We start from the raw sequence: 144,179 nt of genomic DNA on the forward strand, positions 1-144,179 counted from the left end.
TAGAACTCTATCAACAATGTAGCTCTGTCCAGAGAGGATTCGTTCACCTTCACGCTAACCAAGTTTTTCAGTTTGCCTTGCATGTTTAAAAGGTTCTAGCTTAATAGTTACCAAAGCAATTAAAAGGGAAAATCTTCAAGTCTACCAGAGGAAAGTAACTCTCAGGGTAAGGGTCAGTGCAGTGAGTAATAAAGTATGTGGGTGCAGGAGCCACAAGGCCTGGGTTTAACTCTCAGCTCTGCCACTTACTAATTCTAAAGTGGTAATTTTTGCAGCAATGTTGGGCCAGAAGAAAAAGAAAGACTATAAAGAGTTAAGATAGACAAGGAATGACTGAAAGCAGCAAAAACGTGGTTTTTCTTCCCTTCTGAGCATCAATCTTATAATTCCCACAATGCTAAACTTAATATTGTTAGTTAGTCAGTTAGTGAATTTGGGCTGTGGTCTTCTGTGGATATACATGGTTTGCCTCTGCCTGAACCATCAATGAAGCCGAATCACTATCCCCTGGGGACCAGCAGGATCCAAAAGGCTATGAATTCAAACTTTCAGAAACTTTGTACAAAGCCTGTATGGCAACACACAGAAACAATTAGGAAGGATAAGCCATTGCTCTATAAAGCAGAATCATCCCACATCTAGAAAGGTTGCAATTTTATAAGCCATTTATAAAAGTTTCAGGGCAACATGACCCAAGCTCAGAGAACTTCAGGTTTCTATTTAAGGAGCCAAATTACAATAGATATTTTGACTTTAAAATTTAAAATAAGTGAAGGGATTGTCATTTTGCAACAGGGGGTATAGGCCAGATCTTAGCACACGTGGGCTTATATAAAAATATAAGAAAATATAAGCCCATTTCCCTAGCCTTAGGGGTTTGAGCCATGATTCAGATTCCTGTGTTCTAATTCTGCTGGCCACTGACCGACTGTGTAAGTCTGTACTAAATCTCTCTTGCCTCAATGTTCCCTCATGTAAAATTGGGACAATAATCATGGCTACCTCATGGGGTTATTGTAAGAACGAGATGAGAAAATACATATTAAGCATTTAACACACTGCCTAGTACACACAAAGCAACCCCAATAAACATCAGTTATTGTAATTTGTTGTGCTAGACATTACTGTAGATGTTTATCATATTATGTGAAACTCTTAATTCCAGATTGCTGGCAATCAGTTCCCCTTCTCTTGTGCCTATATGCACATCAGCTAACCTCTGTACAAATTCTAGCATGAAAGATTCTTCTCCTCAGATCCTCCTCAATTCCTCCACATCAGTAATGGCCCTAAATCTTAGGAATCCAGTTAAACCATCACTTCTTCTTCCTCTCTGCTACCTGCTCTGTCCTGCTTCTCTTCTCTATTGGACTAAGTTCTTTGGTCATTGACTGTGAATCTCAGTGTTCCTAAATTCAACAGTGAGGCCTTGAAACCTAAGAGAACTTTTTCGACAGCGTAAACATATCTGCATTTATTGGCCAGCTGAGTCCACCAGCAGATGATTCCAACTGTCCACTGACTTTTCATGGTTACTTTTTTTTTTTTTTTTTCCTGCGGTACACGGGCCTCTCACTGCTGTGGCCTCTCCCGTTGCGGAGCACAGGCTCCGGACGTGCAGGCTCAGCGGCCATGGCTCACGGGCCCAGCCGCTCCACGGCATGTGGGATCTTCCCGGACCGAGGCACGAACCCGTGTCCCCTGCATCGGCAGGCGGACTCTCAACCACCGCGCCGCCAGGGAAGCCCCATGGTTACTTTTGTGTTGACTTCTTTGCAAACCCAGCACTGCCAGCCTAAACCTAGATTTCTGAAGAATTCCTGTAGGGGAATAGTCACCAAACGTCAACTCTGATGAACAGCTTGCTGCAGCTCTAATGGTGAGACATATAAAAGGCATCATACATTAAATTTAATGTTGCCTCATTAGTCTTAATTAGATTCCTACATTACACCAGGATTATGGTTTCTCCGTGTTTATGATTTCTCCTAAAATGAATCTAGCCCAGATAATACTTCGGTGTACTTTTTAAACCTTTGAATAAAAATCTCCACTCATGGATTAATATTAGTAATAAATATTCTTGATCTTACAAAAATAATAGCAAAGAAAGGCAAACTAAATTAGTGTATTTCTAGAAGTTTCATGTCATGCATAAATCCTATAAAGGAAGTCCTGTAACTTAGGAATAAACTTAAAAACTGCAAACATTTGCTCACTAAGAAAAGTCATTTGTCTATTATTTCCTTTATTCCCTTTCCTATCATTATGCATAATATGAAATATGTTTTTTTCAATTAAAGAATAGTTGCTTCCTGCCTCCTCTCCCCATTTCATAGTTTAGCTTCTGCTTTTATTGGCATTTACTGTGAAGATATATCATATTCAGTATTATCATATAGCTATTAAAGTATTAAGGAACTTGAGAAACCATAGAGTGCAATCCTTTTTTAATTACAAAGAAATCGTGGCCCACAAGTTTTAAAGACTCATGGAGAACACAGAGGTAATGGTGAATCCTTCACCAGAAGCCAGGTTTTCTGGCTCACAACTCACCATACGTATGATCAACTCCCTAATGTGTCTGAGAATATATTTTACTGCCATGTTCCAAATGCACACTGCAATGCAGGCCTCCAACTTCTGACTCTGAGTTCACATGTTCATGCAGCTGCCATACCTAAACAGATTCTGAAATACCTGTTGCTTGGCTGCAATTTTACCGGCAATCACACGCTCATAAAAAGAGAAACCAAAGAAAATACACTGTAAATTAGGTCTGTTAAGAAGACTTCTTCAGTTCTCTGTCACTAGATAGTGAAAGGGTTAGTGGTGTAGAAGTCTTAAAAGCCTACATCTCATTTACATGTATATGCTAGTAATTTAAGGATTATAACAGACATTAAACAATAAATTAAGGACTTCATTCCTACTGTAGACTCAGGACTAACTAGTTTTGACTCCTGTCAAAAATGGACATAATTTCTTCTTCTTGTCATGCTGGGTTCCCCACTGCCCTCCAGCATTTGGTGAAATCTGGCCAATGCCATGGCAGAGCAAAGTCTCATCTAGGAGGAAAATATCAAGATTTAGGGGCTAAAGAAGGAAAGGAGAGAGTGACTAGCAGAGAAGAATTCAGAATCAAACAATATTCTTGTGCCACTTGGAAACACTAGCTTAGCATGGAAAACATTTCAAATTTGCCAGCCCCTTGAAACTCTGAGCATGAGGAACAGATAGCCATGGGGAAAGCTGGAAGGCTTGGAAAGAGCCAGTGAACGCTGAGAAGTCAAAGAACATTTTAGGCCAAAGAGCTTTTGGTCAATATGTATATATTCATTTCTGTAATCTACATATTTTGGAAATGAAGACCTATTTGCCAAAACAGCAAGATACCTAAATGTTCACGCAGGGATTATACACAATTATCATGAGTCATTTTCCATCATTTACGCTAACTAGTTGTTAATTTAATGACTCCTCATAACAACCCCTTGGATAGTACATATTCTAAAGCCTGGAGTTCCTAAAAAATTATAAAACTACTTCCAAATCAATTCCAACATTTGAAAGTTAAACAAATTACGTTTTGGTGAATAAAACTTTTGACTACACAGTTGCATATTCAGGTAAAGTGAGGTCTGAAAGTTTTCTGAACTATAAAACTTTTGACTACACAGTTGCATATTCAGGTAAAGTGAGGTCTGAAAGTTTTCTGAACTATAGAAAGAAATTTAAAGAAGATAAAGACATATGTTATATAACTGCTTATGACTTAAAGTTATGTAATTTACGATATAATTACAGCATTTTTATTGTGCATAGTTTAGAAGAATACAAACTTTTAAAAGTTAAGCATTAAATACTCAAAAAAAATGATATCCCATGAAATGTTAATAAATTTATAGTGGGAGATCCAATTCTAATAGTCGTGTAATGAAATGGACAGTAGCTTTGCTATTAAACTTTTGGTTTAGTAGCAAACTATCAAACCACCCACGAAATGTCAAAATAGTCTATACACCTCAGAGTTAGAGGTGTCTGACTCTCCGTGATTTATGGTAACATTATTTATAATGTATTTTCTGTTCATTTCAGTCCAGTGCTGTACCTTTTATAAACCTACTGATTAATATCAAACAGTGAACAAATCTGACAAGCAGGATTACCAATCTAACAAAACTGTTTATAGTGTGAATGAAAAAAGCACACCATTTCCAGGCAATGTACTTAATAATAAAATCCTGTTTTACTTAAGTGGCGAAGGGATTATTTAACTGTCAAAGTTCCTTTAACTGTTAAGAGTTGCCACATTAAAGATACACTATTCAAAAGCACCAGCAGAATATTTCATGCCAGTTTATTCATCATTATCATATTTCATATTTAAATACAGTAAAATTGATGTGTATAAAAATTTTAAAAGTTCAACTTTTTGAAATTAAATTAGCTCCCCCTAAGGCATTTTTATGGTAGAGATAAACAAAGATTTAATTATATTCTTATACAGATTTATCTCACTTTCTATAAATATTATACAATTTTTGTCAAGCAGAATGATATCAATATATATCATGGATTGTATTTGAACATTTTTCTTTAGAAACAGAATTTTCATATCATAAGATTCATAACTTCTGTGAGATATTTTGCAAAACACTTTCTTTAATATTGACAAATGTGCTAGTCTATTTCTTTAGTTACATAGATAGCATTATAAAACTACAGTTTATAGAAAGTAGTTTTTAATTCCATAAGACTACCAGAACATCAGCAACAAATAAAATTCATATTACTGAAATCAATTATTGGAAACAAATACATTTGATAGATGAATGAAGAGTTGAATAAAGCTAGTCTAAAACTTTTTAAGACTATAAAATTCCCAAAACAAACAGGAAAAAAAATTACCCAGAAGGCTATTCCCATGATGATTCCAAATTGTGTTTTTGTTAGTATAAGACAGGAAATTATTAAACTCAATTTTAACATGACAATTTCCTTTAAATTATTTTTAATTAGATTAAATATTACATCTATGGAAAGAATAATAGTTTTACAGAGCCCAAAACATGGACTTTCATTTCACATCTACATGTTCATCTTGAGCCTATGTTCTTGGAAATCAAAGAGAAAAGTTTCTAAAAACTTACATAGTAATAAACAAAGAATATGAGAAAATGAAATTGTAGCACCTAATTCATTTTCCCCCAAAGTGAATAAAATAATGTTGGCAAGGAGTAACATCACCAAAAATGGTGAAGAAAGAAGTTCCATGGATCCTCTCCCCTGTGGAAGCAACCATTAAGCTGGCAAAAACTTACAGAATTAACTGTTTTGAAACTCTGGATGCTAATAGAAAACCTTACAACAATCAGAGAAGTGATTAATGTACAAAGAAGCTACTACATTTTAGCATTTAAGGAAATTCCAATCAGGTCACTGCTGACTACTGAGATAATGGAACAGAGACTTCAGTGACCACACATAACAAAGGATACAGTCTTTGCAAGAGTAGTTTAGAAATACCACTAAACAAATGGACAACTGTAGTCCGCAACAAGTCACAACAGCAAACTCTGGGGAAGGATTAAAATCTGATTTCCAGGGACTTCCCTGGTGGTCCAGCGGGTAAAACTCCACACTCCCAAGGGGGCCCAGGTTCAATCCCTGGTTGGGGAACTAGATCCTGCATTCATGCCGCAACTAAGGGTTCACATGCCACAAATAAGAAGTCCGCATGCTGCAACTAAGAGTCCACATGCCACAACTAAGAAACCCACATGCCACAACTAAAAGATCCCATGTGCTGCAACTAAGACTTGGCACAGCCAAAATAAATAAATTTTTTTAAAAAAAATCTAATTTCCAGAGTTATCACCTTATAATATGCAAAATGCCCAGTTTACAAGAAAACATTATGAGATATGCAAAGAAATACGAAAGTACGACTTATTCACAGGATGAAAAGAATTTGGCAGAAGCCATACCTGAGACACCCCAGAGATTAAACATACTAGACAGAGAGACTTTAAATCAACTTTCTTCAATATGCTCAAAGTGTTAAAGAAACACATGGTCAAATAATTAAAGAGAAAATGATGGCTCAACAAATAGAGAAAATCAACAAAGAGATGAACATAAATAGGATTCAAATAGAAATTCTGAGGCTATAAAATGCAATTGTGAAATGTAATATTCACTAGAGGGGTTCAACACAGATTTGAGCAGGGAGAAGAATCACTAAACTTGAAGATATGCCAATTGAATTTTTCTAGCCTGATGAACAGAGAGAGAGCAGAATGAAGGGACAATGATCAGATCCTAAAATACCAGTGGGGTACCATCAAGTACATCAACATACACAATATGGTAGTCCCAGAAGGAGAGGGAGAGAGAAGGGGACAGAGAGAATATTTAAAGAAATAATGGTTTAAAAAGAACGCTGAATTTGGTGAAAGAAATTAATCTACACATCCAAGAAACTCTACTAACTCTAACTAGGAGAAACACAAAGAGATCCACACAGAGACTCATTATAATCAAACTGTTGAAAGACGAAGAAAAACTCTTGAAAGCATCAAGACAGAGATATGGCTGGTCTTGTATAACTGGTCTTCAATAAGTTTAACAGCCAATTTCTCATCAGAAACCATGGAGGCCACCAGGCAGGAGAATGACATATTAAAGTGATTAAAAGGAAAAAGAAAACCATGTCAACTAAGAATCCTACGTTTGGCAAAACTATTCTTGAAAAATGAAGCAGAATTAAGACGTTTCTATATAAACAGAAGCTGAGGGGAACAGAAGCTACAAGAAATGTCAAAGTGGTCTTTTCAGGCTGAAATTAAAAGACATTAGACAGCAACTCAAAGCCATACAAAGAAATAACATCAGTAAATGTAACTTCATAGGAAAATATAAAAGCCAGCATTATTTTGTTTTTGGTTTACAACTTCTTTTTTTATATGATGTAAAAAATAAATGCATAAAATAATAACTCTAAGTTAATGGGTATATGATGTAAAGAGATATAACTTGTGACAATAACAACCTAAAATGGTAGTGGGAGATAGAACTGTAAAGAAGAAGAGTTTTTTTTATACTATTGAAGCTAAATTGCCATCAATTCAAACTAAATTGTTAGATATTTAGAAGATTAATTGTATTCTCAAGAGTAGCCACTAAGAAAATAACAAAAGGAAATACAGAAAAGGAAGTGAGGAGAGAATTAGAATACTAGAGAAAAACAGCTAAACAGAGAAGAAGGCAGAATAGAGGTACTGAGGAACAAAAACATATAAGGCATGTAAAAGATAAACTAAGAATGTCAGAAGCATGTACTTCCTTATAAGTATTCACTTAAATGTACATGAAATTAATTCACTAATTAAATGACAGGAATTGGCATAATGAATTAATTAGGTAAAAACCATGATCCACCTATCTGTTACTTACAAAAGACTCACTTTAAATCCAAAGACACAAATATGTTGAAAGTATAAGGACAGAAAAACATATTACATACAAGTCGTCACCAAAAGAGAGCAGGAGTATCTATACTAATATCAGAAAAAGTAGACTTTAAGTCAAAGGTTGTTACAAGAGACAAAGAAGCACTTTACATATTTATTAAAAAAGCCAGTATATCAAGAAGATAAAACAACTGTGGGCATTGCTACAATATGGCAGAATGTACGAGACCCACATTTCTCTACTGAAAATACAACATTAGCTATCATTTCCCTGATGTTAGCCCCTAAATTGCCAGGTTAAACCACTTTAAAATATTTTCTGTTTGTGTAGATTTCCAAGAGGAAGACCATTTTTAGAAGCAGCATTTCTTTGTTTTGTTTTGTTTCTCAAGTCTTAATTTGCTCTATGAGCAGAAGCATCACCTTGCCGCACACAATCCTCTAGCCTAGAGGATTACCTACTAGATTTGTAATCCACCTAAAAGAGAAGATTGACTGGGCTTCCCTGGTGGCGCAGTGGTTGAGAGTCTGCCTGCCGACGCAGGGGACACGGGTTTGTGCCCCAGTCTAGGAAGATCCCACATGCCGCGGAGCGGCTGGGCCCGTGAGCCATGGCCGCTGAGCCTGCACCTCATGGGAGAGGCCACAAGAGCGACAGGCCCGCGTACAGCAAAAGAAAAGAATATATTGACTTTGACAGTCTGGGTTTTCCTTAATTCATGATTTTGTGATTGTTTTAAAATTACTTTAATTGGGAAATACACCACAATACTTGTCACATTTACTAACTGTGATCTTTGTACACTTATATTGCTTTGATAACCACAGAACTAACCTACACACATTTTTAGTATTATTCATTTAGCAAGTTATTTTATATTTATTAGTAGAATACTCACAAGTGAATTAATCTAAAACAAATATATATGTAAATTAGAGAATATAATTAAGTTGTTGATGAAATACTCCACCTAAATTGAATTATCAGTTTAAAGAATAACTGAGTAAAAATTACTTGCAGTGAAGTTCACCTTCACTTAAAGTTTGAAGTTTGCTTCATTGTTCCTTGTCATTTTGTAATAGATTCATGGAAAGCATATCACAATTTCCTCAAACTTCTTGAACAGGTTACCTTATATTTTTTCATTATTTCTTTTCTTTAAGCATACCCATTAAAAGCTCTTGTAGATGACTAAAAGAAGAATAAAATCCACAACCCCCCACGTCACATTCCTTTAGAAAATACTATAATTTAAATTTGGAAAAGGAAGCCTACGTTTTTCAGTTCTAATTCCCAAATGTCTGGATTCCCTTCTCCCTTTCAGTGGAATATACACTTGACATTTATAATTTACCAGGTTCAGGGGTCACAAATGACAAATACTGATTTGTTCTTATGCTTATCTTGAACAATGTCAATTTTATAACCTTGAACAGTAATATAGACTACATGAATATCATATCATGGTGAGTTAGGATTGGAGTGAGGAGAAAAGCTGGGAAGAAGACATCTGACATGCATTATTGTTGTAATCTCCCCAACTCTAATCAAAATATCAACTAGTATTCCAGAACTGAGCAGCTGCTGGGCCCAGCAGGCATGTCACTTCTGCAGGTATAAAAGATCTGTGTACCTCAGGGAGAAAAAGTGGTTATAGAAGGCTGGTTGCCCAGAATAAAGAGAAGCCAAGAGTTGCTAAACTGAGTTCTCCCTACCACTGAGACTACAAAACTTCTGAGAAGACTAGGAATTAAGAGGTTTGGATTTGCTGTCCTAAAGGAGAACAGCATTCACCAGCAGAACACCACAAGCTTGCAAATGTGGACTACAAGACCTTCCATCATGTGAAGGATTGCCACTGCACAGGGCTACCAAAAATTAAGCTGGCACCACAGGGTATGGAGAACAATAAGCTGGTCCTCAAGGACCAGCAGCTAGAGGGAAAAAAGTAGAACACTTAGACTAGGCAGTCCCTGGTAAAACAGAACTACAGATGGAGATTGATGAATTTACCTGCCACAAAACAAACCTTAAGTGTACATGAAATGATTCAATTACAAAATTAAGAAAAAACAACCCAAATAGAAAACATGGTTAGCAAATTTTGAAGTACAATATATACATTGAAGAAGAATATGTTACTGATGAGACCTGACTAATGTTCCTGAAAAATTAAGTAGAGGAAATACCCCAAAATACAGAACAAAAATACAAAAACCTAAAAATCATAAAGAAAGAGCTAACAAACTTAGAGGACTTCCCCAGGAGATATAACATACCAGTAATGCTTTATAAAATAAATTCCATATGAATTAAAGATTTGAGTAAAATATAAAACAATAAAAATCATAGGAAAAAATACAGAATGTCATGCATTTTACCTAGTATTAGGCCAAAAGATTAAAAGGGGGGAAAGAGAAAATATTTGACTATGCAAACTTATCTTAAGTAATACAGCAAAAGGTAGCATAAATAAAGCCAACATGCACATGTTAGACCTGGAAAAAAATATTTGCAAAGATTATGAAAAGTTGTAGGTAAATAACCAGAATGTAGCAGCTATAAACTGATGAGAAAAGTATAAGAACCTTATGTGTAGTAGTTATCTATTGCTGCAAAACAAATTGTCTCCCAAATTTAGGAACTTAAAATAACAAATATTCATTTCCTCACAGTTTCTGTGGGTCAGGGAGCGAGGAGTGCCTTAGCTAGGTTCTTTCATTCTAAATCTCTCATAAAGTTGCAGTTAAGCTGTTGGCCACTATGAACTCATGAAGTCTCAATTAGGAAGAAGAGAGCTGCTTTCAAGTTTACTTACATGGTTTTCCGCAGGCTTCCTTCCCTGGTCACATGGGCCTCTCCATAGGGCAGCCTCATGACTTTGCAAATGACTTCCCATAGGGTAAACAACTCAAAGTGAGCAAGAGAGAGTACTCAACAAGAAAGAATGCAGCCTTTTTTTCACCTTATCTCAGAAGTGATGTCCCATTGTTTCTTCTGTATTCTACCAGTTAGAAGCTGATAACTAAATCCAGTGCACAAAGTGAAAAGTTTATACAAGGGCATGTATGTCATGAGGCAGGGATTATTGAAGACATCTTAGAGGATACTTCCACCCCTATTATGAAAACACATGTAAAGGTTTAGTAGGCAATTTACACAAGAATGAATCCAAATGGAAATATATATATAGACATTTTATTTTTCAAACTGCCAATTATGGAAATGCATATTATTTAGTAATGAGATATCACTTTGCATCCATCAGAATGGCAAACTCTTAAAAAAGTAGGTGTAATTCTTCTAGAAATTTTAATTTCTATGATTAAAATTAAAATATACATATATACTTCAACCAGGAATTCCACTTCTTATAATCTATCCTGTAGAAATAAAATCAAGAGTATTTAGAAGTATGTGTGACAAGGCATTATTTGTAATAGCTGAAACTGAGGTTAGTTGGGAGTGGGATGAATGACTATTAATAGGAGCAATGGCTCCTATTAATAAATTGTGGTTCTTCTTTACTATGGAGTAATATGTAACTTTTTAAAATAACTAGTTAGAGCTGTACTAGTTGTCTTGGAGGGATTTTGGTAAAATGTTATGCAAAGAAATAAACATAATGTGATTTCATTGTTATAAAATAAAATCTATTGATTGATTATTTATATAATTATATATGTACCTTATATACATAATTTTATCAGAAGGGAAAAACATATGGAGAAAAAGAGAAATATATTAAGAAGTAAATACCAGGTTGTTTATCAGCCAAAAAAATCAAAAATCAAAAATCTGCATGATAGAGAAATAGCTATTAAATATATATATACATATATATGTCAATAAGATGGATACATACGTAGATACATAGATAGATACCTAAATGCATGGATAGATAGACATCTATGCATCTATGTATCTATCTATACATATATTTGTGTGAATGTGCATATATACATATAGAAATAGATGAAAGGACAAAAATAAATCAAGAATGTTTCACTCTTACAAGATCCTTAGAAGCTAAAAAGAAACAAACAAAAAAGTTGCTGTTTCTATCACACTGTCTTTAAGGTAGCTCTTCCTTGTGAGTAACCATCTTAAGCAGGAGAGTTCAAACTATAAATCACACATGCACAGACATAGACATGCCATCAGAGCTAGTACATACTGAGTGGGAGAATCACCTCCAAGTAATATGGGTTAGAGACCTGTGGCACACAGGCATAGATCTGAGCACACTACCCTTTTACCAGACAATTGCTATCCACAATTTCGTACATTCATTTATGCTAAATCACTCCAATGTGTTTGGCTTATGAGCTGATAGCCTTTGTCATTTTATGTCTCTATGATTTTTAGAGTAAACCACACTTAATATACAGGAAAATTATTAGAGTTGGAAAATGAACTACTCTGTTAGGTAAACAAGAAAGATAACACAAAAGGAAGGTCTTTCAAATATGTAATTGTTGCTTTGTCTCCAGAAAAGTAAAGTGCATTTAAATCACAGGTAAGAGAAACCAAGATTATCTGCACTGCAAAGCACAGATCTTCACATTCTAATCACAAATAAAATAAGAGCTAAAGTCTTGTGTTTCCATAGATAGTATCAATTAACGAATGAATTTTGAGGCACTTAAGGTATAATTTCAAAAAAGTTTATTTACAAAGCATGTGGGAGTTTTAAAAATAAATAAATAAAGGTGAAAGACTATCTCTAAATAACAATCTAACCTCAGAAAACTTTCCCTGACCACAGTCAAATTCAGATCATCTTATCTATCTTTGGAGAGAGGTTTTTTAAACCAACAATTCTCACAATGCTGCCCCAAGAAACAAACAATATTTTAGTATCCTACTTGCCAGTAAAAAAGAAGAGTTCTGTCTTCACATATTTCAAGCTCCCATTGACTCAAATGAAAAGGGCCTTTTTACTGGTGCTATTGTGGAAGCAATCCCTCAGCCTCAATTCATTCTTGAACAATCTTAAATGCTTTTACATCACGCTACCTTCTTTCATTATGGCCTATTTACAAAAGAAACAGAGTATGGTAACCAATTCCTGAATCCTTCTCAAAGACAAAACACTCTGCACAGCTTCCCTTACACTTGACACTGCACTACACTGCCTCCATTGATGATGGGCCACACCTAACACTTTCCCATAGACTGCAATTTCACTCTAATTACTGTTACTTCACACTGCTGATGAATGGAACAGCTAAAGTTTATATGCATACTAGACACCACTTCCTATAACTTCATTCATCAGAAAGGGTTTTCAGAATTGTTAAGGAAGAGTAAAATGAATAACTATTGACCATGTAAAAAACTCCATTATGCAGGTCACTAGTAAAAGAAGTTCTAGGAGATAAATGTAACCGAAAGAAAAATACTTCCGAAGTGAAAGCACAGATAAGTAGTTCATAAAGACCTTGAAAATTCAAAGATATATCCATAAATGGCTAGGATATTTAGAAGCAAAGGCTGAGTCATTCATGGAGTGAGAAAAACTATCAGTTCTAAATTAAAAATTGTATATGGTTAACACAAGTATTAAGGGAAAAGTGATTTGTGGTACATCAAAATGGAAGATGAATTTTTAAATAGTCTAATTCTTTTTTTTTTTTTTTTTTTTTAGCCTTGCAGCTTGCAGGATCTTAGTTCCCTAACCAGAGACTGACCCTGTACCCTTGGCATTGAAAGGGCCAAGTCCTAACCACTGGGCTACCAGGGAATTCCCAATATTGCCAAATTTTTTAAATATAGGAATCTAAAGCCTTAAAACTGTAAAATATACAAAGAAAGTTTCCTTGTTCAGAAAAAAAAAACTGTCATTTTAATTTTTAGGTTGCAAGAAATCCCAAGAGATGCTGAAAACTGAGACTTAGAAATAATAAAGTTATTAGAGATGTCACATAGCTAACAAATGACAGAACAAAGATTCAAGCCCCGCTCTGCATTACATGCTCTTAACCACTCTACCATGTTGCTCTAACTTTTGGGTCCTGCTAACAAATACCCTGCAATATAGTGGGAAAATAGGATACAGCTATTAATTTGTATTTAGGAATAAAGGAAGAATAATAGTTTAGAAGAGTTTTAAGATTTTAAGACTGGATGACTGGGAGAATTATAGTGTCATTAAGGGCTGGCCCTCTGCTTCCCCAAATGCTGGCAGTCACTCCTCTATTCTCTAGACACGAGACTAGGAGTTATCTTTCTGGGAAATATACCAACCCAAGAGAAGAAGACCCAAAGATTCTGACAACAAATGCTCCCCAATGAAATGCCCCAGCCAGATAACCTGACAGAGGGAACCACAGTCAACCAACCCATTCACATACTCAAAGCCTCCTAGAAAATTTTTACTGTCCCTTTCTTAAGTATTCTTAGATAATTAAGAATATCTCGGCATCTATGGGCTTCCCTGGTGGTGCAGTGGTTGAGAATCTGCCTACTAATGCAGGGGACACGGGTTCGAGCCCTGGTCTGGGAAGACCCCACATGCTGCAAAGCGACTAAGCTCATGAGCCATAACTACTGAGCCTGCACATCTGGAGCCTGTGCTCCACAACAAGAGAAGCCACGATAGTGAGAGGCCCATGCACCGCAATGAAGAGTGGCCCCCACTAGCCACAACTAGAGAAAGCCCTCACACAGAAAAGAAGACCCAACACAGCCAAAAATAAATAAATTAATTAATTAATTTTAAAAAATGTAACTGTTTAAAAAAAGAAAAAAGAATATCTTGGCATCTAAAGAAATGTGCAAACAAGAGAAAGAAAGACTGAAGTAACCAAAAAGAAGGGAGACAGCACCATCTGAGAAAACATATTTTATGCAAGAGGAAAAAAGAATCCTCCCGAAACAGGTTGAATTAATATTCTCAAAGAGGTAAAAGGAGGTATTGCATTTATGAAACAAGAATAAGTAGCTATTATAAAGGAACATTCAAAGAAAAAATACTCCTAAAAATTAAAAATATGAAAGCCAAAATTAAAACTCAAAGAAGTATCAAAGACAAGGTTAAGGAAACCTCTCAGAAAATAAAGAAAAGGACAGAAAATAAGGGAGAAAAATAAGAAACCTAGAGAGTCAGTTCAGGTGGTCCACAATGGACTTGACCAAATAATTGGAGTTTAAAAGAGAGACAGACAGACAGACAGACAGAGAGAACAAAAGGGAAGAAAACATCCAAAAAGTAATTCAAGAAAATATTCATCAATGGAAGACATGAGCTTCCAGATTGAAAGAACGCCAAATGCTCATGATAAAAGATGTCATTAAATACACAGCAAGTAAACCACTATGAAATATCAGAATATGGACAGCAAAGAGAAACTCTTATAAGCTTCTAGGAAGAAAAAACAAAGAAGAAATTTAAATAACTTTGGATCAACAGCAACACTGAAAAATAAAAGAAAGCAGAAAGAAACTATCAAAATTCAAAAATAAAGTGATTTATCCAACCTAGAATTTTATTCCAAAATACTGCTCACATAAATAAAGACATTTTCATGAATACTCTCAAACACCATTTTCCTTCATGTATTTCTTCTTAGAAAGCTCTTAGAGGATCTCCTTAACCAAAATGCAGGACTATATTGGCTGAGAAAAAGGAACTGAAAACACATCTGAGATGGGCAAAACAATGATATGGGCAAAGGGTATCTCCTATGCACCAAGCACAGAGGTAACCTGCCTAAACTGGAAGAGGTCAGAAGCCACTAAGAGAGAGAGATGACACTAAGAGCATTCCTGGAGTGTGAGTAGCCCGGCTGCAGAGAGCAGGATGGTTCCTCTGTACATGTATGGCTGGGGAGCTGGGATAGGAGGTACAACAACATAAAGTTTGCAATGAAAACTTAGCAGTCTCAGCTCAACTGGAAGGGGAACAATCATCTGAGGTCGGCCTCATGAGATTTACAGGGTAATACTATGACTGCATCATCATCATATGACCGGGAATTGGCAAGCACGTCCTAGGAACAGGTGGATTGGATTGCTTAGCCACCAGCTACCAGACCTGATGTGGGAAGATGACAAAGATGATTTCACTTCATCTGCCCAGCAGCCCTAGGAGGGAGGTGCTTTACCCCTATTTGTGGCCATGTGGCTGACAGGTCTTGGTGCTCTGGCCTGGTGTCAGGACTGAGCCTCAGAGGTGGGAGAGCCAAGTTCAGGACATTGGACCACCAGAGACCTCCCAGCCCCTCATAATATCAATTGGCGAGAGCTCTCCCAGAGATCCCCATCTCAATGCAAAGACCCAAAGGCCTGTAAGCTCCAGTGGTGGATGCCCCATGTCAATCAAATAGCAAGACAGGAACACAACACGACCTATTAGCAGAGAGGCTGCCTAAAATCATACTAAGTTCAGCGACATCCCAAAACACAACAACAGATGCGGCCCTGCCCACCAGAAAGGCAAGATCCAGCCTCATCCACCAGAACACAGGCACCAGGCCCCTCCACCAGGAAGCCTACACAACTCAATGAACCAACCTTAGCCACTGGGGGCACACACCAAAAACAATGGGAACTATGAACCTACAACCTGAAAAAAGGAGACCCCAAACACAGTGAATTAAACAAAATGAGAAGAGAGAGAAATATGCAACAGATGAAGGAGCAAGGTTTAAAACACACAAGACCAAACAAATGGAGAGGAAATAGGCAGTCTACCTGAAAAAGAATTTAGAGTAATGATAGAAAAGATGATTCAGAATCTTAGAAATAGAATGGAGAAAATACAAAAAACGTTTAACAAAGACCTAAAAGAACTAGAGGGCAAAGAAACAATAAGGAACAACACAATAAATGAAATTAAAAATACTCTAGAAGGAATCAATAGCAGATTAACTGAGAGAGAAGAATGGATAAGTGACCTGGAAAATAAAATAGTGGAAATAACAGTCGCAGAGCAGAATAAAGAAAAAAGAATGAAAAGAATTGAGGACAGGCTCAGAGACCTCTGGGACAACATTAAATGCAAGAACATCCAAATTATAGGGGTCCCAGAATAAGAAGAGAAAAAGAAAGGGACTGAGAAAATATTTGAAGAGATTATAGTTGAAAACTTCTCTAACAAGGGAAAGGAAATAGTCAATCAAGACCAGGAAGCACAGAGATTCCCATACAGGATAAATCCAAGGAGAAACACTTCAAAACACATATTAATCAAACTATCAAAAATTAAATATAAAGAAAAAATACTAAAAGTAGCAAGTGAAAAGCAACAAATAACATACGAGGGAATCCTCATAAGGTTAACAGCTGACCTTCTAGCAGAAACTCGGCAAGCCAGAAGGGAGTGGCAGGACATATTTAAAGTGATGAAGGAGAAAAACCTACAACCAAGATTACTCTACCCAGCAAGGATCTCATTCAGGTTCGACAGAGAAATTAAAACCTTTACAGACAAGCAAAAGCTAAGAGAATTCAGCACCACCAAACCAGCTTTACAACAAATGCTAAAGGAACTTCTCTAGGCAGGAAACACAAGAGAAGGAAAAGACCTACAATAACAAACTCAAAACAATTAAGAACATGGTAAGAGGAATATACATATCGATAATTACCTTAAATGTACATGGATTAAATGCTCCAGCCAAAAGACATAGACTGGCTGAATAGATACAAAAACAAGACCCATATATATGCTTTCTACAAGAGACCCACTTGAGACCTAGGGACACATACAGACTGAAAGTTAGGGGATGGAAAAAGATATTCCATGCAAATGGAAATTTAAAAAAAGCTGGAGTAGAAATTCTCGTATCAGACAAAATAGACTTTAAAATAAAGACTATTACAAGACACAAACAAAGACACTGCATTATGATCAAGGGATCAATCCAAGAAGAAGATATAACAATTGTAAATATTTATGCACCCAACTTAGGAGCACCTCAAAACATAAGGCAAATGCTAACAGCCATAAAAGGGGAAATCGACAGCAACACGATCATAGTAGAGGACTTTAACACCACACTTTCACCAATGGACAGATCATCCCAAATAAAAATAAATAAGGAAACACAAACTTTGAATGACACATTAAACAAGATGGACTTAATGATATTTATAGGACATTCCATCCAAAAACAACAGATTATACTTTTTTCTCAAGTGCTCATGGAACATACTCCAGGAGAGATCATAACTTGGGTCACAAATCAAGCCTTTGTAAATTTAAGAAAACTGAAATCGTATCAAGTATCTTTTCAGAACACAACGCTATGAGACTAGATATCAATTAGAGAAAACTATAAAACAATACAAACACATGGAGGTTAAACAATACACTACTAAATAACCAAGAGATCACAGAAGAACTCAAAAAGGAAATCAAAAAATACCTAGAAACAAATGACAATGTGAACACGACAACACAAAACCTATGGGATGCAGCAAAAGTAGTTCTAAGAGGGAAGTTTCGAGCAATACAATCCTACCTCAAGAAACAAGAGACATCTCAAATAAACAACCTAACCTTACACATAAAGCAATTAGAGAAAGAAGAACCAAAAAACCCCAAAGTTAGAAGAAGGAAAGAAATCTAAAGATCACATCAGAAATAAATGAAAAAGAAATGAAGGAAACAATAACAAAGATCAATAAAACTAAAAGCTGGTTCTTTGAGAAGAGAAAAAACATTGATAAACCATTAGCCAGACTCATCAAGAATAAAAGGGAAAAGACTCAAATCAATAGAATTAGAAATGAAAAAGGAGAAGGAACAACTGACACTGCAGAAATAAAACGGATCATGAGAGCTTACTACAAGCAACTATATGCCAATAAAATGGACAACCTGGAAGAAATGGACAAATTCTTAGAAAAGCACAACCTTCTGAGACTGAACCAGGAAGAAATAGAAAATATGAACAGACCAATCATAAGCACTGAAATTGAAACTGTGCTTAAAAATCTTCCAACAAACAAAAGCCCAGGACCAGATGGCTTCACAGGCGAATGGTATCAAACATTTAGAGAACAGCTAACACCTACCCTTCTCAAACTCTTCCAAAATATAGCAGAGAGAGGAACACTCCTAAACTAATTCTATGAGGCCACCATCACACTGATACCAAAACCAGACAAAGATATCACAAAAAAGAAAACAGGCCAATAACACCGATGAACATGGTTGCAAAATTCCTCAACAAAACACTAGCAAACAGAATCCAACAGCACATTAAAAGGATCATACATCATGATCAAGCCGGGTTTATCCCAGGAATGCAAGAATTCTTCAATATATGCAAATCAATCAATGTGATACACCATATAAGAAACGGAAGGAGAAAAACCATATGACCATCTCAATAGATGCAGAAAAAGCTTTCAAAAAAATTCAACATCCATTTACGATAAAAACTCTCCAGAACGTAGGCATAGAGGGAACCTACCTCAACATAATAAAGGCCATATACGACAAACACACAGCTAACATCGTTCTCAATGGTGAATAACTGAAACCATTTCCACTAAGATCGGGAACAAGACAAGGTTGCCCACTCTCACCACTATTATTCAACAGAGTTTTGGAAATTTTAGCCACAGCCATCAGAGAAGAAAAAGAAAGAAAAGGAATCCAAATCAGAAAAGAAGTTTGCATATGACATGATACTATACATAAATAATCCTAAAGATGCTACCAGAAAACTACTAGAGCTAATGAATGAATTTGGTAAAGTGGCAGGATACAAAATTAATGCACAGAAATCTCTTGCATTCCTGTACACTAATGATGAAAAATCTGAAAGAGAAATTAGGAAGCACTCCCATTTACCATTGCAACAAATAGAATAAAATACCTAGGAATAAATCTATCTAAGGACACAAAAGACCTGTATGCAGAAAACTATAAGACACTGATGAAAGAAATTAAAGACGATACAAACAGATGGAGAGATATACCGTGTTCTTGGTTTGGAAGAATCAATATTGTGAAAATTACTATACTACCAAAGCAATCTACAGATTCAATGCAATCCCTATCAAACTACCAATGGCATTTTTCACAGAACTAGAACAAAAAATTTCATAATTTGTATGGAAACACAAAAGACCCCGAATATTCAAAGCAATCTTGAGAAAGAAAAACGGAACTGGAGGAATCAGTCTCCCAGACTATACTACAAAGCTACAGTTATCAAGACAGTATGGTACTGGCACAAAAACAGAAATATAGATTAGTGGAACAGGATAGAAAGCCCAGAGATAAAACCACACACATATAGTCACCTTATCTTTGATAAAAGAGGCAAGAATATACAATGGAGAAAAGACAGCCTCTTCAATAAGTGATGCTGGGAAAACTGGACAGCTACATGTAAAAGAATGAAATTAGAACACTCCCTAAAAGCATATATAAAAATAAACTCAAAATGGAATAAAGATCTAAATGTAAGGCCAGACACTATAAATTCTTAGAGGAAAACATAGGCAGAACACTCTATGACATAAATCACAGCAGGATCCTTTTTGATCCACCTCCTAGAGAAATGGAAATAAAAACAAAAATAAACAAATGGGACCTAATGAAACTTCAAAGCTTTTGCACAGCAAAGGAAATCATAAACAAGATGAAAAGACAACCCTCAGAATGGGAGAAAATATTTGCAAATGAAGCAACTGACAAAGGATTAATCTCCAAAATATACAAGCAGTTCATGAAGCTCAATATCAAAAATCAAACAACCCAATCCGAAAATGGGCAGAAGAGCTAAAGAGACATTTCTCCAAAGAAGATATACAGGTTGCCAACAAACACATGGAAGAATGCTCAACATCACTAATCATTAGAGAAATGCAAATCAAAACTACAATGAGGTATCATCTCAACGCTGGTCAGAATGGCCATCATCAAAAAATCTACGGACAAAAAATGCTGGAGAGGGTGTGGAGAAAAGGGAACCCTCCTGTACTGTTGGTGGGAATGTAAATCGATACATCCACTATGGAGAACAGTATGGAGGTTCCTTGAAAAACTAAAAATAGAACTACCATATGACCCAGAAATCCCACTACTGCACATATACTCTGAGAAAACCATAATTCAAAAAGAGTCACGTACCATAATGTTCATTGCAGCACTATTTACAATAGCCAGGACATGGAAGCAACCTAAGTGTCCATCAACAAATGAATGGATAAAGAAGATATAGCACATATACACAATGGAATATTACTCAACCATAAAAAGGAACAAAATTGAACTATTTGTAGTGAGGTGGATGGACCTAGATTCTGTCATACATAGTGAATAAGTCAGAAAGAGAAAAAGGAATACCGTATGCTAACAAATATATATGGAATAAAAAAAAAAAGGTTCTAAAGAACCTAGGGGCAGGACAGGAATAAAGACACAGACGTAGAGAATGGACTTGAGGACACAGGGAGGGGGAAGGGTGAACTGGAACGAAGTGAGAGAATAACATTGACATACATACACTACCAAATGTAAAACAGATAGCTAGTGGGAAGCAGCCACATAGCACAGGGAGATCAGCTCCGTGCTTTGAGCACAAGGAGATCAGCTCCGTGCTTTGTCACCACCTAGAGGGGTGGGATAGGGACGGGGGGAGGGAGACACAAGAGGGAGGGGATATGGGGATATATGGATACATATAGCTGATTCACTTTGTTATACAGCAGAAACTAACACAACATTGTAATGCAATTATACTCCAAAAAAGATGTTTAAAAAAAAAGACATTAAAAAAAAAGAAAGAACATTCCTGATACTCTCAACATACTAGGAAGAGACTTCATCAACTGGAGATGAGTTTGGAATAGAAATAGTGGTAAGAATTTATTAGTAGAAAAACTAAGCAGAAGGAAAAAAAGGGGAGGAAGAATTATCATATATATGTAAATATTATGTATATATGGGTCAGATGTGGGTAGCATTTACATAACCATAATAATATAAACACTATATAGTGATCTGACTTAAAATATTATAAAATTTGAGAATAGGAGGATAAGAAGAACCACGTTTTTCATGTGGGTGGAGAAGAATGATGGGGAAGAAAGAGAGCTAAATCTCATTTTTCAGGGGTAATTGGGAAACAAGTACCTAGAGCTGAACATTTGAGAAATAAATAACTAGATATAGTTTAGAATACAGAGATAATAGAGTTGATTATTTCTAGGAAAAGAAAGTGGGAAAGTGAAGAGCACCCTTAACAAACTTGAACTACTTGATGCTTTAAACTATATACACCTATCTATCACTAAAAGCAATAAAAACTGGAGAGGAAGAGACCTAGAAATGGAAAGCCTCTCTCAGGAAGAATGATGTTGATTTGGATGTTCAACATCAGATGAGATGAGAGGAATGAGATCTGAGATGAGATCTGAGGAATGAAAGATGAGATATGAGGAATGAAAGAAAGAAGGCCAGTCTAGCAGAAGGGCACCTATCCAACTGTCAAAATGCTAATCTAAGTACTTTGCTGATATCTAGTCTTTTAGTTTGTTGTTGTTGTTGCTGTTTTCAGTGATCCTTATTTTTCTCAGTTTTAGACTTTTACCTGACCCAAATTTATTGCTAGCTCACCTTCCAAATCACTTAACAAGGTAACTTTACCACCAGAAGTCATCTCAGTGTACCACCTTGTGCTAAAACGGGAACTGAGAATGGATTCTAACGCACCCATTTAAAAACTCTATTTTTAAACTCCTCATTAAATTTCTGCATTACAACTGGATAAAATGGATAACTAATTGCTTGTGCTAAACTAATAGCACCAATAAATGAAATATAAGCCCAGTTTATTACCATTTCAATTTATCTAAGTCTTAAACCAAAATCTTGAGGGTACAAAATAGCTCCAATATCTCAGAAACTAGAACTGGTATAATATGAGTACTTAATCTTTATTTTAAAACATTCTAGGAAATTTAGAGTAACAACATTATTTCAACAGAGCAATTAGAAAGATATAATAAAGTGTTATTTATTTGGGTTAAAAAAATGCATGTTCTTAATATTACTCCAAATACTTTTACAAACTCCTGCTGCATTCTGAAAACAATCCTCTGAGATAGAGGATGCAAGACAGATGTTCCTCTGCCCACTTAGAAATGGGTTCCCACCCTTGCCTGAGGTCGTTGGCTGGTTATGGGAGCCAGAAGAACCAGTGGTCTGACTTCCAGCCCAGAGCTGATTCTCTGGTTAAAAAATGGCCTTTTCCAGATCTCTAACCAACATGCTTTCTTTATTCTCTAAAATATGCTATAAATTCAGAAAACAGGAATATAAATGCATGTGGAGGATACCCATTTTATTTTATGAAAAGCTATTACAATATTAATGGAGTAGTATAAATATTTAATAAAATAAACATAAAATATAAATTAATAAATAACTGCTCTATCCAGTGATTCCATTCTGAGGAATATCGTAGAATTACAAAGAAGATAAAAAACATAGATTAAGTGGGCCCAATATTTTACTTCATGTATTTAGTAAAGTCATGAGAGTTTAAATACGTCCAAAACTAAAAATTTTCCAGTTTTATAATTACGGAGTCTCAAAATGAATTATTTTTTCCTGGATAATAAATCTTTATATTCAGAACTTGCATTACTTTAAAGAAACTTAGAATTATGTGTAAAGATAGAAAATCGCCACAAAAAAAAAAAATCATGTAAGTCACTGATTTAAGCATATTTGTGTCTTTCAGGGAAACTATAATTCATTGCAACCTTCTTTAACTCAGAATTGTATAAGATTCTTTACTTTAGCATGATTTTGAAATTTGTAAAATGAAAACATAAGAAAAATAGATTGATATATTTTGAAAGTAATAGCATTAATCTTTTCAACAATTAATAGCCTATATTTCAACTTATACTATCATATTGTGCTCTCCAGAAACAATTTAAGCTCTAAATATTTAGAATGCAAAGAACATTGAGGAATTAAACTGTAATGTAAAACAGAAAATATTTCAAGAGTACATTTAAAGTGTGTTTGATGGACAGGCGAAATAACAATTAATATTGTTAATTTCCCATATTTGAAATTACCCCCATACACATGCCTATGCATCTTTGATAGGTCTTTACTATGATTATTGCACAACAGAAATTATAAGAAACAAAACAGTAATATCAGTGAGAGAGAAATTCACAGAAAATACTGATTACATTTGATATGGTTTGAAAACTGGCTTTGAGTGAATATCTGCTTAGAGAAATGCTTGGAGAAAGAATGTCCTTGGGAACAATCATAAACAGAAAACACTATAGACTGGATTTACAAAGAAATAAATATATACATAGTCTATAAAGGCAATGTCTTGAGCGTTATGCTGGCAATTTTCCAGGAGCCCTGGGAACATGCCTAATTTCCATCTAAATTTGCACACGTCTTTATTGCAATCTCATACCCTGTGAAGATTTACTCACTCTCATGTCCTTTGGCACAAGGGGAGAAATTAGATATTTCTCTCTCTTTCAATCTCTCTCTCTCTCTTTTTCTCTCTCTCTCGACAGTCAAATCAGTGATGTTCTTGCAAGATCCATCAGGAGTCTATCTTGGATTCTTTGAGACCTCTCCTTAGCATCACTGATATTTAAAGAATTTTTAAAAACTCAGTCAATGCTTTAGTTATGAAATTTACTCCCGTATAATTTCCACATCGGAAATTCAGCTGTACAAATGAATCACTGAATAAGGCTACACCCATCATAATACTCTATAACTCATCCCACCTGTGCATGTAAAACATGTACTGTCAAATAATGTTACAAGGTTGCTAAAGTTGACCTCCCTTCAAATAGACCACTTACTGCATATCTATTTGAAAGCTTATTCTTCTCAGTTATTCTCATCTCCTCTCTTTCTATTGCCTCCTTCCTCTCAGAGTAAAAACATACTAAAATCCTAGAAAAACACATCCTCAGTTATAACCCCCATTGAGTCACTGCCCTCTACCCTCACATTTGCTGCCAAGTTTTTTTTTTTAAATAGCTTAGGGTTTCTTTCTCTACTTATTCTACTCCTCTCATCCTCTTGTAATCTGTTTCTGCCCCACAAAGTATGGAAAGTACTTACTTAAAATGTCACCAAAAACCTACGAGTCATCAAATTTAGGTGCCTCTTTTAACTCTTATTAATGGTGATGATGATGATGATGATACTGGTAGCTGACTTTATTGATCACAAACTATGTGCCTGGCACTGTGCTAAGCATTTTGCATGTGTGTATTAGCACATTCATCACAGCAACCTTTTCTTTAACAAGTTCTTTAATAGCTACTCGGAGAAATTTCAGCTTCAAGAACTGACTTGATTTTCCCCCCATTGCCCAGTTCATAAGCACTTGGTCACTTTGCAGCATTTTGTGTATTTTCCATGCTTATTAATAACCCATCATTTTTTTCTTGATGTGCTTTCATCTCTTGCCCTGTCGTATCTGACTTCCCTTCTGGCTCTAGGAGATGCTCCCTCATTTTCCTTCTCTTAAGTCCCTCTTCCGTGCATCCTCACCCTCTCCAACACATTATCCCTTCATACCATTTCGATCATCTCCTTCTAAGAATGAATTCCAGGTTTAGGTTTCTGGCCAAGGCATTTCTCCTGACTTGGGGCACATGTGGCAATAGTGCCCTTCTTTTTCTCTCTTCCTGCCCACGAGCCTCTTGCTTTCTCTTACCCTTTTCATCTAATCTATCTTACAAATCCATAGAATCTCCCTTTACACTATTCTTAAAATCAGTTTTCACTTCCAGTTGTGCAAGTGAAGAATCACATTACTTCTGAGATTAATTGTAATTCCTTTCTGATAAGGGAAAAAATAAAAACCAAAAATTTTGAATCAGAAATTCCTAAATTTGAACAAACCACATCTTGGGCATTTACTGTGTGTTCTTGAACAAATTGCCTTTCTATGTCTCAGTTTTCCCCTTGGTAAAATGGAAATAATACAGTGTGTGAGGATTAAATAAAATCATAGGCATAGATCAATAACATAATAACAATTCAGAAAAAAAGCTTTTATTATATTATTAACCTGAATTTTTGACTGCAGATTTTTCTCTAACCTGTTTGTCATAAAGTAATTCAAAAACTTTGCATAGTTTCTTTGTATGACTCAGTTCCTTTAAGCTTGCATGATTTTATCCCAAGCCTTCTACAGACTTTCTTTCTGTCTCCCATTTCTCCATTCCCTAAAGTCTCCACAGTTCATCTACATGACTTCCCTTAAATAATTCTCCCTGCCTTTTCTTTTCTTTTCTTTTCTTTTTTGCAGTACGCGGGCCTCTCACCATTGTGGCCTCTCCTGTTGCGGAGCACAGGCTCCAGACGCGCAGGCTCAGCGGCCATGGCTCACGCGGGCCCAGCCGCTCAGCGGCATGTGGGATCCTCCCGGACCGGGGCACGAACCCGTGTCCCCGCATCGGCAGGCGGACTCTCAACCACTGTGCCACCAGGGAAGCCCCCTGCCTTTTCTTAAATAATTCTCTCTCTTTAATACATTTTGACTCCAACATTCACAAATCAAAATTCAACTCACTCCTTTAGGATAGAGAAACCTTCAAACAATCAAAACTATTATTTCCTAGAATCATCCCAGTTAAGATTAATTTCCTTCTGCTGTGTCCATATCCCAGGCTAAAACTCTATTTGTTGAAATCTGCCCCTTTTTTGGTATTTTTTAGTTATATGTCTGTCTCTCCTCAGATAAGAAGACAGACATTGTTAGTTTCCTTTCTGTCCTCTCACTTTATCCAGTGGTTTGTACAGAATAAATGCTCAATACATATTACATAAATTTAAATATTTTCAGACAGTATTCTTTATAAGTAATGACATGGAGGAAATTTCAACTTTCTTAATATCAGAATATCCTCCCAAGAAGAGCTAGTCTTTGTCTAAGGAATACTTTGCTGCACTCATCAGGATGAGGCACCCATCCACAGGGAACTTATTTGGAAAGAAAACAGGTGATCTATAAATATTTTCTAAAGGGGGTTGGATCAGTCAGTTGCAGGCTTTGTGAGTGACTGGGGCATATGAACTTGAAAAAAGAGCTGAATTTCTTATGGCAAGAGAGTGGATTTGAAAGAGAATTCCATACTGAGAGATGAGGAGATGAGCTATCTTTCTGGGAAGAACAGAGATGTCTGATGGGCATTATTTCCCGTGTTGCTTGGTGCTGTCAATATACCTTTTCAACACCCCCCCCCATATGAAATTTTCAGTAAAATTCCATATTGCCTCCAAAGCACTGTGAAGTTCAAACGGGTTTGGGAGGGATGAGTTAATGGACTGAGACCTCCTTCAAAATGGACACAGGGCAAGAACAGAATAGGTCAACCATATCTGGATTATATTTATATAATATTATACTTCTGTAAAATCCCGTGTTTCCAGAGTATGGAGACATAATAATTTAGTATAATTATGGCCGTGATCTCATCCTTTTCTCACTTTATGCCCCAAATCCTGTATTTGCCTAGGTATCATCATGACATACGGAGAACCAGCAACAGATAGTATTGTATAGTATTAGTGGAAAAAAAAATAGTGATAACAATACCTACTATTTTTACCAATAATATCTCCTACTGACCATATGCCAAGCACTGTTCTAAGTTTAATATCTCACTTAATCCTACCTATAGCCCAATATTATGAGTATTCCCATTTTACAGGCTTAGAGGCTTAGAGAGGTTGAGTAACTTGCCCATAGTCCCACGGCTAGTAAGAAACAAGGTCACAGGTTAAGTCTGTTTGCATCTACTTTAATACAGATGTTCTCAGCCAAAGTATTCACTGCTATTAAGGGATCCAAAGGTGTACAATGTGTAAAACCCCTCCACCACCAAACTGCTTACAACTTATTTGGACAGATTAAGCAAATATTCCTCAAAAGATAACCCGAAATGGTTCGGATTTGAGTTTCAATTTTCATTTTCCAAAATGTAAAATAGAAAGATACTTGAGACTTAAACATTTTGATTGACTCAAAGTCCAAATTCAGCGAGTATTTTCAACTAAGTGTGATGGGTCTGACCATCTTGAGACAAGAGGAACTCCAAACTGACACTGTGATGAGTAGCACTAAGTAAGCCAAGTAGATTGGTTGCTTTGGTGAACCATGTATGGGCAATCCAAAAAAGTACCCAAAAATACTTCTAAAAAAACATTCTCTGGGTCTTTAAAAGAATCTCTACCTTATTTTCTTGGCCTTTTAATAAATCTCTCACTAGATTTAGAATACCTTTTTTCCCAAATGCCCATAAGCAAATACTGTATATAGTCTAATATAATTTTTAATTCCCTCTGCTGTTCTGGGTTAAATGACTATGATGTTTTCAGTATTTCATTTTTAGGTAGCCCTAAATTGTGAGCCAGTAAATTGTTGTGTTTCTACATTATGAAACTCTTAAGACAAACATCATAATTGTGTTTCTTTTCCTACTAAGAAACATCACAGTTTATTCTTGGGAACTATTTAGATGAAAGGAAATCTCTAGGAATTATGCAGAAGTGACATTAACACTGATGTTGTTCAAACAAGGGAACACCAGAAATTTTGATTGGGAATTAAAACAAGAATTGCTCTCTGGACAGACTTATAAATTATATAAATAAAAATTAATTTAAATAAATATCAGATTTCTATGAGAACAAATAAGAAATTCAAAGTTAAGGTAAACATTAAATATTACTTCAGGATTAAAATAAAAGCCAATGATCTGAGATAAAGAGATGTCATTGTATACTGAATTTAAAAATAAATAATGCCCTCTTCTTCAATCTGTACCAATGTTAATTGCATGATGGAATTTAAATTTATGTGACAGATGTAAGTAAATTCACATTTTTGTGCCTTTCCACTTTGTTCCATAAGCGAAAATGGTTTTCATCTGAAGGAAATAAAAGTACTAGAACATAATATTGAAGGATGCTATCTTTTAAATGAGAAATCTTAGTGGTTTATATTAGGTTCCCAATATGTTGGTTTAGTATATCATTAGTTACATGATTAGGTAGGGTTTTTTTTTTTTTTTTTGCTGTACGCGGGTCTCTCACTGCTGTGGCCCCTCCCATTGCGGAGCACAGGCTCCAGACGTGCAGGCTCAGCGGCCATGGCTCACGGGCCCAGCCGCTCCGCGGCATGTGGGATCCTCCGGGACCGGGGCACGAACCCGCGTCCCCTGCATCAGCAGGCGGACTCTCAACCACTGCGCCACCAGGGAAGCCCGGGGTTTTTTTTTATGTACCCATTAGGCCACTATGCCTTCTTTGGAGGTTAAGGTACAAATTACCTAATTAAGTGTTACACTCCATGTAATAAAATCAAATATATGAAATCAATGCAGTACATAGTTATCCTGAATATTCCATTGCTTTGTTTTTTATAGAAAGGACAATTAAGTAACCATTTGACTGTTATTCTATCAATTCTGCTTTTTATACTTAATTTTAATCTAATTTATTTTTAAAATATACACTTTTATGTGGAAGACATGCACATTATATATGCATGTGAGAGAGAGAGGGAGGGGGATATCAGGATATTTTGAGATTTTATGGGTATGAAGAATTGAGAACAAATGGTTTGCTTTATGTTAACATGAGAATTGTTTTTCATCATTTATTTGAAAGAGAATTAGATATTTCATAAGTGAAATTCTTATTGTGATCTACTTCTGAGAAACAGTCTAGTTTTTGTCTCAGGCTCCTACCCCATTCTCATCATCATACCTTCTCCATTTATTTCTTGTTCCAAAACTGCATCAAATAGCTTTAAATGAAATCTTTGAGCCAATCACAGCTGTGTACTTCTTGGTAAGGTACTTTGTAACACAATTCTGTTATAACTAATCAGTTTATCCAGAATGATCATCTTTTTAGTTATTAACTCCACAGATAAAGGTATACCTGCTTTATATCAGATTCTGTTCCAGATTCTGGAAATAGAGCAGTGTACCAAACATAAAAATCTTGGTTCTCATGCATCCTGATCTCTAATTGCAATTGTTTCCCTTGAGTTGGTAAAATAAGCAAGCCAAACCTGAATGCTCATTCCCAGTTACCAGGCTGGACCTAAGTGTGTCAACATAAAGTAGATTTTAAGCTCTTCAAGGTCATTTGGAGGGCTTCCATTAATTTTGAAAATATATGGGAAGGGTTTAAGAAAACATTTGCTTTGTTTGGGTGGCTTAGAGACGGTAGGCTCCTGGCATAAGAATGAAGAATGGTAAAAGGAACTCAGGGATCCTGACCCATTACTGAAGACCCAGAGTTAAAGAAATTTGGCAGCAGAGAACAAGGTGACTGGAACCAAAGATTATAGAGAGAAATCGATGCCAATAACCACAAGGGAGATGTCTCCAGGAACAAAGTAGAAGTATGGGTTGGCTGTTCTAGCTCTATGAGATGGCCTCAGAGATATCAGGAAGGACTGGTTCTAACAGTGTGGAGAGAAGACTGAAAGCTCATCATGTTCTGGCCCCTAAAGCATGGAGATTAACCTTGTAAAACAATTACTGAGTATCTATAGGGATGTGAAGTAAGACAACTATAGCTCTGGAACCTCAGCACATATCACCACTGTGAGCTGTGCAGGGGCCTTGACAAATGGGGCCTAACCAAATGGCAGGTAGTAGCCTCAGACTTTGCAGTTTTCTCAGCAACAAACTTTGGGAAGCAAGATATCCAAACCACATCACTTCTATATCAGCCAAGACCCTGAGCTTCTTGAACAATTCAGGAGGTAGGAAGAGACCTCTCCCTACAGTAGACTTCCTGCTAATAACCACGTGTGGAGGTGCAGTGATGTACTGAAAAAGAAAATTATTACCAGACAATATCCGGGATATTGAAATAGTACACTCAGGTTGAATTAAATTAATATCTAATCATATTTGCCAGTCTTTTTTACATTCTTTATATTTGCCCTTAACATTCAGGATGAGAAAATTTAAACAAGAACAAAAATGCTTAAATTCTAAATTTGCAAGGGAACATCTGATTTTAAACGGAAGGAGGTTTATAACAACTCTTCTTCCTGACCCTATAAATATAAATCAAGACAAAAAAAAGCGCGAAAACAAAACAAAAAAAATATGTGCTTCTTTCAGGCTGTACTCAACTTTCTGTTGCATTTTACAATTACTCCCCACTGTGCTATCCTCAGAGGTGATAAAGGAGAGATGTTTATTACCAGACTTTTCCTAACCTCCATCTTCTTATTCCCTTGGGTCCATATACCTGAAGGCTGTGATTGTGTCTTAACCGAAATAAAGCTTATATGGAATAACTAAGTTCAATAAGGAAGCTTAAACACAACCATACCACTTTTAGAGTGGACAAAACGTTTGCTTCCAAGAACCTCTAAATGTCAGACAGGTAAGACCATCTAAGATAAACTCTTTAACCCAGCTTTCAGGATCCAGCTTTGCAGGATCTGGTCCCACCTGCACCCCATTTCACTCAACCCCCCTGCACAGTCTTGACTTCAGGCACTTTGGTCTTCATTCAGGCCTTTATACACATCATGCTGCTTTATGCTACAAAAACTTTCTCCACTTTATCACCTCTGCAAGAAAACTTCTTCCTTCTCCCTTCATTAGTTAACTCATCTTTCAGATCTTAAACCAACTGTTCCTAGAGACAGATCCAACCGCCTATTTCATGTTTTTATGGTGGGAGAACCTCCTGTTGCAGTTTCTATTTTGCACTGTGATTATATTTTAATGCCTACCCCCGCCCCAAGATTGTAAGTTCCAAGAGAGCTGCTAACTTCTCAGTTTTCTTACTTTCTGTTGTGTATCTATGCCTAGGACAAGGTAGATATTTAATTAATATTTACTCAGTGACTGAATGAATGAAGGAGGTGAACATCTTGATAACCTGTAATAATTGTGTCTACTATAACAAAATCTAATGTAAAGTGAATAAATGCAAATTCCAACATTTATATCCATAAAATCAACCACAAAAGTACAGAATGAGGTACATGAAACTTAAAAGCAGATCATACAAATGTGTATTTCAGTATTCTACTTAATTACAATTTCCCTATGAATCAACAATATGACATGTTTACCTCAAAACAGAATCACTAGGAAGATAGTGCCCCAAAATCATAGATTTTTCCCTTTATACTTCAAATTGATCAAACTGTATCAAGAAAACTGTGGAATACTATTTTTATAGGAATGCAAATAAATTGGAGCATATTCAGAGAAAAGAGATTGCCATGATGAGATTGGGAAGCCATTACAATGACTGAAAAGAGCTATTCTGTATTTGCTTATTCATTCATTCACTCATTTAATTCATTCAATGAATATGAGTGAGTATATCATACCAAGAGGAAATCTGGGCAGTTGAATGCACAAGCAAAATAGACAATGATCCCTGCCTCGTGTAGCTTACATTCTTTAAGGACTGATAAACAATAAATATAATAAAGAAGTAAATCATCTAGTATATTAGAAGGTGATAAGCACTATGGGGAAAAATGTTGAATGATTAAAGGGGATCTGGGCGCTAGGGTGGAAAGAGAAGGAGCTAACAGAAACATTAGTACTGTAATGAGTGTTGGACTTATTGAGTGGTGATATTTGATCAAAGAATACAAGAAAGTAAGGGGTATAAGATATTCCCCCCAAATGAATGTCTGGGGGAAAATGTTTGAGGCAGAAAAGCCACTCAAGTGAATGCCCTACTTCAAGATGGATATTGCAAGGCATGTTGGAGGGACAATAACAAACCAGTGTGGCTGAGGCAGAGTGAGTCAGTGGAAGAGTGCAGGAGAGGTGACCTGAGAAGCAGAGGAGGCCAGGTCAAGGCCTTGAAAGACACGGCATGGGTATTGGTGTTTACTCTAACATGAGTAGCCAAATGAGACTGGATAAAATTGTGTATATTAAAATGAACCTAACTGCAGAAATTATAAAATGGCAAAATTTAACTCTATTTCAATAGTATTACTAAGAATTAACAACATAAAAAATAGAATGGGCAATCTCATCATGGACAAAATTATTTTTTTAATTCATCACTTTATTAAAATGGATCTTGAATGTACATGCTTTAATTCATGTCCATTCTATTGATAGAAAAATGGAGACAGAAGACAAGAAATACAAGTGATATGAGAGTTCAAGACCTCATAAATCTTTTTGTTTGTTTTGCTTTATTTTAATTTTTTTAGCATCTTTACTGGAGTATAATTGCTTTACAATGTTGTGTTAGTTTCTGCTTTAGAACAAAGTGAATCAGCTATGCATACACATATATCCCCATATCTCCTTCCTCTTGCATCTCCCTCCCACCCTCCCTATCCCACCCCTCTAGGTGGTCACAAAGTACTGAGCTGACCTCCCTGTGCTATGCAGCTGCTTCCGACTAGCTATCTATTTTACATTTGGTAGTATATATAAGTGCATGCCACTCTCTCACTTCGTCCCACCTTACCCTTCCCCCTCCCCGTAAGACCTCATAAATCTTATTTCCATTTTCATTTTATCACATTCCAATGCAGATGGTCTCTCATGGTCCATCAGAACTTAGGGAAAAGTCCCCAAATAAAAGAATTTTAGTGCAGTTAGCATGTTTTAAATAATATACAACAATGTTTTAAAATATCATATTAAAATATATATCATATGCTTATAACACAAGCATATATAAAGTATATATGTACATATAAAATATAAATATATTATATAAATATTCGATACTGTAAAGAACTATTAGTATATAACGTAATACTTTAAACATTATATCACAAACATTGTGAACGTATATCTTTCAAAACAACACAACTTACTTCTTACCATTTTTATCATCCAGTAGCATTTCCTGTTATATAATGAAAACAGTAAGATTTCTGGGGCATATATTCCTTCCTCATTCAGGAGATTTTAAAAAGTGAGGTTTTAAAAATTATCCTTTAAAAATTTGTTAAATTATTTTTCAGTGCTCCATAATTTTTGTTGCTTTTTTTAGTGGAAAATAACTAGAGGAATTTAAGTTGACAAAAATGCACCTCAACAGTACACTATTCTACTTTTTAAAAATAAAGCTACTCTGTTTATTTAAGCAGTGCATCCATCCTGCAAATACTTTATAAGGGAAACAATATACAAAGAACACACACACACACACACACACACACACACACACACACACACACACACACACACACACACACACACACCCTTTCCTAAAAATGTTTCCATTACTCCTCAGAAGTCACCAAATGGCAAACCTAAATGATTAGACTAACTCATCCAGCTCACTAGTCAATTTAGGAAGAGAAAGGAGGTCTACAGAGTGAAGTAAGTGGACAGATTGAAGAACGAGGAGGGGGGTAATGTTTTCTGGAAGTAGCTCTTAGAAATCCTGTTCACAGCCTGGAACCGCATAAATTTTCTCTGCATATGTTATTGCTACCTTGGGGGCCATGATAGCATATGCATTTTGGGTTTAAAAAAATAGATATATGTACATGAATATGTGTGTTTAATGCATAAATATTATGATGACTTTTCTTTCATGGGACTCTGTAGTCCCTTCAGACTGTACTATAGTATGTACAGTAAATAAACAGTAATCCATTGAGAATGCATATATTTTTTGAGAAAACACAAGGTAGGGGTGAAAAAGGGCTGAATATTATTGCTCAATTTAGAATATCTCAGAAGTGAAAAATTATGAAGCAAAATAAACTCAGCAAGACAATATAGACATTTGGCGGTAACACTGACTCCAGCAGAAGAATCCAAATGAATATACAAACTGGAACAAAGAATCTTGAAAAAGCAAGAAAATCACACTTATGCATTAGTGTAACAGCTAGAAAAAATTTTAAAGCAAACTAACATATTGTTAAAATGCATTATGTAGTATGATTAGAAAAATATAACTGCTGGTCAGGTGACTTTAATAAAGCCAGTAAGTTTAGTTACTTGAACACCTGTAGGTTATTATTATGAAAAGAATGTTATCATTTGAGTATAAATTCAGCCCATGATGTATTTTGTTTTTCAGAGAAGATATATATTCAATGTACTTAGTCTTAATATTCTTTGTATATGTGATAGAACAGGATGATAAAAGCAAATGATTATAATATATTTGGTTTCCCAGTAAGTTCCCTCAAACACAGAATGACAAATCTAATATGAATCCCCAGAAATTCAGTTACTTCTAAGCTTCAGTATTCTGGAATACATAAAATAAATATATGATCAATGAAATGAAATATGACAAAATGTTTCATATTGATGTTTTCTTCTTTCAAAAAATGCCTTTTTGGTTAATGCCCCAAGTCACTTTTTCCATACATTTTCTTTTTCACAATGTATAGATTTCCTAGTTCTGATCTCAAGTTCAGGGAGCCTGGGGAGAAGTGGGAGATTTCTTCAAACCAGGGCTGTTCCTCAGCCTTTCACATGAGAAAATTGTTAGAAGCATTAAAGTATTTCTGACTATGCTGCATTCCTTTGTTCAGAGTGAGTTTTGGGAACACATCCTTTTCTCATTATATTTCCATAAAATATATTTGATCTATTCTATTCTTAGAATACCTCTGATGTGGTCTGTGAGTGGAGCACAGTATAAAAATATTTCTTTTTTATATGAGACAAAATGTTTCCATTTCTTAGACACATAAAAAAAAATCCGACTATATAGCACTCTAAGAAAGTAAAACTTGTTCAGTACATTTTCGTAGTGCTCAAAACAGACCACAAAGGCCTCCTATTCCTCTATTGTAGTTCAGAACCTCACCCAAGGCATGGAGCCCTCTGCAGAACAAAAGGAAATCAGGAAGAAAAAGGGGAGCCTGGAGGACTGGGAAAGATCTTGGATAACTCAACTAAGAAAGCAAGTTTATATTTAGAAGAAACAAAAGAAGTTAACCCTCTTTCTCTAAGACTAAATGAGTTTGACTAAATTTGTATCAGGAACAAACACATCATCAAAATTTTTAATAGTTTAATGTGAATAGTTAACATTTCCTACTGGTGGTGAATAGTTTAAATGTTTGCTCGATTAATTCAATTTAGAAACCACTAGAAGCCAAACAAGTCTTTCTTGCAGTTTTCTACCACACACTCAGGGTACACAGCACCAGGCCACACATCTACAACCTGGCCTAGTTGACCTGTTTATTATTCCAGTAGCAAACAATTTTTTGAGAACATTTTCTTCAGAAGACTTGTCTCTGGCATTCCCTTATAAGAGAACAACTACTTAAATCCAGTTGTTTCGGCGACAAATGAAACTAAAAGTTAATCCTGAAGGATTGCCACCCACAAACTCAGTCCAAAACCAAAGACATAGAAGAAATCTACTGCTAACTCTCTTTGATTACTCATGTTATTGTGTATTTATAATTTTTATGGTTAACATAAGCAATATAAGGGCAAGAATTTGGTCTCTCTTATCACAGTGTCTAGCATATCTAGAACAGTGCGTGATACACGGCAGTTACTCAATAAATATTTGCCAAAAATATGAATAAATGAATGAGTAGGGAAAATGGACCTCATTCTCTGTTCATTTTATTGCTAAAAAGGAAATATACAAAGTGACAATAATTGGCCCAGTTAAACTGAGAACTTGCTGATTGTCCAAGAAGACCTTATCCTTCCCAGATGAGATAGCTGACTATATATTTGGGAAACAATTGCTCCTTGCAAAAGATACTATCATTACAGACATGTCTGAATTCTTTTTATAAGAGATAAGTGCAATGTTCCAAAAATTCTAAATATTTCTGTACTGGAGTGAAATACTGAAGAGTGCTGCATTCTTAAGCTTTTATACAGCCTCCAGTGTTAAATCCCCCTACAGATTTAGCACTATCAATATTACTGCTATTGATATTGAACCAACATAAGCAGACATATGTACAATCAGTTTTGCTGTAATGGGTTATATGCAAAAATCATGCAATAAAAACAGGACTTCTGGGGAAAATGATTTGGGGGTACAACACTCAGAAACTTTTGTCAGTGACTCATTAAGGAAAAAGAAACCTAATAAAAATGGTAGCATAGTTTTACATATGATATATGTTTAAGAAATACATAAATACTACAGTAAATGTCACTTTATCTTGAAAAAGACCTGAAGGTTGCTTATGCTGGTGGCCTCAGAAGGGTTTAGCTCATGTCTTACTGTGAAGGGGGGAGAGGAGAGCCACAGGAAATTAGACAGAAAGTTGTAATACTAGGTGTGGAAAGGTGTGGCTCATAACTCATCAGATGAACAAGGTAGCTGGTGAATATTTGACGTACGTGCGTGTGTGTATTTTGTGTATCTCCATGCAGTTCGATTCTACTGTGTGCAGTTTTCAACGCTCATTCACCTTGTGTTTCTTGTAGGCAAAATTGTGCGTAAGTTCACAATTTGCATTATGTAAATTGTTCTCTAATATATTAATCATGTTGGAACAAATTCATGTTTTCAAAAAGAGTGTTATAGCAGAAATCCCTCTATCATCTTCCAACAGAATGAAAGAAAAACTATAACATAAATCTCAGCCCAATCAACACAGGACCATGCTAGCACAGTTTGCATTTGACTTTTACACCCTAAATAAAATTTGTTTTACCTACATTTTAAACTTCTTAAGAGCAACAGATAATAGCATATTCAGGAGTTCTTTCTCCAACTGCTTTTAATGTAATAGGATTCAAGAAATATTGTTTGGTGAATAAGCCAGAAGAACCATTGCAATATACCACTCCAAGTATGTAGTCTTTAACTGCTCAGGTAGCAGAGATAAAGTGTAGAAATTATAGTATAAGGAAAACACAATGTAAGGTCATTGTGGTTTTAAATGGAGTTTGGCATTTGAGACCTCAAAATTGATAGGCCCACATATGCATCTAGTAAATTACACCACAGCTACTCATTCAATAAAACATAGGTGATGTTAAATTTCTATGATCCTACATAACACTGAAATATACTAAATCATAATTTTGAGGTTCTCTTGAAAATTGAGTAATTTAGCCCAATATTTTTGCTTCTCTGCTGGCTATAAGTTAAATGGATATATAGATTTTTTTGATATACAGTTTCACTCGTTATTTTGACTCTTTAAGGATAGATCAGCAGTGGATTGCACAAGAATTAACTGTTTATTGAATACCACCAATATGTGAATCACTGTTCAAAACCATACTCAGTATATTGTTTCAAAATCTGCTGCTCCTTTTATATTACCTATTTCCGTTAATCATTTAGTTAATTAACAAATCAAATCTCACTTCCTGTATTGATATTTGTTGGCTGTATTTGTAACTGTTGCTTAAACAACAAGTTTATTTTTTCTTTCCTCCACAAGTTCTGTGCAAGTCAGCTGGGGTCACTTTTCTGCTTTGTCATTAACCTCACTCCAAGACTGAAAATAATAGAGCTATCACTATCTGGAATATAGCTGGTCACAATGACAAGGCAAAATCACGCCTCTTACAGTTTTTGCCCAGGAATAACACTTCTCTGCTCACATTTCATTGGTGGAAACATGTCACGTGGCCACCCCTATTTCCACGTTGGGAGGGAATCTACTCTTCTGCTGGGGGCTGTGAAGGTGAGAATGCTAAATTATTTGTGCAAAGTCATAGTAACGTTCATAAACTTAATGTTCGCTAAAGTCCTTTGCCTTTATTAAATTCTATGGTTATTTTTTAAAAGGGCACTTTGCAGGTAATATATGATATTTTTGAAATTAGTTGGATTATTTAGTTTGGAAAATTTTCTAATATGAAATTGATATTAAAGAAATGGACCATATCTTATCCTTCAAAGATCCATTATTAATCACGGTAAAAATTTCAGGAGATTAAAACCTGACACAAACTATCCAACCAGGATTTTAATGGTTAAAAGTGAAGAAAAGATTTTTTGTTTTGGTGTTGAATGCTATTTAGATAACACAAAAACGCATGACCTAAATTATTTCAGTGGTCGCAGGAACTGTGCAGGATAAAAGAAAAGAAATATGTTTAGAAACTTGTAAATGTTAGGAAAGTTTTATAATCGTTAAATAGCTAAGGTCTGATGTTAGCGGAAAAACACTGTATGATCTCCATTACCATGCCCTCATTCTAAATGTGCAAGCTCACATGTCAGCCGTGGACTTGCCATGCCTGGTTAGATTTGTCTTCTTCAGTTACCACTCAGTTACTAACATAACCAGGCTCAGTGCCTCCTCCGCAGCATGGCTTGGCTGTCCCATGTAAAAGTGATCTGGTTTGTTTAAACAGAATATTTTCTTACTGTTCTCTTTGTTATTATATATCATAGCAGAGAGCTTCGAGTTAATAAACCAGCATTTCACCACTGCCCACATGTCAAAATAGGTCACAGAACCTTCAAGGGAACATCAAATCAAAAGGTCAGTAATATCACCATAGTTTGCACCATACATTTTAGAGTATAACCACTCTGCCTTTTGGTTCACTGCCAATATATTCTGCCTTCTGTTAGTCTCATATTCATTGAATATTGATCGTCTCACTCCAACTTGATTAAAAACCTCTTTAGCCCAGAGACCAAGCTGTGCACTTCTTTGCATCAACTACCATACCTAATGTAGTACTGAACACATAGCAAGTCCCTCGGAACTTCTTTGTCCTGGTGACATCTATTTAAAATGCAGGGAGGACAGAGGACTTATATTTGTTCATTCAAAAAAAAATATTTTTAAGCAGCTGCCACACAGCCTGGACTGTATAAAGTTTTGGTAAACAACTGAAAACAAGCTACAAACCTCAGAGCAGTAGTTCTCCATCAGGGTCAGTTTTGCCTCCTAGGGGATATTTGGCAATGTCTGGATATCGTTTTGGTTTTCACAGTTGAGGCAGGGGTGCTGCTGGCATCTAGCCGGTAGAGGCAAAGAACGCTGCTAAACATCTTGCGATGCAAAGGACAGCCCCCCACAAGAAAGAATTATCGAGCCCCAAATGTCAATTTGCCCAAGTTGAGATCCTGCCCTATAGTTTAATGGGTAATGTATAGTGTAATGTTTTTCAGAGAATGAAAAACAATTTTAATACAAACTTGCTAATAATGATATCTTCTTTCGCCACTATTCTCAAAGGCAATGAGGTCAATATTTGTATCTCATTAAACAATGTAACATTGATAATGATAAATTCAGATTCAGACACATGACAAAAACTATATAAAGGAGTTACTAAGAAGACTTTTGTTATTGAGAAGACTTTTGAGGATGGAGATATAAACAGTTGTTTCCATAACTTTCTTAGACTAGAAGTAGCATTTCCTCATTAACAGAAATAAAGAAGATAATAATAGGCAAGGTTAAGTTTAGAAAAGCTACGTTTATACTCCAATTGTATTTCTGATACCCCGGTAACTGCCAGGGCTACTCCACAACTTGAGATCTAGTTAAGATTGGCTAAGGCTCAACTTCTTTTTACTCAAGGGTCTTGAGTAGAAAAATAATGTCCAATAATTTCTTATGTAATAATAAATATGTAATACAATAATAATATTTCCAATAAATAAGAAATATCCAGTTTATATGGAAAGATTTTTTTTAATCAGGTAAAGATGAATCATAATAGGGCAGAACCATTGGAATTTTGCAGCCTTTCTTGCTAGTACTCCAAAGGTCAGATTTAAAAAGCTGTGCTCAGTAATTTAATGCAAATTTGCATTTGTTTAACAGTAAAATCTTCACTATTAGAGGGGTAGCCTAGAGTTGGGGAACCTCCTGGGCACAACCTAATTGTATCTAACCTTATTGGGCAATTGCCAAAAAGCAATGCCCCTTCATTTCTATTACTGCAAAACTTCAATGAAGTGTTAACTCTCTATGTCCATCAGACCTTCAAATAATTACAGTAGTAAAAAGTTTAAGTATATCCATCACACCTATTTCCTACATGAAAGCTCCTAAGTCTAAGAAACCTAGTAATCTTTGTGTGTTGTCGTTTCTGTCTCTCTCTCTCTCCCCCCCGCTCTCCTTTGCACGTCTGTGTGTGTGTGTGTGTGTGTGCGCGCACGTCTGTTTCTTGGAGAATACAGACACAGGGCACATCCTTCTCTTTGTATTGTTTTCTTTTCTACCTCACCTAGGGTTGAATTAGCAAACTCCTCATCTCTCCATCTTTGTATTTGTTAATCTATTATTACATTTTACCCTGAGTCTTTTTTTGTTGTGTAGCTATATGTCTCTTTCACTCAATTGACCATTCTTAAAAACTAAACAGATGTTTTCCTTATTTTTGAAATTGAATTATTTTATATTTCATTTTAAATGTTTATGCATTCATTCACTTAATCATTTCACATATAATTACTGAATACCTATGGTATTCCTGGTTTATGTTGGAATTTGGAATATGACAAGTAATAAAAACTAGATTTTCCATACCCTCACAGTGTGTTATAGTCTTTGGAGAAGACAGACAAGTAACCTGGCAATGATATTTCAGTGTGATAAGCTCTCTGATAGCGGAAGTGGAGTTCCATGAGAACATGTAGAAGAGGCAGCTAAGTCAGTCCTAAAGGGGTTGAGACTTGAGGAAACATGCCAGAGGTTCTGAAATCTAGACTTACATATGAGGAAATAACCTAAATTACCTTTCTGGGCAATGGAAGAATAATGGCTATGCCGAGTGGTGGAAACAGCAGCCAAATAGTGACATGATCAGATGTGTATTTTTAAAATAGCTAGTGGAAGCAGCAGCATAGCACAGGGAGGTCAGCTCGGTGCTTTGCGATGACCTAGAGAGGTGGGATAGGGAGGGTGGGAGGGAGGCTCAAGAGGGAGGGGATATGGGGACATGTGTATGCATATAGCTGATTCAGTTTGTTGTACAACAGAAACTAACACAGCATTTTGAAGCAATTATACTCCAATAAAGATGTATTAAAAGAAAAATATCACTCTCTTTTCCATACAGGACTACAGTGGAGGCAGGATTGGAAGCAAAGAGACCAGCCAGGAGACTGTTGCAATTGTCCCTTGAAGAGGTGAAGTTGGCTTGCAATAGAGGAGAGACAGAAGAAATTGAAAGTTTATTGTTAGTTGGAGATGAGGATGGGAGAGCCAAGGCCGATTCCACGGTTTCTGACTTGGTCAATTAGTAGATGATGGTACCATTCCTTGAGCTAGAGAGCACAGGAGAAGCAGGAACACAGAAGGCTGAGGGGCAGAAGCTGGAAAAAGAACAGGATGAGTTCAGTTTAGACCACATTCTATTTGAGTTACCTAACAGACTTCTTCATGGAGGCACCCAGGGGGAAGTTGGCTACATAGCCTGAAACACAACAGAGAATCAGGTACAGTAGATAAACTTTGGAGATGAGATTTTTTTTCTTAATGTATAAATACATTGTGCATATATTAAGCTAATTCCTTCTAATATAGATTGAGAAGTAAAGAACCTCTTGTCCAGTCCTTGATATGCATCTTCAAAGGCTTTGGGCATTTTTGTCTGATCACCATACACTCGAGTTCCTTATTAGTGTCATTGTCAAAAGGCTGAATCAAAATAATTTTATGAATCTCTTACATTTGTATAGTCCTTCACAGTTTACTACAGTTCTTTCCCATACTGCTCTGGACAAAGTCTCAAGTCTGTGAGCTGGCATTGGAGAAGCAGCCTGGGGCCAGGAAACCAGGACAGAACCACAGACCAGGAGTTCTAATGAGGTTGCTGCAAGTATTTATTCTGGGGTCACAGCCAGTGTTCAGAACCAGAAGTCACAGAGTTAACCAAGCCAAGGCCCAATATCCAAGCCAAGAGTCAGAGCCAAGGCCATGGGCAGAGCCAAGAAGCAGTCACAGGATTAGCACATCAGAACAAGCCCCAGAACTGCTGTGGAACCCATGGTCCTCCCTTAGGCCCTGTGTCCTTTGGAGGCATTCTCTCTCCACAGAATGGCACTCTCAGAGGTAAGCAATCCAAGAGGTGGGAATAGAGCACCTGAGGATTTCCTCTGCCTTTATAGGAACTTTGCTTTGGAGAGCACACTTACTACCTAAAGCATCTTAGGCACAGTCTGCACTTTCTTTTAAGACAGGTAAGGTTATTTTTTAAAGATCAACTTTGAGTATTATTTATGAATTTATGAAAACCCCTGAATATAAACAATCATTTTTTACATTAAATTAAAATCAATAAGAAAAAGAAAGCAGTGATTCCAAATTCAACTGGATTTCTTTCAAAGAATCTTATAAACAGAAAATCCCTATTTCTACTTGGAATACTTTCCTATGACATCCTATGATAGGTCTTCCTTCATTCACCCTCTTTTATGGAACTTCAGTCATAAACCTTGGATTATTTTCTTTTCTCTTTTTCAGTTTTGATGGAGTCAAAAGACCCTAAGATCTACCCAGGTAAAAAAAAAAAAACTAAACTTTTATAAACCTGTATTCTTAGAAATTTAGGAAACACATTGAAAAATACAAATACATTTGTATTGTCTTTTTAAATACAATTTTGAAACGATAATACTTCCATATGGCTCAACAATTTTAAAAGTACATTTAAAAAATATACAGTGAAGTTTTCCTTCCCAGATCAGTCCCTCCTGCATTTCGTTGCACACCCATAAAGGTAACAGTTGTCATGAATTTCTTGCTATCCCTTCAGAGCTTTGTAAAAGTACAAACAGGTATATGTTCTCATTTCTCCCCTTTCTAAGCAAAACATAGCTCCCTATTGCTCTGAACCTTGCTTTTTTTCCATGTAAGTATGTGCAGAGATTTCTCATTTCTTTTTTGAGTTGCAAAGTATTCTATTGTATGCATTGTATAGGTGTCCCTTAGTTTATTTAACCAGTCTTTTATTCGAGACAATTTACATAGACACTTAGCTCATTCCTTTACTATTACTATATAGCGATGAATAATCTGTTTATACATCATTTTGAATATATGCAAGAACATCCATAGGAAAAATTACCAGAAGTGAATTTGATGAATTAGGAGATATTTGCATTAATGATTTTAATGGATACAGCAAAATAGCCTTCTGCAGTGTCATACAAATATCCACTTTCCTACAGCCTCACCAGCAGGTACTTTTAACAAACAGACTTTTGAAAACCCTAAGTGAAAAACTATGGTTCTGTATATAGTTTAATTAATTTTTCTCTTGTGGGTGTTATCAAGCATCTTGTCATATATTTAAAGAGCCAAAGATGTATTTTCTTTTCATAATCTTGGTCTATATTTCTTTTAAATTGTTGGTATTTTCTAATCATCGATATCTAGAATACCTTTATGACACCAGTCCCTTTTCTACAATGTGAGTTTGAGAGTACTTCTCCCGAGTTTTGTTTATCTTTTGACTTTTATATATTGTTTTTGGCCATGAAAGATTTTTAAATTTTTATGTGTCAATTTACTTATCTGTATTTGGCTTCTAGAATATCAATAAAATAAAACACATGACTACCTCAACATTTTAAAATATATCTCTTTCCCCAATTTAGCATCATACTTATTGGAATATACCAGATGTAGGAACAAAACAAGAATGTTTAATATCAACAGTATGATTAAGGTTCAATGAATGGTACTTACATACAGAAATGAAAAAGAGAATAAAAATTGAGGCAAAAACATACCTAGACATAACCCCCAAAGTTTGCAGGACCCATATAAAGAAATCTTATAAATGCTACTGAAGGACAAAAAAGAATTCCTGAACTAATGAAAAGACACATCATTACCTTGGACTAGAAGACCCAACATCATAAAACACCAATTTTCCATAGGCTAACTCATACATTTTATGTACCATCCTCCAAAAATAACTCATTGGGTTTTCCTGTGTTTGTTTATGCTTGTTTGTTTTGGTTTTCTTGTTTTGTTGTAAAAACTAGGCAAGATAATTATAAAATCCAAATAGAAAAACAAGTACATAAGAATATCCAGGAAAAACCTGATTCAGAAGAATAAAGGTAAAGTAGCTCTACAATACATTAAAGTATATTCTAAATCCTCAATAATTAAATTAGTACATTAGGATCATATGAATATCAACAGACCAGTAAAAAATTATAATAAATCCCAAAATATTCAATATATACAGAAATTTAGTTTATGATAAAGATGACATCTCAAATCAATGGGTAAAGGTGAACTACTCCATTAATACTGCTGGGACACCTGGATAATCATCTAAAACGAAATGTTGGATCCATACTTCATACATTCCAAGCACCTGGTAAGTTCAAAATGAACCAACATTAAGAGAGAGAGAGAAGCAAGGAAGAAAGAAAAGAAAAGAGAGAAAGGAATGAAGGGAGGAATGAAGGAGGGGAGGGAGGGAAGGAAGACTAAAGCCCTAGGTGAACCTTGAGATGGGGCAAACTTCTAACTATCAGGCAAATATACATTTTAGTATTTTTATATGTTCTGTGTAATTCCAAAACCTTACGAAAATTTTTTCTTGGATAATAAAGTAACAGCCTGTGTCAAACCTCAAGCAGACGTTTTTGAGAAAAACTGAATAATCTCTTTTCTTTAAAGGAAAAAGATATGTATGAGAATATCAGAGGACTATAAACACAGAGAGGGAATGGGATTTTAAAGGCCTCTGGTTGAAATACAAATTTTTTTTTAAAATTCTGAGCAATCTTTCAAGTTAAGTATGTTAAGCCCTTGTATATTTTTAAAAAGAACATGGATTATAGTGATTTATAGTCAGAAGACACAGGTTTGAGTTCCTTCTCTTACCAACCATGTGACCTTAGGGAAATTTCTTAATTTTTCTGAAATTTAGTTTTCTAATTACCAAATGAAATTAATGGGATAATTCTTGTCAAAGTCAGCAAGTTATTGATCAAATAATATAATCTGAAAATACTTCATAGTCTATAAAACCTACTCCATAATATGTAAAAACTATATAAATGTTCATTGTTACTTAATATGTTATATATCTAAGCACAACAGATATATATTTATTTTAATATAAGAAATTCAGATTAAGCATATGAAGATACTCTATACATCATCCTAGCAGTCTTGGGGTTTACAGAGTAGAAGTTAAAGTAAGTTTATTACTGTCTATGAAATGCCACTTTATTGATTTGAACATTATTATTTAAAATTAAACTGGATGAATATGTAGACAAATCGTTATTCCAAATGGCATGTCGATGGATAGAAGCGGCAGCAGGTACCACGAGGTACTGAAGCAGAGGCATTTCCCTGATGCCCATCACTGAAGCCAGTTCACATAGAGGGGCACACAAATAGAGAGTCTTTGTGGGAGCACCTGAGCTACAGAAGAAGCAAAGAAGGCAGCCATCTCTCTATTCATTCTGAACTGCCACCCCTGTGTCCAAGCCTCTGCATCAAAAGCTTGCAAAGTGTCATGCTAATGGCAAAACAGAAAATGACGGCCTCTTTTCCCCTCTGGGTTTTAGTAACATAGAGGATGAAACTCTCAGACACAATGTGTGTTGCATCCTGACAAGAAAAAAAAAACATTTTCAAATAAGGATACTGGGAAGAGGGAGTGGCTTTGGTTTTAATCTGGAATCTTAACTCTAAATAGGCAGGCAGGGCCAATTCAGTCCAGGAAGCCCTACGTAACAATATCCAGGTGGGCTCTTTATTTCTGAAAAAGAAAATGACTTGCTGAGAATGATTAGTCCCACCATCTGAGATGAAAAATGTATATAGTTTATTCTATATACTTCCATGCTTAAACGACAGATATTGTCTTCTGATCCCATTGTCTGTTCTCAAGAACAAAATAAATAAAAAATAAAAAGCAAGCACTTCCCTTCCCCTACCCACCACCCCTCCCAAAAAAGAAAATCTTTTGTGATCAAAAAAATTTTTTTCACCAAACTAGTCTAAATCTTTTCATTATGTTGTTCAGTTTACATACCACAGAGTTTGCTCTTTTCTCTAAGGTCCACATAATTAATTTTTGAAAATTCTTCTCCAGTGTTTATTTATTTGCCCAAAGGATGGCTTTTATCAATTACATTATTTGAGTAATCGTCAGCCAAATTCTATACGGGACTAAACTTCCCTGACTGTGCTTTATAGATTGTTCATGCCTATTTCCACCTAGAATGATTAGGTATAGCTCTAACCTGAGGGCTCTGCCTCTTGGTTCCACCTACTGCCAGGGGTATGCTGGAGTCAGCTTTCACCACTTGCCAGAGCTGATAATGTCCATCTCTTCCCAGCCCTGAAACGAGTGACATCATGGTGGTAGCTTGAAGTTGGCCATGGCACAGGTATTTACAACATGGAAATTGGTAAAAACTAAAAGCCAACTCCCCCCACTCAAGAAAGTCAGTCGTTAGTCATTTTTCTAGCATACCCAACCATCACTATGTTCTTTCCTGGGGAGCACTGTTCTCTGACCAGTATATAAAAGAGGAACGTTAAATATTTTGACAGGATGATTTGCATCCTACTTGCAATAAAACTGAAAATGAGTGCCTACTGACACCAAAACACAGAAGTCATATTGAGCCAGGTATAAAACCATTTGACATACCCCAGAAGCAGGACCTTGAGCTGTTACATATATAATCACTTTATGGCACTATTGGGAACCTATCCTTGAAAGGCATTCATATTTCTTGCTGGTACAAACTGATTCCAGTCTTTTTGTAGTGAGTATTTTTGTTTGTTTGTTTGTTTGTTCTTTACTTCGCCCATTGCACTAAGATCACCAGGGTTCAGTGGCAACTTACTGAGGCTGAATTCAATAGGCTGAATGAGTACCGCCAGCTATAAGAAGGTATCATAGTGTGACTATTTTCCATGCTCCACTATTTGCAGCAAACCAAAAATTCAAATAAGTTGCAAGATTTAGAGTGCGGAAGATGAGGAGATGTAGGGGAGGGACAGCTGCTGTTCAATGATCAAGTCATGAATTAGGAACCATTGCTTTGGGGCAACAGTATAGGGGGAACGTTGGTACAAAAAGGATTCTACTTTTCCCATACCTTACCTCCTTTATCTGCTTACAGCAAATATGGTTTTGGGCAAATATGGTGGTGGGATGGCCCAAAACACTTTTCCTCCCAGATGCCAGACAATTTGAAATCTTCTTTCAACAGATGTCCTATAGCATTTGTTGTGGGATGAATTGCATCCCCCCTAAAAGTCTTATGTGGAGCCTTAGCCACCAGTAGCACCTCAGAATGTGACTATTTGGAAAGAAGACCTTTGATGAGATAATTAGGTTAAAATGGGTTGTTAGTGTGAACCCTAATCCAATATGACTGGTCTCCTTATAAGAACAGGGGATTAAGATACAGACAACAACACACAGAGGCACCATGTGAAAGACAACAGAAGAAGACAGCCATTTGCAAGCCAAGGAGACAGGCCTCAGAATAAACAACCTTGCTGACACCTTGATCTTGGACCTGTAGCCTCTTGAACTGTGAGAGAATGTTTTTGTAGTTTAAGCCACCCAGTCTGTGGTACTTTGTTATGGTAACCCTAGCAATCTAATACAGCATTCCTCATTATTATGAACTGAATTTTGTACTGCCCCTAAATTCATATGTTGAAGCTTTAACCCCCAATGTGACTATATTTGGAGATAGGACCTTTACAGAGATAATTAAGTTTAAATGAAGTCCTAAGGATAAGGTCCTAATCTGAAAGAACTAGTATCATAAGAAGATAAATAAACACCAGAAATTTCTCTTTTCCCACAGAGGAAAAGCTATGTGAGGACACAGCAAGGAGAAGTTGTCCTTCCATCCTCCAGAGATGTAACAACATAAATTTCTTTTATTTAAACCACCCAGTATGTGATATTTTGTTATGGCAGCCTAAGCAGATTGATACACTTTGTATAAGAATCATAGTACCCTGGTATCTCTGTATTAGTATCTTCCTTTGTATGTTTCACTGCTGCATTATTAAATGATGTAGTTACCTGTGAGGCTAAATTCAAAATGGAATCTCAGAAGAAAATAATGCCAGTTTGTTTTTCTAAAACTTCAAGTATATTTTAAATAAGAAATGAGCAAGAAAAAAGTTACATATAATACTTTACTACCCTATGGTTTTGGGCTTCTAAAAGGCTTCGCTCCTAAAATTAGAAATAAATTAGAGAGATATTTAGTTACTGGTAGACAGTGACCCTAAAAGAGGCTACCTATTCTGCTCATGGGGCATAATTCTTCACTTAAGTCACCCAGCAACACAGTTATTTAGGAGGAAACATGAACAACTTCTTGACCACTAGGTTACCACGTGGTCTACCAATATCAGAGTCATCCAAATGCATGATGAGTTCCTGTGATGTCCCCTTAGACTCTGCATTCTGGAAGACCCCCAACTGACTCAGCGCCTAGCACTGCAGAGGAAAGTGGAAATAGATCTGTACTGTTTCTTCTTAGTCTTTCCATACTTATCCTCCATCCTTTTCAATCCTGCTCTGTACTTTGGGAAGTGACCAGAATGGGTGGCATCAACAAATTACGTTTGCTCTGCAGCTTCTGTATGGGTTTACCAGCAGAGTATCCAAGGACTAGAGGAGACTGGGGCTAAGGTATTTATTGCCCCAGCTGCCCTCTTTGCCTTCCCTTCCCTTCAGATGCCTGAGTATTGATTTTGTTACTCTATTGCAGATCACAGTTCCAGTCAGCAGCCAAGGGAAAAAAAAATGGTTCTGAAGAACCTAGGGGCAGGACAGGAATAAAGATGCAGACGTAGAGAATGGACTTGAGGACATGGGGAGGGGAAAGGGTAAGCTGGGACGAGGTGAAAGAGTGGCAGGACATATATACACTACCAAATGTAAAATAGATAGCTAGTGGGAAGAAGCCACATAGCACACGGAGATCAGCTCGGTGCTTTGTGACCAGCTAGAGGAGTGGGATAGGGAGGGTGGGAGGGAGACACAAGAGGGTGGGGATATGGGTATATATGTATACATATAGCTGATACACTTTGTTATACAGCAGAAACTAACACATCACTGTAAAGCAATTATACTCCAATAAAGAGGTTAAATAAATAAATAAATACCCTCTCTGAGCTCTGGTAACCTCTCTTTCTACATGTCTCTTTAGGAGTAGGTTGTAAAGGCTCCCTTTTTTTTCTAGTGACTGGGTACTGCCCAATACTTGCTCATTTCCCTAAACACTGCCCACAGCTTTGTAAAAAATCCTGAATTAATCAGTTTGAGTGAAACATCTTTTTTTTTTTTTGGCCAGGACTCTGACAGGTCCAAGAGCCAGTGAGAGTCAAAGTGTAACTGAGGCATCACACACACACACACACACACACACACACACACACACACACACACCAATGCTTCTGCATACCCCACCCCAAATTACTACGTTCTAATATGTTCCCATCTCAAGGTCTTTGTGCTTAGTGTTTTCTCATCTGAAGGCCCCTTTCCATTTTTCTGTACATGATTGGCTCCATCTCATAATTTCAGCTTCCTTTTCAGAGTCCCTTTCTGTATAAAAGAGGTCCTTCGTTTTCCTTGTAATTGCTCTGCTTCATTTCATTCTAATATTTATCAAAATCTGAATCTATCTTTATACAGTTTCTATCACCCACTTCTACAGGCTCCAAGAGATCAGGGATCATGGCTGTATTACCACATCTCTAGTGCCACAACTCTGTCTCAGACATAGTAGGCTCTCACTAATTCTGTACACCCATTTATCAGTGACTCCCTACTCCCTTCTCTTCACGAACACAAATACACACCCCCACACATACTCTCTCCACCATGCACACATACCTTTAAGATTGTTCACAAGTCATTTTTAATAGCTAATTTCTACAGGCTACTTTGGGTGCTATTTTAATTGTATTACATATATAAGAATTGTTGAGGGGCAGGGCCACTGGGCATACAATCAGATTGCCCTAAACTTAGGTTTTTCAATCTCCCTAGAAATATCTTTGACTAAGGCAACGAGGCAATAAATTATTACTAACATGGAGTGTTTTGCTCCCAGGGAGGAATTTGGGCATTGGGGAGAAACAGTATCAATCATTGATTCATTCGGCCAATTTCTATTTCTTTAAATAAAAAGTGGTACATCAATAGAAAGTTTAAGGATAATGATGGAACACAATATTAAATGAAAGAAAAACCAAGGAGATGTGGATGAGATTTGAAAGACTTTGAAGTCCACATAAGGAGGGATTTGGTCTTTTGCCTTCCACCTAGAATACATAATTAAGATGACTTTGGCTCCAATGGGGCACATGGGGACTGTAGAAGGTTTGAACATTTTAAGGATTTAGAACATGTCTACAATTGTCTCTGCCTTAATTACATAAGGGGAAAGCTTTTATTTTAACCCTGGCCAAGGAAACCCTAGTCATGAAACTGTTTTTATTTGACAAAATGTTCACTCTCACAGGAAAGAGGCAGGGCTGTGCACATTTGATGAGCCAACACTGAAGCGGTTATACATGAGCAGAGGGAGAGATTCAAGGGATGGGCATGGAAAAGTTGCCAAAATTATCATGACATCAAGGTCATAGATCAAATCCGTGACCTTCCTGCAAATCTTGGGAAATTCATGTTTACAAAATACATGGCACAATCATGAAACTTCTAAAGGCATTCTCCAAACAGTCATATATTCCAAACTGCTAAATTGTATATTACAATGAATAAAATGTTAATGTTTCAAAGACTTTGAAAGCAAACATGCTATATATGCAGATTTCATTTATAAAGAAACCCTTGTCCTCAATCAACTGTGCATACCTTTTCTTTGCACAAATGTAGCCAAACTGCCAGACAGCTTAAAGATAAAGACAAACACTGAGAACAAAGCACAGCACTAGAGCTAAGAGAGATTTGATTCATGTTCTGAGGATCCACGCCACTTTTGACTGCTATGGGATGTTTACTGTTCGCGAAGGACAGAGAGAGTGAACATTGATTATGAGCTCACTCCAGTCTCTCACACCCAATAAACTGTGTTGCATTTCAGAGGTCTGGTTGGGAATGGCTGAGACCATCCTATCAGTATGACTCCTCTGGAAGTTCTGAGATAATCTTGCATGGTCACAAATATTATTACTTGGTCAATAAAAACCTCATTTTGCGAGGCTAGATTGATGAAGATAAATAATACATGCACAATTAATGACTACGGCAAGAGTCTGGAATTCAGCAGTCTTGAGATCTAGCCTCAGTCTATCCCCTATTTTACTCTGAAATGCACGATACTTAAGCTGTTTCCCTCAGTTCCCTGGTTCGATTTTATTTACTACTATGTACAAACCATTTTGCTAGAAGATGAGAGGTACCAAGGTGTATAAGAAATTGACCATGCAATAAAGACTCTAGCCCAGTCACAGTAATATAAATTAATACCTAGTGAATGAGGAACATTAGGATTAACATGTAAGGAATCACCAAGTTTTAAAGCTTACTGAAAACAAAGGATTTGTATATCCAAACCCCCTGTGTTGAGCTCATGGAAGACAGTACAAGCTAAACATTGTTTTTTCTCTTGATTTGTATTTATTGATTGTTCACATATGCTTGAGACTTTACTGAGGGCACAGTTTTTATCCCTATTCAAATGTAATTCCAATGAGGATCAACTTGGATTTCTATGAGGTATAAACCATACCATTTCTGGGGGAAGTAAAACATGACTGAAATTTTATAGTAAATAACACACCTACGCAACCTTGTCAACTGCTATTATGGCACGGCATTTAGAATTTCTTTCTCCTTTGACTTATATCCCCAACTGTATTACAAATTCTTAGAAGACAAAAGTCTGAGATACATACTTACGGGTTAAGAGTGCTTAGCACTGAAAATAAAACATACTGGATGCTCAAACTCCTTTTCTAGTATTGGACCCTCACATGAACCTACATTCTCCAATACAATTTCATCTTCATAAGATGAAAGCAAGAAAAAACGTTAAAGGAAATCAAAAGAAGTTTAATGAACATGAAGGGGAGGTTGATTAAAAATTGAGAAACAGAAAGGCAAAGATCCTGAACTATGTCTATATGTACATCACTGAGTCCCCAGCTCCTTGAAGAGTGGCCCCCTTTAAATATTTATTCAATGAGTTAATGAATTAATTGTTAGTGTCTCTCTAGGACAAAATATTGAGCTCAAAGGACCTGAGATATCAGGTAGTTAGGCCATATCCCATGAGAGGAATCGCATGATCTGTTTGGCTCAAAATAGCAATATGAAGTCATCCAAGCCATTATTCCCATATCTAGAATGAGAATGAGTGATGAAGGGAAGCAAATGAGGGAAAAGAATAAAATTCATGGAGGACTTACTATGTGTTAAGCACTTTGCTAAGTCCTTTATATAAAAGGTCTTATTTCATTCTTAAATATTCCTATAAATTAGATACTATTATTCATTCTATAGAATTTTAAAAACTGAGTAATAACTATAATAAGCAGACTCGTTCAAGAGAAATAGGGAAAAGTGAAACAGTGTTGTTAAGTCAGAAATATAAAACATCAGAAATTAAATTATCCTTCAAAATGTTGACATGTTATTTTAACACTTTTACTAAAAGAACAATAAGCAAATGCTTACTTTAAAATGTATGAATATGTTTGCACACAAATGCACATTTCCATTGGATGATAAAACTAAAGTAACCTTTGTAAAAATATAGTTAACAAATCCAGAAACCCATTTTACCAAAAGCCTCCTATAAATGATCTCAGTTCTGTTTTGGAAGAAACTGTTCTCTAAGGAGAAATGAAATAAGTTTTAGTTTCAACATTCACTGTCTTTTTGTGCTGTTCATGAATAAATTGGACTAATTGTTGGATTTGAGAAGTGATGGTTTTATGGTACATATTACTGGCCCAAAATTATTGGTGGTTAAATTCGCCATCTTTAACCAAAGAGTTAGGCTGAATCTAGAAGAAAGAGGTATGATTCTCAACATGGAGTTCCCTAAGTTCTTTGCAATCCCCATATGTATCTGCAACAGGTAACCCCAGTTATCAAGTTCGCAAACTTGAGACACTGAAAGAGTTTCACGTATCACATAACATTTCAACATTTAATACGTATTTTAAGCATATCAATTTCTGCATATTAAGAGTGACTAGCACATCATGCATTACAGTGTCATAGTAGTTCTGAGGAACAACGGCTTTCAATTTAAAGAAGAAAACACCCTCCAGCTGAAGAAAATTCTCACATTACAATATGTTTAAAAGAATCTATTCCAGTTGTGGTTGGTTGTCTATGAGAAATCTTTTTCATGGGGGAAAAAAAAAATTGAACATTCCCATGTGAAAGTCTTTCTCACAAGAGAAAAACTGTACGTTGCATTTTATACAAACTAGGTGAATTCAAAATGATGGATCATTTCAAAAATATTCATTATACTATTTACTTACATAAATGTGGTTGTATAAAAAGTAAAAAAGGAATGCATTCACAATTGGTTTAAGTAATTTTCTCCTGGCAAACCACCATATAAAACAGGGGCGTCATGGCGCCACAGAATTCTGAATTGTGGTGGAGCATCATCAGTACACATGGCATTAATCTTTGTCTCGTTGCAGGAGACACCCTTGCTTGCATGAGCAGGCTGCCTCTTAAATGTAAGATGGTATAATGTAACTCAGGTTTAAATAACACAATAAATAAGATCTATTTCTCTTTAGCCTTTCTCACCAATCACTTCCAAGCCCTCTTTGTTAAAGTGCTTCATTGTTTACACATTTTAATGTAAATAACAACTTCTTGGAGTGGAAGAGGGACTTTTCCAAAGGAAGAAACTCAGGAGGGTAATATCAAATTTTTTTATTTAACATGTTGCAAGATTTTGGGGGAAAGAAAAAGTTAGCATATGTATGTGAACACAGCATAATTACTTACTCCCCTTTCTTACTCATCTTTTAGCAAACAATATTTTGGAAATCTCCCTGTTTTATATCACTTACTGTTCCCCATGACAGGGGAACATTTAGATGTCTTTAATGTCTTCTAATTAAATACTCAAAGCATTCTTAAAGTCTTTTTTTTCCAAATATAGATATATTTTAAAATAACAGACTTTTCCAAATGCATTTTCTATTGAGAAGATTTCAGAAACTGTCTCCACTGAATATAATGACTATTTAAGGAAACAAGCTATTTATGTGGAAATATTAAGAGGGATGATTTTGATAACCGACACTCGAGGCCAAAATAAGGATCATTGGGACTTTCACTGAAGAAGTTAATGGAGGCCAGGCCATTGGCAAATGACCTTGAAATCCCTCGATGTAGCCTCAAATTGGCTTCAGCACAAGCTTATTATTAATGCAGACAGCTAGTTTATACCATGAAAAGCACATGGTATCTCTCTCTGAAACTATAGCTGTCACTCAGGCACCCCCATATACAAATATAAGCGTCAATGTGACAGCAGTTTTACATTTTTTATAAATATCACAAATTTATTAATCAGTATTTTATGTGTGCCTAAAAAATAAAATAGGCAGATAAATTCTAATTATATATGTAGGTAGCAGCTTTATATATAAGAATTATCATATAAAGGTATTTAACTAAAACATTCTCTTACAATACTTGAATCAGATTTTAGACTGTATTTTCCTCTCTGATTTGTAATGTCCCAGAGACACATATCAAACATTTTTTATTTTAGATATCTCAACATGTAATAACTGTATTCCTTAACATCTTTGAAAATTGATATGACATATTTCAGAACTTGCACACATACACACATAGACACACTCACTCACTCTACCCAGTCAGAAAGGAATTGTTTGCTCAGTTTGCAGATATGAAATCATTAGGGACTGGGTTTTACTTTGGGAAATTTGAGTACCATGTATTGTTAATGTAAAATAAAGAAATAAAGCCTGGGAAGTTAGAAGATTATTTTTTTTGGAAATGCATGTTTAGAACTGAAAAAAAAGAAAAAACTCTCCTAATGGTAAAGCATTAACAAATACTTTTTCATATGAATAAAATCTGTAATCAGTTAGATAAGAGCAATGTGCCTTTTTTTGGCATTTAATCAAACAATGAAATCATATACACATTTCCTGACACAAAAGACAAATGATGTAATAATCTGAAGGAGTTTCTCTATCTCCTTGGAACTTTGCATACTTGACTTGTTTTCCATATTTTGTGACTTTAAATGGTGGGAAAATTATATTAAAATGCTTGTAGCAGTTCCTCTAAACTAGCATCCTTTTTGTTTTATTGTATTTAATATAAAAGCAGCAATTATTTGATTTCAAAGTTATGAAAATATGTACCTTATGAGAAAACAAGCAATTTAAGCTTTAATTGGTGTCATTTTTCACAGAACTGGCAAGATTCTTGCATCCCTGGCACGTTGTTTTTCTATAAAACTGCAGAACTGCCTTCAATGAACGTTTTACGAACACAAAAGTTGTTATATGAAGGTATATGCATAGATGTCTGGAAATATAAGATTTCTGGTGGGAGTTATTTACAAAAGATGTATTTCATTTGTTACTGTGCGTGTAACAACTCCTATTATTCTAAATGTTTCTCTCTTCTCAACAAGACTGTTGCTTAGCTCATGTCTATGAAACGTTGGGGCTTTTGTCTAAAGAATAAAAGCGGATGCTTTGATGAGGGAAAAACAGAAGATTTGTGAGAAAAGTAAAAAGAAATGATAATTTTAACTGAAAAGAAACCATACTGTAATATATTAAAAGGCTAATTCTGGTTTTAATCAGAAGAAAGACAATATGAAATATACACTGGAAGGCTTGCCTTATGTAAATTACATATATGAACCACAAAACTTTTCTATTTTTTGAAATGTTGGTTTACCATGAATACTTTGACTTATTCTGTTCAGATTACACATTTCCCATATTTTTCAAAATTACATTTTACTCTGAAGGACAACAGTTCTATGTATTTATTGAGAAATTTCACAACCTTAGCATCTCTAAGGAGTTGAGTGGTTTCTATACCTGAGGAGGTCTGTGCTTGTTTATTGTTGTTTTAATGCAAATTCACAGAGCTATCGCCAAGAGTTCTTATTCAAAAGATCAGAATAAACATAAAGAATCATATTTTTTTTTTTTTTTTTTTTTTTTTTTTTTGCGGTACGCGGGCCTCTCACTGCTGTGGCCTCTCCCGCTGCGGAGCACAGGCTCCGGACGCACAGGCTCAGCGGCCATGGTTCACGGGCTCAGCCGCTCCGCGGCATGTGGGATCTTCCCGGACCGGGGCACGAACCCGTGTCCCCTGCATCGGCAGGCCGACTCTCAACCACTGTGCCACCAGGGAAGCCCAAGAATCATATTTTTGAAAAAATGTCTAGATGGTTCCTATGTCCAGCGAGATTTTTAGGCAAACTGCAGATTAGTGGACATCTTACAGGAAGTCCTTGTTGGGAAACTAGAGATTAGGATAGACAAGTATTCTTTATATTCTATTTATATCTTTGACTTTTGCTTTATGTTGGCAATATTTATTGATAACAATGATTAACATATACAGAGTGTTACTATATGTCAGGGACTGTGCTAACCACCTTACATGCTTGCAACCCAACAGTCCTATAAAACAGAGATAATCACTCTCTCCTCTTTAGAGATGAAGGAATGATTTGTTAGGGAGTAATTTACTATAGTCACACAGCAAGTAATGAACAAGTAAAAAGTGGAATCCATGTCTGTGAGACTCTAAAGGTGAATTTCCTAACCTGTTCTATACTAGGAGATTCAAACATAAACATGACCATGAGTGTTTTGAAAGCCTTTTTCTGTTGGCTGCCCAAGTTAAGGATCAATGCTACTAGGACTGATGTGACCAAAACTATTGACATCTGCTCATTATTATCATTATTTGTTTGATTCAATTTTGATTCAAAATGAATCACCAAAACTGACTGAATTGCATCAGAACAAGCTTTCCCTTGCTACCGTTTTCTATGAATATCAATATTAAAAGTTTTAAACAGCAGCCCAATGGCAAAAAAGTATATAAGATGTTCAATCCATGTCTAATTGCCACCTATTAACTCACCAATCCATGACTGCATTGAAACTACCAAAATATACCAAAGATACTGGCAGGGAAGTTAAAAAGATTTTTTTTCTGGGACCAACAAATTTATTTCCAAATGGATATCAAAGCACTGTGCATCATTGAGAGATGGCATTTTTGATGCTGAGAGTTTCCCATGATTCTTCTGGTTGGGGTTACAGGTCCCTGCATGGTTTCTCCCAGCATTCTGGATTCACTCGTATCAGAACACTAGCCTGTGAACCCCTGAGGTGCAGGGCTCCTGAGGTTTGTCTTTTTATCCCCAGATGGAGACATATTGTTTTTTGTTTTTTATTATTTTTTATCAAAGTAGAGTTGATTTACAATGTCATGTTAGTTTCAAGTATACAGCCAAGTGATTCAGTTTATATATATATATATGTTCTTTCTCAGATTCTTTTCCCTCATAGGTCACTACAAAATATTGAGAATAGTTCCCTGTGCTATACAGTAGGTCCTTGTTGGTAATCTATTTTGGAGGCATATTGTTATGGGCATAATCCAGGCCTTGGTCAACAATTTTTTTTCTATAAAGGACCAGATAATAAATATTTCAGGCCTTTAATACTATATAATATCTGTGGCAACTATTCAACTCTGCTGCTGTAAATGAAAAAACAGGGATGGACAATACATAAGTAAATAGGTGTGGCTGTGTTCCAATAAAGCTTTATTCGTGCACACTAACATTTGAGTTTCAGGTAATTTTTATGTGATACAAAACAGTATTCTTGTTTTGATTTTTTTTCAACCATTTTAAAATGTAAAAACTATTTTTGGCTTATGGACTGTACAAATACAGTCAGGGGACCAAATTTGGCCAGTAAGCGATAGTTTGCCTACCCCTACTCTGGGCAATGAATACACATTTATTGACTGGTTGAATGACTAGGTAATTGTGAGAAATTAGTCTCTGTTCAGGCTGAACACATGATGAGACTGCACATGTGATAAAGGCAAGCTTTTGTGTCATGACTTTCAATTCCCACTTTAGAAATAATCATAAAGGATAGGAAAATAATCCTGAGGTAGTAATTAGTAGGCAAGCCAAAATGACACAGGGCCACATAATTGATATCAAACTAAAGATTTCTGGAGAAATCCAGGTTACATGTAGACTGACTCAACAGAAAACTATTGCAGTTCATCCTCACCAACAGGTAAGGACTTTTAGCTGCTTCTCTGATCTCTTGCTCAGCATCCTGTTTGATCTGCCTTTGGGGACTGGGGAACATCTATTTCCACATCTCGCTCTCACTCTGCTCCTTACCCAGGCTCATATTAATTATTTGAGCACACCAGTTGCCTTGATTTTAAAACTCAAAGTTTACTCATTGAGCAGATCTGAAAATTTTCACAGATAAATTGCATTGTTGTGCCCTGGCATTTTGTGTATTTAGTTTGTCTGGGGAAAACATCTTACAGAACAGAGTCCATCCAGGTAGATCTAGGATGGTACTTGCAGGGCTGGGTTACTGACAAAAATGAGGGTGAGTCTTGAGGCACTGGTAGAACTGGGCATACCCTGTCCTTGCCTGCCTTATGAAATCCCTAAACTCAGAGGAACAATCACGTTTCAGTCCCATGAATCCCTGTTAAGAATATTCAGCACTAAGACTTCATATTAATGGATTCCATCACTTTCTAGTATGGGTTTCTTAAGAGGCACAATACCCTTCCCTCTTCGGACATTGCTGAGATGCCTGAACTTCTAGGATACAGACAGTCAAGTCCCTGCCCTCTCCCTATTAGCCAAGCCAGGTCAATCCCATATGCTCACATGTCATCACTTCTCCTCTCCAACCAAAATCACTCAAAAGCAAGAGAATACATGAAGAGTTACTTGATTTATTAATTAGGGAAAATAATGTGCCTTACTTTAGAAGTTGTTCTTTGAATTTTATGAACTGGTATCTGACTGTTTATAAATATAACATTTAATCTCTGGCCTGAAATACTTGACTTCAAAAGGAAATGGTGGATGGCGTTATGATATAGAGGAATTCAATAGGGGATTCAAGAGTGCCTGTAGCAGTCATCATCATATGTGATCATAGATTTATTTGCTGAAGTACTTATTCATTGTTACCCTTCTAGACTGTGAGCCCCATAGGAGTGAGGAGTATGTTTCTACAGTAGTGTAAAACAGAGCCTGATATACAACCAATACTCAATTAAAATGTATTGACCAAATAAATGATTAAAGTGATCAAATGATCATAGCTGACAAATGATCATAGCTGTTTACTTGTAACAGGAAATAAAAAGACACTTCCAGCCCTACTTATACCACAGTGCCATGTAAAACAGTTAAGTGTCTCTGCTTTAATTCAAGGTCTACTCTTGTCTAGCACATGTGTGTCAGCTTCTGCTTAACTAATGCCTCATGTGATTTTGACCTTCTGCTTTACCCATCTCATACTCTACTTTCCTTACTGTAGCCCACACTACCTCACTGGCTTCTTCTTTTTTTATTTTTTATTTTTTTTTACCTCTGATTATGTTATGCAAAGGCAAATTAGTTAGGATGCTTGTAGTCAACTGTCAGAAACCCAAATTTAGCTACCTATACAAAAAGAAAATTTATTATAAAGGTACTAGGCTGTCTTGTGAAACCAAAGGCTAGAAATGTGGCTCAGCCTCAAGGAAAAAATGCAATCAAGGACTCACAAGTATGAAGTTTCTCTATCTTTCTCTCTCATCTCTCTCTTCTGCACATGTGTTCAATTCTTCCCTATTTTTCTGCTTTCCTCGGCTTCTTAGGCCATATGGCTTATTTTTATGACAGTAGAGAACCTGGTCCAACCACTTGAGGTTCCAAATCCAAATTTCTAGAAAGATTTCTTAGTCCAAGTGCTTATCCCTAGACTAAGCTGCAGCCATGTGGAAGAGGGTGGGTCAGTGGAGGAAAATTTCTGGAAAAGGTGCCAGGGTGGGGGGCTACTTGACAAGCAATCTCATGAAGAGTGTACTACAAAAGGGTAAGGATGAGCTAAAGATGCCTCCAAAACCCTTGATTTGAAGGTATGATGGAACTCCCCCTGTGAACAGACAAGACAAGGAAACAGGAAGGATCACAAGGGACAGAGGAGTAATTCTCTCCAACCCACGTCCAAGGTGTAGGAGAGTTCTGACATTGTTAGTTTACTCTAAGATATCAAAAGTTGGTGGATGAATTACTAGGCTTTGAGGTCCTCATCTCCTCCTCTATTCTAAATGAAGCTCAGAAAGGATGGAGAAACGAATATTAGCTAGGACTAAATAAATTTAACATTAGGTAAATCTAGTGAAATTCTGAAGGAGAATTTTATGTTAAGCTCAAACTAGACAATCAAGAGATATCATTTATTGGTTCCACCTTTACGTGGCATGTTCAGGCACAGTGCTAATGACTACAGGTGTCAAGTTAATATAAGATCCCCTTCTCTAAAGAATCTCATGTCCAAATAAATATCTATGAAACAGTGTTAACTGCTGTAAGAGAATATATATATAATCAGAATTATGGGTTCCTGATGGAAGGTATTATAATTCAGCTGGACCATCAAGGAAGACTTCAGAGAGGAAGTAGTATTTCACTTGAGTCTTCAAAAATGAGTAGGAGTTCACCAAGTAGAGAAAGTGGAGGGAAGACATTCTGTGCAAATGGTGCTGCAGAAACAATGTTTGACAATATCATGTTTTTTGTTTTGTTCACTCTGAGGACCAGACGCTCAATGAGGAATAATTAAATCTGGCTCACTTAAGGCCAGATATCAATCCACTTTATGAAGACACAAAGTAATAGATGAAAATGATTGGAACAAATTTATGAAAGTAGAAAAATACATACAATTGTCCAAATCATAATTCTCTGCAGCAATCTAAGTGATAGTCTAAATGCTTTGGGATGAATGCTAAAAGACTTATTCCTATTCCAGGCTGGACATCTCTGCTTCCACCTGTTCAATTACTTCTGAGCCACCCGCTCTCCTTGACCCTCACTAATATGCACTGGTCTTGTGTATCATTTCTTGTTATTTGTAAGAAAATTCTTATTCTTTGTGATGCTCATATTTCACTAAATACCACATCTGCCATGGTATATTTAAGGAGGTCAGGTTTCGTCTAAGACATTCTGTAAATGATTTGGCCCTAAGGACAGCATCCTTCCTTTTGTACAGCTATGGCTCATCAGCTCTGAGTCTGTGTATTACATCTATTTGCTCAGGCCAATATTCTGCACGCCCCCTGGAGAAGGCACACTCTTTTCCCTTCTAGTATATGTTTTGTCCCTTGGTGCTATATGTGACAATGAGTTCCTAAACTGAAAACAAAACTCCCATTTGGCAGACATAGGGCTGCCTCCTCATTTCTGGTTAAATACTATTAAAAATCCTACCTGTCTGCTACATTTCAGCAGTGTAATTTGCCATTTCCCTCCTATAGTCATGTATCCTACCTAGAGGTATAGGAAAGTGATGCTTATACATGTTTTGTGGAAAAGTAAATAATTATAATAATTTTCTCTGAGTGATGTGAATGGCAGAGGAAGGGGAATGTTCTAGGAGGAGCAAGAGAATAAAAGGATATAAATGGTGATTTTCAACTATAGAAAAAAACTGATGGTGATATGAGTCTTCAGACTATTTTTAACAAACATACAACCAGAGCTTACTAGAGCAAAAATTAGGTACAAACAAAGTAGAGGTATGATTTTTGCATGTGTGAATCCACAAAGAAAATAAATTTTTTAAATTTCAGAGATTTTTAAAATAATTTCTCTTTCAGAAGGGAGCATTCTCATTTCTCAATAGATTATCAATAGGGTAGGAGGAATAAATTTTAATTTTTACATTTACATTGTAAGAGAATAAAATGAGAAAGAAACAATTAACCGAAAAGTATTGCACTGAGATTTGAAAGACTATGAAAAGCTTTGGGCTGAATTCTGTTTTCTTTTAATTTTTATAGTCATTCCTTTTCAATAATCACTGCCATGAATCTGTGTGCATCAAAAATTGAAATGCTGTGTATTTTCAAAGCACTAAAAATTCCTCAAAACAGCTCCAGTGGTTCAAAATATGCATGATGATCATAATAGCCACCTATAAATACTGTAGATCTAACACATGATAAATAAACATTACCAAATATTTGCACATTCACATTTGTGTGTGTGTGTGTACATATATATATATATATGGAGTGGAAAGGAGAGAAGACAGAGGGAGAATATTTCTGTTAATGCTTGCAACTAGTTGGCAAATATACATCTCACAATATTACTACATTGCATGGGACTTATGGGAATATGTATTTCTGTATTGTATACATAAACATAGAAATTGGAATGTTCACATGTACACATGCATACATATTTTAAATAACATTTTAAACGCACTTTGAAAATACATATGCATATACATACTCACACACATTCTGAAATGCCATCATTCAACATAATTCATGATGTGTATTGAAATGTATCAAAGCAGAAACACATTCCAGAAAGAAATACTCACTGGTGCAATTAAATCATAAAGGAGTTTAATTTGTTCGCTTAGTAGCTAAATGTTTTTTCAACATTTTGGCCGGCAGTTTCTTTAATGAGAATGTACCTGGAATGAATTAAATTTGGTTATTATTTAAACTCATGAGTTAAAGTGTTTCTTCAGGGAGTGCACTTATGCTTTGATGCATTTCAATGAATACTGTTCTTGAAAATGTCTGTTTCAACTACTTGAAACTTGAAAGCTGAAAATTCTCATAATAATCTGGTTTATGAAACTAACCACGAATATTTATGGGATACATGGACATGATGTGCCTCTCACTCTTTTTTTACATAACAACTTTATTAAAACATAATTCACATATACAATTTACCTATCTAAAGTGTACAATTTAATGTTCTTTTTAGTATATTCACAGAGTTGTGCAACCAGCACTACAATTAATTTTAGGACATTTTCATCACCCCCGAAAGAAGCCTTGTACCCATCAGAACTCATTCTTCATTTCCTCCTACCTCACCTCCCTGCTAGGCAACCTCTAATCTACTTTCTGTCTCTAATGGATTTTCCTATTCTGGACATTTCATATAAACAGAACCCAACAATATGAGGTATTTTGTGACAGGCTTCTTTCACTTGGAATACTGTTTTTAAGGTTTATCCATGGGGTGGCATGTATTGTACTTCGTTTCTTTTTATTGCTGAATAATACTCCACTCTATGGATATATCACACTTTATTTTTCCATCCACCAGTTGATGGGCATTTGGGTTATTTCCACTTTTTGACTATCATGAATAATGCTGCTGTGAACATCTGACTATAATTTTTTATGTGGACATATGTTTTCATTTCTTTTGGTATATACCTAGGGGTGGTACATAACCAATGGCTTGTAATATGGTAACTCTATGTTTAATCTTTTGAGAAATTACCAAATTGTTTTTCCATATTGGCTGCCCATTTACATTCTTACCAGCAGTGTATGAGGATCCCAACTTCTCCATGGGTAACTCACTTTGATGTCTACAGTCACTCCTCCTAATTCACCAAATCATTGCTTCTCCTAAATGCTAGACTCTGTGCTCTACTGTGTCTTTCTGATGGATGCATGTGAGCATAGCCATAACAGATGAGATATGAGCCCTGATTTACTACTGTTGTATGCATTGCCAAAGCACACCAGATATACCAGCCCTCCGTCAAGCACACGACTAAAGCTATCCCAAGAACACTCTGTACACTGAGTTTTATCAACACTAAAATGAGGGAGCCTGGTCCAGAATGAACTAGGCTACTTCCACACTTGTTTGTGGAACTGATTGTTTCCATTTGAAACCTATTTGGTGGCACCTCCAGCTCCATGAGCAAGCTAGGTATGTAAGGAGGAGGCACAGATACTATTTTAGATCAACCTAATGTATCTTTAAAATACAAACCTTGAAACTGTTTAAACAATAGCCACTTGAGAAATAAATCAGTCTAGTAAGGGAAGATGATCCTATAGGTTGTTTAGATTCTTGAATAAGTACCCTCCTACATTCTCAGAAGAGACTCCAGTCTTTCACTGCTGGAGTAATTTTAGACACACTATTACTCTTTCCTAAAATTATCATATGGCACATATTTTAAAATTTGAATGAACTGTAATTTACTGGGTTATGTGAATGTTGCAAATTGTTTTGCTGTTTCCAAAACAACCTTGAATAGGCTATATAAGGGAAACACTAATGAAGGTTAATTATATTTAATTAACTGAATTGTTCACTTTTTCATATTTTTTCTGCATACTATAGGCACACGATCTCAGTGAAAAATTAGCATATATACCAACCCTCACTGTTGAAATACACTATTTTACAGTGAGGTTTTAGGGGGTTAATGCCACAAGAACAATAATAATGATGATAATAACAATAACATCCCTACATGCATAGAATGTGCCAGGAAATACACTAATTGTTTTACATATAACGTAAATTAATCTTCACAGCAACCCACTAAAGTGGGTGTCATTAATCTCTCCAATTTACAGATGAGAACATTGATCTTGGGAAGTTAAATTACTTACTCATCTTTTGTTATGCAGCAAGTGATGCTAGCCAAGACTAGAACCCAGGTTTGCCTGATTCCAGTGTAACCTCCAGGCCATGCTGCATCTAACAAAAAGGGCTTTAACCACTAAAAAAAGAGACAGTTCTGTAATATATTTTCTATAGCTGCAATTCTCGGCATCTTTACTCCCCATTGAAAAGCTCATTATTTCAATGGATCACTGGCAACAAAACACTGTGTGGATTAACAAAATATTATATCTCTTACACGTATTAACTATTTCTTTAAATATGTGCAGTATTTATTGTTTAATAAAATATAAATTCATTACTGTTAAATTATACTAACCTTACTATTACTTTGTAATATTTCAATCAACAGATAATGAAAATACAACTATCAATATGTTAGGATCTAGAAAATTACATTATATTGGAAAGGGAGCTTCATATATGAAAATGCTAATACCTATAAGAGCTAGAGAGTTTTCATAGCCTTAATGAATGAAATGTACTTCTAAGCATAGAGAAAGCAGTTACATATGCCCATTAACTGTAAAATGTTATGGAAAAACTATAAAATACAGCACGTGCCTGAAAATTACTTACTTAGTTGTTTCCATTTTGTAAATATGGGATCTAAAATACTAAAAAGACTAATTTTCTTGGTGTTAACAGAAATAAGGAATCATTGTCATAACAAACAACTGTATCTTGACTATTCACTCAGAGTTCAGCTCCTGGAACATACTAGGAATTTAACCAATATCTTAAAATAAATGTGCAATTTGTGACCTGTATTCTGTGCTACCCTCCAGAGACCTTTTTACTTATTTTCCTAAAACTAAAATGTCTTTCTGGTTTGCTAAATTTAGAGCAGCAATCTTAGCATTGTCCTTAATTAAAATTCAATAAAACCCCTCAATTTAAAAGTTATCATGGTCAAAACTGTGGGTGAGCTACAGAAACCAGAGATAAAGGCAGTTAAAATGGATTTAGCCACCTGTGAGGTGTAATCATCATGCTGAAATGCACGGCCCCGAGTGTTTTCACTGCTATTATAAAATGAAACACACACAAAAAAGTAAAGGAAGCATTCAGATGTGACAATTAATAAATAATTATCACAAAATTAGCAGTAAATAAGGAATCGCTTATTAATCCAGTGTTACCTAATACTCAAAAACAGATTCAAAATCATGTCTTAGAAAACCCATGAGTTTATCAATCATACACATATAAAAATGCTACTCATCATCTAGATCACATATTCTTGATATTAGAAGTGAAAGATCTAGAGAACTTACTGGGACCAAAGAGGGCCTGTATCTGAATCATTCAAAGGTATGTCACATCGCATATAAAATTTATATAGAGGTAAAACAGGTAATTCTGCATTTTACTATAAGAATCACCATCTGCATAATTATTATTACATAAATTTAATCCACTAATATTCACTCAGTAATATAATTTTGTGCTGGATATACTCATATTCTAAAAGATTATACTTAGCTTTAAATAATATTTATTGATTAACAAATATTTATTGAGTATATATGGTGTACTGCTATAAAGTGAATGGTTTATTTATTTATTTATTTTTGGCTGCATTGGGTCTCTGTTGCTGCACGCGGGCTTTTCTCTAGCTGCGGTGAGTGGGGGCTACTCTTCCTTGTGGTGCGCAGGCTTCAGTAGTTGTGGCTTGCGGCTCTAGAGCACAGGCTCAGTAGTTGTGACGCACGGGCTTTGTTGCTCCGTGGCATGTGGGATCTTCCCGGACCGGGGCTCGAACCCGTTTCCCCTGCATTGGCAGGCGGATTCTTAACCGCTGCACCACCAGGAAGCCCAATGTGAACAGTGTTTTGAAAGACACTGTCTTAGAAACCAATATCCGAAATCTTATATCTCTGCACCCAGCTAGCTCTGGATATTCAAAACCTACATTCTTTATTACAATTTGGTTTTCTCACATGTAAACTAAATTAATTTCACCCATCTCATAAGGTTATTTGGAAAATTAAATTAAATGAGAAATTTAAGTTAAAATATTTTGTAAACTGTGAAATAAATCACAAAATTGGCCAAATCAGTAGCTTGGCATCTATATGAAAGACAACATTGCCTAATTTTTTTTTTTTTACTTTTTTCTTTTTCTTTTATTTTGTATCTATATGAGAAAATGATGTTCACAAAACTTATTGTGGTAATCATTACACAACGTATGTAAGTCAAATCATTACGCTGTACACCTTAAACTTATGCAGTGCTCTATGTCAATTATATCTCAACAAAGCTGGAAAGACAAAAATAAAGATAAAAGGATTGTACATTCTAAAAAAAAAGAGACCATATTGAAAACATTCACTTTAGCAACTTCTGATAGACAGGAAAACCTGATTTTAATTTACTACTGACTTTTACCAAATTTTTAAGCTTTAGTTTATGAGACAGGTCACAACTCTTTTCCCCAGTTACTAACACCCTGATTGTTTCAAATTCTGCCTAATTTTTAAAGCATTTTTCAAACATCCATTTTGGCAACAGAAACCCAAATGTATTTTAATAAGACAAAATGGGTACTATTTATAAAAATTATTAACAAAATTTATAGTCTCAATTCATATATGGAGAGTGGCTTTGAATCAGTTAACTCAAGCCAAAATTCCTCAGTCCTAATATTAGTACCTACTAGTACAAATATCTTGTATGACCACAGTGGTATGGATATTTTCTTAACTTTTTCAATTTTCTTTTGTCTACACGATATCAAAATGATCAGTTTCTCTTATTACACAAAACTAAGAATAATAAATTAATTTCCCTTCTAGCAATTAATGACATAATTTTTATAAGATTCTATACTCCTAGATTACTAAACAGAGTTGTGAAATCCTCTCCAAGGCTCTCATCAGTTTCTTATTTTCTATGAAAAAATAAACTTTTCTGTAGAATTACTGAGATACAACTAAGCTGATGCCACCTTTGGAACAGTTAAAACGTAGAATTTCCAAGTGACTTTCCAGATAACGGCTTTCTAAAAAGGAGGTTTAGATGACCAAGAACCATGGGCAAATGACAGTGTTTATAAAGAAAGAACAAACAACTAGAATCATCTGGAAAACTGCTGTGAATGCATTTAAGATACACAAGCGTTAAACTTTTAAGCATATTTATTAAGTCACTCAACAGATATTTGAGGGGTTTTATACATCAAGCAATGAGCAGTAGGAATATAAAGGTAAATCTTACCCAGACCATGCACATAAGGATTATGCACTGAATAATGGAGCTGAGAAAGACACATCAGATATAGAAGCAGATAAAAATACAGATTCAAATATAGCTGTGTATGAGAACTACACTATAAGATAGAAATTGGTGTGACACAAAATATATACAAATATAAAAATTTCAGAAGTGGTAACTTAGTAGAAGGATTAGAGAAAACATCTTATAATACAGGGTCTTGGAAGAGCGTGTTGCCACTGAACATAACAACAGTAGGGAAGGCAGGTTTGTTAGACCTAGAACCATGAAAGCAAAGACACAGCATGGGAAATTATGAATTGAGTTCAGATAGTAGTGAGGCCACTTGACTAGAGTAAGAGAGCCTAAAAGTAACCATTTGGAGATAAGTTTATAAATAAGGTACAGTCATATTATAAGAGGGCATTGAGTATCAAGGATACTTAGGATATTTGGCTAATATCTGGTAAAATTTTTGAAACTTTGGAGACTTTTTAATACTAATATAGTACATGTGATATATTACATTGTAGAAGAAGTTTTATAGGAATATTAAGTTGGCAAACATTCATAAAAGGAATTTAAATGAGGAAAAGCTAAAGAAGGGAGGAACGGGAACTACTGTAGCAGCAAGATGCAATGTAACTGGCAAAGTGGGAAGTTAAGGAGGCCTGCACTTAGCTACAAGAATGAGAGAGAGAAAGAATGTTGTAAAGACATTTTAGAGAGACGATTGGCAAGCAGTTGTAACCATTTGGATTTAGAGTTAGAAATTCTACTTTTTTTTACCCTTTGGCAAGTATTATCTGGCATTTATCCTGTAAATTTCCATATCTGCTAGAGCTATTGGGGTAGAAGTAGAAGGAAGGAAGGAAGGATTGTGATTTACCTATTCTCCATCTTTCTGAGCAGTATTTGACAAGGTGAACAATTCTATAATATCAAGTGCTCACCCTCCATTTAATTTTTCATCTATAAACAGACTACAACCTATATTCTCCCCCACTTTAACCTTGATTTAAAAACATCCCTGCTTATGTGCTGATGCTCTAGAACCCCCAGGAAATAGAGGTGGGGTTCCCATAAACTGAGGTTAAAACAACAGCAGTTTGCAATGGCACCAACAAGGATTTAAATGACAAATGTTTTGAAGTGTATTACATCAAGACATGCTTACATCCTAAGCTGAGTAATGAGCTGAAGACAATGAAAGGCTAAACAAACAGAAGTCATCAAATCAATGAGATGAAAATAAAAATATGAAACCCCACAAAAGTCAATAAATTTGGATAAGTTTCAAAAGAACTCCATTCCATCAGCGCCTCTGTGCCCTAAATGTGTACTACCTGCCATGTTTTCTCCAATTCGCATTTTAAAACTCTTGGTTTCTCTTAATACTTGGTCTAATTCCTTTACGTGCTCTAACTTTCTACCACTTACTTCCTTCTCTGAACTTAACTCCTTAGCCTGGGATTGAGCTATCATTTTCACATTTACACTTATTCCTCTTTCCCTATTATATTCCCTTTTGAATGACTCATTCCAGATAGTACTACAAACACCTGAACACAAACAGCATCAGCGGCTTTAACCAGTGATGTAAGGGATCAAGGTGCCAAATGCATGGTCAGTATCTCCTCAGGACTAACAGTTTTGATGTCTTCCAGTCTCCTGTGTTCTTTCAGGTCTTAATGTCAAAGGATTTTCTTTATTTTTTCCCTTGGGTAATATTTCAAGTTTATGATGTTTAAAGCTAGCCATGGATTCAGAAAAACCTAGCAAAGTCTGAAAGACATACAGGCACTCCAGCATGATAGGGAAAATTAGTCATCCAAATTGAAAGATGAAAAATAGATCTAAAAAAAATAAGGGGGATAGGGAGCATGGAGTGGGGGCAAAGGATAGGGGTGGGTGTGGTAGACAGGAGAGAATAGTATTTTATCAAATCTTTCCCAACAGTGCATCTTGTTTGGATCATGCAATTTGAGCAGAATTTGGGGGTCAGTTTTTGTTCTTCTCTCCCATTTTTAGAATTGGTTTGCCCAACATTATGACACACATGTTCCCAGTTACCATAATAGACTACATATGTAACATTAACTACATCGTTTCAGAGCTCCATTTGCAGATTCTACATTTTATTCGTCTCATACTCCTCCCCCACCCCAAAGGAGACAGGCTGTTAATCCCCTCCTCTGTGGGAAGCTTATGGCTAGCAAAATGTGAAAAAAAGAAGTCTTTGTATTCCAGTTGCCATGTTAGCTGTGATACGCACACATATACATTTCACCTCCAGTGTTGGTCTTCATTAATTCATTTTGGAATTCATAATGCAGCATTTCAGCATCGTCTTAGGGAAGCTCAGAGCAGATTTTTCTAGATGTGCAATATACTCACTTTACAGTGAAGTTTTCAGCTAACATGAATAGGGGCATCTAAATTCATACTCTTTAGGCTGAATCTTAAATTTTGGTAAGCCCTGCTTGGAAACCCAGGCTCAGGATTCATCACAGAGAATGTGTCTCATAGCACTGAGGGGAACAATGAAAAGAGATTGGCTTTTTCCCACTATGTATCTGATGTGAAATCTAAGTATAACGAGAAAAGAGGAAAGTACTAAATCACTTGAATAAACAGAAGAAGGGACTCTGTCATTGACAAACACAATATTTTAATTTCATATCAATACTTTCCAGCCATGTTAAACTTAAGTATATCTTACTTGGTAAGAGTGGAGAGTTAGTAAAAAACAACTGCTTGTTTCTGTGTAAAAAACGTAGTTAAAAAGACACACATCAGGAAAAGGGAATATAAAAGCAAAATGATTACCAGAAGTTTTGACTCTCACATTAAAATATCAGCACTTTGAATTTTAGCACTTTAGAAGGAGATTTAATTCACAAAATAAGCTTTATTGTTAGTTCTCGTAGAGCTCTGTTCCAGGAAAAAAATGCTTCATTTATGACTTCTAAGAAAATGTATATAAAGATGGGAAGAGTGTTAAAAAAATTTATTCAAAATAGATTTGTTTCTCCAACTACAGGAAAACTAGCTGAACACTTCAATAGGATTAATGTGTTCATGTGACAATAATTTTTTCAAATGTAATAAGGGCAGTTTTCTAAGAAAAAACTTTTTCATGAGACAATATATGTGTTTTTTCTCCAAAAACTTACAAAAGGATCATCAATTATTTTCATTCACCTTTAATCTTTTCCTGCATGTTCACCTTTGGAAATTCTTTCAATGGACAAAAATGACAGTTTTCTTTTCAAGTAAAATTTTTATAATTTCTAAGTTAAAAAATACTCTATTTATATGCAATCACATTTGATATAACAAACTAAGAAATCTTCTACTCTTTCTCTACCTACTTTTGCTTATTTCTTAGAGGACTCAACAATAAAATCATTATATTAAGCAGTATGATTTCCGAGAACTGAACAATCAAAAGTAATTTTTTTCTTATTCTAAAGTTGCAAATGTCACAACAGACATATAAAGAATACTTTTCTATTTAAAAGTGACAATAAATAATATATAAAAACACTGAGAACAGCCTTTGAAAATCTTAAACATGAGCAAAATTAAATAGTAACTTTCCAAAGGAAAATAAAAACTAGAAAACGTTGATTGTAAAATACCAAATTAAAAATAGTAGCAAGAGTACTGAAAAATTATTTGCAGTTTTACTGCATTATTTTTATTTCAGGATTTGTTTAATTTTCATGCAAACAAGAGAAGTGATATAATTATATGCACAAGTCACATAGGTCAGTTTTCCTCTCTAAATGTGTGTAGTACCTCAATTAATAGTAACTGACCAATTCAATGTGCATCAAGAAACTCCTATATTAAAGATCATATTACACTTTTTCTTTTGAAATGCTGCTTGGAGATTGACAGAATCCCATACTCTACTGTACATACCTTAGATCTATCACTCTCATCTATCACTCTGCATTTCATATGAAATTGATTGTGACACATTACATTTGAATAAAACAGTGGTAGAACATGCAAACTCATTTACACTTCAATATTAATTGTTACACTTTTTATGCACTAAATAAATGTACATAATTGTTAAAATGCATGGGAATTAAGTCAAAGCAGTCAAATATGCATTGTTAGAAAAGAAGTATTTCCCTATCTTTTGCATAGCTATATATGAAATGTATAGTAGGAGATATATTATATAGTCATAGAAAAATGATATATATCTGTATGTAAAATTATTTAAGCAAATATTCTCCCTAATCTAGTAAAGCAGAATAAACTGTCATTGGGTTTAGAGTTCAGAAAACAGGATTTGTCTTTATTCTAAAATTGAAAGAAATTATTTCCTACATAGAGACCATTAAGAGAGAAGGTCAGAACTTTTGCAATTTGCAGCCCCAAATCTTAGGCAGCGAGATTTCCTTCAGGGTCAGTGACCTCTAACTACTGAAAAACCTATGAGAGGGGGTGAAGAAGGCCAAGACTGCAGCTAATCAATTGACTTTCAATAGAATCTCCTTTAGAAAGAGCTATGCCACTACAGACATTTTACCATTTTTCTGGTCAAAATCATGTGTCCCCAAAGAATGTTGTTAAAAAAAAGTTGGGGGAAGGGAATCAGCTGGCCACCAATTTTTCTAATTCTATCAAATCACAGCAGAAAATCATGTCTTGTGATTTAAACAATTAGGTTGCTATTAGCATAAAAGTGGTTTTGAATAGAAATTTGAAAATCCCTTAGAAACATACTACATACTACAACATTTATACAACAGTGATAATTTTTTTAGGTAGCAGTAGCATTTGAGCCAAACAACTAAAGAATAGAAAAAAATTGTGAGCTAATACTCCTTAAAGGAAAGTGCTTTGTGTGTGCACACAGGTGTTGAATACCTTAATTTAAGGGTAAATATTAATACCTCACTCAGCTTGAGGTCAAAGGACTTCAATCCACGAGAATATTTTTGTTGGAAGTAAGTGAAACTGTCCCCAGACCTTACCAATGACCGTGAACAAATACAGACCATTCGTTTTAATCTTAGACAAAACTTCTGGATCCTCATTTAGAGGAGCCCACTCACTTTCCCACAATTCTAGAACATGTTTCTAAACCTGGGCACTATTGACATTTTGATCCAGGTAATTCTTTGTTCTAAAAGTCTGTCCTGTACATTGTAAGAGGTTTAGTAACCTGACCTCTACCCACTAGATGCCAGTAGCATCCCCCTCCAAATTGTAATAATCAAAAATGTCACTGTATGGCACCAAACGTCCCCTGGGGGTAAAATTGTCCCCATTGAGACATGCTGTTCTACAGGGAGTGGAATAACCTTTGTTAAAGACAGGCTCACTGAAGAAAGCAAGGAGTAACAGCTGACAGCTCTGCAGGGAAGGAAAAGACTGAGAAATGAGACAAAATGATTACAACTCTGCAATAACAATCTGGGGTCACTTATGTAGGAACTTCGATCACTACAGTAAGTATGACCAACACTACAATAAATATGAATAGCAATTATTTCATTCTGCATTAACACAGAGGTGCCCTAGAGTGAGAGCATCCCTAAGTTATTGCTGAATAATCTAAATTATGTTCACTGTAGTGATTCTGAATCATTAAGGAATTATTAGAGTTTCTTTAGTGTACCCCATTAAAGAAAATAAAGAAGATATAGCACATTTGAGGAAGATTTCCATCAAAAAATTGAACTTTCCTAAATTTAGGCCAATTGATGTTTATTGGGGGAAAATGCTTTTGTGTTGATAAGTATCCTAGATTTTCCAAGACAATGTTGATTTGGAATTTGGTTTTGTAGCTGTTCCGTAATGCTGGTTCAGAAAAGAGACACCACCCATAAAGGGAACACCTTATCCCTTGGCAAAATCCTACTAGATTATAATGTGTGCCTAGTTTGGCTCACAGGTATTACCAAAGACGAATGCTGCCAGCTCTTGCCTGATCAGGAATGTCTGCGAGAATGCTAGAGAGAGGTGTGTGTTTAGGCAAGACTTAGCCAGTTTCCAAAGCCCAGGTCAAAGAAATCTGTATTAGTCTGGGTTCTCCAGGGAAACAGAACCAACAGCATATACATATATAGGTATATAAAGATAGGGAAAGAGATTTACTATAAGGAATTGGCTCACATGATAATGGAGGCTGAGAAATCTTAAAATATGCAGTCAAAGGCCCTAGAGACAAAGGAGAGCTGATGATGTAAGTTCCAGTCTAAGTCCAAGTCCAAAGGCAGGAGAGGACCCATGTCCCAGCTCTAAGATAGGGAGAAAGAGGGTTAGTTCTTTCTTACACAGTCTTTTGCTCTATTCAGGCCTTTGCCACTTTGGATGAGGCTTACCCAGGTTGGGGAGGGCAATCCGCTTCACCCAGTCTACAAATTCAAATGTTAATCTCATCCAGAAACTTCCTCACAGACACACCCAGCATAACGTTTAACCAGACACCCTGTGGCCCAGTCAGGTTGAAACATAACATTAACCATCACGAAACTTGATGTAGAGAGAGCCTGCAAAACAAGGCTGGTACAAAGTAGGAGCAAGAACAGCAGAGAGAGACAAAGGAGCCCACCACCCCAAGCAAAACAATGTGGCAAGAGTCACAGACCAAATGGGTTTGTGTAGATCAAAGACTTATTTTGCAAGAAATTTTAGAACTTTGACTTACCCTTTAGAGTAAACAAATAACTGAGCAAGCCCAATTCTAAAGTTTGACTGGCAGTCTGAAACAGGAGAATGGAAGTAAGAAAAGAACTAGGACAGGTATCAATCAACCTTTCCATCATGATGTTCTATAGACCTCACCTCTCCCTGGGGCCATGAGGAGAGGGTTGGGTAAAGGGATTCCAGACAGAGCTGCCAAAGGGATTGGAAAGAAGTCAGTGATAATGTTCTCTGTCCATTTGTGTTTTAGATGTTAAAATAAATCAGTAAATATTCATAGAGACAGACTTCAGTTTAGAACCCAGCTCAGTCACTCACTGGTTGTGTAATTGTGGGCAAGTTAGTTAACTTCTCTGATCCTTAGTTCTCATATAGTAAATATACAAACTAAGTAAAATCCTGATGATATGAACATTCACATCTGATCACACTGCCAGTGACTGGCTGCCAGTGTTCACCAAGTCTCTGTTCTCAAACGAAGGTGAGCCAGACAGGCTTGGGATTTCATCAGTGATTGCTTGTGGTCATTTGGGACTATCTTGGGTCAGTGTGTTGTCACTTGTGCACAGTACAGGTCTCTCTTAAGTTTTGTGCTTTTCATCACAGAACAGACCACCTGAAAAGTACTGCTGTTCATTAACTTTGCAGTAATGCAAACCTGTCATTTCTGTGACTAAATTTTCTGAATACCCCTTTGGTGTTATGGTGAGGTTTTACAGTATCTACCTAATAGGGCAAGGCAAAGCAGGTCTAGGTTCTGTGGGGCCTTAAGTTAATACAATTTTGGAAGCCTTTTTCAAGAAAAAAGTATACAAAATTATTAATATTATGTATGAAAGATAATGTTTACTTAGAATGTAAAAGAGAATTATACATTTTTAAATGATAAATTTAAAGACAGGGCTTTGGAAGGAGCTGTTGTAAGTGAATAGCTCAGAAAATGTAAACTTTATTAGCTTCTGGGGTTGGATGAGGATTGAAGAAGATTATGCATAGGACTACTTAATGCCTGATAATAAGAACCTACCTTCGGCATATGTTAGCATTTTTATCATCGTTATCAAAGTGGTCAATAATAGTGATTATCTACCATGTTCCAAGTCACATGGCACTTGAGGACATCAGAGGTTTGGAGAAAGGCCGTGATGATGGATCAAAGCCTTCTTACCTCCTCTTCTTTCTCCTCTTTCTAAGAACCCTGACCACTGCAGCCCAGCACAGAGTAGGAAAAGATGTCATATGCAGAAGTATCAAGTAAGGAAAGGGACCCCAGACCTACTGGCCTGATTAGCAGAGTCAACCTTGGAAAGTCAGATGTCAGAGCTATATTGTCTTCTGGTGCTATAAAAATGAAAAATTGATGGGCTTCCCTGGTGGCGCAGTGGTTGAGAGTCCGCCTGCCGATGCGGGCGGCACGGGTTCGTGCCCCGGTCCGGGAGGATCCCGCATGCCGCGGAGCGCCTGGGCCCGTGGGCCATGGCAGCTGAGCCAGCGTATCCGGAGCCTATGCTCCACAACGGGAGAGGCCACAGCAGTGAGAGGCCCGTGTACCGCCAAAAAAAAAAAAAAAAAAGAAAGAAAAATTGAATATAGAACCATTTTGTAGTAATAATCACAAATATAATTACAATGCACTGTAATCAGCAAAATACATATATAACCAAATAGTTACGGAAGTACAAACAAAATAAAAGCAGGTCATTAATTTTGTCCAGCAACATTAGAGAAGGCTCATAAAGGAAGAGACATTTGAGTAAAACTCTAGACGGGGTGGGGGGGGGAATGATGTGCAAAGGAAGATGAGTAGAACAAGTGTCGACCAAGTGAGACAAGCAGGTAGTAACGTGGACTTACATAGGATGACAGGAGATGAACCTGCAGAGGTAGTTTGGGATGGAATTGCCTGCCATGGTAAAGTATTTGGCCTGAGGGAAATGGGGAGCTAATTAACCTGATTTTTTTTTTTTTAATGAGCTTTATAATAACGGCCTTGGAGAAGCTGTGCAGGGGTCACTTCTAGAGGGGTAAAAGCTACTGCCAGGGAAAGTGCCCTTGTGTAAGGGTGTACAGGCCGTGCACTGCACAACTCCATGGGCATGTCATTCACATAGACTATAGTAAGAACAACACTCCTTCGAATTTTATACGTCATGAAAGGACAGTGATCCAATGAGGGATCATGAAGAACTGAACCAAGCAGATGCAAAGAGGATGAAAACCAGATACCAGCACCAAGAAATACTTCCGAGAGGAAATTAGCAAGTATGGGAGACCATACTTCTCTTCAGTTTCTCAGATAGTTGTTGATGCTTTTAGGAAACTTGGGGGCAAACTTGAAAATACAAGCCAATTCAATCTTAAAAGCATTTTGGGAAGGAATCATTTCTTCTTAGGACTTCATATGATTCCTATGATTGACCAACCCATCATTAATGATAAATAAATGTTCAGAATGAAACACTGCAGCAAATGAGAAGCTGGAAAGTCAGGGTGTTTCACATGGACTACTCAGGACACTTAGGAGCACTTTCCCGCCCAGGCACATCTTGTTTGGAAAAACAAAATAAACAGACGAACAAAAACATCATTTGTTTCCATTTACAGAGAGTTCAGCAAAATTGCATTTGTCTTACTTTTCTCACCAGTTTCATTTACTATGGATTTATGGAATTCATGGTCACATTACCTTTAGGGCGCAAAGTAAATCCACGAGTATAACAGAATGCCAAAACAGGAGAGGAAAGCGTCAAGTGCCTGTAAATACTAACTATGCACAAAAGTCATTCCGCCCATTCAGTTAAAACCAGAATCTTCACCTCGTCTTAATCTATTTCTAGTCACCATTTACCTGAACTAAACTTTAATAATATGTCATTGACTTGAGGTTTTTCTGTCATTTATAACAGAAAGGAATTCTCTTGTCTTCAGCTACATCACCCAGACTCAAAATAAGACTAATCTGTTTATTCATAAACCCCAGTAAGTTCATGGTTCTTAGTCTGCCATTTCTTCATTATCAGACAATGATCAACAACCAGAAAAGAGAGTCAACTAGTTGAAAACACTGGTCTTTTTACCTTTATTTTCCTACCATCACAATGGCTCTCTGATATTTAAAAGACCTAATAGATTTTGCTGTTTATATTGTAATCTCCTGGGAGCTCTTTAGAAAGGCAGAATCTCAGCCTCCACCCTAAACCTACTCAATCAGAATCTATATTTTCACAAGAACTGAGATGACTCTTGTGTAAGGTAGAGTTTGAGAAGCACTGCTCTAATCCGCTTCATGGGAGATGAAGGTACCAGGCTAATTAGCTGCTTTATCAAAACCACCTTAAACACACACGCATTACTAATAAACCAAATGAGGTACATGAGTTTTCCAAACAGAAATAATTTGGCTAGTGGACAGTTCAAATAAAAGGATGAGAAGACGAGACAGTTAGAAAAGGAAAAAGACCACCAAGAACATGGGAAAATACAGGCTCCAATTAGAAGCACTGACGTTTCCAAGTTTTGAGGCTGATTCCAATAATTCAACTCTTAAAGACTGCCCACAAAATACAGAGAATTTGGTCCTTTCCCCTTATTTGCATGAGTAAATGCCTTCCAACGAGGGCAATATTCACTTCATATCATATTTTAAGATGATTATAGCCAATCTCAGGTGGTTAAAGTTGTTTAGCCTTTAGCCTTGTACCTTATACCCCACCTGAGGCATGCTGAGCTCCTTGGAAATGGGCTGCCTGTTGTGCTGTACTGCTTAATTATTATGTTAACATACTAAAGCTTCCTTTGAATTAGCTCTTCTCTGTGAGTGTGTTTATTCTATAGAAAAGCCCTTCAGTGATTTGCAATGAAGGTAATTTTTCTTGTCAGCTTACTTCAAAAATCCAATAAGTATAAATCCAATGCAATTTGAGTTTTGCCAACATTTTGCTCCCATTTCATTCTGTTTCCTTCACATCCTTTTTCTTTTTTTCTCTTGAAACCCCAAGTGCAAAGCTTCATTTTCTGAATGCAAAGCAGGCTGCAACCTCTCCCAGAATACAGTGTTGCTCTGTGGCTCTGGCTCCCATGACGCTGGGCACCTCTGCCTACGGTGGGCAGAGTCCAGCCGGCCTAGTAAGACTGCATCAGAGCACGCTGAACTTTGGCCCACTTGGCAAGATTCACACATTGACTCACTGAAAACTGACGGACGTTCCTATCCATAGGCATAAAGCAAACGAATAAAAGCTTTTTTGGAACAGTGCACATACAAAACTGCCATGCCCAAATTCACGGTCATCTTTATACCTGTTGCCTAAATCTAAACCTGTAGGGTGCTGGCAAGAAATTCTTAGTCCACAGCAGCAAAAAAAGCATGGAATATTCTGTGGCATTCCAAGTCAAAACTCACTTCTCTGGCGAGCACCCTTACAAGTAGTAAGTCCTGTTTCGAATTACTTCAGCCTCACCCCACAGTGTGCTCTCTTTAAAATTTTAGCATATGGTAAGGACTGAAGTTAAAGAATAAATATTGATTTTATTTGAGTTGCATGCATGCCCTCACGATTTTTTATTATTTAAGATTCAGGGGAAGAACTGCTACCCCCACAGGCTGTAAGTTTAGCCAGAGCAGAAATCAGATTTTATTCATCCTTGTAGCCCCTTCCCGCTAGTACTTGGACTAAAGATTGGTACCTGGTTGTGCTCAAAGAAGCTGCTAAATTGCAAAGCTACTCTCAAATGTGCATCAAGATGCTCAAATTTCTGTTTAGCTATACGTGACAGAACAACAGTAAGGAAAAAGAAAAGTAAAATCAAAGACCTCTCTACTCCACTACCAAATGCAGGCTACGGAATGGATGAGGTATTCCAATTTATTCGTCTATACCTGCCATCCAAAATAAACCATCCGAATTCTTCTTTCCTGACACTGTAAAACATTTCCAGACATTCCTCTCTGTCAAGTATCTTCTAAATGAACTATAATCTTTTTAAGATGATTTATTTGTAGTTTTTTTTCAATATTTTATCTCATTTTCCTTTTCTCAGTGTTACAGACCCAGCCCAGTGCCTCACCTACATGGGACAGTTCTTTAGATGCACAGTGTCATTTTTATGACTAAGGACTACTGTCAAGTTAAACAAAATGACTTTGGTAATATACAAGATCTTGGAGGAGAAAGTAGAAGACAAATGAGCATAGCTACAGAACCACAGCATAACCTCATTTTAATCACAAGTATCCACCCCTCAGTGTGTAGAGCTGATAGGCTGGGGAGCAGACTCAGAATAGGTCAGTTCCAACCAAGTACAAATCAAGTGGTGGCAGCTAGAGATACGGTGGTGAAGTTTGGTGGTTACAAACACTGCCTTTGAACTCAGACAAGCCTGTGGTCCCTGGGTTATCTTGTGTGGCATTTGAGAAAAAAACACAAGGGGAGATTAAGAACAAGGCCCCCAGGAGGGTTATTTCAACGAAGCAATGAAAGAGGTAGCCAGCACCAGGGAACGTCAACCATGGGATTCATCATCAACCTTGACCTTCCATCTTCAGGTTTAAAGCCTCCATTAACTATTTTTTATTCTTATTTCAATGCAGTTGAAAAATAATCGAATGCCACTTTGTGCTAAGCATTAAGGTCTCTGAGCTCTGCTGGGGAGTCATGTAAGCTTTAATAAAATTACTGCAAAGCAATGCAAAACTTGACAGAGAAGTTATGGATAAAGTGTGTAACACATGAAGATGCAGTAAATTTGACTTTGAAGGAAGGTCATACTCGAGGTGGGCATTCAAGCAGAGGAGGAGTTTGCCAAGCAGACAAGGAGGGAAAAGCATTCAAAGTGGAAGAACTAAAGGCAGAGCCTGAGAAAAGTTGACACATTCCAGAATTGTTAAATGTCCTGGTATACTCAGAGCAGAGAAAGAATGGAGACAAGACAAAAAATATAGGGGTGGAGGTGAAGGCCCTTGCAGGAAAGGTAAAGGAATTTCAAAATTTTTTAGGGTGATGACAGCTGTTTAAGTAAAAAGTTGATAAGCCCATATCTATGTGTTAGCTTTTTGGTTTTTCTCCCAAAACCATTCAATTTAATCGTGGTGTCAAGTCCTACCTTCCCTCTGCAATGTCCTTAATACTGGATGTCTTTTTTTCTACTGCTAATGCTGGCACCAGTTCAGGTCTAGCATCTCTGGATGTCTAGCATAACCTTCTACCATATCACCTGACCTCCCATCTCTCTTCCTTGAGTCCAGTCTTTGCTCGGGTGCCAGGCAAAGCTCAAACTTCAATGACTCCCCAGTCCTTAAACTGCAACATTTTTGATAGTCGTGACAGCTTTACTGACATACTTACCCAAATAAACAAACAAATAAACACATATATTTGGAAAGAGCTTCCAATCATGTGCTGCCCATGAAGGATACTAAGTGGGAAAGGAAGCTGCCTGCGGCTAAGGCCAGAAGCCCATAATCCTACCAGAGGAATCTGGAATTCCTAATGGGCCTTAGAAAACATGAACTTCTCACCAGATAATCTAACTCTTCTCCAAAAGGCCTCAGCTGTCTTCTTTGGACCTATGTCCCTTTTATTTATCCATCCGGACCATGTTCTGTAACCAAAGACACCCATAATTTCTCAGCATTTTTATACACTGCCCTCAACATAAGGAATGCTTGCATCTTGTACTCTTTCTCTTCCTATAAAATCCCTACCCATCCTTCAAGGTTTAGCTACCATACACCTATGGATGGCTTTCTTATCCACCCACCTAGATGTAACCCCCTTCCCTACACCCACATTGGAACTACTCAGAAAACTTTGCCCTTCACTCACCTTACTTACCCTATTATACATGCCCTTCACTCACCTTACTTATCCTATTATACATGTATTATAGTCATTGTTGAGTAAGTTGATGGCAGGGACTATTTTTCCCTCATTACTATATCCTCTGGAAATTTACCAATGACTTACTTGACAATAACAATTTATTAAATTCAATTATAACTTCCAATCAGGCATTGTATTAGCCATCTATTGATATGTAACAAATCACTCCTAAAAACTCAGAGGCTTAAAATCACAAACATTTACTATCTCACACAATTTCTGAGAATCGGAATTGTGGGAGCAACTTAACTGGCGGTTCTGACTCAGGGTCTCTCTTGAGGATCGTTAGCAGGATGAGAGTCATCTGAAGACATAATGAGAGCAGGAGGACATGCATCAAAGTTCACTCACATGGCTGCGGGCAAAGGCTTGCGTTTCTCACTGGCTGTTGTCTGGAGGCCTCAGTTACTTGCCACATGGGCCTCTCCATAGGGCTGCTCATTACATAGAAAATTACTTCCCCCAGAGTGATCAATCCAAGCGAGAAAAAGAGAATGAGAAAAAGACCAAGGCAGAAATTGCAATGTCTTTTATAACTTAATTTCAAAAGTCCTATACCACCACTTCCATGGTCACACAGGCCAATCCTGGTATAATGTGACAGGGGATTGCACAAAGGCATGAATACCAGGAGAGGGACTCACTGGGGGTTGTACTGGAAGCCGTCTATCATAGACACCTCCAAATTATGCAGTAGAAAATGGTCTATTCAACCACTGACTCAATGGAAGACTAATGCTATCTTGATATGCTTTATGTTTGAACAGGATCATATTTTTCAATAACTTTAAAAAAATAATTTTAATAGGAATTAATTAATGACTTGGATTATTTCATTATTTAATAAGCAAAATGTGTCAACAGATGAGTGATAAATTGTCCAGCTATCAATGTTACTGATGAGTAGGGTGTACTCCTTTTTTTAATATCTCACAAAAGAAAACATATTTTTTAAGTTAATTCCACAGTCCTTACCCTGGACTAGTGCTGTGCTTTAGAACTTTCTACACCAGTAGAAATGATTAACATATACATACTACTATACATAAAATAGATAACCAACAAGGACCTACCATATAGCACAGAGAACTATACTCAGTATTTTATAATAACCTATAAGGGAAAAGAATCTGAAAAAGAATATATATATATTCTTTTATATATATATATATAAAGCTGAATATATATACATATAAAACTGAATCACTTTGTTGTACACCTGAAACTAACACAACATTGTAAATCAACTATACTTCAATTAAAAGAAGAAATATTCTATATTTGTGCTATTCAGAAGATAGTCACTAGCCAAATGGAGCTATCAAGCACTTGAAATGTGACTGAGGAACTAAATTTTTATTTTATTTCATTTAATTAATTCAAATATAAATAGCTACATGTGGCTGGCAGCTATGATATTGGACAGTGCAGGTCTAGGCTACCATTTATTCTTTTACTTTGTTTTGACACAGACCTGAAACACAAATTTTAAAATGGTGTCTTAGGACAAATTATCAAGCTCTAGGGTCAAATTATTTGGATTCCAACTTAGGTTCTTCATTTGCAAGTGATTTGTCCTTACAAATTGTACTTCACTGCTCTTTGCCTCAGTTTCCTCAATTGGCAAAATAAAAGTACTTACCCCTATAGGATTGTGGAGTAGATTAGTGCCTGACACATAATAATTGTGATAAATGTTAGCTGTAATTACGATTACAGTCTTTAATACCATGTGACTATTTGTGAACATATTTTCTCCAATACCAGGTATTACTTAGTTTAATGTGAATAAGTGCATAAAATGAATCTTCACAATCCTATTATTATATTAAGAATAATGTAACAAGTGTAACTACTGTATTTCCTACAAAGCAACTTCAGAAGAAGGTTTTTTCTTTGAAAATAGACAAGCCATTAGCTGGAACATCTTTTTCTTTCCTTAGTTTTGCATCGAAGTTTTGTTGGGTGTTTTGGACTATTTCAGTCATAACTTTGATGATCACCATCATGAAAAAACCAGGAAAGTGGCCTTAACTAAATTTGTAAAGTTTGCAAGAGTTCATTTGAAGTTACTGTTATTTGAAAGATGAGAAAAATGTGGCCTTGTTCCCAAGGAAAGTAAATGTTTCAATCTCCTACCTGCGAATATGAAGATACTGTATTTTATTTGCACAGGATACACCATAAACCTTATCAGTTTCCTCTGGGGGAAAAAGTAAAGTGTAGTTGCTGGCATTAAGAGTAAAGCAGACTTTTCATTTAATATAGACTGAGATAAATTCAGGTTAAGTGTTGTATAAAGAAAATTGGTTACAATATTTATTATAAAAACAGCACATAGGACTATTACTTTTTTATACTTCGATCATCACACACATACACACACACACACGCACACACAAGATTTTAAACTGGGACTCAGTCAAGTACTGTAGAGACAGTTGAGTCATACATCTCCCTTTCACAATTTATTATTGATCCACTCTCACTATAGTTTATTTTCTTCCTCAGGGGAAACTAAGAACTTCTTTATCAATTTGGTCAAAGTTTTTATGACTACCCTTTCTCTGACATAATGTAACATAATATAGTTGAACACAGCCATCCATAGTATCTCACCTGTCCCTGTTCTAAATATCACTCCTCCTCATACTACGATTCAATTTAAAGAATCTTTCCAAAGATCAATCTAAATGAATAACAAGTTAGCTTTCAGGCAAACAAATGAATTTGCATTGTTTTGTAATTCATCATAAATATTTCACTTAATTACGGAGGTACATTGTTCAGAAACACAAAACATTATAAATTAATTAGCACTGTCCCTGCTGATTTTTTAGTTCTGTGGAATGTAAAAGCCAAAAGTAAAAACAGCCTGCAGAGCCCAACCAGAGCACACGTTATATCAAATGCTAGAGTCCACAAACAAACATGTCATAGTATAAATTTGTGAGATGTATTTTGAAACACCAAGATTTTGGCTTTTATCAGGTGTTACCCTATTTACTTTTAAATTCAAGGTCAAAGAAACCCTCCTCCCTGTGTTTTTTCCTTTTGCTTTATATGATCCAAACAGACAAAATCCCATATTATCTTGAAAGCGATTAAAGGAGTTACTTTTCTCTCATCCAACGTAATAAAAATTGCAATATAACTAAAATGTAACAACACATTTTCGAAGATGGGGAAGTTTATCAGCATGAAATAAATGTACTCTCAATATATAAATGTTGTCATATTAGAATCAGCACCTAATATGAAAAATGTAAATCCATTTAAAATTATCCAAAAGCAAAGGTAACACATTTTTACTTAGCTAACTGTAACTCTATAAAAAGCCATTTTTTTAGAATTATTACTTCCAAATACTTGATAATTTATAATGTTTCTAAGTGGAAGTGTAACATAGCCTCAAAGGAAATAGTAAAAGTTTATAATTCTGAGTATGAACCTAAAACAGCAAGGTGTCCATATTTTATTAAAATACAGCTTTAATATTTTGTGAAAAAAATGAATTTAAATACAACTCCTGCAGAATAAGTGATTCAAATATCAAATTAGTTTCCAAAACTTAATGCTTCAGCCCATTTAAAAATGTTAAATGCTTCATTATATAAGTATATATAGGGTTTTTTACAAATGATCTTAATAATGTATAATATCGTTATAAAATACTTGAGCTTTTTCATCGTTAGACATTAAAGTACTTGCTAGTTCTTTACTGAAATCTCTGCTAAAGCATGTTGTTTTCCTTCTTGGTGAACTAACAGCAGCCTGAAGGAATTAGTGCTGAGAAGAAAAAGTCAAGAAAACACAAAAATATTTTGTTTGACCAAGCAAAAAGCAACAAAAATGGTTTGGTTTAAATGATGCACTAATTCGTAAACTACGTCTGATTCTGCCTGATTTAAACAGCTGGGACTTTTTTTGAGGAGCTGGGGAATCATTTAAATCCCTCTATTGCAAGTATCATATCTTCAACATGCCTTTTTTGGCAATACTAGTGAATGTTTTATAGAAGAACTGTTGTAAAACAGAATGCTAGTTACATGAAAAAAATAATTAAACCATGCATGTTTTGTGTAAAATGTGTACATGCATTAGAAGTGCATGTAAGCGCAATATTCCAGCAAAACTAAGAAGGAAATTATAACCTCTGCCCTGAATTGAGGACTGAAAATAATAGCACAATACATGTATAGGAACCCTTGGTCACATTCCTTGATTGACACATTTCCACCTTCTGAAACAAGAAAGAGTTAACTGGTAGATTTCTCAACTGCAATTTCATGGTAGTTTACCCAGTTGACTGTTGGTGAGTCATCATGCTGACAGTTTCTGAGCCATTTTTCCTAGGCATACATGGAGTGAGAAGACGGAATAAATGGCTAACTCATTTAATTAACACATTCTCAGAGTTTTCTAAGTAGTCACTATATTCTGCTCTCAGAAATACCCCAAGTACATTCTCAATGTCCATATTGCCTGGCCTCTAATTCTTTATCCTGTCATGTGGTATCTTTGGGCATGTAGCTTCTGTTCTTTCAGTGGTCTATATTGGGCTGCTCCATAAAACTAAGTCATTTTGCCCTGACCTTTCTTAATTTGAGGTTGCTATTATTATTTCTGGTACCAAGTAGCTTGCCATAACATAAAAATAAAAAGTTAAATCATATGGGTGTGCGTGTCTGTGTATATGAGAAAACACTGAATAAGAAGCTAGATACATATTTATACTAATGATGAGATAATAGGTATTTTATACTATCATTGCCATAAAAATGTAAATTGTTAGTAGTAAAATTTTATACTACTCTTTAATTTCAGTATGTTTTCCATGTTTACTGAACTATAATCTAACCCAGATAACTGAAAGAGATGTTAAGTAATGATTGACAGACAAGCTAGCTAAGTAATAATCTTATTGAAAGCAAAGATAACTAGCCAATGATGGAGCTATCGTACTGACTATAAAGATTATAGATTATATTCCCCTGAGAAGGGTAAAAAATAAAAGATAGGTTATAAAATATAGATTAAATATCTAGGGGTATATATTATTTATACTATGTATGTCTGTTTGTATGTATGTGTGTATGTAAGGTACATTCAGGAGATTTTTCTCATTGCTATAAATTAGAGAAATACCCAGTGCTTAAAATGCGAGAAAGCATAGGTTGCTAGAAGCAGGGACGTATACAATAGGACACTTCATATTTCATATTATCCCCTTGTTTAGTATCTTTGAGATTTTGCCTAGCTCCTTGGTCAACATGCAATCTAGTTCAATGACAAAGTGCCACCAACTGATCCCACCAACTGAACATCATTCTGAAACCTCACTTGGATCCTCTCTGCTGCTCAGAAACCCTCCCATTCATCTCTTCTGGACTGCCAATAATAGTCACATAGTAGCTGTTACAAACCATGTTCTCCATCTTTAATCTTCAACCCTGCTTCAATTCACTTCATTCTCCTACCATGACTCCATTTCTTCCTTTACTGAGAAGAATAAGGTCTTGTGATTGATATGTATCCTTAAATTCCATTTCCTCCATCTCAAAACTATCACTATGTCATCTTTTCTCTCTGTCCTCCATGTCTCCAGTTTTACGGGGAAAAGCATAAAATATTTCTCAAAATTCAACTGTCTCATGTGCTTTTTATCCCATCTGAACCCACATCTTCTATTCATTCCATCACTCGTTCATCCAATACCTAGGTCAACAAACACTTACTGGGCACACATGCAGTACAGGAGTTTGAAGCCAGAGGTGGGTTTTCACACCTGTTTGTTCATTTTCTAGCTACACAAGCACCACCTAGAGGAGTGGGATAGGGAAGGTGGGAGGGAGACGCAAGAGGGAAGAGATATGGGGACATATGTATATGTATAGCTGATTCACTTTGTTATAAAGCAGAAACTAACACACCATTGTAAAGCAATTATACTCCAATAAAGATGTTAAAAAAAAAGTTTACAGTGTTTCTATAGTATTTAATTGCCACTTAGAGATAAAAATGATTTATTTATAATTACTACAAAAATATAAAATATATAACAAAAACTTGATATGAAAAACACGAGACCTAAATAAAGAAAACACTTAAGGTTTGCTAAAGCATATAAAAGTTTGGAATAAATTAAAAGGTAGCCCCCTTCCTGGATATTATAATAGCCAGAATATCCTGTATTCAGAACAAAATCCCAATTAGATTTGTTTTGTACCTGAAATAAAAGAAGAAGATTCTGAAATGCATCTGAAAGGACAGATAGGTGAAAAAGGAATTGGAAATCTGAAAAATGCAGGCATATGACAGAACACTTTTCCTATTAGATATTAAGAGGTATTATATAAACATCATAACTAAAAAATGCAACTATCCCCAAAATCAGCAGACAGAAAATGGAACACAATAGATAGCTCAGGAGCAAATCATAATTCACATGTAAAAGCAAACATTCAAGAAAGGTGACCTAATCTGTCAGTGGGAAAAATATTATTTAATAATTAATTCACTATTTGGAATTTTAAAACTAAATTATATATTTATTCCATTAATAACACTGACCACAAAATATTAAAAAGAAATTCTCACATCAAATATCTCACATCAAATAACACAATTAAAAGGCAAACAATAGGCTGTGAAAATATTTTATACATGTCAATTATAGTACTAGTATATGAATCCCTCATGCATATCAATAAGTAAAACCTAAAACCTAATTACATGATCAGGTGACAAAAGTAGTACAAAAGCTAATAAGAATTTAAAAAACAAAGTACAGACTTTCCTATTACAAAAGAAAAGGAACTGTAAGATACTCCTTCTGCCTGTCAAAATTAGAAAGAGATAAGAGTAATACAATAGTCCATGTCTGTTATGGTGTAGTCAAATGAATACACTGTTGTTTGGAGAGTACATGTACAGTTGTACTCTCCAAACAACAGTACATGTACTCCAAACATACTAGTACATGTACAGTTTTATTTGTTCATTCATCTATCCATTCAACAAATATTTTGGGAGCATTTACTCTTTGTAAGGAATCGTTTTGTGTAGTTGGAAAATTGGTATCAAAAGTTTTTAAATGTTTACTTATTTTATTCTTGGGATTACTTCTAGCAAGGCTATCCTGATGAGCAAAAATATACATGTAAATATCATAACTTTAATAGCAACACCTAAAAGTCCAACAATAAGAATGATTAAATGAATGTCGATATCTCCCTACAGTTGCTTATATATTCTTTAGACAAAATCAATTTTTTAAAGAATGTAAGAGCCTTAAGGGTAATTAACAAGGTGAGAGTTGCATATAGTACAATCATAATTTTGTGATACACATACAACAAAGGTAAGAGAGGTTATCACTGGATGGAAACTATAGGTTGTTTTTTCCTTTTTTTATACTTTTCTATATTGCTTATAATGAGCGTGTATTACTTTTAACATCAAAAGAAATACTATGCACTTTTTTTTTTTTATTTAACATCTTTATTGGGGTATAATTGCTTTACAATGGTGTGTTAGTTTCTGCTTTATAACAAAGTGAATCAGTCATACTAATATGCACTTTTTAATTCTTTGGAATAATAGGGAAATAAGTATTTTCACCTAAAAATATGAGAAGGCCTCAAAGGCACGTTTTAGACATTGTTCTATTATTATCTCTCCTGAATTTTTAATCTTTCCTTAGCCCACAAATGAACTCAGATCTCTCCTATTCAAAAATTACTTTCTCCTACTCCTTTGAGCTAGCCTATATTTTCCCCACCTATTATTACTGCCAGATTTCTTGGAAAAGCAGTCAGTATTTCTTTTCTCACTTTGTTGCCATCCATACATTCTTTGCAAAATGCTTCCCATTCCAATACATTGATTGAGCCAGCTCTATCGCAGATCATGGTAAGTCCATTCCAAATTCAGTTTTCTCCATCTTTGTTCTACTTCTTGGTCTACCTACGTTGTTTGACATCTTTTGATAGTTTTCTAATCAGTACTTCATTTGTTCTTCTTTCTCCTCCCACTCTTTAAATAGATGATTTTCTCAACATTCTATTCTGGTCCTTATTCTCTTCTCACTTTCTATACTTTTCTTCTTGAAAATGTTATCCATTTTCACATATTCAGTTATAACCTCTATGCATATAATTCAAAAATCAGTTTCTGATTCTCCCTTGAATCATATCCCCTCTTTTTTCACCTGCAGGCTAGAAGTTGCAACTTGGATGTTCTTCAAGCATCTCAAACTCAACACATCTAAAATCAAAATATTCACCCTGCCCTGCCCTTAAAATTTTTTTCATCACGTGACTTCTCTATTTCTATTTACTTTCCCATAATTTTATGTATACCAAGCTCAAAATATCTTAGACTGCATCTCTGTCTTGTTCCGACTCATCCAGTTGTCCATGCCCTATATCTAACTATGTATCTATCTATCTATATCTTTCCATTTCCTTTCTCATTCTTTTGAACTCTGATATAACTACCCTTACTTTAGTGTGACTTGTCCTGATCCCATAGAAGTAATACTCTCATTGTTACTCAAATTCCTTCTACCTGCTACCAAAACATGGCCAGATTTATCTTCCTGCAACACCACTATAATTTTATCACTACCTACTCAAATGACTTCAACTGTCACTCAGGTTAAATGCTCTTTATCTTGGCATTCAAGATCTTCTCAGTCCAGTCCTACCTCCTTTGTTTTTCACTGCTACTATACAGATTCCCTTTGCTCGAAGATGAACCACTTTGTATGTATGAGTTGCCCTTTCAGAATCTGATAACACCCTTCCTAAAGGCCCAGCGTAAGTATCACCATAACAGCGCAGCCCTCCCTGGCCATCCCCACTAGTTCTTTGTTTAAATCATTCTTATGACAATTACTGACTTCTATCTGTTATTTTCTGTGAAAATGCCTTTTTCGCAAGCTATATTATAAGGTCCTTAACTATAAAAATTGTATCAATTTACCTTAGAATACACCACAACACCTGGCACAGTATCTTGCATACAGCAAATACTCAAATACTGAGGAACAAATCAATAAATTTACAGACAGAAAAATATTTAATACTTTTTAGTCACTGTATTCATGTATTTCGGTTAGTATATGGTTTGTTGTTCTCCTCTGTAAGATTATTAAAGCCTTGGGAATAGGAATCATACCTATCCTTTAATAACAGATAATACATTTTTAAAGAAGGTCTTGGGAACCGTTATATAACAATTTTACCAGGTGTTATACCTCTTACCCCCTGCTTTTTTTCTGGTTAGAAGGAGTTACATAAAATGAAATACAATGCTATTTTTTCATTATGATTTGTCAGCGATTAATCCATAATTAAATCTTGATTATTAGGGTGACCATTCGGGTTAAAGCTATTTCCTGATCTAATTAAAGCTTTGTAGAAAAACATAGGTAAATGCGTATGTTCTTAAACACAGGCACAATTAGATCTCCCAATGGTATATGAATCAGGTACCTCTTTTATTTGGCAGATTTTTGAAGGAAAAAAAGCATCAAATGACCAGTCATTTCCCTGAGAGCCTCTCTTATTTTAATAGCTATTACTCTCATTCCATGCTCATCTCCCCTGAGATACTGTGTTGGATTCTCTTTCTGAATAAGTCTTTCAAAAACTGAAGATAAATACAAGTCTCAGAATACCAACATTTCTCTCTGAAACATTTCTTATATATTAAATCAAAACGGGGTGACATTAGAACCCGGTATTGCTCAGATCAGGTGAAGCCTTTCCTGGGTAAATCTATTACACAAGACCATTCCCCCAGCTCTGAGCCAAAAGAAACAAGAGTAAAAGCACAATAATATGGTAATATCATTCCAAGATCCCAAACGTATCTGTAAAACCTCAGCTGGAAGTTGATTTAACCTCTCTGGTATTGTCGTGTGACCCCTGAGGTGGTACCTTCCCTTCTATAAGTGAGTAGAGCGATTACCATTACCCGTGGAAGCCAGAGTTCCCCAGTGACTTGGAAGAGTCTTGAGAAGGGATAAAGTTTCAGAGCTCATTGCAATTCTTCCAGCACTGAAATCTCCTGGAGCTGAAACTCATTCAGAAATGATGAGGCATTTGAAGCTGCCTGAAATAAGGGTTCTCTACTAAAGTGACTGGCTAGTCCACGTCCACCTGAGAAAATGATGAAAAATCATGTTCAGGGGAAAAAAAATCCATTCCTACAATGGTACGGTGGAGCAGAGACAGTAGTTATTAAACTGACTTTGATTCAGGCTTGTTGAACTCTCTAGATTCCTAAAAGCCCATCTGCACTAGAGGTTTTAAATGCTGCACTGATCATTTAATTTCTCCCATCTGATTCCTGTGATAACTCCTGTACTCTGGATAATTAGGGAACTGAGCAAACAAGCCACCACCCTTCCAATATCAGGACACATGCACTGCCGCAGGTTTACCCAGCCTTACGGAAGGCCTCCCCTCCATAGCACTGTGGTACCTCTCTCTGGGCAGTTTCCCACATTGCAGAGGGTAGGGGGGAGAAACTTCACATGTGGGGACTTAACTGAGGCTAACTCAGATTTTGGCTGCTATCCCACAAGAAGCAAAGCAGGAACAACGGGCCCCCTTTGCAGTCACAAAATTCTTGTTGCCACGTCTGAATGGATTTTCAAGTGCAACGGTGATCATTGGCTCATGAGCTTCCTTCCCACTGGCTTCATCGGTTACATACCGTGCATGTTTTTAAATGAGCATCGTTGGAGCAGGCTGGTGATCGTAGCAATTTTGTGCAGCACACTTACAGCTACAGGACAAACTACGTAAACTGGGAGAGGCTCTCAGCAGAGGGCCTGTGTTTGGGTGGGTGGGGGGACCGGGGGAGGGGGACCATGGGCAGAGGTAGAGAGAGTTGTAGCTACAACAATGAAAAAGACAAGAGGGACATTCACAGAAGAGGAGAATGAACAACTGACTCACACAAAAATGGTAAATGAAAAACCTAAGCATCTCAAACACAGTGTAGCGAAAATTTAAAGCCAGCTGAACTGGATTAGAATGGCAGAAGGCTAAGGGAACTACTTAGTCTCTAAGAATGCATCTGATTGCTTCTGTAGAGAGTAGCCTGGCTACAAAGAGAGGTGCTTTTATGTTAGTTTGCCCACTATTGGTAAGAAAGAAAGGCAGCAACAGGAAATGGATGTTTAAGGCAACTTGCAAGCCCACATAGGAAGCGGCTGTTCCATTGTGGCGGTCCTGCTGCCTTCTACTGGTGACCCTCTGTGGGTACTGTCATTGTGGAAACAAGTAACAAGCTGCCACCAAGAAAAGAGAAACATTTTTAAAGAAACCGAACGATCTGGCATTTTTTTTTCTAAGAACACAAACGCAAAGGACAAAGTAAATGGGTTAGAGAGGCAGAGTCAACGTTTTCAGAGCTGTGAAGTGAGAAGCAGGGGGAGAGGGAGCCGGAGAGAGAAAGAGAGGAAGAGCTCCAGAGAAAGAGGAGAGCCTGCTAAAGAAGCCAGCCCCCTGTACAGACAGCCTGACGCCAGATGGCTTCTTCTAATAAATATTCAACCTTAACTCTGTTCCCATGTAACTTTGTTGTAAAGCTGCCAGCACACCCACACAGATCTGGGCCAGCAAAATGATTACAGTAGTACAAACAAAATAGTGCAATAGAGGAAACAGACAGACAGGGTCCTGTCCACAGACAGGCCGGGCTGGAAGATGTGAGCTGATGAACCTTAGATTTAATGCTTCGGAAGTCCTAATAATAAGTAGCATTGGAGGGGAGGGGACCTCAAAAGAGGAGAAGAAACATTTAACTCTTATCTGTGCTCTGCTTCAGGTTTCAGCACTGAAACATGTACAACTTTTTCTTTAGAGATTACATAGGAAATACTATATCTCAAATACTATTTTCCAATATAACCTCTATGTTTAACTACATTTAGAGTAATAACAACCTAACTAAAATCACCCCCATTTTAATTGCATCAGTATATAATACAACTATGTACTTTAAGATTTACCATTTGGGAAAAAAATAGACGATTCACCATATGTTTTTTAAAAAACACACACAAGTAATCTCTTTGAGTGTCTTCTTCCTCCTCTCACCCCTTTCTGAGCTATTTGGTATTTAAATTCTAGTTGAGTATATATACACCTTTTGATTCTAGGAGGAGGGGTATTCAGTAGGCATTTCAATGTTTCTTTGGGAGAGAATTTGGAAATATTGATGTCAGAATAGAATGCCATATTAATAAAGTAATATATGGAGATTTTGAACCAAATAATGCTAAAACTCAGTTTGAGGGAATGGCGATATAGTGAAATATTATTTTAGAAATGCATGTTATGGAGTACATTAAAATGTGATGTAAGAAACAACTATTACTGAACTATATCAAGCTTTTGCAATTTTAGTTTTTCAATGATATATACAAACTTCTTGTGTTAGAAATGGACTAAACCAACTTAGTAATAAAATATAGCAGCTTGGACCAAATCATCTAAAATGGTTGGTATAAAAATGAGTTTCTAACTATACTTTATTTTCTATTTTTTGATCTGCTGTCAAAAATTGTCCAGAAAAAAAAAAAAATCTCTAAAGGAGTTCATCATAAGCCAAGGTTTCTCTTACCTCAAAATCAAGAATATATTTTGTGGGGTTATCTGTGAGCACTGATAAGACTGCAGGAATGGAGATGTAAGAAAAACCAACAAAACAAAAAAATTAAACACTTACGAAGCGCTAGATAAGTTTTGTTAAGTGCATACTGTTGTTTTGACAGTTTGAGAACCTGCACAGATTTTACATTTTATTACACTGACATCAAAAGCCGTATTGATAGGAAAGGACCACATTTCTAACAAAAAGAGACATAAAAAATTAGCATTTATCTTCCGGTGATATTGAGCTTTCTAAGGGTAAGCCATAGTATTTTCCCCTTCCTGCAGAGAACTGTATCGCAGAACTGAGAATGCCTTGGAAGGTTAAGGCTTCCCAATTAAGGACACGATGGAGACAAATCCTTGAAAAGATGTGTATAAATTGCACACACGAAATACAAACAATATAAACATATCTGATACCAAATATGCAGTTGTGCATTCAAAAGAGCTAATGGCATGCAATAATGGGAAATTATTTGAACATCTGTTTGAACATTAATCTGCATATTTTTGCTCATGCAATCACCCATTTGCATCAGCATATTTTGCAAGTCACATGCACACGTTAGACACCTGTTATTAAAAACCAGGTCCATAATATGCTGCTGATTTCCTTAAATATAATTCCATTTTCATGAGATTTATCATAGAGTCCAAATGGGTAGTGCATTTTTAGGAAAATGGGCAATACACACAGGATGATATTAGTGGAAATATGTGCACTTCTCCCTCATCTACGTATGGGTAATAGACTTCAGGGTTCAAAGAGGGAACAAAATTGGTAGGTAACGAAAAAACAAAACAACGTTGTAGAGATGAGTCACGACACAATCCAGCTCCTTCCTTCTGGTAGAAGAATGACCAACCTCTGAGAAATAAATTGAGAAGTCAATTGTGCCAAGTACTATGTTTACTAGCACATAGTACATAGTTGATAAATATTGGCTGATTCCTTAGTTAATAAAGAGATGTACAATTTAATTAAAATGTCACATTCAGCTAATGGTTACTGAGGTTAGATGATCTATCAGACTTTATTCTGACTGCTTTTATATGCCTATCTCATTTAATCCATATGGAAATAGCCTTTGACCAAATACTGAAAGACTGAACTAAAAAGATTAGGCTCTGCTACTAACCAGGAATGTGATCTTGGACTAATTTCTCTAGTAACTGATTTTGTAAAATGGGAGACTGGGTTGAGTCTGCAAATATGCTGTACATATGGTGCTACTATCCCCTTCTTTAACTGTGGCAGAAATAAAGAATTCTATCCCGGCACTTTTCCCCACTGAGCCTGGACTTAGCCATAAATTCTTTCTTAACACAGCACTCCAGGCAACCACCACCAACTGATCAAATTTGGCACACAAGATGAATCTATTTTCTATCCTTGGACTATATTTTCTCTAAGACTCTCGCCACAAACCGAATCAAGAACTCTCATAGAACACTAAAATCCTATCTTTTAAAGAAATTATCCTAATTATTTGGTTGTTTTCTAATTACAGTGTATCACATATGCTCTGAAACTAATTGACCATTGGTTAAGACTTGAGGAACTCTTGCTCTATGTACAATTTCACCATAATACAGTATTTTAAATGGATATAATCCATATAATATGCTATAGCAAAATAATGTTCAATATATTTCCCTCTTTTGGATTATCCATAAAAGTACTTTCTTCCAGGCAGTCATGGAAAGCAGCATGAAGCAATACTTTGCACAGCACAGCCCTTGAGCATGGACGAAAGACAGCAGCCATGTTCCAAGCTTCTGTCAGACAGAGCGTTGGTGGTGTGATAGAAAGCACAGAAACCTCTAGGCACATTAAAAGGACATACTCAGACTCTTCAAGTGATATGGAAAGATGGGAAACAAATGGAGCTCTCAGAGAGGATGGGTTTTTGAGAAAAATCTCTGAGAAATCCTTCAGTGTGATAAGCATTGCAAACAGCTGAGATGAATCCATCAGAAGTATATACTGAGTGTTTGCTTTATGTCCAGTGCTAGGCTGTGTTCTTAGAGAAGTACAATAAAGGACTATAACACATTGCCTGCTTTTGGAGAAATGCATTCTAGTTGAAAGAAATAAAACTTATAGATAACATTGCAAAACTGCTCACAAGCCAAGGATACTCTTCTTTTTCCAGATACATCTATACCCACATGAACAACATTTCAATCAACCATATTACTTTGAATGGTAAGGCTCCAACAAAGAATGCCCAGAGTACTCTTTATGAGGTAGCAAAATGACTCCCATTGTGATACTACTTGGGTTATTTTCCTAGTTATTTATCGTGTCTTGCCTCTTCTTTTTGTAGTGGTGCCTGCACATCACACATATCTCTTGCTTCTAGAACTATTGTCCAAATTCCCCCTAAGGACTCACCATTCTCCCACACTCAGTCTTTGGGGATTGGGTGGAGCTTCACATCTAGCTCCAAGTGTGGGCACATGATCCATGACGGACAATGAATGGCAATGAGCCTTAGCATTTGCTAGCACTGTGGTAAAAGAGAAACTCAAGGTGTGACTGGACTAGCTGGTGGCCACAGGTAGAAACTAGCTAATGATAAAGCCCAAAGAAAAGGAAAGCAGAACTTTCCTTTTTTAGAGATGGAAACAGACCAGTCCCTAGTGGCATATATTAGCATTGGGATATAGCAATGTCTGATTCTAGCTATATTCCTGGACTTTTCAGTTACCCAAACAAATTCTTCCTTCCCATCTACCACCCACCTTAAACTAGTTTAAACCAGATTCCTACAGCAAGCAATTTAAACAACCTAGCAAATTCAATCCACATCACTGGCATACACTGAGGCAGTCAGTTGGTCCCAGCTAACAAATGCAGAAAGAACTTAAATCACTTTCTCTAAATCACATAATAAAGGTCAACAAAAATACAGAAAGTAAAGGCCTAGGTTTTAAGAACAAAGTAAGTTGAAGCACCACATTCTTTTAAAGTATTTTCTATAGATATTTTCTTACCTTTGTGGGGACTGAGAACCAGGTCCCATTTCCCTTCACAATGCCCAAGTCCTTCCTAATATAACCTCTGGGAAATAGAAAATAAGACGATTGCCACAATTGCCCTTCACTGTAATCTTCCCTTGAATTAGGGTTTTTTTCAAGGTGCTAATAGAGAACCTTTATGAAAATAAGAGTATCTAATTATTGGGAAGAATCATCAGAATTCCAAGAAGTTCCTTGTTAGGCCTATTTATAGGACTATTAGTATTAATTATCAATTTAGAGACCCTTATCCTTCTGCTTATTTCCACTAAGAGTCCAACCAGCTCTCACTGAGTCACTCAGAGGGAGACGTCCAAGTCGTACAACGTTAACTCAGAACTTAGGCCATTGCCTAGGAACAACAGACAGTGATCACTCTTAATGTCATCCAGGATACTGGCAGAACACTAAGGTGTTTTAGCCTCACTCCAGGAAGTAATTTATGCAACGCATTACCTAGCTGGTGAAAATATGTAGTAAAGAAACAACCACGATCAGGAGGAGCTAAGTTTCTCACGCATAATATCAGAGTGAATCCATAATAGCTGCGTAAGTGAACCACTGAGTCCTTAGCTCATTGCCTAACCTAGGAAGTCACCTGCTGATTTACTGTTAGCTATGGGAGTATCTCCATCACAGCATCCCTACTGCTATATCACATTTAAACTAAGCATTTTTTCTCTTCAGTCTACCTTCTGTTTAGAAACTGCTTCTATTTTGAGCAGTGTGTTTACTTTTTCACCTTTTTGTAAGACTTGCATTTTATTAGCTAGAATTCAAATACAGCTAAATGAGGAAAACTCAATAAAGGGACTAAAAATTTTTTTGCATCCAATAAATTTGCTGTGAAATGCCAAGTTGGTGGCTGTGCCTGCAGTCATTTTAGTTATAAGACACATAGTAGGAAACAGTTTTGGGATTTTCAGCCATTAGTTTATAAATTGAATGAGATAGATGTGTTCATTCATATAAAGTAATGTAATTCTTCTTGGGAAAGTTTAATATTATACAAATCCATTATCATATTTACAAATTAATCTTCCCTTAGGAAATAAAGATAGAAGATTTGCAGAAGGGAGGGCTTTATTACTTTTAAAACTGAATTGTTAAAGAAAATAAAAGAAAAAGGAAAATTATATGAACTATAAATGCCTTTTTTTTTTTTTTTTTTTTTTTTGCAGTACGCGGGCCTCTCACTGCTGCGGCCCCTCCTGCTGTGGAGCACAGGCTCTGGACGCGCAGGCTCAGCGGCCATGGCTGACGGGCCCAGCCGCCCCGCGGCACATGGGATCCTCCCGAACCAGGGCACGAATCCGTGTCCCCCGCATCGGCAGGCGGACTCTCAACCACTGCGCCAACAGGGAAGCCCTAAAAAAGGCCTTTTTATGACTAACAGTTTTGTAACACCAAAACTTATGAAAAGAGAGGGGAATAAAGCAGAACATAGAAAGATTTTTCAACGAGCTCACAGAAATTGCAACTCCTGTATCATAAATTGCAAACTCCTATAAAATTAAACCTGTTGATGTGAATGCAAACTGAATGGCATTAAATTCATTAGACACTTACAATTATTATGAATTACCCCTGGATAATTTTTTTTTGTCTAAACGCTCAAGCTACTTGCTCTAATTTTTGACAAGGTGGGATTTTAAAACTTCACACCACCAATGACAACAAAAAAATCCTGTGTTCATTTAATTTCTTAAACTTTCAGTGACTTGTTAATGTTGAACAAGTAATTGACAACATAATTAATTACTAACAATCCACTGTCATAAAATAGACTTTGCTACAGAGAAAAACTAAGAGTGAAGGGTAAAGGAAGTCTCAATGCACACACAAATTCTTGACATGTTATAGAAAGGAAGAAAAGTTAATTAATTTTCTGCCAGATAGTCTCCTTTATGCTCATCCCTTTTTTTTTTTTTTTACTCTATAAATGCCCCCTTTTTTTTCAAGGAAGGGTTAAATGCATTTTCTACACAAACAAAAAATGTAGCATAATATTAACAATATCTTATAAATAAGATACAAACTATATTGATTTATGAATAACCACTTTTGCAACATTTCTAACTACTGAAAAAAATCAATTAGCTATACGAAGGAGTTCTACAGAAAAAATTTGTTGCAACATTTTTTGAATATCATCATATACAACTGTTCAGGTTGAAAGACATATAGTAATAGCTAACAATAAAAATAGATGGCTATTATTTATTTTTTGATCACCTCCTATATTCCAGGACAGTACTAAATGTTTTCAATGCATTATCTTATTTAACACTTTTAGCAACCCTATCCAGTAAATACTGTTATCAGTTACATTTTACAGATGAGAAAATTAAGCTTAAAGATATTAAATATCAGTGGACAAGATGGCAGAGGAGTAAGAGGTGGAGATCACCTTCCTCCCCACAAATACATCAAAAATACATCTACATGTGGAATGACTCCTACAGAACACCTACTGAACACTGGCAGAAGACCTCAGACCTCCCAAAAGCCAAGAAACTCCCCATGCACCTGGGTAGGGCAAAAGAAAAAAGAAAAAACAGAGACAAAAGAATAGGGACGGGACCTGCACCAGTGGGAGGGAGCTGTGAAGGACGAAAGGTTTCCACACACCAGGAAGCCCCTTCACTGGCAGAGACTGGGGGTGGGCAAGGGGAAGCTTTGGAGCCATGGTGGACAGCACAGCAACAGGGGTGCAGAGGGCAAAGCGGAGACATTCCCACACAGAGGATTGGTGCTGACCAGCACTCACCAGCCTGAGAGCCTTCTCTGCTCACCCACTGGAGCAGGTAGGGGCTGGGAGCTGAGACTGCAGCTTTGGAGGTCAGATCCCAGGGAGAGGACTGGGGTTGGCTGCGTGAGCACAGCCTGAAGGGGGCTAGTGAGCCACAGCTAGCAGGGAGGGAGTCTGGGAAAAACTCTGGAACTGCCTATGAGGCAAGAGACCATTGTTTTGGGGTGTGCGAGGAGAGGGGTTTCAGAGAACCACCTAAACGAGCTCCAGAGATGAGTGCAAGCTGCAGCTATCAGCATGGACACCAGAGATGGGCATGAAACTCTGGTGCAGCTACCAAAAATCCTGTGTGAAAGCACAGGTCACTACCCACACCTCTCCTCCCAGGAGCCTGTGCAGCCCGCCACTGCCAGGGTCCTGTGATCCAGGGACAACTTCCCTGGGAGAACACATGGCATGCCTCAGGCTGTTTCAATGACACACCAGCCTCTGCCACTTCAGGTTCACTCCGCATTCCAAATATAACTACCGTACCCCTTCCTCGTCCCTGGCCTGAGTGAGCCAGAGTCCCCTAATCAGCTGCTCCTTTAACCCCCTACTGTCTGCGTGAAGAACAGATGCCAGAGGGCGACCTACGTGCAGAGGTGGGGCCACATCCAAAGCTGAACCCCAGGAGCTGTGTGAACAAAAAGAGAAAAGAAAATCTCTCCATGAAGCCTCAGGAGCAGTGGATTAAATCTCCACAATCAACTAGATGTACCCTGCAGCTGTGGAATACCTGAATAGGCAACGAATCATCCAAAAACTGAGGCAGTGGACTTTGCGAGGAACTATAAACTTGGGGTTTGCTTTCTGCATCTAATTTGTTTCTAGTTTTATGTTTATCTTAGTTTAGTATTTACAGCTTATTATCATTGGTAGGTTTGTTTATTGATTTGGTGCTCTCTTCCTTTTTCTTCCTTTTTCTCTTTTTGTGAGTGTGTATGTATATGCTTCTTTGTGTGATTTTGTTTGTAGAGCATTGCTTTTACCATTTGTCATACAGTTCTCTCTGTCTGTGTTTTTTCGTATAGTTTTTAGCACTTGTTATCACTGTGGATTTATTTATTGGTTTGGTTGCTCTCTTTTTTATAAATTACGTTTTTATTTTAACAATATTTTTTATTTTAATAACTTCATTTACTTTATTTATTTTTCCTTCTTTCTTTTTCTTCTATTCTCACTTTTCTTCTGAGCCATGTGGCTAACAGAGTGTTGGTGCTCTGGCTGGGTGTCAGGCCTGAGCCTCTCAGAGGGGAGAACTGAATTCAGAACACTGGTCCACCAGAGACCACCTGGCCCCTCGTAATATCAATTGGTGAGAGCTCTCCAGAGATCTCCATCTCAACGCTAAGAACCAGCTCCACTAAACAACCGGCAAGCTACAGTGCTGGACACCCCATGCCAAACAACTAGCAAGACAGAAACATGATCACACACATTGGCAGAGATGCTGCCTAAAATCATAATAATTTCACAGACACTCCAACACAAAACACCGGACGTGGTCCCACAAACCAGAAAGACAACACCCAGCTTCATCCACCAGAACACAGGAACCAGTCCCCTCCACCAGGAAGCCTACACAACCCACTGAACCAACCTTACCCACTGGGTGCAGACACTAAAAACAATGGGAACTACGAACCTGCAGCATGTGAAAAGGAGATCCCAAACACAGTAAGTAAAGCAAAATGGGAAGACAGAGAAATACACAGAACATGAAGGAGCAAGGTAAAAACCACCAGACTAAAAAACTGAAGAGGAAATAGGCAGTTAACCTGAAAAAGAATTCAGAGTAATGATAGTAAATATGATCCAAAATCTTGGAAACAGAATGGAGAAAATACAAGAAATGTTTAACAAGGACCTAGAAGAACTAAAGAGCAAACAAACAATGATAAACAACACAGGCAATGAAGTTAAAAATTCTCTAGAAGGAATCAATAGCAGAATAACTGAGGCAGAAGAATGGATAAGTGACCTGGAAGATAAAATAGTGGACATAACTACCACAGAGCAGAACAAAGAAGAAAGAATGAAAAGAAATGAGGACAGTCTCAGAGACCTCTGGGACAACATTAAACGCAAAAACATCCAAATTTTAGGGGTCCCAGAGGAAGAGAAAAAGAAAGGGACTGAGAAAATATTTGAAGAGATTATAGTTGAAAACGTCCCTAATATGGGTAAGGAAATAGTCAACTCCAGGAAGCACAGAGAGTCCCACACAGGAGAAATCCAAGGAGAAACCAGCCAAGACACATATTAATCAAATGATCAAAAATTAAATAAAAAGAAAAAATATTGAAAGCAGCAAAGGAAAAGAAAAAAATAACATACAAGGGAATCCCCATAAGGTCAACAGCTGATCATTCAGCAGAAACTCTGCAAGCCAGAAGGGTGTGGCAGGATATGTTAAAACTGATGAAAGGGAAAAAGCTACAACCAAGATTACTCTACCCAGCAAGGATCTCATTCAGATGTGACAGAGAAATGAAAAACTTTACAGGCAAGCAAAAGCTAAGAGAATTCAGTACCACCAAACCAGCTTTCCAACAAATGCTAAAGAAACTTCTCTAGGGGGAAGGCACAACAGAAGGAAAAGACCTACAATAACAAACCCAAAACAATTAAGAAAATGGTAATAGGAACATACATATTGATAATTACCTTAAATATAAATGCTCCAACTGAAAGACACAGACTGGCTGAAGAAAAAAAAAACAAGACCCATATATATGCTATCTACAAGAGACCCACTTCAGACCTAGGGACACATACAAATTGAAAGTGAGGGAATGCAAAAAGATATTCCATGCAAATGGAAGTCAAAAGAAAGCTGGAGTACCAATTCTCATATCAGGCAAAACAGATTTAAAAATAAACACTATTACAAGAGACAAAGAAGGACACTACATAATGATCAAGGGATCAATCCAAGAAGAAGATATAACAATTGTAAATATTTATGGACCCAACGAAGGAGCAACTCAATACATAAGGCAAACACTAACAGCCATAAAAGGGGAAATCAAGGGCAACATAATCATAGTAAGGGACTTTAACACCCCACTTTCACCAATGGACAGATCATCCCAAATGAAAATAAATAATGAAACACGACCTTTAAATGATACATTAAACAAGATGGACTTAATTGATATTTATAGGACGTTCCATCCCAAAACAACAGAATATACTTTCTTCTCAAGTGTTCATGGAACATTCTCAAAGACAGATCATATCTTGGGTCACAAATCAAGTCTTGGTAGATCTAAGAAAATTAAAATCATAACAAGTATCTTTTCTGACCACAAGGTTATAAGACTAGATATCAATTACAGGAAAAAAACTGAAAAAAATACAAACACATGGAGGCTAAACAATACACTATTAAATAACCAAGACATCACTGAAGAAATCAAAGAGGAAATCAAAAAATACCTACGAACAAATGACAATGAAAACACAATGACCCAAAACCTATGGGATTCAGCAAAAGCAGTTCTAAGAGGGAAATTTATAGCAATAAAAGCCTACCTCAAGAAACAAGAAATATCTCAAATAAACAACCTAATCTTAAACCTAAAGCGATTAGAGAAAGAAGAACAAAAAAAGCCCAAAGTTAGCAGAAGGAAAGAATTCATAAAGATTAGATCAGAAATAAATGAAAAAGAAATGAAGGAAATGATAGCAAAGATAAATAAGGCTAAAAGCTGGTTTTTGAGAAGATAAACAAAATTGATAAACCATTAGTCAGACTCATCAAGGAAAAAAGGGAGAATACTCAAATCAGCAGAGTTAGAAATGAAAAAGGAGAAGTAACAAATGACACTGCAGAAATTCAAAGAATCAATGGAGATTACTACAAGCAACTATATGCCAATAAAATGGACAACCTGGAAGAAATGGACAAATTCTGAGAAAAGCACAACCTTCTGAGACTGAACCAGGAAGAAATAGAAAATATAAACAGGCCAATCACAAGCACTGAAATTGAGGCTGTGATTAAAAATCTTCAAACAAACAAAATCCCAGGATCAGATGGTTTCACAGGCGAATTCTATCAAATATTTAGAGAAGAGCTAACACCTATCCTTCTCAAACTCTTCCAAAATATAGCAGAGAGAGGAACACTCCCAAACTCATTCTACAAGGCCACCATCACCCTGATACCAAAACCAGACAAAGATGTCACAAAGAAAGAAAACTACAGGCCAATATCACTGATAAACAAAGAAGCAAAAATCCTCAACAAAATACTAGCACACAGAATCCAACAGCACATTAAAAGGATCATACACCATGATCAAGTGGGGTTTATCCCAGGAATAGGATAAGGATTCTTCAATATACGCAAATCAATCAATGTGATACACCATATTAACAAATTGAAGGAGAAAAACCATATGATCAGCTCAATAGATGCAGAGAAAGCTTTCAGCAAAATTCAACACTGATTTATGATAAAAACCCTCAAGAAAGTAGGCATAGAGAGAAATTTCCTCAACATAATAAAGGCCATATATGACAAACCCACAGCCAATATCATCCTCAACGGTGAAAAACTGAAAGCATTTCCACTAAGATCAGGAACAAGACAAGGTGGCCCACTCTCACCGCTATTATTCAACATTGTTTTGGAAGTTTTAGCCACAGCAATCAGAGAACAAAAAGAAATGAAAGGAATCCAAATAAGAAAAGAAGTAAAGCTGTCACTGTTTGCAGATGACATGATACTATACATAAAGAATCCTAAAGATGCTACCAGAAAACTACTAGAGCTAATGAATGAATTTGGTAAAGTAGCAGGATACAAAATTAATGCACAGAAATCTCTGCCATTCCTATACACTAATGATGAAAAATCTGAAAAAGAAATTAAGGAAACACTCCCATTTACCACTGCAAAAAAAAGAACAAAATACTTAGAAATAAACCTACCTAAGGAGACAAAAGACCTGTATGCAGAAAACTATAAGACACTGATGAAAGAAATTAAAGACAATACAAACAGATGGAGAGATATACCATGTTCATGGATGGGAAGAATCAACATTGTGAAAATGACTATACTACCCAAAGCAATATACAGATTTAATGCAATCCCTATCAAACTACCAATGGCATTTTTTACAGAACTAGAAAAAAAATACTTCACAATTTGTATGGAAACACAAAAGACCCCGAATAGCCAAAGCAATCTCGAGAACAGAAAATGGAGCTGGAGGAATCAGGCTCCCGAACTTCAGACTACACTACAAAGCTATGGAAATCAAGACAGGATGGTACTGGCACAAAAACAGAAACATAGATCAATGGAACAGGATAGAACGCCTAGAGATAAACCCACGCACATATATTCACCTTATCTTTGATAAAGGAGGCAAGAATATAGAGTGGAGAAAAGACAGCCTGTTCAATAAGTGGTGCTGGGAAAACTGGACAGCTACATGTAAAAGAATGAAATTAGAACACTCCCTAACACCATACACAAAAGTAAACTCAAAATGGATTAAAGACCTAAATATAAGGCCAGACATTATCAAACTCTTAGAGGAAAACATAGGCAGAACACTCTATGACATACATCACAGCAACATACTTTTTGACCCACCTCCTAGAGAAAGGGAAATAAAAACAAAACTAAACAAATGGGACCTAATGAAACTTAAAAGCTTTGGCACAGCAAAGGAAACCATAAACAAGATGGAAACACAATCCTCAGAATGGGAGAAAATATTTGCAAACAAAGCAACTGACAAAGGATTAATCTCCAAAACATATAAGCAGTTCCTGCAGCTCAATGGCAAAAAAAAAACAAACAACCCAATCCAAAAATGGGCAGAAGACCGAAATAGACATTTCTCCAAAGAAGATACACAGATTGCCAACAAAGACATGAAAGGATGTTCAGCATCACTAATCATTAGAGAAATGCAAATTAAAACTACAATGAGGTATCATTTCACGTGTCACTGGTCAGAATGGCCATCATCAAAAAGTCTACAAACAATAAGTGCTGGTGAGGGTGTGGAGAAAAGGGAACCCTCTTGCACTGTTGGAGGGAATGTAAATTTATACAGCCACTATGGAGAACAGAATGGAGGTTCCTTAAAAAACTAAAAATAGAACTACCATACGACCCAGCAATCCCACTACTGGGCATATACCCTGAGAAAACCATAGTTCAAAAAGAGTCATGTTGGGCTTCCCTGGTGGCGCGGTGGTTGAGAGTCCGCCTGCCGAAGCAGGGACACAGGTTCGTGCCCCTGTCCGGGAAGATCCCATATGCCACGGAGTGGCTGGGCCCGTAAGCCACGGCCGCTGAGCCTGAGCGTCCAGAGCCTGTTCTCCGCAATGGGAGAGGCCACAACAGTGAGAGGCCCGCATACTGCCAAAAAAAAAAGAGTCATGTACCACAATGTTCATTGCAGCACTGCTTACAATAGCCAGGACACTGAAGCAACCTAAGTGGCCACTGACAGATGAATGGATAAAGAAGATGTAGCACATATATACGATGGAATATTACTCAGCCATAAAAAGTAACGAAATTGAGTTCTTTGTAGTGAGGCTGATGGACCTAAGTGTCTGTCATACAGAGTAAAGTCAGAAAGAGGAAAACAAATACCATATGGTAACATATATACATGGAATCTAAAAAAAAAAAAAAATGGTTCTGAAGAACCTAGGGGCAGAACAGGAATAAAGATGCAGACATAGAGAATGGACTTGAGGACATGGGGAGGGGGAAGGGTAAGCTGGGACGTAGTGAGAGAGTGCCATGGACATATATACACCACCAACTGTAAAACAGATAGCTAGTGGGAAGCAGCTGCATGGCACAGGGAGATCAGCTTGGTACTTTGTGACCACCTAGAGGGGTGAAGGAGACGCAAGAGGGAGGGGATATGGGGATATATGTATATATATAGCTGATTCACAATTCACACACCATTGTAAAGCAATTATATCCAATAAAGATATTAAAAATAAAAAATAAATTTTTAAGATATTAAATATCAAAGACATCTACCTAGTAGATGATGGAGCCCAGAATGGAATTCCAGTTCCTCTGATTCCTGAGTCTGCACTCTTAATTTTACTCAAGCAACTCAAGTAAACTTAAACTTTCTTCCCAGTGTTTTCAAACTTATTTAATAAATCAACTACTAATGTCATCTAAAATAATTTCTGTGATCTGGAACCCAATACTATAATTTAGCAACGCTAGATATTAATGGGTTTATTTCCATTGTATTCAACCAAATTCCACTTCTATAACATATATCCTCTGATTCTGCACTGTCTTCACTTTTTCGTTGTTGTTGTCTTTTCATTTTCTTCTCTGGAACATTACACTACATTACATTCTTCTCTGGAACATTACACTAGCAGTGTGCTACTATGGCTTTCATAATGCATCTCATTTCCAGACTAAACTGTAATAGCAGTCCTTGAAAGGATATGTTGTCAAGTTCTCTCACTACCTGTTCTCTTCTCCTTAGGCCCACTGTTCTTCCATGTCTCTCTTTAAAAGGTCACCTCAACTGGACACAACCCACAATCCACAACAGTATTCCTCAAAGGGCTCATACTTTTTTTTTTTTTTCTTTTTGGATCGATTTACTGGGCCAATGTGTGTTCAGTAATAACTTTGTATAGGAAAGAAATGTATGAGGGCAATCCTGCAGAGCCAAGCCCAGGAAAGAAAGAAGACTCTTCCCTCTTGATCCATTAGTGATGGTCCTGAAATTAACCAGAAGTCCAAAAAGTACTGCTTTCTTTTTAGAGTCACTCAGATAAGTTTCATCACAGGGACAGAATGGAAGCCCTTCCTGATCCTGCGTGTATGGAAAAGAACTAAATTCACCAAATTTCACTGAAAATACTTGACAATCAGTCTGAAAGGACCCCCAGAGAGCCTTTTTACTCATATTGAAACACTAAATCCCTATGACAGTGATAATGGTGTCACAATATCATGATACACAGATTAAAGCATAGAGTATGATATATGTTTGTATAACATTTCTGCCTTCAATATATCACTTCATATTAATAGGCAAGGTAGAAGCGGACTGTTGTTGGCTCTCCTCATTCAACAGAGAAATTGAGAGCTAAAAATGCTAAATAACTTTTTACATTTCACCCAGTCAGGGCAGTGGAACTGAGAAAAACAAGACTGACCTTCCAGATTAATGGACTCTTCAAACTTCCTCTCATGAAATGGGCTGCAGTCCATCACACTTAACCTACACTTTCCACACCTCCAGAAGGAGATATCCACAGATACACCTATTTACTTTGGCGTGAACTCAAAGAAAGCTGGTCTTTGCAAAGCTGGTCCTTTCTTTGTGCATTAACTTTAATTTCTCCTTTCCACACATACACTGCAAGAACATCAGGTAGATCCATTTACTTCCACCCCCTCATCCCACTGCTCCTCCTAAAGTGACATATTAATTATGGCTCATTTGAAATTTTCTCTTACAAATGTAGGCTCAGACTTCAACACCTAAATGAATTATATATATACCGTGCAAGCATGTTTATTCCAGGTTTCTTAAAAGGAGAAAATGAATGCATTGTATTAATCATCAAACTGATGTCCCTGATTGAAAAATAAATTATTTAAATGAGTAACACTCCGGGGTTTTTTTTAATATGCTTTCTAGAAATTTTTTTCAACATGCAAGGTGAAAAGAATGAAAGAAACACTACTACCAAGATGATACAGGGACCAAATTAAAGCCGTGTATAGGCTACACGATCATGGTCAATCCAAACTGTTGGGTCTTACTGTCATTGGTTCTGCAGTTAGCAATCAATTTTACTGGATGGTAATCCAAATTAGCTTTAAGAAATTCTAAAACTCCAGATTGACTACTACAGATTTAAATACATTTTATTCCTTTCACACACAAAGAACAAAGGCACCCCCTGATGTAGATTTATTAAAAAAAAAACACACACATATTAAATTTCAAACTGTATGGAGTAGGGAAGACATATAGAATAGCCATAGTGCATATTTTCCCAGTCTATATACCTCTGATTTAACTTCTTAGAGAGCAGATTCCTCATGTTTTCCATTATATTTAAAACCATGTTACAGATATACCACACATACAACTAAAAGTTACAGGAATAAAACTACCAATAAGATCAAATACAAGGAGAGAAAGACATAAAACTTTAAGAGGGGAATAGAATATAAGTAGTATGAGTAGTCACTGAAACCACCACTCAGAGTACACATGACTCAATTTTTAAAAAAAAAGGAATAGCCAACAAGCACAGTTTATTATATTCAGCAGGTAGAGGGAAGGCATTCAACGATGAGATTTATATTAGTCAGTGGAGGCCAACTGCTTTAAAAAAAAAAAAAGACTGAAAATGTGTAATGGTACAAACTCAAGAAAACTTTTGCTATTTAAATAATGGTACTGAGTAAAGAAACTGATAAGGCCCTCCTCCATGTAGTCATTCAAGGGCCTGGGGTGATGGAGGCTCTGCAATGTTGTACACACGGCTTCTAAGGTCACCATGAGGATCGTCTCCCTTCTAGCCAGGAGGTAAGGGGGAAAAGAATGGAAAAGAGCTTGCAGTGTTTTTTAATCGACCATGCCTGGATAGGATTCACATTCCCTTCTACCCACATTCTATTGGTTATACCTTATCACATGATCACAATTAAACATAAGAGAGGCTGGAAAATGTTGTAGCTGTGTGATCATGAAGAAGAGAAGACTATGGACTTTTTTTGAACACCTAGCAATTTCTGCCATTGTCTGCACTTCTGGTCACCATAGTCGTGTTTACCCTCCTCCCTACACATAGAACACATTTAATAATATACTGGAAAGAGACATCCACTTAAAGCCCAGGGGCCACTGCATTATTATATTTCTTTCTACTCAAACGTGAAGCGGTTTCTTGTGGTCCTATGAGCTATGAAACAAGAAGACACATCCTTCCTCTCCCCCATATATACCTCTGCATCAATGGCAGAGCAGAAATAACTCCAATCAAGACTCCAGTTGTAAAAAAAAAAAAAAAAAGGAGCAGCAGCAGCCTCACAGGTACAGAGAAGAAACTAGTGGTTACCAGTGGGGATGGAAGGGGGAAGGGGCAATAAAGGATTAAAAAAAAAAAAAAAGACTCCAATTGTGAAGAGAGGAAAATGGTAGACAGACAGTAACCACATATCCATAACAATGATGAAACCCTGCTGGACAGACTTGGTGAAGCCACAATTCATGAGAGTTCAGCAAGTTTCAAGACACTGATTTAACTTTCTGGGAGAAGCTACTCTGCCCATTGTTCTCCATGACCCTCACTGCACCCTCGGGGATATTTTCCTTGCCCATTATCCTACATGCCTATATCTGAAGTGAGCAATGAAAAATGTACTCACTTTCAGAGGTCAAAACATCACTCCTCATTTCCTGCTAATCTAAGTTTTGGAAACTGAGGGTTGTTTTATAATCACAGAGTTTTGCAAGGCTGGAATTATTGTTTTATTAGCAATACAGATCACTCAAAATATTAGTTGGCTTCTGATATATTTGTTTCCAGTCAGTTCCCTGAGTCAGTAATAACCACTTAAATTCTCTTTCAGATTTAAGACTTGGGCCTCTTGTATGGTTCTGTTTATTTAAATTTTTGTGTTTATTAACTCATTTTGCTTTCTACCTCTCATGCTTTCCTCTCAACCTAATGGTAATGACTTTGGGTCATCTAAAACAAAACAACAGGCTTAAATGAGAAGGTAATCCACTTAATTATTTTGAGATATAATTCATATACCATTCTATTCACCCATTTAAAGTATACAATTCAATGGTTTTTAGTATATTTACAAATATGTGCAACCTCATCACAGTCAATTTTAGAACATTTCCATTGCCTCACAAAGAAATCTCATTCCCTTCAGTTACCATATACCAACTCCTCCACCCCTCTGGCTCAAAGCAAATTACTACTTTCTGTCTCTATAGATTTGCCTATTCTGCACATTTCATAAAAATGAGAGTATATGTGGTCTTTTGTGATTGACTTCTCTCATTTAGTATAATATTTTCAAGGCTACATTGAAGTATGTATCAGTACTTCATTCATTCCTTTTTATGGCTGAATAATATTCCACTGCATAGATATGTCACATATACTTATCCATCCATCAGCTGTTGAATATTTGAACTGTTTGAACTGTTTCTACCTTTTCGCTATAATAAATAATGCTATTTATAGCATTATAATAAATTTATTATAGCATTATAATAAATAATGCTATTATAAATATTCATGTACACCTTTTTCTGTGGACATGTTTTCATTTCTTGTGAGTAGAATTATTGGGTCATATGGTAACTCTATGGGTCTATGGTAACTCTATTGGGTCTATGGTAACTCTATGTTTAACTATTTGAGGAATTTCCAGACTGTTTTCCAAAAGAGCTGTACCAATTTATGAGCAATGAGCAAATGTATGAGCAATGTATGAGCAGTGTATTCTATTGGGCAGTGTATGTCCAATTTATGCACATCTTCACCAACAATTATTATGTGACTTTTTGATTATAGCCATCCTAGTGAATGTGAAGTGGTAGATCGTTATAGTTTTGATTTGTTTCCCTGATGACTAATGATATCAAGCTTTTTATGATATTGTATATTTTCTTTGTAGAAATGTCTATTCAGCTCCTTTGACAATTTTTCAGTTGGGGTCTTTTTATTATTGAGTTGTAAGAGTCTTTTATATATTCTAGATAAAAATTCCTTATCATATATATGATTTGCAAATTTTTTTTTCTATTCTGTGGTTTGTCTTCACTTTCTGGAAAGTTAATTTTGATGAAGTCTAATTTATTTATTTGTTTTGTTGCTGCTCATGCTTTTGGTGTCATTTAGTTTTTTAATGATTTTTTAAATTATTTTTTCTGTTATTTCCTTAATGATTGCTCTAGGGCTTGTGATATACCTCTTATCAGAAACAGCTACAGATTTATACTAAATTAATTTCCATGAGATATGGAAATGTTACTCCTATATAGCTATATTCTCTTTTCCCCATTTTGGGAGTATTATTTTTATACATCTATTACATTTATAAATGTTACAAACCCAATGATACATTATTTTTTATATATTTTAAAGAAGATAAATGGAAAAAGGAGAGCAAGTGTATATTAAGAGCTTTTGCTGTGTTAACTTTCTTGTTTATCATTTCTAGTTCTCTTCATTTGTTCCTGTGAATTTAAATTACCATCTGGAATCATTTTCTTAGCCCATTACAGCTTTACTCCAACCCACCTCTTTGTGCTATTATTGACAAATATATTACATTTCTTTATGTTATAGACCCAACAACACATTATATGCATATGACTTTATATAATTGCTTAAGTCAGTCAAGAAAATAAATGAGAATAAATATGCATTTAAACTGTCTATTAAGATTACATAATTACCTTTACCAGTGCTCTTTTTTGCTTTATTTTTTTAGATTTGAACTTCTGTTTGGGGTCACTTGCTTTCAGCCTGAAGAAATCTGTTTAGTATTTCTTACAAGTCAGTTCTACTAAATACTCTCAGTTTCTGTTTATCTGGGGATGTCTTTATTTTGCCTTTATTTCTGAAAGGTAAGTTTGCTAGATATAAGATTCTAGGTTGACAGGTTTTTTTTCTTTGAACACTTGATTTTGAGAAAGGATAGACTATGTTATCCCACTGCTTTCCAACCTTCATTGTTTCTGATGAGAAGTCAGCTGTAAACCTTATTGGAGTTTCCTTGTAAATGCTAAGTCATTTTTCCCTTGCAGCTTTCAAGATGTTCTCCTTGTCATTACCTTTCAGAATTTTTACTGTGATGTGTCTATTTGTAGATTTCTTTGTGTTTATCTAATTTGGGATTCATGGAGCTTCCTGGATGTGTATGTCAATATTTGTCAATAAATATGGGAAATTTTCAGCAAATATTTCTTCAAATATTTATTCTGCTATTCTCCCTCTCTTCTCCTTCTGGTAGTCCCACTAGGTATATGTTGTTGTGCTAATGATGTTCTACATTTCTCTGAGGCACTGTTTACTTTCCTTCATTCTTTTTCTCTGTTCTTTGGATTGCATAATTTCTATCATTCTAAAAGTTTGTGAGTTGTTTTTTCTTCTGACAGTTTCAAATCTACTATCAAGCCTGTCTAGTAATTTTTAAAATTTCAGTTATTAAAATTTTTGATTGCAGAATTTCCATTTGGTTCTTTTTTTATAATTTCTAGCTCTTTTTGATATTCTGCATTTGATGCATCATTGTCATTTTTAATTTTTAATCATGGTTTCCTTAATTCTTTGAACATATTTATAATGGATATTTTGAAATCTTTGACAGCTAAATCCAACATCTGGTTTTTATCACAATAGTTTCTGTTACCTGTTTGTTTCTGGTGTACAGGTTATACTTTCTTGATTGCCTGCATGTCTCAATTTTTTGGTTGGAAATTAAACATTTTAGATCATATATTATAGCAAATTTAAGCATTTGGCCCTCACCTTCTGGGTCTTACTATTGTAATTTATTTACTTCAGTGTTCAGTGACTAGACGGATGATTTTAGTGAAGTCTATCTGCCCTCACCCCCACATAGTGTGAAGCTTCTGTTGTTGCTTCTGAAGAGGCACAGACTTGGGTATGCCCCCAGAATGCCCTGTAATAACAGTGGTTTTGGCAGAGCTATCTTTGACTATCTTTTCCCTGACCACACTATTAAGCTCCACTAATTTCTGGCTGATTGTTCTACTGTTTCCAACAATGTTCTGGGGCATAAATTGCTTCATATGCTAAGCCAATCAAGTCAGGCTCTTTGAAGGGATAGTCCTAGGTCAGTGTTGGGATTTGCTCTGACACCGGGGGGCTCTTCCCAGCTGTCTCTTTCCCCATTTCTCTCCAGTAAACTAGCCAGCCTACAATTTAGCTTACATCTGGAATGAATCTAACAATCTCCTTTTACTACAACTTCCACTCTCTTTTTTAGAGTGCTCTTAGACTTGAACTCCTCCACACCCCTCCACACTTCACAAATAAAGGAAATTACTCTGGGGGAAAGTTTGGAGACATAGTTCCATGGCTTGCTTCTCTGCCCCCCATTTCCAGAAAAACCTCTGAGCCATGCAGTGGGGTGGGGAGGATAATGACCTGTTCTCGCTGAACAACATCTCTACTTTAGGAGTTTTGCACTAAGTAGAGAAGCATGGAAGGCAACAGCTCCAAATCTCCTTAACTTGCCTCTCTCAGTGTGGAAACTCCCATGCCATGAGCCAGAGCAAGGCCATCATGACCACAGTGCTCTCAGTGGTGCTGCATCCAAGGTAGAGCCTCCATCCTATGAGTGGAAGCTGGAAAGATGAAGGTGACTCATTTAGCCACACTTGCCCAGCACCTAGCCTCAACAACAGGTTGCTGGGACAGGATAAGAAATGCTGATGACCTGTCCCTCTCAGGAAGATAACCCTCCAACTGGGAATTGGAAGAGAAAAGGAGCCGTGTGCTCTTGGCTATAGCAGTCTCAGGTGGAGTGTCTATCTCCCTGAGATGAGAGTCAGAGGGAGGCTGTGGGTCTTTGTTCAAATACCACATAATCTCACAGTTCTTACCAATTTTAGTAGATTTTCTTGGATAAATATTTCTTCATTTGCTGTATGTCCATAGGGTCATTTTCAGAGACCTCAATCTTATTTTTTTAATTTTCTCCAGTTTTACTGGGGAGAAGATCTGAGAAGCTCCTCACATTGTCATGCCAGAAGTAGAACTCCCAACATGCTTAATTTTATCTTTGCTATAATAAGTCTTTTTTTGTTTTTTAACTGAGAAGCATTATTGGGACTTTGACAGTCACAGTCTTTAGCCTACATTTTGGAGTACAGAAGCAGTTAGACTTTACATTCCTAGGAGGCCATTTATGCTTACAAATTAGCCTATCCTTTCCTGAGCTCATCTCATCCTTGTAATGCTATGCCAAATGCAGCAAAGAGCAACACACAAACATTCTAGCTCTTTCTAACAACTTTTCCTAGATTAGCAGGCTCAGACTATCTGCCTTGCAGGTTGTTGCAGCCAATAGTTTTATCAAATATTTAGCTACTGCATAACATAGATCTCTAATATCTTTCCATTCCCCAATAGTTGTTTCCCTATTTTCTGCTGCTCAACTATTATAAGTCAATGCCCTGTATTTTAAGTTTTTGATATGGCATCAATATACTTCAAGATACTAATTTCTGTTTTAATTAGATGAGGCAAACCAGTAAAACAAATAAACCTGATTGAAATTTATTTCTTGCTCATATAATAGTCCTAGGCTGGCAATCACATCAGGAGGTCAGTACTCTTACTCAAACTAATATAGAAATTATAAAATAAAGAAACTACTTTGTGAGTGATATGCAGTATATTTTTCAGGCAACACACAACCTAAAATACATTTTTATCTTACTTAAAAGTAGGAAAATCTATATAACCTTTCCATCATAGACTTAGAGACTTTTGTGTGCCTTTATAGGCACAAAGCATTATTAGGTTGAAAGTTCTTTTTAGAGGTAATTTGCAAGCATGTTGAGAGGAGCACTTACAGAACTTGCTAACATTAAAAGAGAATTTTATTTCCTAACATCCTTTGCATTTCACACATTTGTGGGAGATAGATCTGGGGAGAAAAATACTGGTTCCCCAGTTCTCATATTTTCAGATAGGGGTGGAATTTCTACTCTACCACCTATAAGGGAAAATTATTAGGGAAGGGGGCATTTGAAGCTTCTCTCTGCTCCCACTCCACCCCATGGTGTTATGGGCTGAATTGTGCCCCCCCTCCCCAATTTATATGTTGAAGTTCTAATTCCCAATACCTTAGAATGTGACTGTATCTGGAGATAAGGCCTATATAGAGGTAATTAAGGTAAAATGATGTCATATGGGGGTGGGGGGTTGTCCTAGTCCAGTATGGTTTGTGTCCTTATAAGAACAGAATAGGCCAAAGACAACATGGAGACCTAGGCACAACCGTATGAGGACACAGCAAGAAGGTGGCCAGCTGCAAGCCAAAGACAGAGACCCTCAGGTGAAACCAACTCTGCCACCTTCTTGATCTCAGACTTCTAGCCTCCAGAACTGTGGGAAAATAAATTTCTTCTGTTTAAGCCACCCAGTCTGTGGTATTTTGTTGTGGAAGCCCCAGCAAACTAATACACATGGTGAAAGGGGTAGCATATAATTAAGTTTAGGAGAAGGAACAGGGCATGCTTGAAACCTTCCAACAGTAAACAGTAGCCAGTGAGCAAGGGATTTTTTCATTCAACCAGAAGATAGCTATTAAGTAAGTACTGCAGACTGGGTGCTGAGTTAGATACTGCTAATTCAGTAGTAAAACATTCAGCTATGATCTCTGACTGCAAGAAACTTAAGAGGTTAATGGAGAGAAAAAATGGAGAAACTTTGTGTATATGAGACACCCCAGAATATGATGAAAAGCTAGGTAGTCTGGTTCTTCCTACGGAAATCTGGGGAGATGATATCCACATTGACTTACACTGGATAGTGGGGAGCTGGGAGAGAAATGGATTATGGGTCAAAGCAGCCAGCCAAAAGTATTTTCTGATCTGCTGACCAGATTCTTTTGATCCTATGGTGTTGAGGGGCAGCTTACCGTTGGATGGTAATCTATTTTGAACAGATGGAACCGGACTTGGATATGGACCACAGAGACAATTACTGGCTAAGGGGTTTCTCCAGTTTTCTAATGAGGAGTGGCTTATAGCTATCACCAAAACCATACTGGTTAACTGAAGTATACAAAAAAACAATAATAAATAAAGCAAACTCTATATAATGTATAGTCAAAGCTAACAGAATTCAATAATAGTACATAGTTTACTTCAGAGTATGGATACTATAACAATAATGAGGAAGTAATAGGCTTTGGAACTTTATTCACTGTCAATTGAAATAAATGTGGAATGAGTACTAGTGAGGTGCCAACCACCACTAGGTACTAAGAGAGAGTGTAGTGAGAGAGGAAAAAAACCAGACATGGTCCCTGCCCTTGTGAACCTGTGCAAGTAATTCAATTTCTCTGAATCTATGTTTTCAGATGATAAATGAGGATCAAGATAGCTATTTTGGATACCTCTTATAAAGAGTAAATTTTTTTTAAAAGGGCATTTGCAAGTACTTAGCCCAGTGCCTGCCGAATAACTATGTGTTGAATGTTATTTTCTTCTCACTTCTCTCCACCTTTGCTCTCTGCAAAAAGTACAAAGTTAAAAGAAGCCCTTTGGGTATTGTTCAAATGAGTTACCAAATATCATAATCTTCATAGCCAAGTTCTAAGGCTTATAAAAAGATGACTGAATGAGGTTAGATTTTGTTTGAGTAAAACAGCTCTTGCATCATCATGGATAAAATTTTTTAGGATCTGAAGTGTATTCTTCTAGAGGGTATGTGTATGCTTATTTTTTCTTCTCTATTTTGCCAGTTTTCTCATCCCTATCTCTATAGTGTTGAACTCACAGCAAAGAGCAAAATCGTTTGTTGAAATAGAGAAAGGATGTCAATAATCTGTAGGCAGTGAAATAAAAATAATCCATCCTCTTAAAGCATTAAGAATGATTTTAGATTTTTACGTGCAGAATACACTAACAAATATATTCAGTAATATATAATGATCTCCCCTTTCTCTAGAAAAAGATAAAAGCAATACAAGATAGAGGGTGGGGCTTCCCTGGTGGCACAGTGGTTGAGAGTCCGCCTGCCGATGCAGGGGACATGGGTTCGTGCCCTGGTGCGGTCCGGGAAGATCTCACATGCCGCGGAGCGGCTGGGCCCGTGAGCCATGGCCGCTGAGCCTGCACGTCCGGAGCCTGTGCTCCGCAACGGGAGAGGCCACAACAGTGAGAGGCCCGCGTACCGCAAAAAAAAAAAAGATAGAGGGTGAATCAATCTCATAACCTTCAAAATGGTACTGAAAATAGTAGGGAACATACAGTTCAGATAACATATCATATGGTGTGTGTTATCTCTTTTGTATCGAGTCAGATTCTCCATGTACCCAATGCCAGTTTGGTTAAGCACCCTAGGAAGAACTATTCCTTCCTTTTCACAACTTCAGGGAGTAGCTTCAAATACTCACAGAATCTAGTTTACTTAGTCATAATCTCAAAAGTTTTTGTTCAGTGCACTATGCCCTGAAATCCTATTCTCTGATATATTATTATGAAGTCAATGAATTGCAGACAATAAAGGCAACTTGTCCCGTTATCTTATCGTTGTCATTCCTTCCCTCCAGCTAGTCCACATCCCATGAATCAGAAGAATTTTGATTTGGGATAAAATGCTAACTTTCTCAATGGACTTCCTGTTTTTATTCTAATCCCAAATTTCCCCCAAACATCTTTTCTAAATCTGCTCTTTGTATTTTTTGTACTTGAAACAGGCTGTAATTAGATCTAATCCATTTCTATCCATCATATTAGTCAGTTTTTTATTTTATCCTATGCTAGGTACAGTGCTAAGCTCTTTAGGGATTGCCAAGAAATAAACCAGGAGAGTGACTATTATACTCAGATATAAAACCATACAGTATCAAGTAATATCCTCATTTTTTCTCTATACTTTTTATATTTGTACATAAATTTATACTTTTTTCATTAAACTGCTAAAAACAACTTTTGTCTTTAACTCACTGGGCTGTATATAAAATATCCATAACTGTGGTACAAATGAAACCACCCTCTGTTTAGAGATCCCTGCAAAATCTACATGCAGTGGAGTTCATTTAAGACAGAATGTTCACACAATTTGAACACAGTGTTAGCAATATAATTAGGAGAGAACAATCTTCTGGGTAATACCAAAGTTTACTTAAACAGATTGACGAGGCACTCACCAAAAAATAGCAGGCTCAGTTTTTACAGTTTGCTCCCTTCTGAATGACTTACCCACCAAGCAAGATAGTACAATTACTGATCTTCATTGTAAATGCCTGGACCCCCTGATGGGCTCTGATAGGAAATTATCCAATAAGAACAATGGCATTTCTCTTCATATCACATAGTTTTCATGGCTGTCAGAAAATATATACACTTCATTAAAATCAAGAAATAAAGTGATACATGTAGAGAAAACAGTGTTTAAAAAAAAAAAAAAAAGGAAACCTATGATTATTTTCTCCAGCCTTAACTTTTCCCTCTTCCAAGCAGGCCTGTTTGCAAATCCGTTACTTGATGCCCATTGATAAGCTTGGCCAACTGAAATGTCTTAATCAGAAATAACTGGTCCCACAGAACCCAACAAGATTTCTGTAGCAACAGCCATGACCTTTCACTATTCCGTTTTGGTTTCAAACCTGCCTTAGTGGTCATTCAAATCATGAAAGTGTTAAAAGGGAATAGTCATAAATCAGAATTTTAAAGTCTGCTGCCACCATGAGCTCTGTATATTTAAAAGGGGTGGGGAGAGATTTAAGGCCACATTCAACAGGACTTCACAGTTGTTAAAGTCAGCTTTCTGGGGATCTGATAATTCTACAACATGATGGTCTTTTTAAAAAATCTGGCTGTCCGGGCTTCCCTGGTGGTGCAGTGGTTGAGAGTCCGCCTGCCGATGCAGGGGACACGGGTTCGTGCCCCGGTCTGGGAGGATCCCACATACCGTGGAGCGGCTGGGCCCATGAGCCATGGCCGCTGGGCCTGCACGTCCGGAGCTTGTGCTCCACAATGGGAGAGGCCACAATAGTGAGAGGCCCGTGTACCGCAAAAAAAAAAAAAAAAATTCCCTACCCTCATCAAAATTACCTGTTTGGTATTATACTCCCTCAGGGCCTTTAAGTAAACTGTCTGTATGGTCTGATTGATTTAATTCAAGGTAAGTTGTTATTGACTTATTAATGGCTTCATAGGTAATATCCTTGTTTTCTGGTAAAGATTTTTAACGACACGCAAAAATAACGACTAGTGATTAGAATTCTAAATGCTACAGGAAAAATGGTAATAAGAACATGGGGAATGGAACAGATATTTTTGGCAGAAATGCTTTTCAGTATTTCTCAACGCATGTCATGTAAATGGCTGCCTTTTCTACTAAATGACTGACCAGCTTTGTTTTAGAGAATTTTTGCCATATTCAACTGTATGTGTGTCTGGAGATGTGGTAGACGCCATAATCTGGCTCTTTATTTCTACTGGCTAAGGCATGCTATAAAATGTGTCCTCCAAAAAAGCAGACTTCATTTAAATAATCGATTGTTTTGGAATTGCCCAATTACTAAACTATTCATTTGGCCAAATTTACTTTAAGAAATTATTTCCAAACTTATTTGCATGGAGACACAGGCATATTTTATCTCAAATTAATTTATCCCGAGGGTAGGGATTTTAAAAAGACAAATGTTAGGCCATTTTACAAGACTAGCCCCTAAAACACTGGATGGTTTGTCAGGGGATGCAGAATTGCAGTAGGTCATAAATGCAAAGGTTAGAGGAGGTGTGCAAAGGAGAACCTATGGCATCCTTTCCCTCCAAAGCAGCTAGTATAAAACCTGAGTGTGATTGGCCCCTTTTGAAACAATAATAGTATGTGATTTATACTCTCAGTCTAAGTACTACAAGCTTCAGCAACAGCTCTCAATGCAGTATGCCCAATAACAATGTTGAGTGAGGTATAGATTTCTCAGCACTAGCAGGGGCCCGATCTTAGTCTGAACTTGAGTGTAGAGACTCAGCAAACACATGTTAACATTTTATGGTGAGACTCAGGTTAAGTGGGGGACTTGCATACAATGCCAACGGTCACATTAGTCATAAAAATCATATGGTCAACTATTGAATGATTAAAGTCACATCCAGAGAGTTCTGAGACAAGTGATTAATGTCAGTTACAGTGTGTGTTTGGGGGTTGGGGGAGGACATGCAACAAAATGGACGATTTGATGAACTGACCAATCAGGCATATGATCCGACAACCCTGGCAGGTAATCCGGTCCTAACACACAGACACCCTCACTCACAGTTGAGTGTTCAGCATCCCCAAGTCTTTTAGACTATTGGCCTACAATCATATACATAGCTCTTGTATTCAATAAAGAAGACTTCAAAATAACAGCATTTTATTGAAAATTACACTAGAGGAAATTCTCTGAAGTAAATTAGCGATAAAAGAATAAAGCTGTTGGAAAGGAGTTTTAAGATGGTGGAAAAGTAAGACGTGGAAATCACCTACCTCCCCACAAATACATCAGAAATACATCTACATGTGGAACAACTCCTACAGAACACCTACTGAACGCTGGCAGAAGACCTCAGACCTCCCAAAAGGTAAGAAACTCCCCACGTACCTGGGTAGGGAAAAAGAAAAAACAGAGACAAAAGAATAGGGACGGGACCTGCACCAGTGGGAGGGAGCTGTGAAGGAGGAGAGGTTTCCACACACTAGGAAGCCCCTTCACTGGCCGAGATGGGGGGTGGCGGGAGGGGAGCTTCGGAGTGACGGAGGAGAGCGCAGCCACAGGGGTGCGGAGGGCAAAGTGTTGAGATTCCAGCACAGAGGATCTGTGCCGACCGGCACTCACCAGCCCAAGAGGCTTGTCTGCTACCCCGCCGGGACGGGCAGGGGCTGAGAGCTGAGGCTCGGGCTTCGGAGGTCAGATCCCAGGGAGAGGACTGGGGTTGGCTGTGTGAACACAGCCTGAACGGTTTAGTGCACCATGGATAGTCGGGAGGGAGCCTGGGAAAAGTATGGAGCTGGCGAAGAGGCAAGAGACTTTTTCTTGCCTCTTTGTGTCTTGGTGTGCGAGGAGAGGGGATTAAGAGCACCTCTTAAAGGACCTCCAGAGACAGGCGCAAGTCGCGGCTATCAGTGTGCACCGCACAGACAGGCATGAGATGCTCAGGCTGCTGCTGCAGCCACCAAGAAGCCCGTGTGCAAGCACAGGTCACTGTCCACACCGCCCCTCCCAGGAGCCTGTGCAGCCCGCCACTGCCAGGGTCCCGTGATCCAGGGCCAACTTCCCCTGGGAGAACACACTGTGCGCCTCAGGCTGGTGCAACGTCACACTGGCCGCTGCCGCAGGCTCGCCCAACATTCCATGCCCCTCCCTCTCCCAGGCCTGAGTGAGCCACAGCCCCCTAATAAGCTGCTAATTTAACCCCATCCCGTCTGAGCAGGAACAGACGACCTCAGGCGACCTACACGCAGAGGCAGGGGAAAATCCAAAGCTGAACCCCAGGAACTGTGCGAACAAAGAAAAAAAAGGGAAATTTCTCCCAGGAGCCCCAGGAGCAGCGGATTAAATCTCCACAATCAACTTAATGTACCCTGCATCTGTGGAATACATGAATAGACAACGAATCATCCCAAATTGAGGAGGTGGACTTTGGGAGCAACGATATATATATATTTTTTAACGTTTTCTCTATTTGTGAGTGTGTGTGTGTATGCTTCTGTGTGTGATTCTGTCTGTAGAGCTTTGCTTTTACCATTTGTCCTAGGGTTCTCTCTGTCTGTTCCTTTTTTTTTTTTTTTTTTTTTAGTATAGTTTATAGCACTTGATATAATTGGTGGATTTGATTTTTGGTCTGGTTGCTCTCTTTTTTGTTTCTTTTTTTTTATTACTTAAAAAAAAATTTTAATAATTATATTTTATTTTAATTATTTTATTTTACTTTATTTTATTTTATTTTACCTTCTTTCTTTCTTTCTTTTATCCCTTTTATCCTGAGCCGTGCAGATGACAGGCTCTTGGTGCTCCAGCCAGGCATCAGGGCTGTGCCTCTGAGGTAGGAGAGCCAAGTTCAGGACACTAGTCCACAAGAGACTTCCCAGCTCCATGTAATATCAAATGGAGAAAATCTCCCAGAGATCTCTGTCTCAATGCCCAGACCCAGCTCCACTCAACGACCAGCAAGCTACATTGCTGGACATCCTATGACAAACAACTAGCAAGACAGGAACACAACCACATCCATTAGCAGAGAGGCTGCCGAAAATCATAATAAGGCCACAGATACCCCAAAACACACCACCAGATGTGGATCTGCCCACCAGAAAGACAAGATCCAGCCTCATCCACCAGAACACAGGCACTAGTCCCCTCCACCAGGAAGCCTACACAACCCACTGAACCAACTTTAGCCACTGAGGAAAGACATCAAATACACTGGGAACAACGAACCTGCAGCCTGCGAAAGGAGACCCCAAACACAGTAAGTTAAGCAAAATGAGAAGACAGAGAAACACAGCACATGAAGGAGCAAGGCAAAAACCCACCAGACCAAACAAATGAAGAGGAAATAGGCAGTCTACCTGAAAAAGAATTCAGAATAATGATAGTAAAGATGATCCAAAATCTTGGAAATAGAACGGAGAAAATACAAGAAACGTTTAACAAGGACCTAGAAGAAATAAAGAGCAAACAAACAATGATGAACAACAAAATAAATAAAATTTAAAAATCTCTAGAAGGGACCCATAGCAGAATAATTGAGGAAGAAGAATGGATAAGTGACCTGGAAGATAAAATAGTGGAAATAACTACTGCAGAGCAGAATAAAGAAAAAAGAATGAAAAGAATTGAGGCCAGTCTCAGAGACCTCTGGGACAACATTAAACGCACTAACATTCGAATAATAGGGGTCCCAGAATAAGAAGAGAAAAAGATAGGGACTGAGAAAATATTTGAAGAGATTATAGTTGAAAAATTCCCTAATATGGGAAAGGAAATAGTTAATCAAGTCCAAGAAGCACAGAGAGTCCCATACAGGAAAAATCCAAGGAGAAACACACCAAGACACATATTAATCAAACTATCAAAAATTAAATACAAAGAAAAAATATTAAAAGCAGCAAGGGAAAAACAGCAAATAACACACAAGGAAATCCCCAAAAGGTTAACAGCTGATCTTTTAGCAGAAACTCTGCAAATCAGAAGGGAGTGGCATGATACATTTAAAGTGATGAAGGAGAAAAACCTACAACCAAGATTACTCTACCCAGCAAGGATCTCATTCAGATTTGACAGAGAAATGAAAACGTTTACAGACAAGCAAAAGCTAAGAGGATTCAGCATCACCAAAACAGCTTTACAACAAATGCTAAATGAACTTCTCTAGGAAGGAAACGAAAGAGAAGGAAAAGACCAACAATAACAAACCCCAAACAATTACAAAAATGGTAATAGGAACATACAAATCGATAATTACCTTAAATGTAAATGGATTAAATGCTCCAACCAAAAGACATAGATTGGCTGAATGGATACAAAAACAAGACCTGTATATATGCTGTCTACAAGTGACCCACTTCAGACCTAGGGACACATACAGACTGAAAGTGAGGGGATGGAAAAAGATATTCCATGCAAATGGAAATCAAAAGAAAGCTGGAGTAGCAATTCTCATATCAGACAAAATAGACTTTAAAACAAAGACTATTACAAGAGACAAAGAAGGACATTACATAATGATCAAGGGATCAATCCACGAAGAAGATATAACAATTGTAAATATTTATGCACCCAAAATAGGAACACCTCAATACATAAGGCAAATACTAACAGCCGTAAAAGGGGAAATCAACAGTGGCACAATCATAGTAGGGGACTTTAACACCCCACTTTCACCAATGGACAGATCATCCAAAATGAAAATAAATAAGGAAACACAAGCCTTAAATGATACATTAAACAACATGTAATTAATTGATATTTATAGGACATTCCATCCAAAAACAACAGAATGCACATTCTTCTCAAGTGCTCATGGAACATTCTCAAAGATAGATCATGGGCTTCCCTGGTGGCGCAGTGGTTGAGAGTCCGCCTGCCAATGCAGGGGACATGGGTTCATGCCCCAGTTTGGGAAGATTCCACATACAGCAGAGTGCCTAGGCCTGCGCGCCATGGCCACTGAGCCTGCGCGTCCGGAGCCTGTGCTCCACAACGGGAGAGACCACAACAGTGAGAGGCCCGCGTACTGCAAAAAAAAAAAAAAAAAAGATAGATCATATCCTGGGTCACAAATCAAGCCTTGGTAAATTGAAGGAAACTGAAATCGTATCAAGTATCTTTTCAGACCACAACTCTATGAGACTAGATATCAATTACAGGAAAAAATCTGTAAAAAATACAAATACATGGAGGCTAAACAATACACAACTTAATAACCAAGAGATCAATGAAGAAATCAAAGAGGAAATCAAAAAATACCTAGAAACAAATGACAATGAAAACATGATGACCTAAAACCTATGGGATGCAGCAAAAGCAGTTCTAAGAGGGAAGTTTATAGTAATACAATCCTACCTTAAGAAACAAGAAACATCTCAAATAAACAACCTAACCTTACACCTAAAGCAATTAGAGAAAGAAGAACAAAAAAAGCCCAAAGTTAGCAGAAGGAAAGAATTCATAAACATTAGATCAGAAATAAATGAAAAAGAAATGAAGGAAATGATAGCAAAGATCAATAAAGTAAAAGCTGGTTCTTTGAGAAGATAAAAAAATTGATAAACCGTTAGCCAGATTCATCAAGAAAAAAAGGGAGAAGACTCAAATCAACAGAATTAGAAATAAAAGAGGAGAAGTAACAACTGACACTGCAGAAATACAAAGGATCATGACAGATTACTACAAGCAACCCTACGCCAATAAAATGGACAACCTGGAAGAAATGGACAAATTCTTAGAAATGCACAACCTTCCGACACTGAACCAGGAAGAAATAGAAAATATGAACAGCACTGAAAGCACTGAAGCACTGAAATTGAAACTGTGACTAAAAATCTTCCAACAAACAAAGGCACAGGACCAGATGCTTTCACAGGCAAATTCTAACAAACATTTAGAGAACAAGCTGACACCTATCCTTCTCAAACTCTTCCAAAATATAGCAGAGAGAGGAACACTCCCAAACTCATTCACCATCACCCTGATACCAAAACCAGACACAGATGTCACAAAGAAAGAAAACTACAGGCCAATATCACTGATGAACATACATGCAAAAATCCTCAACAAAATACTAGCACACAGAATCCAACAGCACATTAAAAGGATCATACACCATGATCAAGTGGGGTTTAACCCAGGAATGCAAGGATTCTTCAATATATGCAAATCATTTAATGTGATACACCATATTAACAATTTGAAGGAGAAAAACCTTATGATCAGCTCAATAGATGCAGAGAAAGCTTTCAGCAAAATTCAACACCCATTTATGAAAAAAGCCCTCCAGAAAGTAGGCATAGAGGGAACTTTCCTCAACATAATAAAGACCATATATAACAAACCCACAGCCAATATCGTCCTCAATGGTGAAAAACTGAAACCATTTCCACTAAGATCAGGAACAAGACAAGGTTGCCCACTTTCACCACTAGTATTCAACATAGTTTTGGAAATTTTAGTCACAGCCATCAGAGAAGAAAAAGAGATGAGAGGAATCCAAATCGGAAAAAGAAGCAGTAGAGCGGTCACTGTTTCCAGATGACATGGTACTTTACATAGAGAATCCTAAAGATGCTACCAGGAAGCTACTAGAGCTAATCAATGAATCTGGTAAAATAGCAGGATACAAAATTAATGCACAGAAATCTCTTTCATTCCTATACACTACTAATGAAAAATCTGAAAGTGAAATTAACAAAACACGTCCATTTACCATTGCAACAAAAAGTAAAATATCTAGGAATAAACCTACCTAAGAAGACAAAAGACCTGTATGCAGAAAATTATGACACTGATGAAAGATATTAAAGATAATACAAATCAATGGAGAGATATACCGTGTTCTTGGATTGGAAGAATCAACATTGTGAAAATGACTATAATACCCAAAGAAATCTGCAGATTCAATGCAATCCCTATCAAACTACTACTGGCATTTTTCACAGAACTAGAACAAAATATTTCACAATTTGTATGGAAACACAAAAGACCCCGAATAGCCAAAGCAATCTTGAGAAAGAAAAACGTAGCTGGAGGAATCAGGCTCCCTGACTTCAGACTACACTACAAAGCTACAGTAATCAAGACAGGATGGTACTGGCACAAAAACAGAAATATACATCAATGGAACAGTATAGAAAGCCCAGAGATAAACCCACACACATATGGTCACCTTATCTTTGATAAAGGAGGCAAGAATATACAGTGGAGAAAAGACAGCCTCTTCAATAAGTGGGGCTGGGCAAACTGGACAGATACATGTAAAAGAATGAAATTAGAACACTCCCTAACACCATACACAAAAATAAAATCAAAATGGATTAAAGACCTAAATGTAAGGCCAGACGCTATCAAACTCTTAGAGGAAAACATAGGCAGAACACTCTATGACATACATCACAGCAAGATCATTTTTGACCCACCTCCTAGTGAAATGGAAATAAAAACAAAAATAAACAAATGGGACTGAATGAAACTTAAAAGCTTTGGCACAGCAAAGGAAACCTTAAACAAGACGAAAAGACAACCCTCAGGATGGGAGAAAATATTTGCAAACGAAGCAACTGACAAAGGATTAATCTCCAAAGTTTACAAACTGCTCATGCAACTCAATATCAAAAAAACAAACAACCCAATCCAAAAATGGGCAGAAGACCTAAATAGACATTTCTCCAAAGAAGATTGCCAACAAACACATGAAAGAATGCTCAGTATCATTAATCATTAGAGAAATGCAAATCACAACTACAATGAGGTATCACCTCACACCAGTCAGAATGGCCATCATCAAAAAATCTACAAACAATAAATGCTGGAGAGGGTGTGGAGAAAAGGGAACGCTCTTGCACTGTTGGTAGGAATGTAAATTGATACAGCCACTATGGAGAACAGTATGGAGGTTCCTTGAAGAACTAAAATTAGAACTACCATATGACTGCACAATCCCAGTACTGGGCATACACCCTGAGAAAACCATAATTCAAAAAGAGTCATGTACCACAATGTTCATTGCAGCTCTATTTACCATAGCCAGGACATGGAAGCAACCTAATTGGCCATCAACGATGAATGGATAAAGAAGATGTATCATATATACACAATGGAATATTACTCAGCCATAAAAAGAAACGAAATTGAGTTATTTGTAGTGAGGTGGATGGACCTAGAGTCTGTCATACAGAGTGAAGTAAGTCAGAAAGAGAAAAACAACTACCATATGCTAACACATATATATGAAATCTAAAAAAAGAAAAATTGGTCATGAAGAACCTAGCAGCAAGACAGGAATAAAGACACAGACCTCCTATAGAATGGACTTGAGAATACAGGGCGGGGGAAGGGTAAGCTGGGACAAAGTGAGACAGTGCAATGGACATATATACACTACCAAACGTAAAATAGATAGCTAGTGGGAAGCAACCACATAGCACAGGGAGATTAGCTCGGTGCTTTGTGACCACCAAGAGGGGTGGGATAGGGAGGGTGGGAGGGAGGGAGACACAAGACGGAAGAGATATGGGGACATATATATATATGTATAACTGATTCACTTTGTTATAAAGCAGAAAGTAACACACCATTGTAAAGCAATTATACTCCAATAAAGATGTTAAAAAAAAAGAGAAGCTGTTAAACGAATATATTTTTCATGCTTTGAAGCTATGTGTTTAACAGTTTTCTAACTATTTATTCATTTATAAAAAAAATACTTCAGTTATTATCTCCTAGAGTTGAAATTAGATGTTTAATTGACTGGAGGGAATGAAAGTCATTCACTTTTAGATATGGCAACTGTTTTAAAATATTTCTGTAAAATGCTTCATAGACCACCATTAGCCCAAATTCTTGGCAAACATTCCTGTGTGTATATCTAGTTGCTTTTATAAATGTCATGCTGGAAGAGCTAACACTTTCAGAAACATGTTTATCTTAATTAGGAAAGTCAACAGACTTCTACTGGGAAGAAATGGGTATTTTTCTCTGTGGTATCAGAGGCATCAAAAGGCCCAGTTCTTCTGCCAAACCAATCTTCCTTCCTGCCTGCCTTTCAAACCCAGGTGATTGCAGACAGCTGAGCAGGCATTTTCCCCAAAGCCTCTATTGACCTGGCTTCAGTCTTTGCTCTACCGCCCCATCTCTCTCTCTGTCACTCTTCCTGTGTAGGTTTTTGTTTGTTTGTTTGTTTTGCCTTGGGAAACCTAGGGATATTCATGGCACTGAGGCAAAAAATGTGGAATTAAAAACTAAATTCTTGAGGCCTTATCCTAGCAACAAGACCATCACCATCTGTTCAGAAGACAAGCCAGCTATTATCCACTGCATTCTTTATACAAACTCCATCACCTGTGAGGGGAAAAAAACTGCCCCTTCCTGGGTTCTCTCTTTGTCACAGGAGAAAGAGGTCTGTTTCCCCCTAATGCAGTAAAACCTAAAGAAAGCAAACAGGACTGGAAGCACTTAGAACAAATTTAAAGAAATCTACTCGAAGGCCCTATATTGTCATTCCAAAATATCTGATAATTGTCATCTGTGCATAATGACACCTGACAAAAATATTGTTGATGTCTCTCAGTAACCACTATATTATTTAAATTAGAAAATAACAAATGGAGCGTGTATCTGTGTTTTTTGTATTAAAATGATTGTCACAGTCTCTCCTTTATTTTTAGCTTCAAAAATTTTATTCGTTTCACCTTTCAAAAACCACATCAAAATTTATATTTTGAAAGTGGCATTAAAATGCTATTTCAGTGACTTCAGGGTAAGAATCAATCTATTTAGACACCTAGTTTAATCCAGGATGAAATATTTTTCCTTGGGAAATGTTTAAAACAGTAGACAGTAGCTCAGTGATATTTTATGCAGTAAAATTTATATTATTAGGAATACACAAGATCTTTTTCCTCCCAAAATAGTTCAGTACAAAGGAAGAGAATATCTGTAGATAGAATATTTGAAAATGCCAACCAGAGTCTAAAGTCCAGATAAATAAAATATGATATCATTCTGGATTATTTTCTTTCTAGAAATAAATACACATGGAGATATGATTCAATAAATTTTAAAAGAATAGATTTATTAACTGTTTACCTTGTGCCAATCATTATGTAATATGCTATTGAGTATTTTTCAAAATTTGACATGGTTTTTATGAATAATACATCAACAAATAGAAAGTACCCATCAAGTCCTAAGAAATAGTAGCTCTATAAATATAACTAACGTTTGGTTAGTGTTTATTACTTTAAAATCCATCCATCTTTTCTACATTATCCCATTTGTTCCTGATAAAGAGCCTGTGAGGCCAGCTGAGCAGTCATCTCTATCACTCACTTAAAGATGAGGAAACCTGAGTTCAGAGAGGTGTGCTGATTTTCCCATGGCTCCCCGAGAATCTAAAATCTACTTCAACCAATTTTGAAACTAAACTCTGGTTTTTTAAAAGGGCATTATTTATATTTGTACCATCAAAAAGAGAATACGAATGCATGTGAAGACTAAAGCAACTACAGCTCTTCATTCTCTGGAACAGATCGTTGATATACTTGTTGGCTGATGTTCAGAAATATTTGTGTTGTACATAGGCTCCATTTTCATGGGTCAATGTTCCCAAAGTGGTCCGTAAAATATGAACTGAAGTTACCCACGTGACTGTTAATTATCTTCCTTTTTAGATTACACCTTGGATTCCCATCGTCTGCATATTGGGCACTAAACATTTCCTACATGTTTCCCACATGGCTTTTGCTAAAATTTTCCAAGTCACAGCCACAGTTGAAAATCCTTAGGGTAGGGATTCTGAGAAGCAGCTGAATCATTCTTTTTATCCCATCTGTGAATATGCTTAATCTGAAGGGAATAAAATCCCAATGTTTGGCTAATTTCAATAGATGGAAGTAATACATCTGTCTGGTTGCACCACATCAGAGTAGGACAAAAGCACACATAAAAATGGTAACTAGATAAGATGTAGGATAGTAAGGTCATAGAAGGATACTTTGAGCCCATAAATAGGTATTCAGATGGTGAAAGGAAAATTCTTGTATGTCAGAATAATTGCCTCTAGCCAATTAGAGCCAACTGATTACATAAAAGTGTTATAAAATGAAATATTTACCAGGACAAGGTACAAAGATGTGTGAAGGACCATAGATTCCACAAATATGCAACGTGGGATGATAGCTGAGTTTTATGTTTTTAGCAATGTTGTCAACTGGGTTTCAAGTCTAAAAGAAAATAATTTTTCAAAAGATTACTTTTCCCAGCAAAATACAACAAATACAAAAACAATTATGCAGAAATCTTTATTCCCAGCCCTCGTTTTCAGATTAACTTAAAACAGGTGTTAGTGATGCTAACAGCAATGTTTTGATCCCCATGTGGCCTGGTGACCTCACTTTCTCTGTTCCTTGAATAGAGAACATAGCCTTTCCTTCTTAGTCCCTTATAAACATGTGCTGGTGGTCACAAAGGAGAATTTCTGAAAGGGAAAAATAATAGGATGGGCCAGCAAACTAAGGAAATCTCATACATGCTCCTCAAAACTGGTCATAGGTTATAAACATCTTTTCAGTAAAAAGATCCCTTTTCGATGGAGTGACCAGTAATTCAGGTTTGCCTAGGACTTGAGGGGGTTTCTGGGATGAACTTTCTGTGCTGAAACTGGGAAAATCCCAGGCAAAATTGAGGGAGTTGGTGACCCCACTTAGCTGTGAGATAAATTGACTTGCAGTTTAATTTGGCAGCACTGTTCATAGTCTTTAACATTCCTTTATAAAACATTTTAGGAACATGGGACTGAAAAGATCCAGGCTTCTATTCTGAGAATCAAGAGCTCCAAAATGCACCTCAGTAGCAGAAATCTGGGGTTTCATACTTCATAATTTATGCAAGCTACTCTTTGTGAGTTGTGCAAACACCAAGACCATTGCTTGCCTTACCGCATTGACTTATCTTGTGCTACGATCAGGAGTGATTTTGCCTTCCTTGTCTCCTGCCTACTGCTGAGTTATCCATTCACCCTATTATGCCTCTACTCCCTTTACTAAGCATGAGAGCCTAATAATTTGTTAATCATGTGAAACAACCAAAAACCTATCCTCATCCCACCATTTTTTAATAGCATGGCAATGCTTCCCTACTGTTCAGGGGAAGAAAAAAGATTCAACGGATTGCATTGGAGGTTGTCAGGGCACAAACTCATTACTCTGTAAATTGGTTTGTAAAAGGAGTGGGGAAGAAAAGTATGAAGAATTTATCTGTCTTTAGTTACTCTGAGGTAACTAAATGGTTAATAAAAGAAATTTTTTCTTTTAGAAAAATCCCAACAAGTAAATACAGAAAGAATGATGAAATTAGAAAAATCACCAGCTCGCAACTCTGAAAGAAATGATGCATACAGGCAATGATCACCAATGAACATAAAATCACTATTGAAAATTTGTTGCGGAACTTTAAAAGGCTGACATGACTTTTCAAGTTTAGAATCATTTAAAATGGGACACCTGGTCATTACATGCCTCACACAAAAAGCATACACAGAACCACATATGAAATATTCTAGACTGAGTAGCAAAAGCCTCTGGTGTTCATCTCATCCCTCTGCCCACCTCTGATCTCAGCTGCAGCTCTGGGGAATAGTTCCGACTCACTGTGTGCAAGACCCAGCTTCCAGGAAAACCTTCAACCAAGGGGAAAGGGAAGCCAGTGGCAAGTTTGGGAGGTGCTGTCTAAGCTTCCCAGAAGTCCCCACTGAATAGAGCCCTGCTGTCTACAGTAGGCACCTTGATAACACAACCTTAAATGGTCTTGCCCTGCCTGGCCCACTCTCCCTACTCCCTCTCTCCTGTCTTGTGGAGAATCCCAAATAAACTACTTGCACTGGCACTGGGGTCCTTCTTGCAAGCCATGCTTTCAGAAAAGCTTTAGCTAAGTTGTTAATGAAACCTATATCTAATTACCTATTTACAGGAAATATAGGAGACAGAGGAACAAGCTTACTGTTGGCTCAAGGGATGTCCAATTTTCCCAGGACAGATGACTGGTATTTCCAACAAATGGACTGCATGAAAATAAAGGAAGAAGGGGAGGGAGGAAAAAAGGAAGAGAGGAAGAAGACGCCTTTTGCAGAATAAGAAAGACCTACATGACAACCAAGTACAGTATTTATGTGAACCTTGTTGAATTCTGATTTGAGTAAACCAACAATAAAAAATGTATCTTGAAAATAAATGGGGGAATTTGAATACAGTATTAAGTGATATTAAGAAATATTTGTTAATTTTGTTAGGTTGATTAGCAAAGTAGAGGTGGTTATGTTAAAAAAAAAAAGCCTTATCAGATGAAATAACATACTAAAGTATTCATGGGTGAAATCATATTTTGTCTAGAATTGTTTAAAAATACTCCAGAGAAAACAAAAAATAAAGTGAAGAATAGATAGAATCAGATTGTTGAAATGTTGATACTTGTTGAAGGTGGTAGTGGAAATAAGGGAATCATTATCATTACTATTCTACTTTTGTTTTTGTTTAAAATTGTATACAATGAAACATTAGGAAAGAAAATATTAATGTCCTGAAAAACCCTGAATTCAAGTGAATAAAATAACATAAACTCTAATTTACTTCTCATTTAATTGACTGAAAGCAGTGCAGGCACCACAGTGGTACTACCACTAGCAGAAATTCAGTAATCCAAACATTTGTCTGTCACCTTCTTTGTTACCAGGAGCAAATTCCAGGCTAAATTATTTTGTTACTGGTTAGCACGTTCTGGTTAGCAAACACAGACCAAATGTTTGTGTTTCCCCAAAATTCATATGTTAAAATCCTAGCCCCCAAAAAACGATGATAGAGAATTAGGTTTAGACGAAGTATGAGGGTGGTGCCCCCATGACAGGATTAAGGAAGACCAGAAGTCTCTCTCTGCCATGTGACACATAGCAAGAAAGTGGCAGTCTGCAAACCAGGAAGAGCCTCCTTCCTCATCCCATTAGGAACAGCATCTGCGATTATCTTGATCTTGGACCTCCCAGCCTCCAGAACTGTGAGAAGCAAATGTCTGTTGTTTAAGCCATCCAGCCACCTGTCTATGGTATTTTGTTAGATAAGGCCCAATTTCTGTATTCTCAGGAAACAAAAATTTATTTAAATATTAGCCTAAGCTAGATATTATTAGGAAGCTATAAAGAGGAAATTAACACCACCTTACATTTATGCTGTTTTCAAATGCATTATTTCTGTTGATTCTTGAAGAATCCCCAAGAGTGAAAGTTATATAATATACAGCAAAGTTAAATGATGGTTAATATGAATTATCTGACATTAGCTACTTTATTTTTTTTCTATGATATGAATGCATAGTTCATCATACTTGGAAATGTCACAGCAAACAGAGAGTTTCTTGAGGGAAGAGATTTTTTTTAACAAGTTCATGTTTGTACCCCTAGCACCTAAAAGGGCATTTGACACATTATAGACACTTGATAAATAGTAATGCTTAAATTCCTTTAAATCCTTTACTGAAGTAGTAATTGGGTCAACTGTCTATTTCTCTCATAATCACTGGCATTACATTAATTTAAACTAGCACTGCTGTTTTTTCTGGACTTTCTAACTGGTCTCCTTACATCCACTGTTGGCAATACCAATCACATTGCAGACAGAGTACTTCAAAATGCAAATATGATCACATGACAATACTTACCCACATACACACCCACCCACTCTTAAAACCATTCAATTGTATTTCATGACTCTAGTACTTTTAGTACTTTCCACATTTACTGTGTGATTATTTAATTAGTCTATGCCTTTCCTAACAGGCTTTAAACCCCATTCTTAGAGCACGGACTGAATTTGTTTTTGTCCTTATCTCTATCTCCAGGGCTCTACATTCTATATGCTTAGAATGTAGTATGTGGTCCAAAATACTCATCAAAAGAATTCATCCAGTAGTCAAATCTAAACTTGCTTTATTTTAGCATGCTACTTTCATTATCTGAACTGAACAGGTAAAATAAAATTGTGGAGGAACATTATTGTCAAATTCATATAATTGTTTCTGTTTGCTTAACCAATTGCTGCAACACCTATAATATTGTAACTTACTATTAATAGAAAAGCAGCAACTACATCTCCTTGACACAGAGTGATCCTGCTTGTCAATTCAAAGGAGACACTGAAAGAAATCCATTATTCTGTCTTTACCTATAATAGTTAATGTAAAAAATGGAAGCATATTTGGCAGCTTTCAGGAGCACAGACAAATTCTATATGGACAACAGACAGTAAGCAGAAGCAGTAAAAGTTCCTGTTCTGTTAAAAATTTAAGAGTCACTTGATTTTTAGCTCTTTGGCAAAACCCATTACACAGAAAAAGTATACATATAGAAAACTCAAACTTACTATAGGTAAATTTCAGAGTCTGTTATTTGAAAACAAAAGAACTTTGAAGAGTATTCGTAACCTACTTCTTTTTATTGTTGGGTCCCAAGGCATTTCAAAGGGCACGGTTTCCCAGATCATTTCATGCTAGTTCTAGGAGGAATGCGTCTTTTGCTCCTTTCAGTAGTACCATGTCTCATGTTATCATCATCCGCATGCTTGTGTGTTTCTCTCACTGGTTTATAAATGTGTGAGGTCAAGGTCTGGTTCTACCCACATACCCTGAAATACAGGATGTGCTGTAGTTCAATAACCCTTTATTGAATGCTGTGATCTAATTTACAAAAATTCAATTTATACTCATGTCTTCTGAGACAATATTTATTGTGTTAAGTAGAAGATGGCACCAATGTACATGGGCCAAAGGTAGAAGGAAAAATAGTCATACAAGGACTGGCCCAAGTAGGCTAAATGGTGATTGGGGCTGAGTTTGTCTTTGGAGTTCCTTTCCCATGTTATCAGATTTGAACTCCATGTTGGTACCCCAAAGCTCATCACCCCATCCTTTGTTCCAAGGGATTAAGATTTGATGAGTTTCACCTGTATGTATGGATGTAATGAAGAAGGTAAAGCATCTGATTCATTTTTTTTAACTTTTTTTTTTTTTTTTTTGCGGTACACGGGCCTCCCACCGCCGTGGCCTCTCCCGTTGCGGAGCACAGGCTCCGGGCGCGGGCCCAGCCGCTCCGCGGCATGCGGGATCCTCCCGGACCGGGGCACGAACCCGTGTCCCCTGCACCGGCAGGCAGACTCCCAACCACTGCACCACCAGGGAAGCCCCCTTTGCAAAGTTTTTATTGAAAAAACTTTTGAAAAGTTTTTACTCTCTACAGAAGGATGCCTGCTTAAAGTTTATAGAATATTACAACAGGAGAAGTCTTCAGATAATTTCTGGTTTAATACACTTAAGACTCAAAAAGATTGATTCTATTAATCAGCTGATAACAGATATTTGAGTGCCTCCTATACTATGCAAGGCACTAGGAACACAAAGGTGAATAAGAAAGAGAATCTGCTCCCAATAAGTTTCCAGTGCAGCAAGGCACAAAACCTGTGAGCTTAGTAGAATTATGGCCCATGACTTCTACATGTAGAGGAGGTATTTATAGAATCTCAGCATTTAGAGAAAATGTGAGTTTTCAATGATCATCCTGATGAGCATATTAGTATTCGTGGGGTCCTCATGTCTCTCCGTAAGCACCATTGTTGTGGAACATATTCCATCTGAAAAGAAATAACCCCCTAAAGGGTGCACATTTTAAATCTAAATAGTATACTTTCTTTTTGAAATTTTAATTTTGGAACTTAATATAGAGTCTACTGTTACCAGAACAACCACATCCACCGAAAATCATCTTAAGGTAGCTATAGAATCCCAAGAGAATAATGAGTTCTTCAGAGTTTCCCTAGTTATGGAGAGGAAATCGTTAGTAACTTATGACAGAAATAAAGAAATCATCCAATTAATGTATTCAGAGATGAATCTTAATGTCCAATTATTCTCTTGATTTGACACAACCTAGTAACAACATAACGTAGTCAGCAACATTGTATTAATGTCGGAAGATAGGGGGAAGGTAGCCCTGTGGGGGAAGAAACAGTTTCTGTTTAATCCTTTCCTTTTTCTTTTGCTCACATATGATAAGCAAATCTCCTGCTTAAGTTTATCATCTTACAAAAAAAAAAAAAAAAAAAGGAAAAACAAGTAACCCCACAGAATTTACCTGAAAACCATATTGTGCTCAAAAGTCAGAATTATATTGTAATTAAAGCTTATAAAATATAATTTAAACAAAGGTCGGTCTGTTCAATTCATTAACTGTTAACGAATGATTTTGCTATCATTCATCCTAGTCTCCTAGTTCAGATCTATTGATTGATTTAACCAATGTCTATTTAAATGTTTAATTTCCATATTTTATAATTGCTCCAATATTAAATAATACTCACAAAGAGTAAAAAGTTAAAGTGCCATATCATCACATCCATATTCATGCTTCCATTTCTTGAAGGGATGAAAATTAAGGAAAATGTTTTTCAATATTTTTGTATTTTATATTAAATAATACATAGTGGTGATAAAAAATATGAGTATATAAATGTATTACAGTACAAATCTGTACCAATCTTAAACCTCCAGTCTCCCAGTTTTCCTCTACAAAAAAGAAAAAAAAATCCCCCTAATTGTTTTTAGTTCATTCAAAATTAAAAGGTCTTATCTTTTAAATATTAATAATTTATAAAATGCAGTAGCCATATAACTGGCTATATTTTTAGATCATTTAACCACATCTCACTTTCCCTCATTAAAACATTATACAACTAAATAAATATGTTAAGATAATAAATTTCGGTACTGTTTTAAACTTTTTTCAAAGATAAACTTACATTCTCTGTTTATTTTTATATTCAGCAAAATTTCATTGTTGTAGGAGATATTCTTGATTGCCTTGTTAGATAATCCCCCTTTATGGTCTCTCTTTTTCTTGAACACTTCTAAATGATACTTTCTTTCCACTGCTAAATTTTTAATCAAATTTCTATCTGCTTTGCCCCATCAGTCAGCTCAAGACCGCTGATTTTAGCAGAATGCAGTTCTACTTTGACTAACCAGAGTCACAGGTGTGTTTGAAATGACTGATATCTAAGTATATGTCTGAATAGTCTGTGTATCCATAAAGAAACAGTATTGAGCTTGCAATATATATACGAGGGCCCATTCTAGGTACTGGATTAGATACCAAGAATTAAATTTCATTCCAAACTAAGTGTAAGAAATGGAATCTGACTTCAAGAAACAGAGATTAATTGAAGAGATACAGTACACTCAGACGACATACATATGGCAATGTTATTAGTGATCACTGGACAACTAAAAATGCAAGAATTCAAAGAAGAGAAAATGACCACTACAGGCTAATTGTCAAGAAGTGGGGTTTTCTTGTTTGTTTGGTTGGTTGGTTTTTTGTTGTTGTTGTTGTTTTTAGAAAAACAGGGTTTAAACTGGCCTCAAAATATGTGTAAGAGTAAGACATACACTCAGAAAAAAGACAGAATAGTGTGCCCAGAGGCATGAGGAAAGAGATCTAGAAGGCTTCTAAAGGACAGTGAATGAGCAGTGTGTCTGAAGCACAAAATTATTAAATGGGGGTAATAGGAAATCAGGCTAGAAAAGCAGTTTTGGAAAGTCAAGTTAACGAATTTAGTCATTATGTGTCAGCAGGGTACAGTTAGGGATGATTTTTGATGAGAAATGATATGATAAGGAATAATGTTTTATGACAATTAGTCTGGGGGATTCGTTTTCATTCATGCTTCCATTGATTCAACAAATACTGATTCGAGCTCTAAAATACCCAGGCATTGTACTATAAATAGCAGCAAAGACAAGTAAGATACATTTCCCACCCTCGAGGTGCTTCTATCCTAGAGGCACAAGTAAAAGAGTAAGTGCCATTTATTGTGATAATGTGGCATATGGTGCAGCACCACCCTGAATGCTATGGGTGTTTAGAAGAAAGACTTCCAGATAATACTCGTGATCAGAGAAAGCGAATACTTGAGATTCTGGCATAGCCAATTCTGGAACTACAACTTGAGAGATCAGTGTTAGTTAATTATATGACTTGGAGAAGAAGGAGGAATGAAGACATTTAGGCACATGGGAACAATTCATGTGAAGGCAGAAAACCGCAGCACAATGGAGCCATCTCTTCATTGCCTGATGTCGTGTCCCCTTGGCCCATCTGTGATTTCAGCTACAGCTGTGATACACAGTTCTGTGCAAACTCAGAGCTAGCATACCGCTCAAGCATTTCCCACTTCAGGGACTTTTCTGAAGTTCTGGAAGTCACTTAGCTTCTGCACAAATGGAGCCTGAAAGGGTTGGGGTGTTACACCCAAAGGCATCCTTCAAACAGTGGGGAACAGGAGATGGCAGAAGAATGACTCAGCTGCCTGTTCTTCTGACAATTCTGGGAGTATTACAGGTTTCTCAGAGGTTTCAAGGAATGAAGCTCTATCGACGATTATAGGGACTTCACTGACACACCCTCACCCCAACACTCTATTCCTCCTCCCTCATACCTGCTTCCTTATATAGCCACCCAAATAAACTCCCTGCTACCAAGTCCTTGCCTCAGGCTCTGCTTTTGGTAGAACCCGAATAGAGACAAAAATCTCTTATTCAGGGTGATTGTAGAGACATGGGTAACAATGATGAGAGGGGTCATGGTGGATGGAGAAGGATAGTTGATTTTCAAACTAGAGAGAACTTTGTGTGTCATGCTAAAAACTGAACTTTATCCAAAAAGTTAAAGGGAATCATTGAATGATTTTATACAAGAGAATAACATGTGTAAGATTTTTGTTTTAAAAGATCTCCCTGGCAGCAGTGTAAAGAGTATGAATTGCAACACCCTAGATGGAGAATTGAGGGCTGATTTAGAGACCATACTATGACCCAAGCAAGGTATTTTGGGTCTTAATTAAGGAATTAGCTGTAGGAATGAATATGAAATGTGAAAACCATCTGCTTTTAGTGCCTGGTTGGATGTGCGGAGTGAGGGAGAAGGGAGTTTCCAATTTGGGACAATGTCTGAGTAGCAACACCATTTATCCATAGAATACAGGAGCAGTAGGTTATGGGGAGAGGGGTGGAATGAGTTTATTTTTCAGCATATTAATACAAGAGCTTGGGGTAAAATTCATACGGAGAGATAGGTAGGCAGTTTTTTATTTCCTGGTAGAGGTTTGGATCACAGATATAGACATATGTTGAACAGGCCTGTGGTAGGCCCTGCGGTAGGTTCTTCTAAATATTACTTCACTTAACCCTCATAGCAAACCCAACATGTGGATTATTTTCATTACTTTGCATTTGAGAAAATAGATTCAGAGAGGTCATTTAATTTGTTTAGGATCACACAGCAAGTGAACAGTGGTGACAGAATTTGAACCCAGGTCTGATAGCCTGAATAATGTTTTTACAGTATACCACTCTGGCTCTGCCATACTGACTATACCAACATCTTCATCTTGAAATGGCTGATGATTGTAGAGCTACAGTTTTCAACTATAGCAGATAATAAAGGTAACAGGACCCACAGGTCTCACACCTGAACCATGAATAGCTTGACATTATATAAAACCATAGATCTAATCTATTACCCTACCTGCAATGCAACTCACTCTTCATATTGGTGTCCAATTGTTATATAAATGTTTCTATCCAAAATGTGGGATGTCCCTACATGAAATATTATCTTTGTGAGTTTATAAAGCATGTCACCAGTTATAATTAAAAGCAAGGAAGGAATAAAAGTGCTCATCTTAATACACTCAAGATCAACAGGATGAAGGGAGGGAAAAGATAAGTGTTTAACAGCCCAAAGTGGTAGGTGTTATTTTCATTGGAGTGCTTCACAGAATTAGATGGACTCCTAAGAGTGAAAGGGTGAGGTATCTTGTGTCTGTTCAAGAAAAGGCAGTTCTGGGTATACAGTGATGGTTTGAGAGAACACACATGCAGTTCCAAGTGGGCAAAAATCTGAGGCCATGGTTGTACAGAAAAGCTAAGACATAATTGTACTAAGGATCAAGGCTTAATAAGCAATAGAGAGAATAAGTAAATATACAAAGAAAAATTGATTAGATGTACATCTATGTAGTGTATATATGTGTGTGTGTATATATTCATCTGAGGGGAACTTATATTAACAAACAGACTTCCAAAGAAGAATAACGAAATATTCAGATTGGAAAAGATCTGAGAGAGCATTGTAAGTCACAAGCCCTACTTCAACCCTCATTTCGCAAAAGAAGAAGTAAGTGAAAAGGTTAAGTGATTTTTTTTCAAGATTTAAATCCACAAATGGGCTGGACATTTATTGAACAGTTATTTGTCTAACGTTATGGTAAACTGAATATTTTATTATAAATATGATAGTGACTCTTCAAGCATCTTATAATATATGTTTCTCTCTTAAAAGATAGTTTTCAATATTCATGAAACAATAGGATCAGTGAAGAGACGTACCAAGATCCACGGAATCTGTGAGATATTCATTAGGTTTTTTGTTGTTAGGATTTTTAATCGATCATGTGAAGTTAGTCTATGTCCAATACTTCTTGGCCATAAACCTAAAGGATAAATATTTATGGAATCTCTGAAGTTCTATGGAATTATAACTCTCTTAAATGGAAGTGTTCTGTTATTCTGTAATCATTTTGGACATAAAACAAGATATTATTAATTGAAAAGTTTTTAATTTCTTCATGCAACTGGTGGTTCTCAAGCTTTAGGGAGCACCAAAAGCACCTGGAGGGCTTGTTAAAACACAAGATCACTGGGTCTCACCTCAGTGTGTGTGATTCAGTAGGTCTAGTAAGGGCCTAAAAATCTGCATTCCTCACAAGTTCCCAGTGAGGCAGATGCTGCTTGTCCAGAGACCCTCATTTGAGAACCACTGTACTAACTGGATCATGAAAAACTGTGGGCAGAAACTGTCTCACTCATTTCTGTATGCTTAGCGTCTACCATATAGTAGAACCTCAACGAATGTTTATAGGAATGAGTGAATGACTAAATGACTATATAAATGATGTAGCTAAAAATGTTAGCTAATTTGGACTATTAACTGCCCAGCTCAAGAGTCTTCTTGTTTCTCCCACTTATAAAGAAATTAATAAATCAAGAAAATATTAAGTAATTGCTGTCCTAACTCTGTGTTGTCATGGATACAGTATTCTATTTTCAGTACTAGTCATGTCTTACTTGTTAATGACTGTTACAGTAACCAATAGAAAAGTAACACTTCACTCACCACATTTCATTAAATTTAACACCTCATATTAAGCTTAATGGGACAATAAGAACAAAGTTCTGCTTGCCATTTGTTTACAGAATTCCTCCATTTCCCTGTGGTTAGTGACCTACACAGCATCAATCTTTATGAACAGCTCCCCAAATAACAAGGAGATAGGAAAATAAAAGCTTTCTATTTGACTTAATAATAATGACCTCTGGGCCGGACATTTCCTGACATTTAACCAATAGTTAAATTAGAAGACTCTACTGTCTTTGATTCAGGGTCTCTGCTTCTACCACAGATTATTACCTTGCAGGAAATGCCCTTACTTTAGAACATTATAAATTTAACAGAAGAGGAAGCAAAATAATATGAATCCTGAGCACTAGGACTTTCAAATCCTTGCATTGTAAAAGGGTAAATGCAAAATATGGGTGGAGAATGGACAAAACTGGAATAAAATCCTTCACAGTTTGATCTTGATGCCAATCACAATGAAATAATCACCTCCATCATTGCAACCTGGAGTCATGCTACTTTATTTCCAAGGAAAATTCCACTGTGAGGGTAAAGAGCTTCATAATGTATCAGGAGAGAACAGATTATAAACAAACAGTTCAGGCTCCAGAAGAAAAAAAAAAGATAATTAAATATATTTAATGATGCACACATCTGAGCAAAAGATCAAGGAAATATCGGAAAATATAACATCATTTAGAAGTCAAGGGAAATAAATGGGGAAGGAGAAAAGGACAGATAACTCAGAGGGACTGAATAAATCTCAGATAGGATATAAAAGACTGGAAACAGATGTTTATATTAAACTGCCAATGGAGTGATGAAACCATACAGATTGCGGTACCAATTTAACTGGAAAAAGCTATGGCAAGCAGACAGGGATTTGAGTTGGAGCTCTATTTTCCACCAGTCAACTGAAGGAGGTGGCTGCTGCCGCTACTGCTAATGATGAATACCATATGCTAGCAAGAGACACAGCCAGTGTGCTCTGCTGTGTGTGTTGGTTTGGGAAGATATGTGTAATTTTCTTTATCTGATACAAAATTAGTGCAACTTCAAATAACTGCATGCAGAATGCCTGAAGAAGAGCCCATATTGCTTCTCATTGAAAAAGTCAAGAGTGAATCATTTTTAAAACTTCTCATCTCGATTCAATAACTCAGTTAAAGTACCTTTACCTGATTTAGCCATGATATTGCCCTAGTTTTTTTTTTATTATATTTTTATAATGGAGAGGAAGCCTACAACAGAATAACCATGCAGACAAGTAGTTAATGTGATATTAAAAAACAACAAACTTGCTGCTGACAGTCTTCTTTAAATGAGCATATATGTGTCTCTGTACATATAAGGTTTACTTCTTGTATCAACAAAGGATCCAAACCTTGTGATCTAGTCATAAATTTTGTTTTATATTGAAAAAATAAATTTATTTTCATATCAATTCCCCAGTTTACAAAAAGCAATCTTCAAAAAAACACTGGAATTGGCAATTTGTAGTTTGTTTGTTGTTTTCTTTAAGGGAACATGCAAGGTTAA

This window comes from Pseudorca crassidens, chromosome 6 (genome assembly GCF_039906515.1).
Source record: "Pseudorca crassidens isolate mPseCra1 chromosome 6, mPseCra1.hap1, whole genome shotgun sequence".
NCBI classification, from domain to species: Eukaryota; Metazoa; Chordata; class Mammalia; order Artiodactyla; family Delphinidae; genus Pseudorca; species Pseudorca crassidens.